Genomic DNA, 144179 nt, shown 5'->3' with positions numbered 1-144179 from the left:
TGCAATCCAAACTCTAAAACCCCCGCCCTGACAGCTTTACATGAATTGCTTTGGAGATCTTGTGCAAGATCTCTCAACATCCTGCAAAAAACTGTGGCAAGATGATATTTCTACTGCCAGTGGTGACCCACACTAATCAAAGAAGTCCAGTCTATAAGGGTATACTTAGATAGCAAAATGATCGCTATGCTAAGTGATTCTGGCTTGCATGGCTTAGGCTCCGGGGTGTTTCATTGCTGTGTAGTCTTCTGGGGTTGGACTGGAATCTGAGCTCTGGGACCCTCCCATCTTCATAGGGCCCTAGAGTCAAAGCTCCAGCCTGAGCTCAGAAGTCTACATTGCAATGGAACATTCCCAGCCTGAGCCCCACGAGCCCAAATCATCTGGAATGGACCGAACGTAGGCATCTAGTTGCTGTGCAGACATAACCCTAAGAGATCCCGACATGACTGAATGTGGTCAGCCTAATTTAAATTCTTGTTAATTTACTAGTAGGTGGGCAGGGCACAGAAACAAAAATGTCCTGCTCCAGAAGATAATTTCCATGGGCCATTTTCTGCTTATGGATGCAAAGAATATCTTCTGCAATTCTGGAATTGATCAGATGCAGCTTTCAAAAGTTACCATGTTACATCCAAAGAGCTAAATGCCATTGAATGGAGTGTAAGAGCTTTGCAAGCTCAGCCAATGATCCAGTAAAATTCAAAGTGTAGTAGATACACAAAGCAGGCATATAATTAGATTAAACAGATTGAGAACATTGCATTGTTGTATTCAGTATTGTAGCTGAAAAATGTTTAGAAAATGTGTAATAGTAATGCTTTTCTAAAGCCTTGTCTCCACTTCCTGGAGGATCGATTTTCTGGGGTTTGATTTAGCAGATCTACTAAGGATGTGCTAAATTGACTGCTGATTGTGCCCTCGTCAACCCTGGTATTCCACCAGATTGCAAGGAGAAAGGGAAGTTGACTGGAGAGTTTCTCCCATCCCCCTCCCATAGTGAGGATGCCATGGAAATTCAGCTTAAGATACATAGACTCCAGCTACGCTATTCACGTAGCTGGAGTTGTGTATTTTAGGTCAGCTTTCTCCCCTTGTGTAGACCTGGCCTAAATGGCAAAGTGCCTGTACTCTCTTGTTTGGCATACTATGGCATTCTAAGTAGCTGAAGTAGTAGTAATAGACTAGCTCAAAGACTGATATTGTTTTAGTGAGAGACATACGTCAGATTTGTCATGATCTTTTCTGACAAATTGTAAGGAGCAACATGTGCATGCACCTTTTCATTATAAGATGAATAGTATGTCCAAGTGCCCATGTACAGAATAGTACCTCTGTACCAAATAGGGCTGACCTTTTTCTCTTAAGGCTATCTCTACAAAAGCTCCCTGGTGGAAGGCTAGATCCACTTAACGGTCATTAGTGGGATCCACAGCCCATGTTAGGTATCCAGGTTCCCTATATGATGTGGGGGGAGAGCAAGGATGGGGTCCACAAAGGTGAACATGTTGAGAGGGGAGTTGTCCGGCTAGCTATAGGAGCTACTGTAGAGTGAGGTGGAGCCTAAGCCCTGCCCTTCAAAGACACCTAGGTGTATGACACAGTTTTCCACTTGAGATTCACATTGTTCAAAATGGGTATTTAGTACTGCTTAATCTTTCTTCTCTAAGCCCCTATATGTGCTTCAAAGCTCAGCGAAGAATGGACAATAGATGACTCAAAGGGATCCATTTCAAAATGATACACCAGAATTAAGACTTTCCTAACGTATCTGCTAGCTGTTACTGTGTCTGTACATCACCATAATTAATCACGTAGGCCCCAATCCTACAAGGCTATTAAGTACATGCTTTACTTTAAGTCCATGAACAGTCCCAGTGACTTCATTGGGACTTAAAGTTAAGCATGTGTTTTGCTGGACTGGGGCTTTAGTCTACTTGACAACCATTAGGTATCTGGAGTGTGAGCTAGTGCTGTTTGAAGTCTACAGGTCTTTCAGTTGATTTCAGTAGACATTGAATAAGACTCCTTTACCTCCATGAAAGATGAGTGGGATTGCTTTTTAAAGCCCTACCACTCTATAGAGCTAGTTCGGCAGTGCCCACTTAGTTTTTATTCAAGAACATTTTTTGGTAAAATGGATGCAAGTTTTGCTCGAGTAAAGACTAACCTGAGCTTTTAATTGAGAGTGAATAATTTGCCTAATTTATCTTTCTCCTGACATGGTATCAACAAGCAAATCCTGATTTACTCCCCATTCAAATTGGGCAAATAATTATGAGAATTTTTTACTTTTTGAATTTACTGCATAAAGTTCAATGTGAAAGTTCAATACTCAAAATGGGTGCATCTACACTTCACCCTTAACTCGAAATAAGCAAATTGTGTAGTTTATTTTGAGGTAATTTTGAAATAGCTTATTTCAAAATTTGGTGCTATCTACACAACACCAAATTTCAAACTCGCTATTCCAAAATGCCCCTTAACCCTCGTGGAATGAGGGTTACCAGGATGTTGGAATAAGCTGCCCATTATTTCAAAATTCTAATCTGCTTCAATAGACACGGAATAGCTATTTTGGGACACTTCCGGTATCCCAAAATAGCTCTGCAATATAGACATAGCCAATATGATGTTGGTCATTTGGTATTGTTTTTCCCTGGCTGGAGGACCATAATTCTTACAATCAGGGGCAGGCTTTGTAATTCATTCACTGGAATTTTATTCTCACATGTGGCAAAAGAACGGGGTAGGGAAACACTTCTAAATTTTAAACCTTGCCTTTTCTGGGTCCCATGGGGATATCATCAACTCAAAATCCAATCATTCTTTAAAAATGGATTAAAAGTGGTTTCAGGTACTACATCTGCTCAAGTCCCCTGCCAATTTTTATGGTTTCATAATCACATTTTCCAATTTTTTTTAAAAAAAGTTTCTTTCCCATGTTCCAGGGGATTTTATTAAATGCGCCTATTTTTACCTCAGCATAGCTACCTAGGTAGAATGGAGTTTCCCTGCCTTTCCATTTTAATATGACATCCAGAAAAAATAATTAGTTGAAAAGTTTTGAATGAAACATTTTCTGGTAAAAAATGGGATTTCTTAGAAAGTGGAAATATTCCAATGGAAATGATCCATTTTGATGGAATTTTCCATTAAGAAAATTGCAATGAAATGTTTTGTACCAGCATGTGGAGATTAACAACAGCCATCTGAGCTGCTGGGAGATTCATGGGAATATCCCACTTGAAGCGCCCATCATACATCACAACATTCCAGCCAAGGACAAAGACTGCAACACATGTAGTCCTGCTGAGGAACAAGAGTCATAGATGAATGGGGCCACAAGAGACCAGAACTCCAGTTCCCATGAGGTATTGCAGCAGCTCAGGCTAATGTCAAACCTATCTGGAAATGAAACGAAAAGCTCCCACAATTTTTTTCAAAGAATTTCTGCTTCTTTCTCTCTGTGCATGTGTGCACACACAAACACACACCATTGAGCAGGGAGTGCCCAGGCCATTACATTTATTATCAGGAAATAATATTTTAAAATAATCTCCACCACATACCCCATGTAGTTTTATTAATCTAAAGTTATTTGGTTTCTTACAAAAGTTAGACAGTTGATTTTAATTGCTCTAGTTCTGCAGAGATTGAGAATATCCTGCTGTAAATCAGAAGGACAGATTTAGAACCAGTTGGTCTGATTATGTTGAAGTACTAGAGAGAATTAAGTTCAATATATACTTTTGTCATGTCCCTGGTTTCAAAGAAAAGAAGAAAGATACTTTCATTTTCCCTCTTCATGAAATCTGCTGTAACCTTGTCAGTGCTTACTGAATTGATGCTACATTGAAAATGGTGCTGAACAACTTGCATATTGTGAATCTCATAATAATATAATGTATATAACCCCCTTTTTCCTCCCTGGGTTACTCGGGAGCAGGTCACACTCACAGGTGTGCCTGGGCACCTGATGGTTTTAGCCTAAAAGGAGATCCTGAGCACCCCAATGGTGATGGTGTTTAGTTGGGGAAAGCCCTATCCACCCCCTTGCTGCAGTCCCTTGCTTGTAATGAATGTACAATAGCGGTGCCTCCACCTGCCTGGCCTTGTACACACTTACTGGTGTGCCTTGAGAGCTTCCAGGAATATACTCATTCCAGCTATAATCTGGATCTAATTCCAGAACAACAACTACAAATCATATACATCTAATAGATTACATTAAAATACACAATTTTTACTTAACTTAAATAAATAGGGTTTAACAGATTAACAATGAATAGCATTAAAAAAGTGCACAACAATAATCGGAACATATAGATCTAGCATTTGCACTGCCAATATTGATCCCACCCCAGAGTGTGCATACCCCTGGACTCAGAGCCAGTGTAGACAGCTCAGATTTGTTTTCCGCAATGGAAGATCAGACATTTCCTTGAAAATGGCTATCGGGGCTTTTTTGCGGAAAAGCGTGTCTAGATTGGCACGGACGCTTTTCCGCAAAAAGTGCTTTTTCGGAAAAGCGTCTGTGCCAATCTAGACGCTCTGTTCTGAAAATGCTTTTAACGGAAAACTTTTCCGTTAAAAGCATTTCCGGAAAATCATGCCAGTCTAGACATAGCCCAAGGGAAGACAGACAAAACTAGGTTTATTGTTGGCGGAACGCCTCTTGCCAGAAACCAAAGTGAGGTCCATTTGCACATGCCAAGGTCTACACTTAGGAGTCCCCAAACTTTTGGCCTGAATTATCCCATTTTCAGGCTTATTGCTTCCTGTGACCCCAGAGAACAATAGAGGGTGCCATTTTGTAGAGCAACCGTATATGCAAAGTCATGCTGTCCGGAGGAGAATGGCATCCTCTACACAGTTAGGATTGACACAAACCCATCTAATGATAGCACGAGCCCCCTCAGAGTAGCAACCCAGTTTCAGAACTACTAGGAGTTACCCAGATGTAGCTACATCAGGAACCTGCCATTGATTTCTGAAATTGGGATAAAATTCCAATACAGACAAGGCCTAATGTCTTGAATGAAGGTTGGAGTTTAGGTTTTTCCTTTGTTAGGAGTCTATCCCGCCACCCTGGGGTAGCAATGATAAAGGGAGTTCCTTTCCTGAGAAAAAATCTCTATAAGGAAAGTAAACACACAAGAGTATACTACAGACCTGCTCCTTATAATCATGATCTGTTGACCATCCCACCCCCCCATCCCTTTTGGTTGGATTCTAACTCTACAGTCCCACCTGAATTAGGCAACCACATAGTTGGAATGCCCTAGGGACAGGACAGGAACTATTTTGTGACTCTTAGGCTTCCAATCTGCTTCCTGCTGCCCCCTTGTTTGGGGGAAAAGCAATGTGTGCTATATCCCACTCTGTGGTGGAGATGCTATGTAGGCTGGAGTGATGAAGGGCGAAGCTTTGCCATCTCATAGCCCCTGTTGTTCTTCCTGCCCATTTCCACGGAAGAGAGAGTAACAGCTTGGTGGTGGCTACTTTCATCATGTAAGCTCTCACAATGCGGAAAGTCCAAAAAATGATGAAAAGGAAGTCTCTATGCCTCCTTCCTGCACCATTATCCTTAGCAGGAAGGCTAATAATGGTGCCTAAGAGATTTAAGTCCTCTCTAAATGGTGTAAATTTGAGAAATTCAATAGGCCCTAGAGTTATACCACCACTCCAGCTAGCAAACACTATAGAAATATTAGGGACCATCATGTCTGTGAGATGCTGAATGTCAGACAGGTTATTCTACTGTATCACAGAAAGTATCTTCTCTTTGCAAGCTTTATCGTTTGTAACTGGGGTTGGAAAGTGCAAACCAAAATGTAACCTGCATTAAAAGAATTTTGTGGGCTGTACAAATCATAAGGGTAACTACTTCACAAAATACTGTCAACCAGGGCATATATTTAAAAGGTTAGATAAAATATCTCCTTGCCATTTTTTCCAGTTCTTTTCTTTTTATAGTTCACTGCAAAACAACAATAGATAAAAAGGCTGTATATAATGCATGTATATTTTTTTGTGTTTTTTTTTTACCTTTCCCAAAGGAGTCTCTGTGCTACCCACACTAATTGTAGGTTTTTCTGAAAATGCAGCATGAATCATTTATAAATAAAGAGACTTTAAAATCCCTAAAAGACTCCCTGAGGTATTCAGTATTTCAGCATAAAATAACTGTTAAATGGAGTTATTCTGAATTAGCTTTTACTGGAAAGTGGTGAAAATAAAGTTTTCTTTTCACTGTGAATGTGCAATAATTCTTTTACACAGCTACCCTGGGTAATTGACAAGTGATTTTCATAATTCAGGTTTTAGCAAAGAAATCATCTGAAGTGGCTAACATTAAATGAAGGGAGCTGCTATTAAAACATAGCTTTCAAGAAAAACTGCATGAGATGTCAGTACCAAGGGCTCTGTGTTGAAACCTAAAAACATAATTTGGGTTATAAAATAAAAACACAGACATTGAGGCTCAGTAACAAATTTATACACACGTCCTCCTCACATACACACTTAAAAATAAAAAAGGACTTTTTTATTTTAATCTTTTATATAAAAGCAGCAATTATTTTAATGCATAGATAACCTCAGAAAGACACAGCACTCAGAAGTGGTGGTTGCTTTGCCTCTCTCCTTTGGACTTCATAACCTTGGCTGCCCATACCCAGTATACAAGCAAAGGTCACATTTGATCTCGGTGTGTAAAATTATGCAGAGGAGGCTTCTTCAACACTTTGTAGTTGATTGACAAATTGGTCTGTCACTCAAATGCTCCTTCAACTTATCGTGAACAGTAAAGAAAATTATCTGTTCTGTGCATATGTGAGAAAAAGCTTGTTCATTAACCTCTAGACTGCTGAAGCTGTGAAACATATAAAGCTTCAAGGAATATCCACTCTGTATGACAAGTATACTAAAGATACAGGTATATGTATTTATGTATATATGTATCTCTGTTTGTATATACACAGTACACCTGTCAGGTCTATATAATAAATATGAGGCTATTTTATGGGCATATATTTATATATACATATAGACACACACATGCAAACACTTAAATATACCTGTGTAACATTTTATAGTACAACATTCTTCATTTTATTGGTTGGTGATGGCTTTTATCTTTTAGGTGCATACATTGTAGCTCTCATATGCTGGTTCTATTTACAAATTTACAAAGGATTTAAATACCGTAAGTTATTTAATGGACAATAAAAAGTGTGGCTAACTTAAGGCTGGCAGAAGCAGGCGCAAATCAGGTGAATTAGTGAAGATGTGCCCATTCATGTCAGTTGATTTTCATCCTATGTATCACAAAGTCAACATCAGGAGCCTGTTCATTATAATTTGGGAATATTCCTGCAAATTTTGTGTGTGTGTCTTTCCCACTGCCCTGCAAGCTTCCAGTCTGTCTGTCTGTCTCTATATCTCTATATATACTTTAGTCCTTAGTCAACTTGAACTATAGTGTCACTACTAGCACTTTCTTAAAGCTACTGCATTTCTCTACTAGTCATTTTTTGCATTCACTCATTATTGGAAAGTTTCCAAAGTATATTTTTGCCTTCATGCCTGTGACTAGCAGACAATGCACTTCTTCCTTAGACAAACAACAGTGATTGCATATTTTTAGCGGAGATGGATCCCTAACATCTCTCTTCCCACAAAACTTCATGAAAGTTTTGATCAAGATCCTACTTTGCAGCTCTGGTCTATCTCTGGATCAAACCTAAGCAGAATATATAACCTGTTTGCTCTCTTCATATGATCAGAATTATAGTCATTTCTGTCAGGGGTATTTTGCTCCAAATCTGGATTGTTAAAGGATGACATAGGCTTAAACATCATTTTAAAAAAAACCAAACTTTTTGCTTTCACGATTAAAAATGTTTCTTTGCCAGTGGCTGACTAGCTTGAAGTCTTTGAAACACTGAGCTTTCTATAAAATCCAAATAATTCTCTGTAAATCAAAGTACTTGGCATGCTTGCTGCAAAGCCTGAAGCTGCTTTTTTTAAGGTAATCTCTAGAAAGTAGTTTGTACTCATGTTTTCACAGTGATTAAATATGCAAAGTAATTTTCATGATTATCGCCCCGTTCTGAACCAAATCAGATGCGGCTATGCTTCTCTTTGTACAAAGCCAGTTATTGGATCAGATTCCAAAACAAATCCCTTGAATTTGGCGGATCATCATTTTAAAAGGGGGCTTGTTAAGGTAATGATTAAATTAAACCACCCCTTTAAGAATATTTAGATCTGGTCTGCCAAGCGGAACGGTCTAATGGTTTTTAAATTAGGAGCTGCAAATGCTAGTGAATTTCTTTTGTGGGTCAAGTGGGTATTAACAAATGCTAAGACTGTTCTCTCTTTTGTCATCACCTTGAAATCTGCAAAGAAAAGGAAAGAGTGGGAAAGACACAAGAAGAGAAGCAGTGTTAGTATTTAACATCAGTGCTTTTAACCAAGGGCAGTTTCAGATTTACAAGGTTGGATAGGAGAAGGTATGAGATGCTGCTGCTAGTAATCTCTTTATACCTCACTCTTGAGAGAGACTGAAGCTTGAATCTTCAAGGAAGTGGAGAACCCAAGTGCATTGAATTCTGACAGGCTTAGGCTGCTGCAAAGGTGTAATAGCCCACCTACCCCAGGAGCATGGATTACAATTGATACCTGTGGCTGTAAAATTTTTTTAACCCTGTCACTATTAATAGTACTTGCAACCGCATATGCTTCTGAGGTTTTGTAGAAGGTATGACTGAGCTCTGCCCAGTATCGGCAAATGCGTTTGCCTTTAGATATCCTAGGCAAATAATTATGCTGTTGATTCTACCCCACAATCCTAACTGGTATCGGAGTCTATAGAGGGTGGATCTGTGTAGTCACAATATTCCACCCAAGTGGCAACAAAACCCAAATGGCAATAAAAGTCAGTTTAGGTCAATACAAACCTAACCAAGCTGATATTCTGTAGCATGCTGTGTGTGAATGTATTAGAGAAAGTGGTTGCTACAGCTATGACTGTATAATAGTTTTCATTCAAATTCCTTTTTTTAGTTACTGGCAAGTTTCTGAAAATGGCACCACTTGGGCTGAAATGTCATTACTATCATGGGGATGGGGAATTGGTAAAAGAGAATCTGAGTTCTGAGAAGAGTGTGGAAAGTAGTTTCCCCATGATTAAAAAAGAAGACAGTTCTTCTGACCATTTTTGTGTGAAAGAGCCTTACCACCAAAATGGTAAGCTTGTAAAGTATATGCCTAATGAAAGCATGCTGCATGTATGAGTAGCAACTTAGCTCTGAATGTGAATAGTTTCCTGAATATACGAAGAGATTAGGGAAGGTTGATAAGAGAATTGGCAAGAGAATTCATTTTATGACATGCGAAACTCATTGCCACAAGACATCATTAAGGTCAAGAGATCAGTAGGAGTAAAAAAGATTAAATATTTATAACAAATAGGCCTGATTCTCAGTTACATTAAGACTGTTACATTACTGTCTGTTTAAACATGCCTTAGCACCCTCTTTAAGGTATCTGCCACTGCCCGAGTGGTGTAAAGGGGCCTTTGTATAGCCAAGAATCAGGACCAATATGAACATCCACAGTTAAATTGGGAAGGATTGTTTGGATCAGATATAAACTATCATCCTGGGAGGAATAATCCAACAATAGGGATTATGATGAGAATTCTTCTACTGGGCAACATAGTTAATATTTATTTGAGAAGTTTCTCGTTCCATTCTCTGACACACCTGGTATGGTCTCTGTCAGATCTGGCCTGGTAAATTCCTATATTCCTAAGCATATTCCCTTTAGCAAAAGATTCTACACAAAGCACAGTCTTAAAAATCCAACACACATGTTAGCTAATAAAACTCTGGGAGCAATAGTTAATTCATGACTGAAGAATAGCATTAACACAGTTAATTAATTAACTGACCCCCAAAGTGATTTATACATTCCCAGTCCAGGCCTGTTTGGATTCCATTTTTGTTTTGCTTTTGTTTTTCACTCTGTAAAAGCGAGACTGTGCGGGACAGCCACAAAGTTTGGATTCAAGTTCCAGATTTCCCTCAGGTTCAAGTGTGATTGACCCTTGGATTTTGGTTGAGCCAAATAGTCAACAACTAACTTATCAAAAGATCCATGTGGGGCTTTGGAGGAAGTGGTGGAGTAGGGGTGGGGCTTGAGGTGGAGCAAGGGTTAAGCACTCCCAGGAATGTCCAAATATTGGTGCCTATGCTCATAAATATCAAAATATCGTGGGGAGAGGAATAACTCTTGCGCAAGAAGCCCTCTTACTTTAAATTTACTTGCTCAGGAACGCGTGTGCAGTGTAGATGCTCTGCAAGTTTTTGCAAAAGAATGGCCATTATTGTGCAAGAAGCCTGCAGTGTAGACTTAGCCTATGAGTTTTAGACTGGAGTTATGTAAACCTTACACAGTAAAATCTGAAGTTATGCAAAACTCTGTTTTGAGTTCAAGCATGGAAACATAACAAACAGTGTTCCACACAGGTATTTTCTTAGCCCCAAATATTTTCATAGAAAAGTTTTGTTCTTATTTCTATATAAGCATGACTTTTTCAAGATTCAGTATTGTGGTGGTGTTCTCTGGTTTCAGCTGGTCCCTGAGCAGGTCATGTGGACTTTCTATGCCTTGAAACTGATTTAACATTTTTGAGTTTCACCTGTATCACAGTTGGTTTGAAAAATCTTCACTCTTCAGACTAGAGATGGGCTGAAGCCTCATAAATGTTATCCACAGTTTGAATCTCATTAACTCTGGAGGTATTCAGCTCTTTTCTTCAGAGGGATGCAGGTGGAAGGGGTTGTCCATTATTCAGATTATGATAACATCAAATTTATATCCAGCTATGGGTTTGGATTCCAAGAACTGTATACCCTCGTGAAAGATGCCTGGATCCAGATTTTTGTTTTGGTTCTAGCTCTGCTTAATGCAAAGCTGTAGAAATGCAAAACCATATGAGCAGAAATGGGCAAGAAGTTAGTTACAATGCTCTTGAAACCTCTAAATCTACTAGGCATTACCCACTCTAAGGGAAACAGAAAGGCTGTGTCTACACTGGCATGAATTTCCGGAACTGCTAAAAATGGAATAGTATTCCGTTTTAAGTTTTTCTGGAAAAGGAGCGTCTACATTGGCAGGCTGCTTTTCCAGAAAAGCCCTTTTTCCGGAAAAGCGTCCGTGGCCAATGTAGACGCGCTTTTCTGGAAAAGAGCCCCGAGCGTCATTTTTGCGATCGGGGCTTTTTTCCGGAAAAGACTACTGGGCTGTCTACACTGGCCCTTTTCCGGAACAGTGTTCTGGAATAAGGACTTATGCCCGAGCGGGAGCAGAATAGTTTTTCCGGAATAGCGGCTGATTTTGTACAGTAGAGCATCGTTGCTTTTCCGGAAATTCAAGGGCCAGTGTAGACAGCTCGCAGCTTCTTCTGGAAAAGCGGCTGATTTTCCGGAATAAGTGGCCCAGTGTAGACACAGCCAAAGCGGAAAATGGAACAGAGATCTTTTACAGCTTCTGCACTAAGATAGTGACAAAGGAGAACTTGAAACCCAGTTCTGAAGATATTGGGAGATTTGCTTGAGTAAGGAATGCAGGATCAAGCCTGTATTGTAGCTTTTCACAATAGTCCAGAGCAGTTCCTTAGAGCCTTCATAGTCATCAGAGAAATAATGTTACTTAATTAAAAAGTGTAAATGCATACTTACCAGTTTAGACAGCAATAGCTGCTCCAGAGCTGGTTCACTGTATTGGGTAAATTTACATTTAAAAAAAGGTTTATAAACATGTATTTAACCAGAGGATTCACTCTGGTGTCTTAAATACAGGCAGTCCCCGGGTTACGTACAAGATAGGGACTGTAGGTTTGTTCTTAAGTTGAATCTGTATGTAAGTCGGAACTGGCATCCAGATTCAGCCGCTGCTGAAACTGATCAGTTTCAACAGTGGCTGAATCTGGACACCAGTTATGACTTACATACAGTTTCAACTTAAGAACCCCAGGCGTCCCCAAGTCAGCTGCTGCTGAAACTGATCAGCAGCTGATTCCAGGAAGCCCGGGGCAGAGCAACTCTGCCTCGGGCTTCCTGTAGTCAGCCGCTGGTCAGTTTCAGCAGCGGCTAACTTGGGGACGCCTGGGGCAGAGCAGCTCGGGTGCTGCTGGGTTGGTCCAGTAGTGCGGCCGCTCCTCGGCGCTACTGGACCAACCCAGCAGCACCCCAGCTGCTCTGCCCCAGGCGTCCTGATTCAGCCACTGCTGAAACTGATCAGCAGCGGCTGAATCAGGACTCCTGGGGCAGAGCAGCTGGGGTGCTGCCGGGTTGGTCTAGTAGCGCCAAGGAGCGGTGCTGCGGGACCAACCAGCAGCGCCCCATCTGCTCCACCACAGGCCCCGGGCTTTGCTCCATGTCTCCCTGGTCTGCTGGGGGGGAGGGGGCACTAGCTGCGTCCCCCCCCAGCAGACAAGGGAGACGCGGAGCAAAGCGGCGGAGGACCCGGGCCGAACCGCGGCGCTTCCAGATCAGCTACTGATCTGGCGCTACTGGACCAACCCGGCAGCCCCCCTCCCCCCCAGCAGACCAGGGAGACGCTGAGCAAAGCTGCGGAGGACCCAGCCGGACCCGCGGTGCTTCCAGATCAGTCGGATCCGCGTAACTCGGGGACTGCCTGTACTTAAAACGCAATGGAGAACTTTCCATTATGCATTTTGGTTCTCTTTTGCTTTGTTTTTTAAAAGAAGTTAAATGAAACCAACAACCAAACCCAAAATACCACACTTGCCATTGTTTGAATAATGATGTATTTGGATCATGTAAGACTTAGTAAGGGGAATCAAAGGAAGACTGTTCTTCCTTCGTCTTCCTTCTGTGTAGTCAGCTCCAAAAGCCGAGTTAAGCTACTTCAACGTCAGCTATGCAATTAATGTAGCTGAAGTTGCATATCTTAACTCAACTTTGTCCTGTGGCATAGACATACCCCCGCTAACTACAATGGTGGAGGAAGAGAGCTTCATCTTTAATGCATAAGCCAAGTCCATTCAGAGCTGCCAGTAACCCTTGCATATCAACGGCTTGTAACAGGACTGAATTTAGCCCAAGGTACTGACCACAAATTAATCATTCCTTTGTGTCTCTCCTGAATCTATGGATCCTGGGTGTACAAATGCAGGCTTTTGTATGTATTGGAAAGGATTGATACATATACAGTACCCACTCATGCATGTGCATCCTCCTGAGGTCCGTTGTAGCATTAGTGTGTTCAATGGTTTGTGTTTAATATTTTTAAAATGAGAGGCGGACAGGAGCAGGAGAGGCAGAGTTTAATTCTGAATTCCTTTATTTACTGAAGTAAGTTAAAAAATGCTGACCTTCTTTCCTTAGTGGCAACCTTAATGTGCTATTTGTGTCACAACCATAATATCCTTTGGACATTTTCCTGTATTTAATGTTTCAGAGCAATGACAAAAGATCAGTACTACTGTACAGATAATTTTTTCTATCTATCTATCTATCTATCTATCTATCTATCTATCTATCTATCTATCTATCTATCTATCTATCTATCTATCTATCTATCTATCTATCTAAACCAACATGCATTATCCTATCTCATGGTTATCACTTATAGAAAGATAATTTTGGTAGGAATGAGCAAGCAGTCAGTTCACTACCAGTCTGGCTTAATTTTCTCTCCCGTCTGTTTTTTCACCATTTTGTCAGATGCTATTTTTATGGATTTTTTTCCCCCTTATTAAAGTCCTTGCTTTTGCTAATATAACATTAATTTGTGATTGATCTTTTCTGGGGTGGAGAAATAAGGTCGAAGCATATATTGGCATCCTGATGGCTTAAGCTGGTCACTCTGCCAGCTCTTGATCAGCAGCCAACTTTTCAATTAGGAGGTGAGAGCGAGTGATCTGTGCTTTTTTTGCCATTTATCTCATCACTAAGGAGAGACACTTTTTGCCTTTCTGTAAATGGCTCCATAGACTTTATCACTGCAGTTCTCTTAAGTCCAAATCCATTTTGATCAGTGGCAGATCTCCGCCTCCCATTGAAAAGTTCACTGAGGTTCTCAGCATCTTTCAAAATGCTTGGAGGTGAAGCTATGAAACACAGAAAATGATCAGAGCAATAATGATGATAATACCAGAAAAAGGCAGACTAGTGGAGCAGCTAAGATATTATAATCCAAAAAATGTTATGGGTAATTTTCCTCTCATAACCTGAGGACAAAAAACTTTATTACTCTTTATACTTCAATATTGCACCAATTAAATTCCTGCATCAGAACCAAGGTTTCCAGTCCATGTCTCAATTGAAAATATCTCTCTATTCTTGTTCCCATAAGTCCCATAAGAACAACTTTTTATTCTTTCTTTTTTCTCTTATTTCCAGTAATTAAAAACCATGAAGGAATATTCAGTTACAGGAACTTCATAAATGTGCTTTCACTTCTGCAAAGTGCATTCTTAAAATAATACTATTTTCTCAAAGAAGAAATAGCATGTATATGTAAAAAGAAAAGAAGCAAACTTCAGGCTCTTTTCTTTCCTGGTGCATTTAACTTTTCTACCTCACAGCTCAGATTGCTTTTTTTAATCAAAGCAGTAATGGAAGAACAGTCCTTACACTCAGATGCAATCACATTTAATCATATTTAATATCCTTATTTCTCAGCTGATCAGATTTTAGAAATGTGATTGCTTTTGTTTGATTTAAAACTTAAGGCAAGTCAGACCCAATAAAGAAGTGTGTTTTTGTTGTTACTCTGCTCAAATTGTTTGGCTTCTGTAGCAGCTTCAACTCAGACTATACTATTTTTTTCAGTAATTTCAGCCACACAAAATACTTGCCTGAGTAAAAAATAGTTCAAGGGGTTGATTCAATTCTGTATTAATATTTTTCCCTAATATATACGTTAACACCTATTCTCTAGGTTGCAGCACTGCTGGTTCTTCTTGCATTTCCTGAATTTCTTTCCCAGACAGTTGGACCAGATTCTGTATTCAATTATTCTGATGTAAATGGAGACTAACACCAATTAACATCAGTATTTTAGGTCTGTATGTTCAACCTTCATTTCCAAAGTATAAAGAAAGGAACTGGAGCTGAAGTGACTCTCATCAGGCCTTTCAACTACATTAAAGTCCATTATAATTACTATAATTATCCCCTAACTTCCACAACATAATCTCTTTATAATCTACAAAATGCTTGCTTCCTACTTGTGTTATTAAAGGGTAAAGGGTATATTCAGTGTGTCAGGGCTTCTTCTGATGTACAGTATATGGGTTCCTTTATTCTCAAAGCAGATTACAGAATATGTCACATGAGAGCACAATATCTTAGGGACTGCAGGCATAATGATCTTAATAAAATATGCACAGGGAATGTGTGTTTCTAGTAGCACAACTTTGGGGTCCCATTTTCCCTGCTGGTAAATTGGGTGTAGACAAACACTACCCTCAAGTCTCACAAATTTTTGTATTCTCTGTAATCTTATGCCCATGAGCATGAAGAGAATTTATCCCTCTCACCAGATGTTGGTCCAATAAAAAAATCTTACCTTACCCACCCTGTCTCTCTAATATCCCTGCTACTGACACAGATACAACTACACTGCATACATGAATGGAACTGTTATACTTTCCATAAGAGTGATTCTGGAGACAGTGTTATAATTTGATCCTCCCAGTCCAGCCGCATATTTAAGATGTAAGATGTAAAATGGAGGAGAGCTAATACAATGTCCTATTCTTTGTTAATTTGATGCTTGTGTTCTGGGTCTCTCTTTGTGCCAAAGTTCAGGACTGAGGTACTACATCAATTCAATGCAATCCTGATGAATGATCTACTTTGGACTTCTGGAGCTTTTAGACCTGACCACCTCAGCAACTTGACAAGCATAAATATATAGAGCATTGCAAATCCACAGCTATCTGCTTTATATCCACAGGACTCCACATCCGTGCATGTGGATATCCACAGTCCATTTTTTTGGGTATGGATAAAAATTTTGTATCTAGAACTCTGCAAAACTGTGGGTATCCATAGGTATCCATAGGTATCCACAGCTCATTTTTGCAGGTACAGATGTTGATGCAGATACAAATTTTGTATCTGCACAGGACTCCATAAATAAACCAAAGGAAAATTCTTTCTAAGAGATATCTAAAACCCATTGATCCTTCAAAAATGACAGTAACCAAAAAGCCTAAATTTAGTCTACATTAATGTGACAGGCAGATGTTAATAGCTTCAAACTGGATTTTAGCCTGGTTATTTAGAACATCTATGGGAGTGGGTGTGGTGGTCATGTATAAAGGAGCTGCTGGCAGGCTGATAAATTAATGAGGATTAATTCAACAGCTGGAGAACTCAGGAAGGAAAGCAGGCAGCATAAAAGGCTAACTCAGAGCAGGAGGAGGTTCCTTGTAACTGCTGTTATATGGTTGTGTGTGCCTAGAGTTCCAGGAGAAAGAAGAAATTGATAGAGCCTGGTAGTTTCTTTGATGCAAACTTGTTTATTTATAAGAAATGTACAAAATCCTCCTTTTCCTAGCACAGGAAGAGCCAGGTGATCTGTTCTTTTCTTATAGCCCCATGCCTCCATAGCCATCACCAAACCCAGAACTTCCTCAAGGCTTCTTCAGGGTAATATCAGACTGACAAGCTGCTGCTTAGCTATTCTACCCCTCCTTTTCTCCCGCACTCCACAAACAAGCTTACGCCAACAGTACTCAGCAAAACTTCTCTGCCTTCTCAATCTAAAACTCAAAAAGGGTTGAAAACCCATCCAAATCTTAGTTAGGGGGACTTGTGATTAATTTATCATGACAGGCATGTTAATTGAAGGGTGCCTTTACACATGGTCACAAATCTTTTTGGCTATGTCTACACTATAGAGGTTTTTTGGAAAATAGCCATTTTTCTGAAAAAAAAGCTCACGGAGTGTCCATACCTCAAGCGTGTTTTTGCACACAAAAATCAAAAGAACAGAGGTGGTTTTCTGGCATAGGTATTCCTCATTGTACAAGGAAGAACACCTTTTTGTGAAGGAGCTCTTTTGCAAAAAGGTGTGTGTGGACAAGGAAGAGGGCTTTTTGAGAAAAAAGAGGAAAGAGAAAAGAGCACAGGTGCTCTGGTGGCCATTCTGTGCATAGCAACCAGAGCTTACGTTCGAGACAGCGTCCATGCACTCTGGATGCTCTTTTTCGCAAATGTGCTTTTGCAATGTGGACGCACTCTTGTGCAAGAACTTTTTGCGGAAGATCTCTTCCGATAAAAGCTTCGTGCGCAAGAAGCCTGCAGTCTAGACGTAGCCTTTTAGATCTATGTAGTCACTTGTACTCTCAGCATAATTGTAAACACTTTGCAGGATTATCCCCTTAGGCCCTATTATCAGCCTATGCAGATGACCATCATCAATGGACAATTCCAGCTAGAGCATGACTATTCCATCTCAGCAATACATGCTGTGTCTGAATTCTAGGCTGACATCAGGGCTGTGTCTACATTGGCACCCCTTTCCGGAAAAGGGATGCTAATGAGACACTTCGGAATTGCAAATTCCGCGGAGGATTTAAATATCCCCCGCAGCATTTGCATGAACATGGCTGCCGCTTTTTTTCCGGCTCCGGGTTTTGCCAGAGAAAAGCGCCAGTCTAGACGGGATCTTGCGGAAAATAAGCCCTTTTCCGGAAGATCCCTTATTCCTACTTGAAAGTGGCAGCCATGTTCATGCAAATGCCGCGGGGGATATTTAAATCCCCCGCGGAATTTGCAATTCCAAGGTGTCTCATTAGCATCCCTTTTCCGAAAAGGGGTGCCAATGTAGACACAGCCCTGATGACTGTGTCCAACCAAACATTTCACAGTGCCTGTCAAGAATAACCTTTCACAAAATAGAGTCTCATATTTTTAGTATAGCATTTGCTTATTTTGTTTGTCAGAAATGAGAGAGAGAGAATGTGTTTTTGGGGGGATAACATTATATAATAATTTCTAACAGACTTATCCACTTGGAGTTCTTTTTAGGAGGAATATAGAAAATGAAATGAGGACATTCTATATCTGTTCTAGCAACGTCCACAGAGATGGACAAGGGGAAGAGAGTGAGTAACATTCTTCTACATATAGAGCGAATAAAGTGTTGTTACATGCCAGCAATTCTGTGAACATTAGGTGTTTACTTATTAATCAGACAGCGCTTTCCTAAAATAACAGTGGAAGTTCCTGAAATAACAATGAGTCAATGCACTTGATTTTTTTAAGGCTTTCATATTCACTGATCACATTTAGGGAGACATAGGTCTGAACATTTATTCTGGATTCAAACTACAGAATATATATTTTAAAGGTATATTTCATCTGAGGAGCACCAGGCACACTTCTTTTTTTTGCAAAGAAGATATCCTTAATTGTGTTTGACAGATGGGGTGACTTGCCCAACTTCACACAGTGAATCAGTAGCAGAGCTATAAATAGAACCTACAAGGCACATCTTGAATGGATGATGTCAGTGGAGCTATGACAGTTTCCACCAGCTAAGGAATTTTCCTCATGTCTACTGATTTTTATGCTGAATTTCAAAGATGATGTTTCTAAGCTAAAAGCCCTCATTTGGGGAGACAGAAAGCTGGTTCAGAGAAAGTAAATAGATCTGAGCCCACACTGTGGAACTGAAACCCACTGAATTTTCGTGGGGCTCAAATCTGGACCTAAATGTTGCATTTCAAGTGTCACCACATCCTCAGAAAACAAAGTGTTGGAATAAATAAAAAATGGAAACTGATGAGGGGAAAAAAGGTGGTGTTTGGGAATGGGGACTGAATAGAATACAAAGTGCTGGAGTTCAAGGGAGGAAGGAAGATGTGAAAGGCAATAGAGCAGAAATACGTGAGTCCACATTTCAGAGCTTTCATTAAGTCCCCTAAATATGAGTCCTGCCCACTAGTTGTTTGTTAAAGAGATCGTAGTATTCTTTCTCCCAAAGTACAGATTGAATCTCTTTAGTCTGGGAGTCTTTGGTCTGGCAACATCCCTGATTTGGCATGGTCAGGGATCTTGGGGTGCTCTAGGTTGGCACATTTACAGGGAAAAGTTGGCAAAGCAGAACCAAGGTTGTTCCAGACAAGAGATCTGGGTCAGTGGCTGGGAGCAGAACCCTAGGGCAGGGGGCGGCAGCTGGGGTAGGAACTCAGCAGCCTGGGCTACAGTCGGGGTAAGAAGCCTTCAGCCAGGATTGGGGGCCAGGAGCAGAGCCCGGTCGCCAGGGTGGGGGGCAATGGCAGGGAGCAGAGCTCAGTGGCCAGAGCCAGGAGCAACGAGTGCTGGCAGAGCTGAGCAGCTGGGAGCATAGCCCAGTAACAGAAGGGTAAGCATTGACCTCCCCTGGGCTAGCAAACTCCCTGGTTTGGGACCAGTCAGGTCCCAAAGAGATCCTCATAGACTCATAGACTCATAGACTTTAAGGTCAGAAGGGACCATTATGATCATCTAGTCTGACCCCCTGCACAGTTCAGGCCACAGAATCTCACCCACCCCTCTTAGAATAATCCTCTCACCTATGTCTCAGATATTGAAGCCCTCAAATACTTTGAAGGCCCCAACATGCAGATAGTCCTTCAGCTGTGATCTGTGCCCAATGCTACAGAGGAAGGCGAAAAACCTCCAGGGCCTCTGCCAATCTACCCTGGAGGAAAATTCCTTCTTGACCCCAAATATGGCGATCAGCTAAACCCTGAGCATGTGGGCAAGACTCACCAGCCAGACACCCAGAAAGTTCCCTATAGCAGCTCCTATCATCCCTTCATTGACCTATTTCCAACTGATAATGAATGGTCAATTAGTTACCAAGATCATGTTATTTCATCCAACCATCCCCTTATCATAGAATCATAGAACTGGAAGAGACCTCAGAAGGTCGTCAAGTCCAGCCCCCCGCTCTAGGCAGGACCAATCCCATCTAAATCAACCCGGCCAGGGCTTTGTCAAGCCGAGACTTAAACACCTCTAGGGATGGAGACTCCACTACTTCCCTAGGTAACCCATTCCAATGCTTCACTACCCTCCTAGTAAAATAGTTTTTCCTAATATCCAATCTGGACCTCTCCCACCACAACTTGAGACCATTGCTCCTTGTTCTGCCATCTGTCACTACTGAGAACAGCCTCTCTCCATCCTCTTTGGAACCTCCCTTCAGGAAGTTGAAGGCTGCTATCAAGTCCCCCCTCACTCTTCGCTTCTGCAGACTAAACAGACCCAAGTCCCTCAGCCTCTCCTCGTAGGTCATATGCTCCAGACCCCTAATCATTTTGGTTGCCCTTTGCTGGACCCTCTCCAATGCGTCCGCATCCTTTTTGTAGTGGGGGGCCCAGAACTGGACACAATACTCCAGATGTGGCCTCACCAAAGCCGAATAAAGGGGAATAATGACATCTCTGGATCTGCTGGCAATGCTCCTCAATGCATCCTAATATGCCATTAGCCTTCTTGGCTACAAGGGCACACTGTTGACTCATATCTAGCTTCTCATCCACTGTAACCCCCAGGTCCTTTTCTGCAGAACTACTACTTAACTGGTTGGTCCCCAGCCTGTAACTATGCTTGGGATTCTTCCGTCCCAAGTGCAGGACTCTACACTTGTCTTTGTTGAATCTCATGAGATTTCTAGTGGCCCAATCCTCCAATTTGTCTAAGTCACTCTGGACCCTATCTCTGCCCTTAAGCGTATCTACCTCTCCCCCTAGCTTAGTGTCATCTGCAAACTTGCTGAGGGTGCAATCTATCCCCTCATCCAGGTCATTAATATATTGAACAAAACCGGTCCTAGAACCGAACCTTGGGGCACTCCACTAGAAACCGACCGCCATCCTGACATCGAACCGTTGATCACTACCCTCTGGGCCCGGCCTTCTAGCCATCTTTCTATCCATCTTACCGTCCATTTATCCAATCCGGATTCCCTTAACTTGCTGGCAAGAATATTGTGGGAGACCGTATCAAAAGCCTTGCTAAAGTCAAGGTATATAACATCCACTGACTTTCCCATGTCCACTGAGCCAGTTACCTCATCATAGAAGCTAATCAGATTGGTCAAGCACGACTTGCCCTTTGTGAATCCATGCTGACTATTCCTGATCACTTTCCTCTCATTCAAGTGTCTCAAAATAACCTATAGATCCAACCTATAGTGATATTAAAACCAGTGTCTAGGTTGAATTTCAGTGGGGTAATGATGCTCTGCTTCTTAAAATTCTCCTGCAGTTTTAGTTTGATATGGTCCATCTTCTAAGATTATTTTGAAATAGCATGTCCACACTACAGAGAAGCCTCAAAATTAGTCCAAGGCAGGCTCCCTTAATGTGGACGCACTACCTTGACTTAGCACCCCAGGAAGCACTGGGGAGTAATTACTTTGAATGACTCTGAGGATTCATTATTTCAAAATAGCAGCAGTGGAGCATCCACACTGCTGCTATTTCAAAATAACTACAGTAAAACTCCAGTTTTCCGGCATCCAGTGGTCCGGCACTCCTGATAGTCCGGCACCACCTGGAACCCGGAAGTACTCCAGGCAGCCGGACAATTGGAGCTGCTCTGCCCCAGGCTTCCCCAAGTCAGCCACTGGTCAGTTTCAGCAGTGGCTGACTTGGGGACGCTTGGGGCAGAGCAGCTGGGGTGCTGCCGGGTTGGTCCCGCAGCACCGCTCCCCCATTTCCCCACACCCCACCCCAGACCCCTCATAGCCCTCCCTTCCGATAATCCGGCACCCCCTGGGTCCTAAAGGTGCCGGATTATCAGAAGTTTACTGTATTTTGAAATAAGTGTTATTCCTCATGGAAAGCAGAAGTTGTTATTTTGTAATAACCAGCCCCTTATTTTGAAATAACAGGCTTGGTAGTATGCACACTCTGCTTGTTATTTTGAAATAAGGGGCGTTATTTTGAAATAACTAACTAGTGTAGACCAGGGCTAAGATATAATACCAAACCTTGGAGTACTTCAGTTCTGCTGAGGTTGTATTCTGTGTACTGATTTTGATTCAGGTTATAGAGAAGCTCAAATTGTGACATGCCATAAAAAGCATATAAGTTTAGACTGCATGTTCATGTTCAGGCCCATCTCTAATTATTCTTATATAACACTTACATAGCATAACATTTTACACTTCCAGGGGCATTAACTAATCTCACGTTATCACTGCAAGGTAGGAAGGAGTTCGCTCTGTTTCACAGATGAGGAAAGGGAGGCAGGGAATTCAGGGATTTGACTGGGTCCAGAGAAAGGGAGACAGCATCAGGACTGTGCTTGTTAGGGCTGGTTCTGTTCTTCTAGTGCCTTCAATTGGCTCCCTTCTCTCCAAGAGACGAGGGCCCAGGGTCTCACTGTTCTGAACCTTGGGTAGTTATTTACAACAGTGTAAACTGGGTGTAAAATGCTACCCACTCCAAATTCAGGGACTGAGAGCTGCTCTAGTCTCTTGATTCATTGCACTAGTTGGGGCAAACCAATTAACATCTATGCTCCTCAATTTCCCCATGTGTGGAAAGACTCACCTTTGTTGAAGTGCTGTGAGATGCAAGGTTGCAAAATGCTATGTAAGTGCCAAGTATTTATATGACTTATTTATATTCATAAACAGATTTGAATGATGGCATGGAGACAAAAGGAGTAGCTCACTCTGTTTGAATGGAAAACATGAAACTATAGGCAGGTCTACACTAGAATCTTCTGGTAGCATAGCTATGCTGGTTTAGATGTCATGGTTTTAACATTACTATGCCAGCAAAAGTTCTGGTGTAGATTCAAGTATACTAACAAAAATGTCATTTCACTTACTGTACTACTTTAAGCAACACTGCTGAAAATACTTTTATGACAGTGTAACTGTCTACGCTAGAAGGTTTTCCTGATATAACTATATTGGAAAAAAAAAGTATGGTGTAGACACAGCCTAAAAACACACACTGCATTTTATGTATTGTGTCTAATTTTTAAAAAGTTGCTCTGGTAACTTATTAACAAATAAATATAATGCAAACTGGACCTGGAAAAAGAACAAAACACATTTTTCCCTGTAAATGAAAAATGCTGGTGACAAATTGCAGGAAAGAATAGCTTAAATAAGCACCTTGGTCTTCTTCACATTTACATTTATGACTTATTTCACAAGATTAAAATAAAAATACCCAGTAAACTACAGTGAGAATTTTACTAGAACCATGTGTAACTTTGATAGTAATAAGTAAAATGACAGCATCAGTTCCCTTGTCAAGGAAAGGCTGAAAACTTCATTTATTTCTAGGCTTGGATGTAATAGATTAAGCTGGAGAATCCATTTCAGTCAGGGAAGGGTGGGTGCTGATGAAGTTATGAGCTTACTGCACCTTCTCAAGTGAAATATTTAAACAAGTGGAACCTTATGAGGTTGATGCATTAAGCTGACACTAGATGTAAATCAAACAATACCTAAATGTCCTTTAACAAAGTCAATTATGTTAATAAGCTTAGCATAAATGGAACTCCTTTATTCTGGGTATTGTTTGTACTGAGATAAAAATGTTTCCACAGACTCTAAATTTCACTTATAACCCTTCAGAGTTGTGCTAGAAACTTAAAAAATTAATAAAAAAAATGTGTTCCTTATTAATGTTCTTGAAAATGGTGTTTGCTAGTGTAAACATCACCTGGAAACACTGACTCAATTCTTGAAATCATCTCTATTAGATTATGTAGATAGTATCTATGAAAATACTTCTAAACTTAATCTGTTGAGACGTCAAAAGAGTCTATAAGCAAATACTTTGATGTGCATTAGATTTTTTACTTTGAAATCCATTATTGTAAGTTTCATGCTGACTTTGATGTGCTGTCTTCACACCTTAGAAGGGAGTTGTAAATGCAGCACATTAGTTTATAGAGGTTCACAGACTATTCTTTGGATAAAGCTATTTAAATCTTTTTTGAAGGTCAGTCCCGGCTCTTATCATTCAAGAAGTAATAATAACAGACACTGTCTAGTACGAGGACTGCTTTAAAACACAAAGTAGCAGAGGTTGTACAAACATACTTAACTCTTCACATAGCACAACATCAACAGTCCAGTGTTGGGCCTTGACAATGCCCCCTACATAGTGCAGGGGTGTGGGCTGCGCAAAAATGAGAAGGAAAAAACCCTACAAAAAACGACAGCAATAAAACCTTACTGACACAAGGAGAAAGACAATCCTCCACATTCCCCTCGCATACCAGAGCCTTAGTAGGGCCTGTGCGAGTAGATTTTGTGGGCGGAAAGCCTCCAGACACTTCTTTACTGTACCAGGTTGGGGGCATGGAGCCGCTGCCTCCCCCCTGCCAGGCAGAGCCTGTTGGTCAGATTTAGCTCTGGCTTGCCTAATTTAAACCTGTGTGGCTTGGGGCTCCTCCCCGACTCCAGGGGAAACTACGGGGTGTTAGAATGTGGGGCTAGAGTGCCAGGGTAGGCCCCTCAATGCTGGCTGGGGGGAGCCCCTAACCTTGGGGGCTGGATCCAGCCCCCAGGCCTTAGGTTGCCCACCCCTGGATAGTGCAAACTTTCAGTATAGGTGTATGGAAATAAATGATTAAGCGCACAACAGGTTTCAGTTGTTTACAGCTGGTTTATGTTTTCTCTCAAAGGAGCACAGAACTCTGTCAAACCAAGCATAAAGTATAATTAGGCAGGCCAAAAAAGAATTCGAAGATCACCCAGCCAAAGACTCTAACAGTAAAATTATTTTAAGCACATCAGAACTTGGAAGCTGAAGGAGCACTCAAGAAAGATAAGGTCATTGTGGAGAAGCTAAATTAATTCTTTGCACCAGTCTTTACTGCAGAAGATGTGGGGGAGGTTCCCACACTTCAGTATCCAGCAAACTGGTGGAAACCATAGCAAAGAGCAGAATTATCAAACACACAGATGAGCCTTTAACAAGGTCAGTCAACAAAGGCTCTTATGCAAATCATGGGATAAGAGAGAAGTTCCCCTGATGGGTCAGTAATTGTTTAAAAGACAGGAAACAAAGAGAAGGAAAATATGGTTTGTTTTCAGGATAGAGAAAGTTAAATAGTGATATCCCAGAGGGATCTGTACAGGGACCAGTGCTATTGATCTTACTCAGAAATTATCTGGAAAGAGGGGTAATAGTGAGGTAGCAAAATTTGCAGATGATAAAAAATTACTCAAGAAAGTTAAGTCCAAAGCAGATTAAAGTGGTACAAAAGGAGCTCACAGAACTGGGTGCCTGGACAGTGGAATGGCAGATGAAAGTCAATTTGAGAAATACAAAATAATGTACAAAGGGAAACATAATTCAACCTATACATACAAAGTAATGTTGTCTAATTGAGTTGTTACTACTCAAGCAAGAGATCTTAGAATTATTGTGGATAGGTCTCTGAAAACATCTGCTAAATGTGCAACAACAGTCAAAAAAGCTAACAGAATGTTAGCAACCTTTAGGATAGATAGTACTGTAATAAATATAATAATGACACCATATTAGTCCGTGTTGTGCCCACACCTTTAATACTGGTTCTGGTCACTGCACCTCAAAATATATATATTAGAATTAGAAAAGGTACCCAGAAGAGCAATAAAATAATTAAGGGTATAGGTTGCCAGGTGTCCGGTATTTTCGCCTCCTCTCCAGTAAAAAAAAAAAATCAGAAAATACCAGACAACTAAAATGTCTGGTATTTTCTGATTTTTTTTTTCCCTTTTAGAGGCGAAAACACCAAACACCTGGCAACCCTGCGACACTCAGCAACCAGCCACACCTCCTCCTCCCCCAGCCAGCCCCTGGTCCCCCAACCCCAGCCCCCTCCTGAACCCCCCCCCCTGCTTAGCTGGTTCCGCAGGGAAGCTGTTTTCTGACACAGAGGAAGAAAAAAAAGATGGCCACCAGCAAAAAAAAGCCCCAAAGGCAGCAGGTTTAAAACAAATCAAAGGAAGTCCTAATGCATACAACACAGTCAATCTGTGGAACTTGTTGCCAGTGGGTACTGTGAAGATCAAAACTGTAACAGGATTCAAAAAAGAATTGGGTAAGCTCATGGAGGGTATGGCTATTAGCCAAGATTGTCAGGGATAAAACCTTAGGTTTTAGGAGTCCCTAGCCTCTGACTGCCAGACGCTTGGAGTAGAGAACAGGGGATGGATGACTTGGGCCTTGTCTACACTACCAAGTTTTTTGATAAAACTTATGTCGACACCTAAAAGTTGACAAACAAAAATCACCAGAGGGTGTTCACACTTGCCCTCTCTATCAACAGATCATGCCATGTTAGGGATACCATTACCTACAATGTGAGCAAGGCATTCTGGATATATATATCCCACAGCGCAGTGTTGTGGGACGGCGCAGTTGATCTGTGCATTTTGGGATTCCCTGTGTTCTCCCACAGCCTCGTAAGCTGACAGCAGTAGTATCATAAACAGCTTTGTGAGCTCTCCCTGCTGAGGAACGTCAAAGCAACACAGCACTGTCTACCCTCCCTCCCACAAACCCACACTCCTTGCAGCAGCAGTCTGCCTGCAGCTGTGTTCCTAGTGCAGGGCAGAGCAGGAGCATTCCAGTGAGATGCTCTTTGTTTCACAAAGGGAGCAGCAGACTGAGCTGTCAGATACTTCCCAGAGTTTTGAAAGGAAGAAGGGGTACATGCCTGCAGTGCAGTAGAGATCAAAACACTGAATAGAGCAATCGGGGCAAGCATCATATATATAATAGCCCAATGTCTGTGACTCTGTAACGCTGAAATGTTGGCTGTTGCCTCTGGGCGGCACTGTTGCCTCAGTCACATCCTTCGCCTCCCACCGTGGCGCTCGGCTGACTTCTGCGCCACTCAGCCGGGCCGCTGCAGGGGAGCAAGCAGCACAAGAGGCTGTTTGGGTGCCGCGGTCCCCATGTAGCACCCATGTGCTCCATGGGGAGCACAGGGCCCAAACGGCCACTTGTGCCACTTGCTCCCCCACAGCGGCCCAGCTGAGCGGTGCAGAAGTCAGCCGAGTGCCACGGTGGAAGGCGAAAGGGGGGGAAGGGTTGACGTACACGGCCAGGGGGCAGGGCCTGGTCGTGTACATCACCACCCCACCCCCCTTCACCTCCTGCTGTGGCACTCGGTTGACTTCTGCGCTGCTCAGCTGGGCCGCCACTGGGGAGCCCAAATGGCTGCTTGCGCCACTTGCTCCCCCCATGGCGGCCTGGCTGAGCAACTCAGAAGTCAGCCGAGCACCATAGTGGGAGGAGAAGGGAGGTGGGGCAGTGATGTGAGGCGTAACAGCAGCTCCAGGCCCCGCCCTCTGGCCGTGACTGTCACCTCACTGCCTCCCTTCACCTCCCTCTGTGGCGCTCGGTTGACTTCTGCGCCGCTCAGCCAGACCGCCTTGCAGGAGCAAGCGGCCGTTTGGGCTCTGCGTCCCCATGCAGCACGGGGAGTATGAAGCCCAAAAGGTTGTTTGGGCTCTGCAGTCCCCCAGGTAAGAGGCAGGAGGGGGAGGAGAACAGAAAGAGAGAGATGGAGAGAGAGGCAGGAGGCAGAGGAGAGGTGAGAGAGAGGCTGGGGGAGGCAGGAGGAGGAGAGAGAGAGACACGGAAGTGGAGGAGAGACCCGAAAATCCGTCTTATGACAGGCTATTGGCTAGTTGTGGGATACTGGCAGAACCCAATTCTGTGGAAAAAACAAACAATAGCATCTACACTGGCTCTTTGTAGACAATAAAGGTAGAGGGAAAGGAAAAAAGTCTCTCGTGGGGTGGAAATATTTTGTCGCCACAACTGGTCATTTTTCCTGATTAAAGTCACCCTGCAGTGGGTACTCTCTCTCTGGTTTGTCACTAAAAGACAGATTTTGGCAACAAACTTGGTAATGTAGACAAGGCCTATTCTGTTCATTTCCACTGAGGCATCTGGCATTGGCCCGTGTTGGAAGAAAGTCTACTGGGCTAGATGACTCTTTGGTCTGAGTATGGCTGGTCTTATGTTATTTGATTTTTGTGATTTGATGATCTGTTAAAATGCATGCTTGAAGTAAGCCATTACTAGGATGACTCTATTCCAAACCTGTGCAATAAGACCTGGTCTATGCTAGACCAGGCAGGTCAACTTAAGGTACGCAAAATGCCTCGGCATCCATACTGTGGGAGGTTGACAGGAGCACACGCATAGGAAGAGTATTGGATGCCAGTGGAGGCTGCTCTCAGCGTTTGACTCAGGGGTCTACATTAGACCCACTAAATCAAATGTTAGAACATTGACCTCTGGAGGGTTGCTATTCTCTGTAGTGTAGACATGCACTAAGTGCCTACACAAACACCAATATTTAAAATCCAGATGACTAAAAATAGATTCCTGAAACCCTTTTTAGATTCCTAAATTCCAGTGTATTCTTAAAGGAATCGTGCTTTGACTTTTATTGCTTTGCTTCTCACTTTTTTTTCTCTGTTTACCACTGAAATAGAAAATGATCTGCTTGGTACAGTCAGTAACACTCAGTATCCAAAGTCTATTTCTCATCTTTCCTTGCACAGGTTAGCTTTGATTTCATGGACTGGTCTGATTCTTTTGTCTCAGTTGCCTGATGTGGACTGAGGATTTTGGAAACTGTTCCAAAAGACCTTGATCTCAGGGCATGCTGGCTTGCTTTTGAATACAAAGCATGGCAAACAAAGCAGTAGAAAATGGAGAAAAGAATTGTATGTAAGTTTGTAAGTGATAAATAGTTGGGGATTTTCCTTTTTTTTCATTTTTCAGATTTTGGATAGAGATTGGCAGCAGTGATGGTATTCTGAACTTCAGGTTAACTACATTGTTTGCATATACAGTAATTTATCAATAGCATTGCCTAGCTTTCAGTCTCAAGTAAGCTAATGCGATATGAAGCTTCAGCATCATTCTTTTCTCAGGGGAAGGAGAGAGAGAAGCTTTGCAAAGTGACGATGCAGTGCTGATGTTTTATAGAAAATTTTGTGTCTGGCTCTATAATGACTCAGCAGAGTAACTTATTAGCTAGCTTTGTGCAACCATTTTTTTTCTTCTTTCCTGCATATGACATGTGGTTTCTTCTGTAAATATAAGACCACAATGTAGCGAGGCATGGTTTTCATGAGTCTAGACCCATGCAGAAATTTCACAGTGGCATTTTCATCGGTTTGTTCCAAAATATTTTTGCATGCCTCAGTTTCCACAAGGTTGGGGAAAAAGTGGCTATTTTTGTTTGAAAAACAATCATAATATAGCATTTTCCCCAGGTTATCTTGACAAAACTTCCTGAACTCCAAAATGATCTGTTTTACTTGCAGAGGGTCCTTTTTGCTTCAATCCATTGCAGAATGCAACAAATAGTACCACAAAAATAGTCTACTTTCAGTTTATAATGAACTGTAAATAAACCTTCACCATGTAACCATTTTATCTAGGTTCTTTTATGACTCTTTCCCAGTGGTTACATGAGCAGTGACCAAAATTATAAAAGAAGCATATAAATAATTAGAGAGAAAAGGTGGATGAGGTAATATCTTCTGTTGGACCAATTTCTGTGAGAGAGACAAGCTTCGGAGCCACACAGAGCTCCTCTTCAGGTCTAGGAAAAGTCCAACATCACAGCTAAATGTGAGGTGGAACAGATTGTTCAGTATAAGTCATTAGCACATATTATAAGGCAGAGTGGCCTGTCGACACCTGGGCTGTCAAAGAATAAAAACTGGGGAGCAGTGGAATGTTACCTAGAATTCATGGATGAAATCCAAACAAACCACCTATTAAAAACTACCATTACACTTGCAGACATATAATTAATGATATATTTTTATCTTTTTTTTCTCCTCTTTAGCCAAGTGAATCTGAACTTTATTCTAGGAGAGCTAAGTCAAAATGTTTTTTTTTCCAAATAATTTATTCACTCTGATCACTCATATTTTATTGCTGTTCAGGAGGGATTTCCGTCACATTTTCCCAGTGCAGGGAAATAAATGTTTGTTCCTCCATGGAAAAAGGTGCCCTGTGGTATCCTAGGAGTCTTTGCAATTGCTCTAGTTTCCCTAGTAAATATCAAGTGGTCACCATACCTGGCCACATGATTCCAAGGGCGCTGCTCAGCCAGGGACTCCCTCTGGCCATAGCTTCCCAGGTTATCTCCTCCGGGGAATCTCTAAGGGGAGAACAACATGTGTCCTTCTAGCCCTTCCCCAGACTCACCTCTTGTACTTGGATCATCCAGTCCTGCCTGCGACACAGCTAGCTCCTCCATCTCGTCCCACCACCTTGCAGATCCTATCCATATTAAGGACCTACCTGACTGATATTATCACACCATCTGAATACCTTACCATCTTAATGTCCTTAACTTCACAATACTCTGGTCAGATACGTAGGAACCATTATCCCCATTTTACAGGTGAGAAACTGAGGTACAGAGAGGCATTGAGACTGGACTGGTACTTGTAGCAAGTCTATAGTAGAGCAGGACCTTGAATATAGGTTTCCCAAGTCTTCGTCTAGTTCCCTACCGAAAGGACCCTGGACCACCAGAGTACATTGCATGATGTTTGAAGGGAGAGAAGAGAGGAAATTCCACACATGGAGTGGAATCATTATGCAGATCTAGGGTCTGGGAACAATCTCACCCTTGACCATGGACTGTAATGAAAGACATTTCCTTTTGACCTAGAGTTAGGGTGGTTTTATGTCAGTACAACAAATGTATTGTGCTGACTTCTCTGACTTCAGAGGCAGGTTGGAGTATTAGTGCTGCAATTTTTCCTATGGAAAGTTGCAGAAAAAGAACAGCTTGTAAGTGAAAAGGCTATTGTGCCCTCTGCACACCAGAAAACTGTTTCATCCTGAACTTTCGAAGCTGGCCTAGAAATAAGAGATCAAAATGTAGGTCAGGAGGAATGGAAGAAGTTTAGTCCTATTTCCCTAAGCTTCCATATTATAGTAAGGCTCACCCACATGTCATGGATGTCAAACACTAGATTTAGATAGTTAAAACTCCTGTAGCGAAGGCGAGGAATATCCAGGATATACTTAAACAAGTGTAAGCTTATATTTCTTAAATTCAAATGAAAAGGAAACAAATCTTGTACTTTTAGGAGACTGGCTGAATTTGACTTACTAACTTCAATATATAGGAAGATCAAAGAAAAACTACTTTTGCAAGTACTTTTCTAAAGATCCATGATTTTAGAACGTAAGAATATTTTTTTAAAAAAAACCTTTAGATGTATCATTTCTCTCCTCCCCATCAGTTAAAAAAATAGAATAATCACAAGCTATCTCAAATTCTGCTTGCTTGCCATGCAGTTAAGCCCAGGGTCCAGTGTTTCCTTATTCCTACTGACCTGACAACAGCAATTTATTTTCTGTCTGACTGAAGATCACTGTGGAAGTGTCAATCATGATCTTCCTCTCTATTGATTCCGGTCAACAGCTATTGACAGCTTTAAAAAAGATTATGTTTTAATTGGGGATCAGATAGATGGCATTTTAAGGTATTTAATTTCACTTTGTAACTTGCTATAGATTATCTGAGCAGTACTATGACTCAAGGAGGATAAAGATGAATGTGTTGTCCTTTTCTTTGGGTGACCCTGAGTGCAAATGTAACTCTGGCTAAAGTGACTGAAAATCTTTTTCTATCACAGGGCTGAAAAGGTTGAATGTGAATTCATTAATGTTATCTTTGTTTAAGGCACACATATCTACACATCACAAAGCTCACATCTGCAGCAGTCACACTTATTCTCATAAGGTTTTAGGTAGAAGTAGACTGGTAAGGTGAATGAAGAAAAGTTTCAGGAATTCAAGACAAAGAGCTCCACTTCTCGACTGCCTTGCATCTGCCAGTCATTTAGTTGCACAAAGTGGGTGTATAATATAACATTAGAGTGATTGAATGGGGCATCCGGATTTCGTAACATTTTATCCTCTTTTGCTCCTCTATAAAATGACTATAGAAGATTCAAGGCTGTGGAGCAACTGGCTCTGAAGATTTTTTTTTGCAGAGTCAAGGGAAGATCAAGAAGGATGTTCTTGTGGTGCTGGGCATCACTAGTGCCAAGATATTCAAAAACAACTAGTGACTTGGGTACCTACCTGTGTTTCTAAGTACCCAAACTGAGACACCTTAAAGAAGCTTTTATTTTCAGAAAATGTGAAGGACCCACTCCTTCTAAAAATCAGGCCCTTGTAAGTCTGAATTTGAGCACCTGAAATCACTATTGACTTTTGAATAGGCCCTGTATTCTGTTTGTGACTCTCCCATAGACACGTGGGCATGTGGGTATCTGTGTCCCAGTTTCACAGCTTGAAACTGGGAGTAGAGACATGGATCTGCAACACATGTTTTGTGAAACTAAATTTGTTCACTGTGAAGCATTTTGATCCCCTGAAGTGGGTGGTGCCATAGATGTGCAGATTATTATTATTATTGTTGTTATTATTATTTTATGCCCGAAGATAAAAAAGTACACGGCCATTGCTAGGGGGAAAAAATCAGGTATTAGTTGTTTGAAAAAAAAGGAGTTTATTTCATCTCCCTCTCCCCCCCCTCCCCCAACATATTCAATATTTATATTGTATTTATCTCCCTCTTAATTAATGGGATAACTAGAATGTTCATATGCTTCCTGTGAACAATTAAAATCTTTGTAACTGAATGAGTCTTATATATCATAATGTGGATTCCCCTATATTCTCTTCTTTCATGGCTACTATCAAGAAAATTAGGGAGCTTAAGAAAAATACTTAGGTTTGATGGGAGACTTTTTGTTTTAATTTTGACCAATGATTTAAGAATGTAATACTTGAGTGGATGACATTTAGATTGAGGTGACAATCAGACCCCTAAAAGAATATTATAGTATTTCTACAGTTACCACTTCCTTGGGACTCTTCTTGCATTCCTCCACTTTCTCCAGGCTCTGGGATCTTTTTTTGAGGTGGGTCCAGAGGCTTCATTCAGAGGGCCTCAGTTTCCCCAGATGCTTTCCACTAGGTTTAGAGGGCAAACCCAAGAGTTATCTCCTGTAAACTGAAGGAGGTAACAAACTGGCACTCTCTTTGTGTAGCTATAGAGGAATAGAGCAGGTTCCCTGGTCTGAATATGAACGCAAAAAGTGCTTTCATGCAGCCAGGTACCCACTCAGCAGACCACAACAATATGTCGGCTGATCCCAGGAGCTATGAGGGGAGAATGATGCCAAAGAGAGGTAGTGGGGCAGGATGGTTGACCCAAATACCCAGAGCGATATTTAAAAACATTGTGACTAGGCTGCTACTGAGGCTATTTCTGAAATGCTTTATTTGGGTGCCAGCTCCCTGATTTTTCTCCTTTTACCAGGTTGAGGGTCAGTTTTAAGCCATTAAATCTTTCTACCAGTTCCTTGCCAAGTGCCATTAGTGAAACCATGCATACAGTTTACTCCTAGCAGTTTCTATGGGAAACACCTATGGTCGTGCATACTTGTTATGTTCACTTTCTTTCTCAGGAATCTCCATGATCAGTCATCCTTCCAGCTGAGATGCACAGGTCTCCATAACTGTTAGATGTTCCCAGCAATTTCCAAGCTGACCCTAATTTTACATACTTTTTATTTCATGATGAAGTATTTTATTTTAGTTCCTCCCATTGCTTAAAGTCCAGGGAGGGTGAAAGTAGGACCCCACTGTCTGAAATCAATTGTCACTCATTTCACACCTGTACCGAAAGCAAACAGACATAATTCTAATTGGCTGCCTGCCAGCATTTCAAACTGCCACCACATTAATTAACGCATCTGTGGTGGAATTGTCAGTCAGATTCCTCTTCTAACCTGCACAGCCTTCTGACAGAAACTCTGACAATCAAACATATGTTTCAAATATTGTGTGCAATAGAAAATATTGGGTAACGTGATCTAAATGGGATATTTCCCATTTGCTCAGTGAATAAATATGCATTTACTTTCCACACATTGCCACTGTGATAACATAGGTCACAGTTTCCTAGCAAAACTCAAGAACATACCTCTCTACCTACCAAGGCCCAGCTGGAAAATGCAATGTGGGACAAACTCTCAAAATGACAAGCATTAAAAATTATTCTTCCAGGAAATTAAGATTGCTGTGGGATTCACTGCTTTCTTGCAAATATCTCTTATAGGTCCTCACTTTGATTATTTATTTCTGATGCAAGTAATTTTAAATAAGACACAGATGATTTTGGCAAAATGTAAGTACAGTAGACTTCCAATAATCTGGAACCTTTGGGACCTAGGTGGAGCTGGATTATCAGATATGATGGACTATCAGGAGGTACTATAAACTGGTGTTATATACAGGGCTTGACAAACCACAGCAAAATCCACTCGCCAGCCCTGCACTGTGCATGCACCAGACCCACATTGCACATGTGCGCGCTGCCGGTGAACAGGGCAACCAGCTGAAATCTACTCACCAGGTGCAAGTAGATACACTGATTTGTCAAGCTCTGGTTTTATATATAAACAGTATATCTGTATATAAAGTGTTTTTAACCCTTTTTATTGTAGCACAAGCACTGTCCAGCATTACACAATGCCAGTGGCAGACTGATTTGGTCCCATCCGGTTTCACTCGGTTCAGCTGCTATTGAAACATGTGATGTGCCTTAAAAGGAAAAACTTAAAAAGCAATGAATAGTCCTGCAGCACCTTAAAGACTAACAAAATGTGTAGATGGTATCATGAGCTTTCAGGGGTACATCCCACTTCATCAAATACAGACTACCCCATCTTTGCCTGCAAAGCTCTTGAAAGGAAAGACATTTGAGACTTCTATATCACAATCACCATTAAAATCTGGTGCTACTGCAAAAACTTAACTGGGTCTTGTCAATTTCAGATCAAATGTGTGGAGTTTACAAACAAAATGATGTATTTACTAAATGACGTATTTACTAAATGCCACAGACTCAACCTAAGCTCACAGAGTCAACGTGAGTTGTTTCCTTCTCACACACAGATTCTTCAAGCCAGATTTTTCTCTCTTATTTTTGTATATCCCATGGCATTCTGTAGGGATGTAACTGGTTGCAGCTTAGTAAAGAATTCTGTTTACTCCCACAAAGGCCCAGAATCCAGCTCACTTTCTCATTGACTGTTTTAGCTTTGAGGAGATAACTGGAATAAATGAGATGCTGCCAAATGCAATTGTACTCAGTTACATGAGTCAACTGAAAAGTTGTAGTGTAACCACTTTCTATTACAATAAGAGATATATTTAACTGGCTGTTTTTGTTGCAGCTTCTTTGCAGTTCATTTGTGCTCTGTTTCACAATTTAGTAATTCTCTCAGAACAGGTTAGCAAGTAAGATTCATATAGGAAACATGAATGAGAGTATTTAAACTGTTTATTGCTATTTCCTTTTCTTTTATTAATTATTATTATTACTATTATTATTCATTTGTGGAGCACTAACAATGTCCTCAGAATAAAAAGGACACCTTAGCTCTGCCTACAATGAGACTGTGATCTAAGAAGACAAACAAAAACACAAACATAGACAGTGCACGAGATGCATAGCAAGTCACAGTATAACAGGCCAGTCAGTACACCGGGTTTTTTTTTTTTGCCTTGCCTTCTGTAGTAAATTAAAAAATAACTCTTTGAGGGTATGTCTACATTGTCACCCTAGTTTGAACTAGGGTGGCTAATGTAGGCATTCGAACTTGCAAATGAAGCCTGGGATTTAAATATCGCGGGCTCATTTGCATGTTCCCGGGTGGGCGCCATTTTTAAATGCCCGTAGTTCGAACTACCTGCCCGCGGCTACACGCGGCGTGGACTAGGTAGTTCGAATAAAATCCATGTAGAACTGATATAGGCTGCACGAGAAATGGGATCTGAAGTCAGAGGGAATAATGTTCCACTTCTTTGCTCCTTTTGTACTTGGTCACACCCAGGCAAAGTGCATGTGAGACATGATCATTCTAGTACAGAAGTGTTTTGTATTCATCCCACATGGGTGAAAATGCTTGCTTCAGGGGCTTGGCAAGGGACATTCAGGCCCCCAGAGGACAGAAACACTAGACAACTTGCAAAAGAGGGACCCAGGTAGAGCAGACTGCATAGGAGGAGGCATTAACATAAGAACATAAGAACGGCCGTACTGGGTCAGACCAAAGGTCCATCTAGCCCAGTATCCTGTCTACCGACAGTGGCCAATGCCAGGTGCCCCAGAGAGGGTGGACCGAAGACAATGATCAAGCGATTTGTCTCCTGCCATCCCTCTCCAGCCTCTGACAAACAGAGGCCAAGGACACCATTTTATCCCCTGGCTAATAGCCTTTTATGGACCTAACCTCCCTGAAATTATCTAGCTTCTTTTTAAACTCTATTAGGGTATGTCTACACTACAAAGTTAATTCGAACTAACGGACGTTAGTTCAAATTAACTTTGATAGGCGCTACACTAGCGCTCCGCTAGTTCGACCTTAATTTGAACTAGCGGAGCGCTTAGTTCGAACTAGGTAAACCTCATTGTACGAGGACTAAGCCTAGTTCCAACTTACTAGTTCGAATTAAGGGGTGTGTAGCCCCTTAATTCGAACTAGTGGGAGGCTAGCCCTCCCCAGCTTTCCCTGGTGGCCACTCTGGCCAACACCAGGGAAACTCTATTGCCCCCCTCCCAGCCCCGGCCCCCTTAAAGGGGCACGGGCTGGCTACGATGCCCGTGCCAGGTGCAAGCCTGCCAGCAGACCCTGAACCTGGCACGGCTCAAGCCAGCCACCCGATGCCCCCCAGCCCTCCCCCTCTTCCCGGGACCAGGATGGCGGCTCCCGGGAGCTTGCCCAGGACCGCAAGAGGCGGGCACCCGCCTGGTCCAGTGCAGACATCATGGACCTCGTCCACGACCTCCACACTAGGCACAGGAAAGCAGCCGTCTAGGGCAGGATAGCTGCCAGCCTGGCCACCCAGGAGCAGGTTTGCATGAAAATCAAGGTGGTCCACTGAGACCCCCGACCCTGAGCTCTGAGCTTAGAATGGCCGTACTGGGTCAGACCAAAGGTCCATCTAGCCCAGTAGCCTGTCTGCCGACAGCGGCCAACCCTAGGGACCCTAGAGGGGATGGACCAAAGACAGTGACCAAGCCATTTGTCTTGTGTCATCCCTCTCCAGCCTTCCACAAACCTTGGGCAGGGACACAACTCCTACCCCCTGGCTAATACCACTCCATGGACCCAACCTCCATGAATTGATCTCACTTCTCTTTAAACTCTGTTCTAGTTCTAGCCTTCACAGCCTCCTGCAGCAAGGAGTTCCACAGGTTGACTGTTTGCTTTGTGAAGAAGAACTTTCTGTTATTAGTTTGAAGCCTGCTACCCATTCCTTTCCTTTGGTGTCCTCTAGTCCTTCTATTATGGGAACTAATGAAGAACTTTTCTGTATGTACCCTCTCCACTCCACTCATGCTTTTATAGACCTCTATCATATTCCCCCTCCATCTCCTCTTTTCTAAGCTGAAAAGTCCCAATCTCTTTAGCCTGTCTTCATATGGGACCTGTTCCAAACCCCTCATCATTGTAGTTGTCCTCCCCTCTCCCACCCTCTCTCTTCCCCTCTCCCACCTCCTTTTCCCAGTCTCCCCCAGTTTTGTTCAATAAAGAGAGATTCTATTTTTGACCACACGTGTCCTTTATTTTGTACATCAGGAAGGGAGGCTAGGGAGGGGTAAGTGGAAGGAGGTGAGGGAGGAATGGGGTACGAGCCCCTGAGGGGGAGGAGTGGGCTGGCTCTGCGGGCTTCTGGGGGTGGAAGCTCTCCTGCAGCCCCCCAATTGCCCCCTCTCCCCAGATGGCAGCCTGTGGCAAGTGCAGCCGGTTTGATGGCCAAGTGCTGTGATGTGCCCAGTGTGGGTACTCTGGGCAATCCAAGTCAGGACTGCTTTGCAAGCGGGGCACCCCTAAGAACTGTCTGTCCGGGGTGGGGGTCGGGTCTCTTTAAGCACAGCCCTCGGCTAGCCTGAGACAGCATCGCCACGCTCTAGTGTAGACATACCCTTTTAGTCCTAGCCTTCACAGCCTCCTCTGGCAAGGAGTTCCACAGGTTGACTACATGCTGTGTGAAGAAGAACTTTCTTATATTAGTTTTAAACCTGCTACCCATTAATTTCATTTGGTGTCCTCTAGTTCTTCTATTTAGGGAACTAACAAATAACTTTTCTTTATCGGCCCTCTCCACACCACTCATGATTTTATAGACCTCTATCATATCCCCCCTCAGTCTCCTCTTTTCTAAACTGAAACTGGGGGAAGGGCTATGAAGAGCATGCTTAGGCCTCTATGGCCTTTTAGCAGTAGTGAAAGAAAACTGCTCATCTGTACAGATAGAAGAGAGAGAATGTTCAGCTGGGTTGTGTTATCCATTCTGTAAACATGGATCGGACAAGATGTGTTCATCATTGTCTCGTTTGTATCTTGTATGCTGAATCCCTGTCCTCTGCTCTGTCTTTTCAACAGTAGGCTCTTTGGGGCAGAGGGCTATGCCTAGCACATTTTGGGAAGGGACAGAATTATGTAAGGCCTTAACGGTGAAGATAAACTTGATGTGCTGAGCCAGTGGAGAAGTGGAACTGTAGAGTTGGAGTGGCATGATGGAGCAAGGAAAGTAATTTTTGCAGCTGCGCTTAGTTGGGCTGGAAAACAATGACTTGGATATTAGGGAGTAATTGAGGTGGGAGATAAATGCTATGTTGAATTGTAACTACTCTCTAAGGAAGGCTAAAAGGACAGCCTCATAGAAATACTAAAAATACAGTGTGTAGCAGTTTCTGTAGTACAGTCGGTTTAATGGGACTAACCTCCAGACTCATTTCCAGAAGACAGCATTCATTGGCTCTGCTAACCCTATATGTTGTACAGCCATTTATTTCATGCACTAACTCTCAAATGGAGAAAGAGCCAATGAAATTTTTACTATTTCTAAGAGCCAATGAAATGATGCCTTTCCTGTGGATAAATGATGAGATGGTACTTTCCCAACATCAGGCATTGCATATGCATCTAGAACTATTTCCTTAGTTTGGATGGAGTTTTATCCATGCTTGAGATCAGGCTGATGGGTACACCAAGAGCACAGCACTACACCATCCCACAGCACCATAATCCACACTGCCAGCTTAGATGTCATGAATCTTATAGACTAAAGGAGTAGTTGTATGATGCTTTTACTATTGTTGTCAACTAACTGGAACAAGAACAATGTTGATGGTAATCCTGGCTTTAACCCTGATCACCATCATGGTGTCCCTGTGTGAAACTAATGGTGGGTATACTTTTCCTGGCCATCCTGAGGCCTCAGCCCCATGTCTGCAATATCTGTCTCAAGTGCTATTTTTGACCAGTTCTTTTCCTTTCCAAGATGAACCTTCTACTACTTTCATAGCCCTATCTTGGCTTCAACTATGGTCATTTGAGGATACTCCCTTACCTTTAGACTGGGCAGCCAGCCTTTCTGTCTGCACTCCACTGTGCTTAGTAGTCAGCCTAATTAATAGGCTCTATGCCAGGATGTTCTCAGCCCATAGCTTTTCTGTCTGCTTAATGAATTGAGACAGTAAGACCTGGTGGCAAAGCGAGGCAGCTTTTACACAGAGTCCTTGTCTAGGCCAGGTTTATTCCCCAAATTTTCCCACTTTTGTTTCCATTGCTTCCATTCCACTGGTGATAGGAATTGTGGGTTTCCAAGAATAGGCAACATGCTCTAGTGGCCATGTATATTTTAAGCACAGCTTTGGGAGATCTGCTCTGAGAAAGATTGGTCAACATAGCACTTATAACTCCAGCACCTCTTTGGAGCCTCATTTACACTAGAGGTCATGGGGGTTAAATTACTGATGGCAATAGCAACGGGACATTATTTTGTGGGAGGAAAAAGCCACGTTTAAACCCCAAATTGAGGCAGAGAAGGGTTCACTGCAGGTCAGGGCCACAACTCAGATCCTGCTAGCAGCCACAAACTTGGTCCTCTGCAGCAGTCTTCCTTTACGGTACATCTATGCTGGAATAAAAGATGCATGGCTGGGCTAGAGCAGACATGGGTCAGCTGAGTTGGGCTTGCGGGGCTCAGGCTGGGGTCCCAAAGCCCCAGTTTCAAGCCAAGCCTGACCTGCTACAGCACAATTAAACAGCCAAGCCTGAGCCTTGGAAGCCTGAGTTAGCTGACAAGAGTCAGCTGCAGATGTTTCATTGCAATGTAGATGTTCCCTTGGTGGCTTGATATAAACTGTGGTAATTAGCTACTCCCCAGGTTTCAACTACATTTTAAGGGTTAAAATCTGGTTTTCCAGTGCTAGCAATTTAATAATTCTTCATCTTTAGAGCCCAAATCAGCTCACATTCAAACCTTCCTTTCTAAACAAAACTGCTGGATTTTTGTAACTGTGTAAGTGAGGCTGTATTTAAACTTTCCCCCTCTCTCCAACATTTCTTTTTGATGTTTCTCATTTTTTGTTTTGATTAGCTTTCCAGAGATGAGTATTTGATATCAAGGTGGGACTTTCAGAGCTGCAACCTAGCACTGCAAAACTGTTTGATTAACCTCTAAGCATCGAGGCGATGCAGGAGGAGATGCCATTTCCTGTTCCCCGTATCTCTTGTAATGGCTCTTCAGATAGGAGCCTGCATGATTAAGCATGTTTAATCACTCAAATCTATCTCCTTTTAGACAGAACAATAGTCAAACCTGCCTCATTTCACTCAGAACAATTGTAATATTCATTTCCTACCTAAAATGGAGAAGACACAGAGCATGCCATTGCAGTGTTCTTGGGGTATTAAGCAAATCCTTCCTAGGAATCTTTTAGTGTCCAGTAAAGCTCCGTGTGTTCTTTGACATTCCATGAAATGACATAACTATGAACTGTGGGTTTTGGTTACAGATGGCTCTTGGCTGTACCATGTCCTTTTTCATTTCCTACCTAAAATGGAGAAGACACAGAGCATGCCATTGCAGTGTTCTTGGGGTATTAAGCAAATCCTTCCTAGGAATCTTTTAGTGTCCAGTAAAGCTCCGTGTGTTCTTTGACATTCCATGAAATGACATAACTATGAACTGTGGGTTTTGGTTACAGATGGCTCTTGGCTGTACCATGTCCTTTCAGAACTTTCTCAAATGATACTTGGGTTACTGTGATGTCAGAAACCTTCACAACAGAGACTCTGAAGGTCCAAACCACAGTTGGCCTGTGGCCCTTTTACATTTGCTGTGGGGGCACAGTGTCCACTCCCCTGAGGAATAATCCTAGCACCCACAGAACCAGCTCTGTGTCCCACCCCACAGCAGGAGATTCAAGTCCAGGAGGCATTCCAGGGCTGGAAAGAAGCATGTTGGGAGTAAAACGGGAGAGGGAATAGTCAGATTGTTCTTATGCCCACTAATTCGATGCATTTGCAGTGGCATTTACAGTTAATTGCATTAAGTCTTCTCTGGCTTTGGCTTGGGGCTGAGTCTGTCCTCTGTTCCTGGCTGGCCCTGGTGCCAGTGCAGCAATGAATTGCACTTTGAGTGTGGAATTATATATTATAATTTGTAGCAAAAGTATGAAGGTAAGATATTTTACACACTTTCTGAGGAATTGCCATCTCCATTCATCTTGCAGACAGCAAAATTAAGACTGAAAGCTAATTGCTTGGCTTTATTTTCAGTTTCTTCCTTCAGTAGTAGAATATTTTACCTGCAGATAGCAGCAGACTCCTATGGATTGAAGCCTAATATCTGAATTGTGGGGAATTACCCATTTATTTTTTTAAGAAGTGGTAGAATTTCTTCACCCGACTGATGAATCATGGCACATCTGCCTTGTTACATCAGGTTTTGTTAGATCACATGACACCCTCTACCCTGATACAGTTTAATGCACATGTTACAGTAGCTACTTGTACCTTGATAAGTGCAGGTTTGAATGAGGAGTAGAAGTGTGTAAGTCTTTACATGGCTAGCACTTCGCTATAACAAAATTAGATAAGAGGAGGGTGTACAGAAGATTGATAAGACTGCAGTTTTAGTTTTGTCTGTGAGCATAAATTGGCACCTTGAGTATCTAAAGATAGATAGATAGATAGATAAAATAGAGATTCTTCACTGGTTTAATCCCTTAGGTATCAATAGAGAATAAAATCCAGAAGCAGAGTTGTTGCTGAAGCAAGGGGCTATAAAATGGGGTGAGAGGGGGGAAAAAAACCAAACAAACCTCATTTATTTAAAAAAAATCCTTTTCCAGCCTCCTGGCATGGCTTGTTGCTTCAGCATTGCATTGAATCATTTTTATTTTTTACTTTCATAATTTATTTTTTCTGTCAGAAATTGGATTGTTAATAGTATATACAGTGAGGCTGCTCATGCTAAATGTATTTTACTTTGATCTAACATGATATTGAAGGCGTTTTCCAAGCCTTAAGAAACTGCATGTAAGATTAAAAAAATAAAAAGAGCAGTACAGACATCTAATAGTTATTTTCCACGAGTCCTGGTCCCAGAAAAATGATACATTTTAGGTATAGTGTTTTTCTCCTGTTTTTATTAAAGCCCTATTACTCCTAAATAACAAGCAGTTAGGATAATAGTTCAAGTTGAAACAGGATTTTATAGCACAGTGTACTATTGTCATTCTGGGTGGCTGACCATATTTAGATGGCAGTCATTCCAAGAAAAATATATGAAGGTAAAATACAAAGACTTTCCTTCAGAATCCAACTGCACTCGATGACAAGAAGGAAGATGTGGATGATTTTAGGATTGTCTGTATCCTGTTCATTGAAGGTCCTTCTAAGCATACAGATGATACTATGTATTCTGTATGATGGGTGATCACTTGCCAAGTATGATCATCTTCCATGGGAATTGTGGGCCCTCAGGTGGCTGATAAGGCTGATGCTTGAACCACAAGCTCTATTACAATGAGGACAGATGATTCCAGGTACATCAGGAGGCTAGTTTCCCCTTCCTCCTGTGCCTCTTCTCTTCTTCAGCTGGTTGGCGGGCAAATTCAAAATGCAACGAGCTACTGCATAGGACTTGTCTCCATCTTGGGTGATCCTGGGCAAGTGTCTCCCAAGTGTCAACGTCAATTTTGCATTTCTTTAAGTTATCCTTTAGCAAGTCCTTATAATGCTTGCGTTGTCCTCCCACATTACGGTATCCTTCTTTCAGCTGAGAGAATAAGAGACCTGTTTTGGGAGGCGGTGGTCTCGAATGCAAACAATGTGATTAGTCCAGCAAAGCTGCTGACCGATGATCATTGCTTTGATACTGGTGGTCTTTACCTCTTCCAGAACACTAATGTACAGTATAGAGATGAACAGGGAAATTTTCAGAAAGCAATTTAAAGTCATGCAGATTAAGTTTGGGGTATCCAATTTTGGATACTGACATAAAAAGGGGAATTTTCAAAGCTGAATGTGGGGTGGGTTCTACTCTGAAAATGTTCTGTGTCTTGAATTCTCAGACAGTGATTCAATATAATCTTCATCACCTCACTACTCCTGTATGGTTCCATTTTTACCTGTGGTTCTTCTCCCTGTTTCACACAATAGGTTATTTTCCAAGCTAACATTTAGGAATCAGGAAACGAAAGATCATTTTCCTACATACCTTTAGACTTATTGTATGTCTCTATTATTTTCTATGCTTATATTTTGATTAAATGTTTCTTGTAAAATATTACATGGCCAAGTGGAATGTTAATTTTTGAATTTCCTGACATATTTTATCTTTTGATTGATTAAGGTTGCCATTACATTGACAAAATATTTTGGGGTAGATCATCAGTTGGTGTAAATGGTCTCATCATCACTCCAACAAAGTCAGTTGGGCTTAGGACATACTCCCCTTTGTATTTAATCAATTAAGTATTTCCTACTGTGGAATATCTTCTTTGAAGAATTAGAAAATAAATACTTTAGTTTCTTTCATGGCCATATCCTTCTTGCAAAACCAGTGTGTCATCTTTTCCCTTACATTTTTTGTTTTGATTTATTGCTACATATCTTATGAATAAATTACTTGATCAGCTGCCCACAGGCATGTCCTTAATTCTTCCTATAAGATAGTAATAACCCCTTGGCTCCAGATGTGGAAATTCTGGGAACCATGTGAACGGAAAGGATTGAAAATATGCTATCCTTAGTGATAAATGGAATCCTTCTGAGTACATAAGAATGGCCATACTGGGTCATACCAAAGATCCATCTGTCGCATTATCCTATCTTCTGACAGTGGCCACTGCCAGATGCCCCATAGGAAACGTACAGAACAGGCAATCAACAAGTGATTCATCCCCTGCTGCCCATTCTCAGCTCTAACAAAAAGAGACTAGGGACATAGGCCAGGAGTAAACCAAACTGGGACAAATGCATGTTGCTAGGTCATATTTTACAATCTAAAACCCTACTCTTTGCTAATTTTTTATTTTGTCAGTTGCTGCTATGTGGTTAGTCTCTTTCCAAAACCGTCTAGCAATTAACATGTGCCAAATGCTCTTTCAGGAGGCCTTAAATCTTTTTTTTAACTAGATAAGCTGATGAATTCTTTCCCAACTTCTTTGTCTCTTTATCTATATGTCTGAGAATATCCCAGACCCATACTTTCCTGAGACAATTTTAAATAGTCTTCTAAATTTCCCATTTATTTCATTACTTTTTTGGACTACACTAGAACTTCAGAGTTGCAAACCCTCAATAGACCAGTCAACTACACTCATTTAGAACTGGAAGTATGCAATCAGGCAGAAGACCAAATAGACAAACAAACAAAAGCAAATATTGTAGATTACTGTGTTAAATGTACACTACTGAAAAAAGTAAGTTTGAAAAGTAAGTTTTTAGACAAGGTAACGGAACTGTTTCTGGGCTTGTTTTATTTAAATTAAGATGGTAAAAATCAGCATTTTTCTTCTGCACCATAAAGTTTTAAAGCAGTATTAAGTCAATGTACAGTTGTAAACTTCTGAAAGAACAACCATAACATTCTGTTTAGAAAAACTTAAAAAACAACTAATAGTCTAGCAGCACCTTAAAATCTAACAAAACAAATAGATGGCATCATGAGCTTTTGTGGGCACAACCCACTTCTTCAGATTGCTGCTAGACTATTTGTTGTTTTTTAAGTTTTTCCAGTTACAGGCTAATTCGGCTACCCCTTTGAAGATTCTGTATAGAGTTACAAACACTTCAGAGTTACAAATAGCGTCCATATATGTGGTGCTTGTAACTCTGAAATTCCATGGCATTTAAATCTGTCTTTAAATGTGTCTTTATACATTTGTTCCTTCATTTTCAAGACCCATGCACAGCCCCACAACAGCCCACACCTGCTCCTCTGCCTGCTTCCTATAGCCCTTTCAAGCAATGCTGCTAGTCACTCACAATATGAGCAAACAAATAGCTGACATGATGTCTCCTCTTGCCGCGAGAGCCCAACAGCCTCATTGTCGGATCAAGCTTATTGCCTGGTCCACCACTGAGTATAAAACTGTAAACAGCTGTGGATTGTTGTAGTCATTAACGGACTCCTCTTGAGTGGTGCATAAGCCTGCATTCACCAAGGGAATGGTCTTGGCAAAATGCCTAATGGTGATTCTTGCAAGTTTTAGAATGGGGAATCTGAAAATGGGCCAGCAACCCTGTTAAGCTGAACTCTATTATTTATTTTCCTTCTAATGCCCTGTATTTCCTGGTCCAGTGCACACTGCTGGAAAAGTGAGGAATCATAGGCCATATGCATCAAATACTGAAGCCCGCATTTAAAACCGTACAAATGGTAGCTAGTGTATGTTAGCTCCTGACAAGGACCTCCTGTCCCAACTATTATGCCCATGTGAAGTCTCATTGAAGGCATTGGGATTGCATGTGGGCATAAGAGCCCATGAGAGTTGATCCCTTTGTAGAATCAGAATGATAGTTTTTCTATTTTAATCACAAAAGCCCATTTTTATCTCATTCATGCCAGCATAAATTGAGAACAAATTCATCTGAGTAATTCTGGTGTCAATTGGATTCTACGTTCTTAAAATAATCAAATTTACCTCTGTTTAAATTTGCTGCAGGGTGATCAGAGATGTTGGAGGAAGAAATGAGTTTTAGATCACCCAGTCCATAGCCCAGCGCTTTGAATTCCCCACCTGCAGCCAAACACTGCCCATTTCCAGTGTTTGTACAGAGGCACTCTTATCAGGAAAATGCTCACATTATAGGTCAGAATAAACCATAAAAAATGTAATCCAATTATCACCAACTTTTTGCCTCTGATTATTTTTCTTCCTTCTTTTGCTTTCTCTCTGTCCCCCTCTTCCCCCCCTCCCCCAATTCAGTTTTTTTCTTATGAAATGACACATGTGGGGGGAGGGAAGGGAGGAATCTTATAAGACTTTTTTTTCTATTCTATTCTTCTGTAAATGTCCTTTCAACAGGGGTCAGTGTATTAGTGCCAAAGTATGTTCATGTGGTAGCTTAATTACTGTCGTATGAATCCACTGCTGCCAGTGCTGGGTAATTGTTTTCGGCCTTTAATATTTTACTTTTTCCCTTCCCAAGCTGTCTGCATATGGAATTCCAACACGTCCTGACATCTGCCTTTATTCGTCAGACTTAAAAAGCAACACATTGTCCCTGGATCTTGCTAAGGCAAAGGGGGACTATTACTATGCACATTGTGCTTGTGATGCAACTGTTGATGTGCAAGTTAGATAGCATAGTGAAAGGAGAGGAAGTATGATGCTGTGGCAAGGATAATGAGACTGGAACTTGGGAAACCTATGTTTGATTCACTGCTCCACCCTGTGCTTCTTGTATGACCATGGACAAATCAATTTGTTTTTCTGCCTCTCTTTCCCCTCTGTATCTTGGGATAAAAACATTTCCCTACCTCACAGAAGCATTGTGAGACTAAGTACAGTTAAGATTTTGGGGGTACTCTGACACCCTTGTGATGAATCTATAAACCCTCCACTAGACTATAAAAGATTAAGAGCAGTTCTGAGACCATTTAGACCCAGCACACCTGCAGAACCTGATCCAGATAGAAGAGGAGTTTAAAGAAAGACAGCAGGTAAGATAGGGGGACAGTCCTATCCTGAGGAAGGCTAGAGCAGGAGTTCTTGCTGCAGGGAAGGGAGATCCACAAAAGGCAGCTACCCCAGGCCAAGGGATGTAGTACTAGCTTTTCCGTAAAGACTGAGGAACCTTTCACTCTCTATCTTTTCTTTGATTGTTTGTGAGACGGTGACAATGTCCTCAACTGAGAAAGTAAGTGGCAGGAGTGGCTCAAGGAGGTACCATCAGAGCTGCTAAGTGCTTGATATTGCTGCTACTCATAGGGCCTAAGGTCAAAACCCAGTGGAGAAGAGTTAAGGTTCCCATGCCATCCAACTACAAAGGAGGCATACCTCTCCTCTTCCTTTGAGATCAGGGGATGACGACATTGAAAGCCTTGAAATAGGGATGTGATGCCCTTAGAGGTGCAGAGTTGGGGAGGGGGAGAGGCATGTGAGACTTCGGTAATTTATTAGACTCTGTAAACCTGGAAAGAGGTAGACTTCAATGGTGACTAGCCGGAGGGCCAGGTCACTACCTACTGGGAGAGAGACCAGCACTGCACCAGAGTGACCACTGGCAGAGGGCAGTTAAGATGAGGAGAGTTGTCTCAGGGACTTAACCACTAGCAGTTTCACCAGTAATCCCAGCCTTGACACAAAGCTATTTAATTGAGATATTACTGTCTGCTGCTTTAAAAAGGCAAGTAAAAAATCCAGCTACACTCCAAGTACTGTCTGCATACTGGAACTATATAAAATATTTGCCACCAAATAAAAAACTCCCATTATTTGCCTATTTGCAAGTACTTAGCGCTTCTGCAAAAATAGTTTGTGTGGTGATTTTCAAATCAATGAAGCTTTTGTCAAAGCTGAGTACTTAGTGGCTTTTGGGTGGTGATTTTTTTTTTTTAGTTAGGCCTACTTTATGGGACCAAGGACAAAGGAAACCATTTTGACTTATCCCCTCTAAGGAAGCATCTATGTTTTGTCTCTTCTCTTTTGAGGGAGTTGCTATATTTGTGCGTTTTTTCTGAGTGTACTTTCTAAGGATCTAAACCATGGGTTTTCCCTTGTGACCACTTGCAGATGAGTATGCAAGCACATCTCCAAACCAGATTTCTGTGAAGATAATGGTATGTGGACTGTCAGCCTTGGCAGGTCTACAAAAGAACCCATCGGAGGGGGGTAGGATAGTATGGAGAGAGAAGGTCTTCATGCTAAAGTAAGTTTGCATAAAGTGTCCAATCTTGAACCTTTTGAAATCTCCCCTCATGGGATTTATGAAAATTCTTTCAATAAAGAGCCTTGTTTACTTTATACTCTTCAAATCTCGCTCTGCTGTGTTAGTGTTGGGCTTTTCTTTATTTTATCTTTTTCTCTGTAATATACTAGAAGCATATTAAGAAATGATTTCAAGGGGAAAAGAAGATTATTATTCCAATTTGAGATTCAAGGTATTTTAAAATGTGTGATGTGTATTTCAATGGTGATGAGGCACATAGGGGCATATGCAGTAGAGCTAGCTCTCTGAAATCCATTGCAGTAACTGGATTTATGAATCCTGAAATGGAATAATAATCTCCTTTTGCTGTTCCTGGGGGGAATGCTTGGCCTGGCAGGAAGAACTCAAGACCCTATAGTCCTGCACTCTGTGATTCTCTCAATGGTAATAACATCATAGCACAGAGGACACACAGCCTTGAACAATACAATGCAGACTTCTGTTCTCCTCAGGTGTTTGTCTTTTCTTTTAAATTCACAGAGGCAAAGAAACATACTGCAGAAAATGAGTTTAGAAAATAAATGTCTAAACTCCATGATATCATTAGTTTCTCTCACCACACCATAGAGCTTTGTCCACTGCTGATGTGCACAGCTTAATGGGATGGTGAATGTCTCCTTACAGGCACAGAGCACCTTAATCTGCCTGTGACTTCAATGGTAGCCAAGCAAGCCCACCATCTTGCTAGACTGGGCAACTTGTGCTTAATTCTACACCCAGTGAAATCAGTGGTGACATGCCCATTGGCTTCAATGACTAGTATGTCAGGAGCATACCTACTGTGATCCACAGATCACATAGGCTATACCATGGCACGCTATAAATGTTAGAACAGTGTTTTGGACATTTGCCTTTCTTTTAGATGAACAAGTAAAGCTTTAATGTTCAAAGGAGGGTCACTGGGTTGCTACTGTGCCTCTGTAGGGCACAGCTGCTTGCACAGGAAAATAAAACCGTTTTCTCTGCATTTTTTTCCTTTGGAGTATGCAAAAATCCCATGTGCATTTTTTTTATGAATTGGACCCTTCTATTTTATAGCCAGTACTAGTTCATGCTTATTACAATGCCATATTATGGCCTTAGCCACTTTTTATATCCCTGTAACATAGTACCCTGGAGAAAGATGCTTCACTAAGCAAGAACCAGTAAACTTGCTACAGAATCAGCGGAATACTTTTCACAAAAGTGCATAAACTTCTGTTCTTAAACATTGTCATCCTTCACCTTAACAAGCACAGCAAAAAAGGTTCCACCGGTTTCTATGCCTTGTTAGGTCTATCATCTTTTTAATTAATAGTGTTTTTACGAAGCCGTCTGAACTGTGTCATTTCCATTATCAGGAAACCATTGCCATTAATGAATAATTTTCATTTCTGATCCTTGATATCATGCTAGTTGATCTCCTGTTTCCATGCCGCCGAATGATAGCATCGTTTTCTGCCCACGATCAAATTTAATTTGGACTCTGATTATATTATGCTGTTGCGACTGAAGTGTCAATTTTTGTCAGGCAATTAGGAGCTATAACCTGTGAAGTTAAGTTTGATAGGCATTGTAATTGGATTGTTACAGTAATAGCTTGGAACATTCCTTTTTTTCCTTGCTTCTTTGATTTTTGATGCATACTTTAGTATTAAGAACAAAGGCATTTTGTTGTTATGCAACCATAGGACATTCAAGACAACAAGATGGAGACAGGATTTTTCCACTCGCCTCACGTGGACTTGATTTAGGTTTGGCTACAAATCATGATGGGATTTCGAAAAGAATTCTGCTGGGGTCAACAAAACCTGCAAAAGTCAAATATAGAATCAAAGCTTTTACAATCATAATTCTTTGTACTTCTTTCATTGAAAAGGTTACATAGAAAAAATAAATCAGAACTGGAAATGTGTCAAATTATTCTTTGCACCATTCTCTCTTCTTCTTTTTAGCTATTTAGTGGCCTCTGTGGGTTTGTGATCTCTGTGAGTACCAAGTATGGTAATTTTGGAACATACTGTGGCTCAAATCCTCGGCTGGTGTACATATGGGTGCACTTCACTGGCACTGTGCCCATTTACACCAGCAGAGAATTTGACTCTATGGAAAATAGTCACAGCATGCTCGCTAGTATGTAATGGAGAACACATTTGTAATGGATCCTTGTCAGTTCACTCTCCAATGTCAGATTGGAAGTATCTGGTTTTACCTTTTTTTTTCTTCTCTTCAGACACAGTAGTCCACAGATTGGCTGTTTTTCAAAAGAGAATTGTTCTTAGTGTCTTTGGCTTGAGCTCAGGCCTTCACCAGGTGTCCTCTTCTGATCATCAGCACAGTGAAAAAACATCTTAAATAGGACAATGGAAAAGGTACTACCATATGCAGCCCTCATCTCATTGGGAATGTGTTATAGCCACAGCTGTGGGGTGAGTACAAGGAGGAGGAAAACAAAGGAACCTCAGCTGCTGTAATATATAAGAAATAATGTACACACATTGGGGTGCGGTTTTAGAAAATGGAAAATCCAAACCAGAGTTGCAAGGTGAGTGGCTAAAGTGAAGTTTAAACTTTAAAATTAATGAAAAGCAAATTTGAAAAGAGACAGATGTATGGTTTAGGTAACCCCCATAAAGATTAAGGTTCTTAAGGGAATTAGCTGAATATCAGAGGGTATCTTCCCTCCCATCCCATCAGACTTCCAAATCATCGTCTCTGAAACAACACTAGAACCTCCCACCTGTTGTTGTTTCACTGGGAAGTAGCTTTCTGTGATCTGCTGGACTCACTTTCCAAACAGGCATCTCATGCTGTGGCCTGGTAGGTTCCTCCCTGCTTCCGAGGGTAGTGACTTGAGGGAAAGCCAGTTCCGTTCATCTTCTTCTCAGTCATCCTCAGTGAGCTTGCTGAGCTTGCTTGCCATTGGAGATGACCTGGTGTGTCTAATGCATCCTTTGACAGTACTATGCTCCTGGTAAGCCTGTTCCTTCAAATCTACACTGCTGATATTCTTCCATAGTGGTGAATGATCCTCATCCCAGTGCTGAAGCAGTACATCCCAGCAACTCATCTGCTAGGCCCTGATGCTTTATCTTTTTTTACAATGTATATTCACAAGTTTGTGCTTTCATAGTGTTTTGTGGGATTGCAGCTCCCTCAGTTCCAGCACACATCATGGGAGACTGCACGTTTTTGAGATGACCCATGCTCAGGGCTGCAGGTAAGAATCTGGTGGAGCTCTGGATAGCTGTGCTTGGTAGATTGTGTCCCACAGAACATCATTACTAGAGGTTGTGGGGAGAAAGTGGTTTGTTTGTGCTTTGGATTGCTGCTTGGACAGTGAAATTCCTTGGTTTTTAATCCCCCTTTTCCTGTTTATTTTATTCCTGTTTATTTTATTAAGTGTTAACTGAAAGTTTAGATGAAATAAAACAAAACATTTACATTTGTATTACATTTTCTTTAAACCCTTTACTTTCATGCACAAAGTCTAAATTTTGGGCATACTCTTCCTGACATTGTTCCCTTTAATCTGGTGATGTCAAAAAACAAACTAAGAAACTGAAAGGATGCGTCAGGGCTGTTAAAGAGGGAGTGGATTGATGATGTCACAGAAGCAGCTTCATCTGAAAAAGTAATACACAGACTAGAAAGTAAGTTAAATGGACTCGAAGATATCTTAATCTATTCTGCTGAATCAGAAGGCAAGTCATGATAGGAGAGGCTGGGGAGAAGCCTATGGGTGAAAGTTTTTGACTCTGAAGATAAATATTTTCTCTTTCTCCATTTCTACCTCTTTAGATTCTCTTTTGCTTTCCATTCTTTTCTCTCTACAGGCATGTCTACACAGTAGCATTATTTTGTAATAACTGACGTTATTTCAAAATTACAAAATGCACATCTTCACAGTAAGCCTTTATTTCAAAATAGTGATGAGATAGCAGACTTCTTACTCCAACTCCTATAACCCTCGTTTTATGAGGAGTAAGGGAAGTCGAAGGAAGAGTGCTCTTCCTTTGACTTCCTGCTGTGTAGGCAGTGCCAAAAGCCGAATTAAGCTATTTTGACTTCAGCTATGCAATTGACGTAGCTGAAGTTGCATATCTTAATTCGACTTTGGTTCTGCTGTGTAGACATGCCCAAAGAGACAAGGAATAGGGTGGAATTATACCTGAAAAAGAAAGTAAAAGTCATGTAGATCATTATATGCCATCTGCAGGAATATAGACTAAAATTCTCTAATGACAAAGAGCAATAAACAGATAGATAAGTATGCATAAAGAAATCCTCCCTAACTGATGTGTGCAACTTTCTGGAGTCTCACAACAAGAATCATTATTAATTTTCCATTTTTCAGTTTATCTGATGCAGGACAAAAATTACAGTAGGATTGATGATCTATAGCTCATTTATTGTAATGCACTGCATCAATAGTCAATGAGCTCTGTTTTCTGAAAACTATTTCATTCTTCTTTTGCTATTAGTACAATAATGAAGCAGGTGCAGTATGTACTTGCATAAGAACTGAGAATGGCGTTAGCACCTACGTTGCACTGTACAGCTTTTGATACTTTGCATGCACATTATAAGCAACATCTGAGGACCGGCAGAGTTTAGAGGTTCAATATTCTCTCCCTTTCAGCCTCCTATGGCAGCGATGTAACCAGTTGGGGGCAGACTGATATTCTGGAAATTAAAGAGAAAAGAATTAAAAATTACAAATCCACTGTGATTTCTGCATCTGAGCCTTACCATTAATAATCTAATGTGAACAATTCTATTAGGTAAAAATGACGGGTGACTCCAAATGATATTTTTGAAATGTCAGAGCATGGGAAGGTTTACATTTGACATGCCATTTAAATACTTCAATACATTTTTATACAGGTTGGACCGAGTTGGTCCCGCGCCCTGGGGACCTGACTGGCCCCGATGAGGGGATTTCCTGGAACAGTGAAGGTCCCTCCTCTCATTGCTATGCTTCTACTGGGCTATGGCTCCAGCCTTCCCCCACTGCTGCCTCAGCCCCCTGGAGCTCTCCCCAGCCCTGCTGCTGCCAGGGCCGGAGAGCCATGGCCAGAGCTCCACAGCTGCCTGGCTCTGAGGCCAGGGTGGAGGGATGAGGCCAGTTCTCCACAGCCTGGATGGAACTCTGCAGCTGGGGCTGGGGCTGGGGCCAGAGCTTCCTGGCTGCTGCTGCATTTGGAGCTCCCCGGCCAGGGAGGGGCCAGGGAGCTCTGCTGGGACCAGAACTCCCTGCCATGACATTCATCCATCCTCCTCCCTCCCCCCCCCCCCCACCCACACACTTTGGGCTCCCAGCTGAGTCACCAGTGCCTCTTACAGTGCTCCTGCCCCTACGCCAGACCTCCATCCTGGGTTCTGTGGTGCAGGAAGATCCATGGTCCATGTCAGACCACTGATATTGCCAGACCAGGAAGTCCCGGTTAAGGGAGGTACAACCTATATTTTAAAATAAAACCTATCATACTAGTGTAAGATAAATATTTCCAATCTTTTTAACCTGCTAAAATATGAGATGTTACATAACTCTTTATAATGTTTCCAAATATTTCATCTGAAGATATTTCATTGACAACTTCTGTTGTTTTTGCTACACTTGTCTACCCCATCACATTTAATACTCTGATTACACTCCTACTTTATGATGGATACAATCTGATCATTATGGTGACATACAATCTCTTCAGCAGCTAAAGAAAAAAAATCTCCTATGGAGGGGTTTGAATTGTTTCACCCCTGTGATAACTCCAGTGTTAAAAAAATATACAAATAGCATGTGTAACAGCACACACCTCCTTCACAGTGTCCTCAGCTTCAGGCTGGAAAGAACACATTTAAGGGTGAAAGGGTTCATCAGTTCCCATCCCAAGTCAGTCTAGTGAAATGGCAAACAAACATGTCAGTTAGTTGCATTAAATATGGTGGTTATGCAATAGGAACATCCATTGCAAACTGTATTGAGATAAAAAAACTCCTTTCTCATAAGACTCTGAACTGCTTCTATGGTAATATCTTCTGCCTAGCAGGACTGGATTTGAACTGGCAGCCTAGTGGGAATAGGTTCTGTATTCCACAACCATGCCCTTGAGTCATCAGTCCTAGAGCCTATTTTACAAATTGTGTGCCCTGTCCCATTATGGTACCTAGCTGACCACTTTTACTCATGTACAATGTACTTGTACAAGACACAAATAAAAACAGCCCCTGCCCTGATGAACTTACACTTACAGTTGAACAAATAACGATACACAAATCAAAAAAATCCATGGAAAAAGGTGTTCGTGTTGATTCAAAACATTTAATTCTAATTTGAGTTAAGAATAATTTCAGGTTGATTAAAACTTTTTAAAATTTCTTTTCTACTGGGCTGTGTCCAGACTCAGGGTTTTTTTCGGGAAAAGTAGCCTTTTCCCGAAAAAACTTCCCCTGCGTCCAGACTCAAGCCGCGTTCTTTCGAAATTATTTCGAAAGAACGTGGCTTTTCTTTCGATGGCGGTAAACCTCGTTTCACGAGGAAGAATGCCTTCTTTCGAAAGTTCCTCTTTCAAAAGAAGGCGTTCTTCAATGTAAATAGGGCTTCCTCGAAAGAGAGCATCCAGACTCGCTGGGTGCTCTCTTTCGAAAAAGCGGATTGCTCTTTCGAAAGATCCGCCTGCAGTCTAGACGCGATCTTTCGAAAGAGGCTCTTTCGAAAGATGCTTTCGAAAGAGCCTCTTTCGAAAGAAGCCTGCAGTCTAGACATAGCCCTGGATAGAAGTGTTTTGGTTGTCTCAAAACTATTTTTTGTTAACAGATAGAGAGACAGGACACACTGGTAAATCCAGTGATTGGCCAAAAGATCAAAACAACCTTTTGAAAGTGGATTGTGTGATAGTAAAGTTGAGAGAAGCACATAAGATGGAATAATTTTACAGGTCATATTATGGAAAATGAACAGTTTGCTTCCCTAGCTGTCTTTGTCTAGAAGTAGATTCATGCTAGATAGCCTTAAGGATTACTTCATGAAAAATATTTTCACACATACTAGATCAGTTCCATTCCCAGTTGTGTAAACTAAATGTATTAAAAAATATATGGAAAAATATTCATGCTCAAGATTGCAATGAATTGGAAACACCTCAAAATAAGAAAAACAAATATAAAATCACAACTGCATTAAGCCTAACTAGAAAAGCCTAACTAGAAAAGCACATGTAGTGCTCCCAATTCTCTTTATTTACAGACCCCAAGGAAAATTAAGGATGACCCTTGACACAACCTTCAAATCTGAGTGTGAAACCTTTTCAGAGTGTGGGGGGCATTGGTTTGTGGAGTTCTGCTTTAGATCCACAAGGATAAGGATGAGCTACAAAGTCTGGATGAGCTACAAAGCTTTCCCAAAATCAGGGATGTTCAAATCCAGAATTTTGGTTTGGGCCCATCTTTCCAAATGAAGCCACCAAACACCCATACACTGAGAAATGTAGTATGGTGTACAATATTTTGAGGGAAGCCTGGGAATGGTAGGGCTAGATATCTCAAGGGATTTGTACTGTTATACAAAGAATATAGAGAATCAATTTGGGTATGTCTACACTACAAAGTTAGTTCGAACTAACGGACGTTAGTTCGAACTAACTTTAATAGGTGCTACACTAGCGCTCCGCTAGTTCGAATTTGAATCGAACTAGCGGAGCGCTTAGTTCGAACTAGGTAAACCTCATTTTACGAGGACTAACGCCTAGTTCGAACTAGCTAGTTCGAACTAAGGGCTGTGTAGCCCTTTAGTTCGAACTAGTGGGAGGCTAGCCCTCCCCAGGTTTCCCTGGTGGCCACTCTGGCCAACACCAGGGAAACTCTATGCCCCCCTCCCGGCCCCGGACCCCTTAAAGGGGCACGGGCTGGCTACGGTGCCCGTGCCAGGTGCAAGCCTGCCAGCACCCAGCTAGCAGACCCTGCACCTGGCACGGCACAGAGCCACCCACCCGATGCCCCCCAGCCCACCCCCTCTTGCCGGGACCAGGCTGGCGGCTCCCGGGAGTTTGCCCTGGACCGCAAGAGGCGGGCACCTTCCTGGGCTAGTGCGGACATCGTGGACCTCGTCCACGATCTCCGCACTAGGCACAGGAAAGTGGCCGTCTAGGGCAGGAGAGCTGCCAGCCTGGCCACCCAGGAGCAGGTGTGCATGAAAATCAAGGGGGTCCACTGAGACCCCCGACACTGAGCCCTGAGCTTACAATGGCCGTACTGGGTCAGACCAAAGGTCCATCTAGCCCAGTAGCCTGTCTGCCAACAGCGGCCAACCCTAGGGACCCTGGAGGGGATGGACCGAAGACAGTGACCAAGCCATTTGTCTCGTGCCATCCCTCTCCAGCCTTCCACAAACTTTGGGCAGGGACACCACTCCTACCCTCTGGCTAATAGGACTCCATGGACCCAACCTCCATGACTTGATCTCACTTCCCTTTAAACTCTGTTCTAGTTCTAGCCTTCACAGCCTCCTGCAGCAAGGAGTTCCACAGGTTAACTATTTGCTTTGTCAAGAAGAACAACTTTCTCTTACTAGTTTGTAGCCTGCTACCCATTCCTTTCCTTTGGTGTCCTCTAGTCCTTCTTTATGGGAACTCAGGAAGAACTTTTCTGAATGCACCCTCTCCACCCAACCCCTGCTTTTAGAGACCTCTATCCTGTCCCCCTCCGTCTCCTCTTTTCTAAGTTGAACAGTCCCAGTCTCTGTAGCCTCTCTTCATCTGGGACCTGTTCCCAACCCCTGATCATGTTAGTTGCCCTCCCCTCTCCCAGCCTTTCTCTTCCCCTCTCCCACCTCCTTTTCCCAGTCTCCCCCAGTTTTTTTTCAATAAAGACAGAGTCAATGTTGGAAGAAACGTTATCTTTATTTTGTACATCAATAAGAAGGGGGGCTAAGGAAGGGTAAGTGGAAGGAGGTGAGGGAGGAATGGGGCACGAGCCCCCGATGGGGAGGACTGGGCTGGCTCTGCGGGCTTCTGGGGGTGGAAGCTCTCCTGCAGCCCCCCAATTACTCCCTCTCCCCAGATGGCAGCCTGCGGCAAGTGCAGCTGGGCTGATGGCCGAGTGGTGTGATGTGCCCAGTGTGGGCACTCAGGGCACTCCAAGCCAGAACTTCTTTGCAAGCGGGGCACCCCTTAGAACTGTGTGTCCGGGGTGGGGGTCGGGACCCTTTAAGCGCAGCCCTCGGCTAGCCTGAGACAGCATCTCCATGCTCTAAGTCCTCCTTTTATGCCCTGCCGGCACTGCTTCCGGCCATCCTTAAGCCCTGTTCAGAGTCCACTCAATGTGGACTTGCTAGTTCGAACTAGCAAAACGCTAGTTCGAACTAGTTTTTAGTTCTAGATGCGTTAGTTCGAACTAGCTTAGTTCGAATTAACTAATTCGAACTAAGTTAGTTCGAACTAGCGCTGTAGTGTAGACGTACCCTTTGAAATCAACCTATGTAAAAAATGGCTAATGCTTGATTTCTGTTTAGTGGCCTAAGAGAAATGAGTTGGCATTTTCAGCTGATTCCTAGTGGACAAATGTCTGCATCACGATTGGCTGCCTCAGATCAACGACAGAATGGACATGAAACAGAACTATTTTTTGAGGTTATCTTTTCAGTCAGGGTAAATGCAGATTGGCTAGCAAGGTGAGGAATATTATCCTGCCCTGTGCACCCATGCGATGCATAAACAGAGAATTTGAATCCTAGGATAGGATTTTCCAAACACGTTCTCAGCATTGACCTAACTCTATTATTGGATTTCATTGTGAACAGCTGCCACACCCTCAATGCTGAGACCCCCCCCCACTAGGATTTCTAGTCCATAATCCTGTCTCTCACTGAAAAAGGGGTGGGGGAGGAAGGAAGCAAGCTATTCTAACTGTAAAGGACAGGGGTTATAAATAGAGAAACAGCAATACAGGCAGTCCCCGAGTTACGCGGATCCGACTTATGTCGGATCCGCAGTTACGAACGGGGCTTTTCTCGCCCCGGAGGACTGAAGCGGCGGGACACCCAGATGCGCTGCAGTCCCGCCGCCCCCATCCTCCGGGGCGAGAAAAGCTGCTCCCCGTCTTTCTGGTCTGCAGGGAGACCGGGAGCAAAGCCGCGGAGCACGCCCGCAGCGGGACAGCCCGGGCGCGCCTGGGCTGTACCGCTGCGGGCGTGCTCCAAGGCTTTGCTTCCCGTCTCCCTGGTCAGCAGACCAGGGAGCCGGAGCAAAGCCGTGGAGGACGTGGGCGGTCCCCCCCTCTCCCCCCAGCAGACCAGGCTTTTCTTGCCTACGTCTGGGGTAGAGCAGCTGGGGCGCTGCCGGGTTGGTCCCGCAGCGCCGCTACTCGGCGCTACTGTACCAACCCGGCAGCACCCCAGCTGCTCTGCCCCAGGTGTCCTGATTCAGCCGCTGCTGGTCAGTTTCAGCAGTGGCTGAATCAGGACGCCTGGGGCAGAGCAGCTGGGGTGCTGCTGGGTTGCTCCACTAGTGCCGAGGAGCGGCGCTACTGGAGCAACCCAGCAGCACCCCAGCTGCTCTGCCCCAGGCGTCCCCAAGTCAGCCGCTGCTGAAACTGACCAGGGGCTGACTACAGGAAGCCTGAGACAGTGTTGCTCTGCCCTGGGCTTCCTGGAATCAGCCGCTGATCAGTTTCAGCAGCAGCTGACTTGGGGACGCCTGGGTTTCTTAAGTTGAATCCATATGTAAGTCAGAACTGGCGTCCAGATTCAGCCGCTGTTGAAACTGATCAGTTTCAGCAGCGGCTGACGCCAGTTCCGACTTACATACAGATTCAACTTAAGAACAAACCTACAGTCCCTATCTTGTACGTAACCCGGGGACTGCCTGTACAGGGAAGGCATTTGTCTTATAGCTATGATTAATTGCCTCCTACAGGCTTGAATATGGAATTATTAAAAGCCCTAAGCAAGAGGAAGTATTTAGTTGGACTACCCAAAGAGAAGACCAGAGATTGAATTAGGACTCATATTTTCTCCTGAAAATTGCTAGCTAATTGTTCAGGTATAATGAAATTACTCTGAATTACCCAAATTGTCCTGGAGTAGAGTAGAATTAACTTATATATTTTATTTGCTGGCCAAACAAACAAACACAACAGATTGAATACCATTAATTTTGGCTTGACCAGAAACAAAAGACATTCATTTTTTGGGAGGCAAGCTGTAAAAATAATAATAAAAAAAGCTTAGTTTGAGTTTTTTAACCTATTTTAAAAATAAAATTGGAGTAAAATTGAAACTGAAAAGTTATTTCAAATTGAAATTTTTTATTTGAAAATGACAAAACAAAACATTGAAATAGTTTGGAATTCTTTTTTATTGGACTGATTAGGTGAAGTCAACATAAATTTGTGAAATGTTTTGGTTTGCTCAAATATGCTTCTTTTGTTTTAAAAACGTTTGAAATTTTGCTTAGCTTTATTCTTGAGTTCAGTCATTAAAAATGCCCTAAATTGCAATGATGAGTTTTGCCTAATCACTCTTTGTTTCCCATTAGATAAAAAATGGCTTGTTACTATCCCTTCAAACTTTTCAAACAGTTGAATTGCACTGAATTCTCTTAATCTGGATAGTTCTGATGGTAATTCTTGGCCCATTCCTGCTCTCATTGGGTATGTCTACACTACAAAGTTAGTTCGAACTAACGGACGTTAGTTCGAACTTTCATAGGTGCTACACTAGCGCTCAGTTAGTTCGAATTTAATTCGAACTAACGGAGCGCTTAGTTCGAACTAGGTAATCCTCATTCCACGAGGATTAAGCCTAGTTCGAACTAGCTAGTTCGAATTAAGGGATATGTAGCCCCTTAATTCGAACTAGTGGGAGGCTAGCCCTCTCCAGGTTTCCCTGGTGGCCACTCTGGCCAACACCAGGGAAACTCTACTGCCCCCCTCCCGGCCCCGGACCTCTTAAAGGGGCACGGTCTGGCTACGGTGCCCGTGCCAGGTGCAAGCCTGCCAGCACCCAGCCAGCAGACCCTAAACCTGGCACGGATCGAGCCACCCACCTGATGCCCCCCAGTCCTCTCCCTCTTCCCGGGACAAGGCTGGCGGCTCCCGGGAGCTTGCCCAGGACCACAAGAGGCGGGCACCCGCCTGGGCTAGTGCGGACATCGTGGACCTCGTCCACGATCTCCGCACGAGGCACAGGAAAGTGGCCGGTTTGGGCAGGATAGCTGCCAGCCTGGCCACCCAGGAGCAGGTGTGCAAGAGAATCAAGGGGGTCCACTGACACCCCCGACCCTGAGCCCTGAGCTTACAATGGCCGTCTTGGGTCAGACCAAATGTCCAACTAGCCCAGTAGCCTGTCTGCCGACAGCGGCCAACCCTAGGGACCCTGGAGGGGATGGACCAAAGACAGTGACCAAGCTATTTGTCTCGTGCCATCCCTCTCCAGCCTTCCACAAACCTTGGGCAGGGACACAACTCCTACCCCCTGGCTAATACCACTCCATGGACCCAACCTCCATGACTTGATCTCACTTCCCTTTAAACTCTGTTCTAGTTGTAGCCTTCACAGCCTCCTGCAGCAAGGAGTTCCACAGGTTGACTCTTTGCTTTGTGAAGAACAACTTTCTGTTACTAGTTTGAAGCCTGCTACCCATTCCTTTCCTTTGGTGTCCTCTAGTCCTTCTTTATGGGAACTAATGAAGAACTTTTCTGTATGCACCCTCTCCACCCCACTCATGCTTTTAGAGACCTCTATCCTGTCCCCCCTCCGTCTCCTCTTTTCTAAGCTGAAAAGTCCCAGTCTCTTTAGCCTCTCTTCATATGGGACCTGTTCCCAACCCCTGATCATTTTAGTTGCCCTCCCCTCTCCCATCCTCTCTCTTCCCCTCTCCCACCTCCTTTTCCCAGTCTCCCCCAGTTTTGTTCAATAAAGACAGATTCCATTTTGGAAGAAACGTTATCTTTATTTTGTACATCAAGAAGAGGGGCTAGGGAAGGGTAAGTGGAAGGAGGTGAGGGAGGAATGGGGCACGAGCCCCCGATGGGGAGGACTGGGTTGGCTCTGCGGGCTTCTGGGGGTGGAAGCTCTCCTGCAGCCCCCCAATTGCCCCCTCTCCCTAGATGGCAGCCTGCTGCAAGTGCAGCCGGGCTGATGGGTGAGTGCTGTGATGTGCCCAGTGTGGGCACTCAGGGCACTCCAAGCCAGGACTGCTTTGCAAGCGGGGAACCCTGAGAACTGTCTGTCCGGGGTGGGGATCGGGACCCTTTAAGCACAGCCCTCGGCTAGCCTGAGACAGCATCTCCACGCTCTAAGTCCTCCTCTGATGCCCTGCCGGCACTGCTTCCGGCCATCCTTAAGCCAGGTTCAGGGTCCACTTAATGTGGACGCGCTAGTTTGAATTAGCAAAACGCTAATTCGAACTAGTTTTTAGTTCTAGATGCATTAGTTCAAATTAGCTTAGTTCGAATTAACTAATTCGAACTAAGTTAGTTCGAATTAACATTGTAGCGTAGACGTACCCATTGTTATTAACTGATTTTTTTGTCATTAAATCTTTGAAGGACCAGGATTGGATACGCTATGTGGACATGTTTACACATATGTCCTTTATTGATGTTCACCTGTTCGAAAGCCCTTAAGGCTTATTTCATAGACAACAGCTTGCAGAGATATTTCAGCTTGAGTGGTAGATCCAAAACACAGACTTTTATCTATGACTATTATATGGCCCCCAATTCCTCTCAATCTTTTTTTAGATGTAAGACTAGTAGACCCAGGGTTCTGATTGTAGCTATGTACCTATGTGTGGTTAATTTGAAGAGGTGATTACTTTACATAGTTAAGCATGTTGTCTCAAGCATGAAGTTTGACACCCTTCCACCTCTGCAGTTCATAAAAGAAAATTTAAAAAATCCTCATTGCACCACATTTTAAGAGTTATGACTTACTGACAATGATAAATGCAGGACAATGTAGCACTTTAAAGACTAACAAGATGGTTTATTAGATGATGAGCTTTCATGGGCCAGACCCACTTCCTCAGATCAAATAGTGGAAGAAAGTAGTCACGACCATATATACCAAAGGATACAATTAAAAAAAATGAACAAATATGAAAAGGACAAATCACATTGCAGAACAGGAGGGGGATGCGGGGGGGGGGGGGGGAAGGAAGGAAGGTAAGTGTCTGTGAATTGATGATATTAGAGGTAGGGATGTTTGTGAGTTAATGGTATTAGAGGTGATAATTGGGGAAACTGTCTTGGTAATGGGTGAGATAGTTCAAATGTTTGTTAAGTCTTTGTTGGCAAGTGTCGAATTTTAACATGAATGACAGTTCAGAGGATTCCCTTTCAAGTGCAGATGTAAAAGGTCTTTGTAGCAGAATGCAGGTGGTCAAGTCATTGAGAGAGTGTCCTTTCTGGTTAAAATGGCAAGAAACTGTTTTCTCTTTGTGATCTTGTCTGATATCTGTTTTGTGGGCATTAATCCTTTGGCGAAGTGTCTGAGATGTTTGTCCAATGTACATAGCAGACGGACAATGATAACACTTTCTGAAAATTGTGATTAAATTGTGTAAGTCCTTTTATTCAGAATTAAAAACTTAAAATAGCTTCTTTCTGAAAAATATGCAATGCCTATTGTTCCTTTGTGTCCTTCTCTTTGCCAAGGAAATCATATAATACCATCGAATCTGAAACATAAGCAAATTTTGGTACTGACTGTGCAAGAAGCAGTTTTCAGAGCTGCAGTAGTAAGATGTTTGAGAAATGCCATCATTTGAAAACTAAATTATTTGTCAATAAATTCAACAGGGAAAATATCAGGGAGACAAAAGGGCTTGTCTACATCATGTAGCAATGTGCATTATTGGGGAGAGGGGAGGTGATCCTAAAATGAACTAACATGTGGCTCATTATTTGACACAGTACTACTTCAGAGAGCACTAAGAGTATGTCTACACTACCACCCTAGTTCGAACTAGGGTGGTAATGTAGGCAACCAGAGTTGCAAATGAAGCCTGGGATTTGAATTTCCCGGGCTTCATTTGCATAAAGCCGGGCGCCGCCATTTTTAAATGTCCGCTAGTGCGGACTCCGTGCCACACGGCTACACGTGGCACGGACTAGGTAGTTCGGACTACGCTTCCTAGTCCGAACTACCGTTACTCCTCGTGAAACTGATGCAGCAAGCCAAACCCTAGAGGTGCCAGAGCTCAACCCTGGCAAGCCCTGGCCCAAATTAAGCACTGATTAGTACTTGGATCAACTCCCATATGAGGAGAAATTAAAAGCACGGAGACTGTTCATTTTATGAAAGAGATGAAGAAGGGGTGATATGAAAGAGGTTTAGACAGTCATGAAAAAACAACAAATGGTCCGGTAGCACTTTATAGACTAATTAAACATGTTTCGTTAGTCTATAAAGTGCTACCAGACCATTTGTTTTTTTTTTCTGTAACAGACTAACTCAGCTACCCCCTGAAGTTCCTGAACATAGTTATGAAAGGTGACTATTCAGGCTAGAATTGCTAGTTAGATCCTGCTTAGCCCTGAAGTTAAAACATGCTAATAGGTTACAAATGTACAAGCCAGTGGTTAATAAGCATTTTTGTAGACCTCCCTACACCAAACTGATATCCCACAGACGCTCTTCTCCAGGGGGCCCACAAGTGGGTGTCCTGTTGTTGTAGGGCAGGGGCAAGCCAGGCACAAAGCTCCTGGAAGGTGGACTTCCACATCTGGAGGTTTCGGAGCCACTGGTTGTCGTCCTGCTGTTGCATAACAAGCCAGTCCCACCAGTCAGAACTGGTGTCCAGCCTCCAATCTCGCCTCTCCAGGAATAAATTCGGGAGCAAGGGCAGTAGGGCTGCAGCCTGAGGGGCTCAAAGCTGGGCTCTGAATCCAGCTCTGCCGCAAACGTCATGATGATCTCATGAAGATGCAGCAGAACTTCCATCATCACAGTGTGGGGCCATCGCCTGCCCAGGAGTCGCTCAGGCTCCATGGCCAAAAACACAGTGCAAAGCAAAAAACCAAACCTGAAAATAAACTGCTGTGGTGTCCGAGGAAGCAGGGCAACCAGAGCAAAAACTTTGTTTCCCTCTAAAAGGTAGGCAAGCCAGGAGCAGAGCAACGGCTGTCCAGGACTTGGTTTGAACTAACATGTCCTGGCGCGCACTTTCACTTTTGAAACAGCTGTTGAGCGGAGTAACGCGCCGGCGAGATCATGCTAATGAAGCGTGGGATATTTAAATCCCTGCTTCACTGACTATTTTGAATGCCTACATTTGCATCCCTAGTTCGAACTAGGGTGCAAGTGTAGACATACCCTTGCAGACTTCTTGATGAAAAGCAATGTATCATTAGTATTAATGTACATTGCCCATTATTTTTATCTATGGTCATTTTCCACTGTTTAAGAAAATTGGTCTGGAGTATTAGCCAGATAGAACTGCTGAAGTTCTCTCAGTAGAAGTTCAGTAATAGAGTCATATTGAGTTTTATCATCAGCAATTTTCCTTTACAAGCTTCCCAGAAACATACAGATTGAGCATTGCTTCTAATTGTTAGCTTAAGGCTAAAATTTTTGATCATTTTATTTCTGCTATTTTCAGTGAAATTCATTTATTGAAAAGACTTTGATAACAGTTTATACTGTTTAATTCCTTATTTTGGGGCACATGTGGGAAGAATTTGACCTTTCGAATTTTAGCCTAACTTTGGTAACAGGGAGCATCCTTATTCCTATTTTTCATTCATATTAATACTGCATCTATCTCTCTCGCACTGTAGAAAGCGATTAATATTGTTCTATTAACCTCTTTCTAAGTACCAATGACCTTTCCCCTGAAAATGCAATTATTGGATGTTTTTCCATAGTAAATCTCATTTATTAGAAAGTTTTGCCTCATACACTTTGTTGGCTGCCATTTCCTTTAAAAATCATGCTTCTCATTATTTTGAAATAAGTAACATATTTTTAGTAAAAAAGAAACATAATGCATGCAATATTTTGAGGTTTGCTTGACTCATCTGTGCCATTGACTTCATAAAGTTAGAAGACCACACTGATGAGCATTTTCTATAGCCTGTCCCCCCGGTCAAATCCTCAATCACAGTTGATCTGCTGCAGCTGGAGTAGTACAGGCACTATAGAGAATAGCCATCCAAAGCTCTGCTCAGAGCTCGGTTCCCTCTAGAATCTGCTCCAGAGTTTGGCCTGTTCCCCATGTAGAAGATATGTTTGAGCTCTTGGGCAGTTTTCTCAGCTCCCCTTTTGGCCTATCCAAGGGATGGAAAGAGAGCCTTTTGCCTGTGGGGGGAGAATGAAAACAAAAATGTATGTAGCTCTTTAAGGTAGTGCTTATGGGCTATTAAGAAAGCTCTTTATATACCCTCCTCATCTCACTAAAGAAAGAATAAGACAATAATGCTCCTGTTGGTATCTTCTTTGAGGGGCTGATGATTGGGTCAGAAGAATTGGGTTAGAAGATAGGATACACAAAGAACAAGTTAAAAATCACTTAGGAAAGTTAGATGTCAGCAAGTCACCAGGTCCTGATGAAATGCATCCCAGGATACTCAAGGAGCTGATAGAGGAGGTATCTGAGCCTTTAGCTATGATTTTTGAAAAATCATGGCAGACAGGGGAGATTCCAGAAGACTGGAAAAGGGCAAATATTGTGCCCATCTATAAAAAGGGGAATAAGAACAACCCAGGAAACTACAGACCGGTCAGTTCAACGTCTGTCCCAGGGAAGATAATGGAGCAGGTAATTAAGGAAATCATATGCAAACACTTGGAAGGTAATAAAGTGATAGGGAATAGCCAGCATGGGTTTGTGAAGAACAAGTCATGCCAAACTAATCTGATAGCTTTCTTTGATAGGATAACGAGCCTTGTGGATAAGGGAGAAGTGGTGGATGTCATATACCTAGACTTTAGTAAGGCATTTGATATGGTCTCGCATGATATTCTTATTGATAAACTAGGCAAATATAACTTAGATAGGGCCACGATAAGGTGGGTGCATAATTGGCTGGATAACCGTAGTCAGAGAGTTGTTGTTAACGGTTCTAAATCCTGCTGGAAAGGGATAACAAGTGGAGTTCCTCAAGTGTCTGTTTTGGGACCCGTACTGTTCAATATCTTCATCAATGATATAGATATTGGGATAGAGAGTACACTTATTAAGTTTGCAGATGATACCAAACTGGGTGGGGTTGCAACTTCTTTGGAGGATAGGGACATAATTCAAAATGACCTTAGCAAGTTAGAGAAATGGTCAGAGGTAAACAGGATGAGGTTTAATAAAGAGAAATGCAAAGTGCTCCACTTAGGAAGGAACAATCAGTTCCATACATACAAGATGGGAAGCGACTGTCTAGGAAGGAGCATGGCGGAAAGGGATCTAGGGGTCATAGTGGACCACAAGTTGAATATGAGTCAACAGTGTGATGCTGTTGCAAAAAAAGCAAATATGATTCTAGGTTGTATCAACAGGTGTGTTGTAAGCAAAACTCGTGAAGTCATTCTGCCGCTCTACTCTGCACTAGTTAGGCCTCAGCTGGAGTACTGTGTCCAGTTCTGGGCGCCACATTTCAAGAAAGATGTGGAGAAATTGGAAAGGGTACAGAGAAGAGCGACAAGAATGATTAAAGGTTTAGAGAACATGACCTATGAAGCCAGGCTTCATGAACTGGGCTTGTTTAGTTTGGAAAAAAGAAGATTAAGGGGGGACATGATAGCGGTTTTCAAATATCTAAAAGGGTATCACAAGGAGGAAGGAGAAAATTTGTTCCTCTTGGTTTCTGAGGACAGGACAAGGAGTAATGGGCTTAAAGTGCAGCAGGGGAGGTTTAGATTGGACATTAGGAAAAAATTCCTACCTGTCAGGGTGGTCAAATATTGGAATAAATTGCCAAGGGAGATGGTGGAATCTCCCTCTCTGGAGATATTTAAGAACAGGTTAGATAGCCATCTGTCAGGGATGGTGTAGACGGAGCTTGGTTCTGCCTTGAGGGCGGGGGGCTGGACTCGATGACCTCTCGAGGTCCCTTCCAGTCCTATTATTCTATTATTCTAATTTTTCATTGGTCAGTAGAGTATTTCATTGGCAATCACTCTAAGGGGAAAGGTGATAATATTATGGTCAGAGGGTGCTTCCAATAGCTTGTGGAGGGAGCCAGAACAAATACTTCGGCAGCACTTTTCCCTGGCTATAACAGCTTAGCAAAATAAAAATTAAAGAATTCTTCATGAAGACATCCTGATGTGTGAAATATTCTAAATATTGTTATCTGGTATTTAGATGGGGTTTATTCTATTGTATAGAAACACTTCAGGACACGGCATCAATAACCATGTATATAAGCAAGACAGGTCATAGAAGCTGAATGATCTTATGTTGATAGCACTAGAGTGAGGCTTGAATGTTTTTGATTCAATGCCCAGTTCTTCTACAAACCTTGGGCAATTTCCTCAAGCTTGCTGTGTCCTAGTTCCCTAGCTGTACAGTGTGGAATGACATTTTTGTCACCTTTGTCTGTCTCGTTCCCTTTTTTAGCAGAAAGAATAAACTTCATAATGTTATTTGCCTAAATTCAACAAGTTCAATCTTGCCAGAGGGCCACCTAGGCAGAAAGTCCACCTAGTAATGGAAAAGACTGTGCTGCTTTGACCAAGGAAGTTATGAGGCAATGGAAAGGCTGTCTGGAGATACTCTGATTCTGTGCACCATCTCAACCATGAAGTCTGGGGTGGAATCTAACGCCGTCTCTCGTTTGTAGGGTCCATGAATGTGAGGAAGGGAGATGGAAAGGGATGATTCTAATTATCACTTTCCAGAACCAATTTAAACAATCTGATCCCTTGGGGGGAAATTACCACAAGTTTGAGATTTTCAAAGCTACTGAGGGGATTTGGTCATCCAATTTGTGTTAAACTTTGGGCATCTAAAATCCCTTGGGAAGGTTGGAAAATGTCAGCCCAAATGGCCTGACTGAACCAAGGGCACCTGTAACCGCTACAGAGGCTACGGGTTTTCCTATCAATCCAACTAGCTACACTACTTGCAACAGCAACTACAAACAGCTGGACACTAAAATCTGAAACTTGGTTCACAGAAAGGTCCTGGGGTTTGTTTGGTTTTTTTGGTAGTTGTTTTGTTTAAAAGTTGAAGCATTTTGTTAAACTTTGTTTTTCTAGCAGGCATTTGGGCTGCACTTTTTAGAAAACTGTAGTTTCTGTACATTTCCTGGCTCTGTGACTCATCAAAATGAGCTGTGTTAGTCACATCAAATTATTGTGTTTCATAGAATAAAACAGGAAAAGCAGTGCACTGAGTCATCGCCATGGGGAGTGTGACTGCTAAGCCACTTACCTGACTATATAGGGAGATGCAAGCACACAAAATGACCCAGTCATATGTGTGACCATGACAGGAAATCATTTTTAATCAGGTGAAACTGATCCTGTTAAGTATTTGTTAAAAAGATTTTCTAAATAGTTCAAAACCTTTGTAATAGAATTATCAGTCAGGTGTTCTATTGTCCTTTTTTCTTTCGCTACAATGTTGGATCTAATATGGTCAGTTTCTGGACACCCAGTTTTTCAAAGTTGAAGGTCCATGTTCTTATCATGGGGAAGAATCAAATACAGTCTGAAGTAGCGGGTCCACATTAAGGAACCTGCCATTGACCCAGAGATTGATGTCCCATAGGCAGCTTTGCGTTCTGAGCTATGCTGTGGATCCAGTGGTGTGCTATGAGAGAAGTACAGACTGGTGGGACCACATTGTGATGCAGAGATGGGACAATCAGTAGTGGCTGAAACATTTCCAAATGTGCAAAGCCACTTTCTTGAACTTTGAGAATGGCTTCTCCATGCCCTGAGGTGCCAGAATACCCAAATGAGACTCTTCTGATCCTGCAGAAGTGTGTGGCAATAGCCCTCTGAAAGCTTGCAATGGGGAAGCACACAGAGAGCTTGCTTGCAGTCCCAGCTGAAATGAAATGTTGCAAGGGTGCATGTTACAGTAGATACATTGTGGTAATCCCAACCCTAATCTCTTAGCCTACACCAGTGGTCACCAACCAGTAGATTGGGATCTACTGGTAGATCCTGGAACCTCTGACAAGTGATCCTGACTGGTTTGGCTGGGAGGCTGTCTTCAGCTGTCTTGGAACTGCCCCCAGGAACATCCTGCTTGCTGTGCAGGGTGGAAGAAAGGGGTGCTGATGTCAGGGTGTTCCTTTCTCCCTTTCCATGTCCCCCATCATCACAGAGTGAGCAGGGTGGGGCCTTGGAGAAGGGGTAGTGTAGATGCAGGGCCACAGGGAAGGCGGCTGGGCAAGGGTTTTTGGGCTTGAGGTAGATCCTTAAATTCAAATAGTGATTTTGTGCTTAAAAAGGTTGGAGACCACTAGCCTACACTGAAGGTCTACCTAAAAACAATGGAGATGTGTTCTGTGCAAGGCCAAATGTTTGCTTTAAAGCAGGCACTTTACAGCAGGTGTACAGGATTCTCAGGAGAGCATCTGGACACATGTGGTTCAGAGGCAGGCATGATAAGGGGCCAGTCAGGGCAGGAGTTTACAGGCGGGTGGGGAACAAGGGAGGGATGAAGACTGGAGAGGGTTGCTTCCTGCTGTGTCCAGCACATACTGTTTCCGGTACACGTGGCTTTCCCGAACAATGCTACTTTCCCAGCCTACAGAGGTGTGTGTGTGTGTGTGTGTGTGTCCAGCTCATGCAGCCTCCTGGGCTATATCTATACTGTAAACTTTTTGCGCAAAAATATATGCAAATGAGGCTAAGCGTGGAATATTGCCATGCCTCATTTACATAATTAATGAGTGTCCATTTTTGCGCAAGAGGCTTTTGCATAAAAACCCCCTCTTGCATGCATTGCAGCATGAGGCCTGGTTTATGGCCACAATAAAGAGCCATTTTTCTGGGAAAAAAATGTGGAAGAACGACTCTTGCGCAAGAGGGGTTTTTGCGCAAAAAGGAGCCATGTAGACGGCTCCTTTATGCGCCAAAGGCTCTTGCGCAAAAATGGGTGCTTGTTAATTATGCAAATGAGGTGCGGTGATATTCCATGCTTAGCCTCATTTGCATATGTTTTTGCACAAAAAAGGCTACAGTATAGATGTACTCACGGGGAGAGTGCTACTTTTCAGTCTGCAGGAAGGTGGGGATGTAAGTCCAGCACATTTGGCCTCCCAAGGAGAGTGTTTATAGGTTCCCCCCCTCCTTCATCCAGGTTGCCATAGGACACATCAGTCTTTCAATCACTCAAAGTGATAGGGAGCAGATGCTGACTGAATGTGGCCGGGCCTCATGCTGCAATGCTTTGTGGTTCAGTGATGCCAGTCCACTTACTGGTGGCTTGGTGTGGGAAGATGTCCTATTCATGGAGGACGGTTTAAGGCTGACCTCTCCAAACCTTGTGAGAAAGAACAGAGTTCCTTGCTGAGAGCCTCATGGAGCTGTGCAGACAAGACTCTTGCTCCATCTGGAGACACATTAACAAGCTGTTCTGGGCCCCCTGCACTGTGTAGGCACAGAGCACAAATGTCTCAGCCCACTTGTAATAAGAAAAAAATTGTGAACTCACCAGAAGTTCCTTCCCCGAGGTCGGTGCCCAGTTGGGAGAAATACTTGGAGGAGGGGTGTCTGATTCCAGCATCATGAACAGATATTGGCTCTCATTGATCGCTGGCTAGTCATGCTCCTCATGCTTCTCCTACTCCCACTCTGCTACCACTCTGTCCTCCGCACTGACACCAGGAGTGCCTTAGCTGGACTCCACGGTTAGGTTCCTGAAGTTGGTCAAGTTTCCTCCCCAGAATGGCATCCAGCTCCTCGCAGAAGCCACATCTGTGAGGTGCTGCACCAGACTGTCCACTGTCTCCTTCACCTTGTTGTAGGACTGCCTCTGCTCCTGGATTTTGACGTGGTACTGCTGGGTGTCCCTGGAATGGTTTTAGCCACCAGAAAGCTTGCAATTTTCATGTAAATGTCCATGTTCCACTTGCTGGTTCAGAGCTGGGAGAAAATGGATCTCAATGAGATCCAAGATCTCTGGGACACTCCATGCTGGAGCTCTTTTTCACCCTTGGGAACTGGAGCCCATGGGAGCAGAAGTACTCTGTTTGGTCAAAGTCTTGTCCTCATGTGCCATGGTGTGCCAACGCTGGCCACGTGGAAAATTTAATTAAAATTTTCCTGGGGCTTTTGTCTGTTCACCTGGAGAGCAGTACAGGCGTAAATTCTGGCTAGAGCGGTCTGAGCGGGGAACTGTGAGATGCCTCCTGGAGGCCAAGAGCTTCAGCTTGCACCAACACTGTGTCTACACTACTGTAGAGAATCAACAAGTTTAGTGCTTTGGCCGCGTGACAGGGCATCCCAAGGACAAAACCAAGAAAAGCTGCAGACCTTGGAGGACAATCCGAGAGTCAGCGGGAACGTGCGTAATCAAGAGTCCTGAGCCAACAATAACAACATCTGCCCGAGTCAACAACCTTCGAGAATGCTGTGTTGGGGCTGTGAAAAAGCACAGTTTGTGAAAAGCAGGATGTGGACTTTTAGGAAGTTGAGAGGGTATAAAGATAGTTGTAATCTTGCAATAAAATGATTTCGTGCTTGCACCGGCCGGAGTCCGTGCCTTCATACACCATACACTACCATAAACTCAATCATGCGAGGTCAGGATAGTGTTACTCCACACAAAATCAGGAGTAGCTAACATAAATTTCAGTGGCCCTTAAGGTTGATACAACAGGCTTGGCTGTGTGGTCACATTGTTTAGAAAATCGATCTTATTCAGCTAAATTTGATCTAAACTGCTATAGAGGCCTTAGATTAGGTAGATTTAGTAGGAGATCTAAAATTTGATTAAATAATCTGATCTATCTAATCAAGCCTTTTATGTTATGGTGCCTGGTTATTCTGTACATTAAAGCTGACTGTCTTTAAAAATTTGCAAAACTTTGTCATATTTTTCATTAATATTTAGAATATTGAGGGGGAAAATAAATAGTGAAATATGTTGCAAAAATGTTCACACAATGGTCAAAATAAACAGTGGAAAATGTTACAAAAAATTTCACACAGAGAGATTTCTATTTTTTTCCACTAGCACTACTCTACAGTTGTTAAATGTTCAAAACCTGGAGATATCCCAATGACTTGATGACCAATTGATAAGGTTGTGGGGATTTCTTATTACAAAGACAATAAATATATTTTACCAACTTCTCCAAGTTTTCTTAGCAAAGTCATAGAATATCACATGAAATTTCCAGCGGGTTTCATCCTGTATTTTAACTCACTCTTTTTTTAGTGTGATCAAAGGGAATTTTGTGTTTTTCTTCACTGTTACTATGAGCTGAGTGTACATGTTTTAAAATAGCATTGATGAGGCAGAAAAGTGCAACAACAAACACTGTAAAAATCGGGACTCAGAAACATAGAAATATGACTTATTTCATATAGCCTTATTTCAGAATAGCCACTCTTGCTACATTTGTTATTAACTGAGTCAGATGATGAGTCCTCAGTTAATTGTATTTGTACCACTAACTATATTTTAGCCATGATTGACTTGGTAGTGCTTTTTTTTTCTTTTACTATTGCTTAGGCTTGAAGTATCATTTTTATAATACATCACATGTACTTATACTGGCATATTGCTTTTGTTGCATAACATCATATATTAATATAACCTTGGAATGATGTATCAGTCCATTCATTATCTAGCTTATAGTTCTAAATTTTATTTGACAGAGATTTGCTAAACTATTTTGTTAGTGTTCAAATGTAGGAGAGTATATTTTTTGGGGGGGGGTTGTTACTGTAGACTTCTGTTCATGGGGAAGAATCTATCTTCCACTCTTTTGGGGTTGGTGCTAAAAAATACAGGGTACGTCTACACAATGTCTAAATACCCATAGCTGGCTCTTGTTAGCTAACTCAGAGTACGGGGCTGTTTAATCATGCTGCAGACATACAGGCAGCTGCTTTTGTGCAAAATCATGCCAATGTAGACACAGCCTTAGAGACTGTGTACTGAAACAGACTTCCTTCAAAATCTGTCTGGTGGAGGTGGACACTTCCTCCTCTATTTTATGTGGCATGGGCTGGTGTCAACTCATTCCCCTAAGAAATGCCTTAGGTTCACGTTCGTGGATTGCTGAACTGAGCTAGGCATATTCCTGCAGCCTAAACAAAGGGGCCTATCTCCAAGAAAAGGGTAGGGTTTAGGACACACCTCTATTGTCAGCATTTCCTATTAGCTAAGTAAGCTGGTTTTGGTGGACCACATTCTTAGGCACCTATCTCTGCCCAGATATTATATAGGGAGCGTTGGCACCTATCTCAGGTTTTGTGGATTGCGGTGTTGGTCCCCTTATTTTTCTAGATATTCAGCATTGCAATGTCTAAGTCCCTTGGTAGATCCTACCCCACATGCCCAGATTTCTTTAAGAGGTCTCAGGTTAGGCCCCCACATAAACTGAATTTCCTAAACCCCTAGTCACTTCTGAAAACCTAGATTATGGTGCTGTCTCTTTGGTTTTAAGTTGCCAAATCTCATTAACAACAATAACAACAAATAGAACTGCTTTCAATATTTCCCTGTTACCACTCTTCCTTAGAGTTGCCACAGTGATGCTTATTTCATCACCAGTTTAAGGGCAGATGGTTCACACAGAAAAATACTTGAGACTCTTTCCAATTGTTATAGATCATTGAATGTGCATATGCAAAGAATTATTTGATTATTGAGTTAAATATAAATTTCTTTTCAACTGGAAGATTTTGCTTCAGATCCTTTATATTGTACATGTCAGCAGACATTCTGCTCTTGGACACAAAAGGCTAAATTCAAACACGGTAGAAATGGGTACAGTGCTATTGACTTCCCTGCACTTGCTCCCACTTGTACCAGGACTGTATGCAGAGTGTTTCTCTGGAGGATCCAAGGACGGTGAATCATAGCAGCAGATAGAAAACTGCACCTGCCCCTGAGAGACAAAATAAGGGTGACTAAAACAAAGACTACCAGACTGAGAAGCAGTTCCTATGCATCTAACAGAAGCAGAGAAGTGAAGCCAGAAGCTCTTCTAATGAACCTGATCCTGAATTTCTTCTCCCTTTTCAGCACTGAAATGCATTGTTTTAACCCAGGACTATGATTTATCAGTGAAATTCCTAGTGGGTGGCAGAGGTGGGAAAGGGAGCTACTCAAAGCTCCCCAGAGCTGCTGATGGAGGTAAATAGTGTGTCATAACACATTTATCAAATGATAATGGAAACCACATAAATATATACAAGAGGGATCCCATTCCCCAGTGAGATGTTACTGAACATTTTGACCAGTTAAAAAATTGTGCATGTCTGGGTTTGTGGTGGTGAGGGTGGGAGGGCTAGCGGGAAGGATTTTACTGCCTTTATCTCAGCAAATAAATCTCTGGGAAGCCTGAGCAGACAACTGAAATGGATGATCCCATTATGGATCAAGGTGGTGGTATTCTTTTCCTGGTGAGTTTGAGAGAGACCACCCAGTCACTGAGGGATGGGAATGAGACTGTTCAGTTCTGCCTGTGGAGCTTTGAAAGGATCAATCTGCAACCTCTGACATGATAGGGAGGGGAATAAAATAGTTAACTGTGCTTCTCAAATAGCGGGCATGACATTAGTCATTTGTCTGAACAAAATTCCTCCACCAGGCTCATTTGGATTCTGGTGTTTTTCCTTCCCCTTGCATGGATTGTCAGTGTAGATAAAATAAAGAATGCAAAGTGAGGTAAAATATCTTTGGAAGGTGTGTAATATTTATGCATACATTGGAAGTGGGTTGACATTTGCAACAAATTCTAAGAGAAGAAAATATAAATGCCATATCATTTAAATGTTGTAAGTATATGCCACTCTGTTTACAAAGTAAGGGCCAGATTTGAAACCCTTACTGACTAGTAGTATCTTACTTCTCAAGTAGTCTCATTGATATCAGTGAGGACTACTCATGGCATAAGCGACCACTGAACATGAATATGGCTTTCAGAATCTGGACTCATATTACAAAACAATACAGAAATACACAGGAAAACAGAGAGAGTGGAATGGTGTTAAATATCTAGTTAAATACATGTATGTGTCCAGTTCCCCAACAATACGTATGTGGAGAGGGGAATTGGAGAGAATTTTAGAATCAGCTTCTTTCAGAGAAAATTACACTGAAGTGCAGTTGGGTACAAAATATACTGCAGAATTTTTGAAGCCTTGCCAATTCACATCTAATGAAACAGGATGAATTTTGGAGTAGGTGGGTGTTCTTTCCATTAAACATTATAAAGAAAGCTAATCATAATTTCTGATCAAAGTTTTCTAATCAAAACTCAACTATTTAAAATAAAAGCAAAACATCAGGAAAAATGGTTAACCTGATATTTTCTATCTTTTGCAAAAATTTTCTATTATACATTATTGATCAAAGTTGATTTTGAATTTTTTTGTTTACCAAAAGTTGAATTTTCATACTGAAAACTGGGATTTTCAGGAAGTTAAACATTATTTTAATAACAATTTCAGTAAACATTTTTGGTAAGAAATACCACGGAGGAGATGGAAAAGGAGTCCATTCTGAACCCTGTGAGATATTTGGAAACTTTTCATTAAATCATTTGCCCATTCCTTGATCACCTCTAATAAGCTTACAACATCTAGGCCAAAAGGACTTTGTATTCCTAGAAATGAAGTCTTTTGGACAATGCGTGAAAATAAGACACTGATCTCGTGACCAAGAAAGTTCGCAGAACCCATTTCTTATGAATAGATATGTTAAGACCAATATTCAGGCCAAATTTCAACTTTGGTACCTAATATTGCACCAAAATATCCCCATAAGTTTCAATTAGATGCAATCGTCTCCATTTATTGCCTTAATCTGTATACAGTGTTTCTGTTCGCATTGCTGAACATGTGCAGTGGTTCACCGCAGAGAATGTTGCATTTTTATTGTGGGTGAAAAGATTCTTTTAAACAGTTTAAGGAACGATTCTCATCCCCATTGCAGAGGCTGAATAACTAGGGATGGTGCAGGGTCCAAAGATGAGACAAAATGCTTATCTTCCCAAGGGCACAGGGCATCCATACAACATGTCCATAATTAATACTATAAACCATTGTCTATAGTAGCAATTGTGACCTTTCTATGAGATTTGTAGCCAGTGAACCTGACCCTGGTACATTCCCAGCTTGTCCAAAGCAACTTGCTATGTTCCCAATATGCTTCTGTGGATTGAGCTCAATGGATCCTTATTTTTGGCTGCTCCATGGCCTGGCAAATCCATGCAGCCTACCCTTGGCCTGTCCACAGCTGAGAGCTATAGGTGCTCCGCCACTGTCATGATGAGTGCTATAGAAATGGCAAAAAATAAATGTCAGATGAAATTGTTTCTGAAGTGCATAAGGGAAATGTCTTGAGCAGGGCTACTCAACTTTGGAAGCCCCAAGGGCCACAATGATACTCTCAGCACATGCCGAGGGCCGCAACTTAAGTGTGGTTGCATATACATGCAAATATATATGCAAATATATGCAAATAGATTCTTTTACATTGACAGGCATGAATACAAAGATTAAGGCAAGACTACACAACACTCAGGCCCCACTTAAGTCAGTTCTGCTGATATTAATAAAATGCAATATTTACCCGATTTCCACCCACATGAAAGCACTTTTTATGAGCAATGACAGTCCAGGAATATAACTACTAAAATGCAAATCAACAGAAGACCATTATATTGAGTCGCTGTTATGGAGCATATTCCCAGTGGAGGCCATGTTCAAAGGATCCCACCCACTGGCCACGTATTGAGCCCCACATAAACCCAAACTGCACCACAGGTTGCAAACAGGCCGCGTGTTGAGTAGCCCTGGTCTTGAGGATAATATACAAGGAGGTGTCTGTACCTGTACCAGCCCAGTGTAGTGGTGGCGAGGGACTCTGTCAATCCTGCCCTGCAACCTGGAATGCTTTACAGTGCCATTCAATAAGACCTCCCACCTAGGATGCTCACAAGCAGCCTTCCACTATGCAAGCTGCACCTTGAGCATCTGTGTACAACTGCAAACTGCCAGTTATACCCTAGATCTCACATTGGTTTTATTGCAGTTTGTTCCCAGTCTCAGATCTTCCCCCAGAAAAATATGTCCTGTAATTCCCAGCCCTCTCCTCGATGATGCAAATACATTAACTCCATTATTTCTTTAAGGGCTTAATATGCCTGTTTTATTATTTTGAATAGAGTCCAGCCTCTCCAGTTTAAACACACTGGATTAGATAAAACAGTAAAACAACTTTACTAGCTATAAAGAGATAGATTTTAAGTGGGTACAAGTAATGAGGCATAAAATTCAGAAATGGTTTCAAGAAAAATAAAGATTAAACATTTACTAGTATTTACTGAAGAAACTATCATAGTTGCAAAACAAACTTTCTCACCACATGCTGTAGCAGACTACTGAGTCTGGAAAACTTTCAGGTTAGGGCCTCACCCCCATATTGTTTCCTTTTGTCTTCTCAGATGCGGTGACCAGAAGATGGGACAGGAGAAAGAGAGAGATGACTTGGTGTGTTTGTTCCTCATTCCTATAATTTTAGTCTCCTTCTTGAAAAATATTTCTAGCTGATGCACAGGACACAAAGGGTATGTCTAGACTACATGGCTCTGTCGCCAGAGCCATGTAGATTAGTTTACTCGACATACCCAAATGAAGCGGCCATTTAAATAGTTGCCGCTTCTTTTAAATTAAAATGGCTGCCGCGCTGTGCCGATCAACTGTTTGTCGACCTCCCTGGTATGCCTCGTGGGATGAGGTTTATTGAGGAGGTTGACAAATGCCTTTGATATCGACTGCGGAGTGTCCAGACTACAGTACTGTGCTGCCAAACAGTTGATCGGCACAGCGCGGCAGCCATTTTAATTTAAATGAAGCGGCGATTATTTAAATCGCCACTTCATTTGGATATGTCTAGTAAACTAATCTACACGGCTCTGGTGACAGAGCCATGTAGTCTAGACATACCCAAAGAGTCTATGTGGGAAAAAGGAAACTCCATGCTGGGTTTTTGCTAAAATGTAGATTTTTGTCCCAGTCCCCTTCCTTTTCAAACAGTGGCCATTTTGCAGCAAATGGCTGATCGGCCTTATTGACACTTGGCTGAGATGTGAACTTGCCCTTTGTCTCTGGGAAACATACTTCAGCCATGATTTCAGCTTATGATCATAACTTTACATATAGGCTACGTCTACACTGGCCCCTTTTCCGAAAGGGGCATGTTAATTTCACAGGTTGTAATAGGGAAATCCGTGGGGGATTTAAATATCCCCCGCGGCATTTAAATAAAAATGTCCGCCGCTTTTTTCCGGCTTTTAGAAAAGCCGGAAAAGAGCGTCTACACTGGCCCCGATCCTCCGGAAAAAGCGCCCTTTTCCGGAGGATCTTATTCCTACTTCAAAGTATAAGATCCTCCGGAAAAGGGCGCTTTTTCCGGAGGATCGGGGCCAGTGTAGACGCTCTTTTCTGGCTTTTCTAAAAGCTGGAAAAAAGCGGCGGACATTTTTATTTAAATGCCGTGGGGGATATTTAAATCCCCCGCGGATTTCCCTATTACGACCTGTGAAATTAACATGCCCCTTTCGGAAAAGGGGCCAGTGTAGACGAGCCCATAGTGTTGTTATGAGCATTGTGTCATGATACTATTGATCAGCAAGTAATGAGTTTTTAAATGACACCTTACAAGGCAAACCTTTTAACACACTTATAATAGTGTGTAGGGTGCAAACAAAAAGGTGTAGTCTGTGTATTATTGCTCATAAAGACCATATACATTGTATACATGAACCATACTATATGTACATAGGGCCAAATTATGCCTATGCCTCTAATGTCTTAACATAGGAAAGAGGGCGGGTTTTGGGTGGAAGAGGTGCTTCAAGTGTTAGCACTAGGAGTGCATTGGTGAACCAGGGGAAAGCTGAGAGCAGTGACTATCTGGATAGTCACACTTTTTCTGTCTCCCCTCCCCATTAAATCTCAGCAGAGGCCATCCTGCTCAATGGGCTGCATTTGTCTTTGTAAAGGGTTCCTTTTGCCATCTATGCATCTGCTCAGCCCCTTCTCAGCATCTGGATTTCCCCAATTCTGAATACAGTATGAACATCCCAAATACGTGAAATGCATGCTTACTACTTTTGTATAGTGTCATGTAAGAACTGGAAGAAGCTGTTGTTAATAATATTAGATTTAAACTATGATGTGAAGTGGAGTATATGTCCTGCTCTGAAGCAAGTGGGGCTAAGACCCTGTGGGCCTAGGAAGTCTCGCCCCTTCACCCAGACTGGGCATGCTCCAAATACTGGGGCAGTATAAAAGGCACTAGAGCACCTCAGTCTGGGCTGGCCAGCGAAGGAGTAGGACCTCTAGCCGCAGCTCCTGAGCTGCTGCAGCCAGTAACCCCAATGGCGGGAACCGTCGATGTGGGAGATGGCCGCAATGTAACCCCTGCAGAGTTCCAGGGAGAAGCTGCTGCTGGAGAACCAGAAGACCCAGCTACCACGTGGGATGTTGATCCGACCGAAGTGGTAGGAAGTTACCCAGGGAGGGTGCCGGAGCAGCCTCTCCCACCCAGGTACACTCGGCATGTTTCAGCCGGATTCCCTGCAAAGGGAGTGGCAGACCGGCCTGCTGCTCACAGGACCCTGGGTTGGGACCTAGTGGAGCAGGGTGGGCCTGGGTCCCTCTACCAGGGCATTAGCTCCAACCGTACTGACTCTGGCTAGTAGGCAATATTACCCTGTATTGAGGGCTTTTTACTGACTCTGGCTAGTAGACCACACAGTCCTGGATAAAAGGGGTATATATTGACACTGGCCATTGAGCCACACTGCCCTGAAAACAGGGCCGCTTATGGACTCGGGGTTACCCTGAGACCAGGGAAGTTCTGCGGACTGTGGAGACGGCCAGCTGCCTTGTGGCCGAGGAGGTGGCATCTGCACCCCGGAATATAGTCACCCCAGTGACAGGGAGTGCATACACTGGCACACGTGTTCAAGGATTTTTATGTGAGTGGGAAGAGGTGCCCCTACGCCAAAAAGCATGCAATCTAAGACCATTTTCCTACAGTCACTTATGCAGGTGTTTAATTTTTCACCCAGATGCAATGAAACAGAGAGAACTGTTCTGGGAGGGAGGCTGCAGGGATTATGAATGATGAGAAGGGAGGAGGGGGCTGTGTGAACAAGGGTGAGTCAATGTGGGATTTGAAAGAGGAGAGTGAGGGCCACTGGCAGATGAGACCAAGGCAGCTATTCAGATTTGATGCTGAATCACTGTTTATTGACATGGATGTGACATTAATGGAAAGGATTTGGGGAAGAATAGTTACAAGATAATAGGTATGTTCCCTTTCAAAACACCTTGCATGCAAGAAATAATATGTAGGCTTTGATATAATAACTTAAAGTGACATCTTTTGGTTTCAAAGAAAATTCATGGTCAGAAACGAGGAATGCCACAATCACCTGTTTTCTCCCCTTCCCTCCCCCTTGAAAATTTATTTCTGGAAGTCGTTAAAATTCAGATCCCATCTTTTATAACAAATGATGTGAAGTGTTAGGTACAGTACTTGGAGTATATGTTTGTTAAAATGAAGGAAGAGACCCTTCCAACACTTTGGGATTTTATGAATGATTTACATCTGGTGCTAAAGTTCATAAATGAAACGTGGGGGAACCAGATGCTTCATTTCTTGACTGCATCGTGTCTGCACATACTGATGGTGAATTGAAAACAGGACTGTCTCATAAATCAACAAAATCTATTTTTGTACTCTTGATTTCCATTCCGAACATCCATATAACACCCAAACAAATGTGGTAAAATTGGTTTTTTGAGAAACCCTTTATGTTTAGTAACAGTGTGGACATGTTAATAAAAAAGAGACGGGGAGGGAGAACCAGTTTTCCGACTAAACGAGCCTAGAATGAATGACTATTCCTGGAGATCCATACAGAAGGTATTACACTTAGGAAAACTGATGGAACAACTGAATGGAATCACTAGGCAGATCCTTGCATTTCCTAAAAGGACCGAGATAGGTGAAGCAAGGAAATAATAGCTTGAGATTTCCCAGCACTGGGCTTTGGAAAAGGGCTTAAAGACAACTTCTGCCCGCCTGTTATAGACAGGGATAACTCAGGACAAAATCAGACACTAACTTTGGATGTGAAGTTGGAGGATCACTCACGTATATTCCCACTGAGATACATTTTGTTCCTTTGTTCATCTATGTTTTGGGACAATGGCCTTTGCTATAGTATGGCTCAATCCTTTCTGAGTAAAATCTCGTTAACTGCCACACACACAGAAGTTTTGCCCAAGTAAGGACAGCAGGATTGGACTTTATTTAGAGTATGTTACTGGTTTATGATCAAAATATCTCAAACATGCCAGTTTTTTTACTCTAGTTAATATTCCAAATCTCACCCCTCCAAATCCTAAAAGTACTGTGTCAAAAATGTCTAATATGTGAAATATTTAAAATACCTGTGATTTTAATTTGAAATGCCTTTTGAGGAATGGTAAAAATGACAGTAATATCATTAGACAGCTACTCATTGAAAACACATGCAGGTCTTGATGGTTCTGTTAACAATTTCAAACAAATACTTATTTTCTTTACATCCATCCTGCACATTCAGCATAGGTGAGGTGGCAGATGTGAGTCTTTGCGAGGGATTTAAATGAGGTGAGTGAGTTGGCTTGGAGAAGGTGTCCCAAACATAAGGGATAACATGGAAAAAGGTCCAGAGACATTTGTGAGGGTATCAAGGCTGACTTTGCTGGTGGAGCAGAGAGGTTGATGTATGAGAGACGGTGGTCAAGGAGGTGAAGTCAGGGAGAAGACAGACTATTTTAATGTACAGTCTGTTTTAACTAGATGAAACTCTTATGACCTAATTTTTCTCCGAGTGAATCAATGGAAGTTTTGTCTTTGATTTCATTCGGAATAGGCTCAAGCATCCCCCCACCACTTAATATACTGAACTTCACACCCTCTTTCACATTGAGAAGGAGTTACTATAAGCGACAGAACTGTTCTCTATTCCTCTTAGTTCAAAATATGTCCCTAACTAATACAATTTGCTATATGTCATAAAACACAAAGGAAAGCACTTTTCATGCCAAATATCAGAAAAGTGCTCTTTTTTTCCTCAACTGCAGAAGTAACAGAAATGATGCATTCATTTTAAATTCCATTCATGTAAGCCCTAATAAAAGCTATTATAAAATACAATTGTGTGGAGACAAAAAGAGAGATAATATCACTATAGCTCAATATAAAATTTAAGTAATTAAGACATGAAAACTATTACGCAATTTACTATGAATGCCATATGAATAATAACATGTTTAACCATTTTGCTGCTAGTGTATTTTTTACAGAGCTTTTATAAATTGTTTGAGGTACACATATTGCTAAAGGTCTACATTCCATATATTTTAATATGTTGCTGTGAAAATTAAGCTAGTTAGATTTTTTCCAGGTACTTTGTATATGTATTTTTAGTCATGGGTACAAACATGGCACTATGCCACACATTGGATTCTATTTTAAAAAAGCTCATTTGTGCATGATTTGGACTATGGCTATAAATAATACAGCACCATCATTATGTAGTGAGAATAGAGTCAATAGTATTTTAGCAGTGCAAGCCTAATCAGCTGCAGAATAGTCATGCGTTCCCCTGCAAACAGACTGATGGATCCATAGATGAAAACAGAGAAAGAAAGGTGGTAGTTTTTTAAGTATATAATCTATATGCATGTTTCTTTCACTGTGTCATATAGAATCTCTGTCTCCTCTTCTCCAGCTAGCTTCAGCAATCCCACTAGAAACAGTTGTGGGGGACCCTAGTCCTCAGGGACAGATTTTCTCCTGGCCCATAGAATGTTACAGTTCTGTGTCTCTGGTATAGATATTCTTACCTCACAGCTGACGTATGCAATGCAGTCACACATGCATGTATCATACTGCTTAGCAACAGTTAGCAACATCTGCTCTATGAGCTAACATTTCTATTTTTCACATCATGGGTTTTTTTTTACTTTCATGCTGAGACTCATAACAACTTATTTGCTTCATTTCAGATGTCAGTGCAACCCAGTCGAAGGCATTATCCTAAGTACTGTAGCTGGAATTGGCAATTGGTGCTGGTGATTCAGTAGGTGGCACTCTTCCCTTTAAATAAGTACTGAACCAATGCCCCAGCATAGAATAGATGACAGTAGTAGCCTCCAAAGGGGCTATGCTACAGATCCAACTTGTTCAATAAGCAATAAGGTCTTATAGTTAAGAGCACACTTATGGGGCAGGAGGGAGTTCTGGATCTTGGTTCTCGTTCTAACAGTGCAATTTTGGGCTTGTCCCTTAGGTCATCATTTTCAAATGGCTACTATTCTTGGGGAACTTGAGGATGCTTGGACCGGACTTCCAGATGCTGAGTACCCACAACTCTGGTCTATGAGAGAGAGAGAATGTGCTCAGAACTTGAGAAAAATCAGGTACTTTATGTCTCAATTGGTTGGCTTAAATTCCTCTCTGCCTCAGTGTGTCTGTCTGTAAAATGGGAAGCATAACACTTACCTATTTTGAAAGACAGGTGCATTATGAGGCATGAATATGTTTATAAAACACTTGGACAATCTTGAAGAAAAAGCACTGTATTAGTGTATAGCACTATATCAATATAATGAGATATTGCTTTATGGACACAGGTGTTTAGATTGTTCAGGATTGTTGGGGCAAGGACTGTATCTTCATGTGTTTTTGTTCAGCTCCTTGCATAACAGGCCCTAGTCCTGCTTGGGCACTATAATTATTAAATAGTATTATGAATATGCACCAATTTATATTTAAGGTCATAAATGGGCCAGGCAGTCATTTGAATTTATAGATAACAATACCAATATTGGAAGGCCAAAAAATAGGCCTATGAAGTTTTAGTTTTGCAATTGTTCATGCTCTTCATGAAATTGTAATGGCTATGATTATTTGTCAGCAGAGTATGCCCAGCTCTGCTCACATGTGTAATCTAGTTAAAGTCTGTATCCTGACTGGTGATACAGAGTTGGTGCCAGCTGCTTTATTTGATATAGTAAATTGTTTGATCAAAAATGTGATAAAATATAGTTATGTTAGGAAAAGTCAGTCACATACAAAACTGAGAGGGTATGTCTACACTACCACCCTAGTTCGAACTAGGGTGGTTAAGTAGGCAACCGGAGTTGCAAATGAAGCCCGGGATTTGAATTTCCCGGGCTTCATTTGCATATTGCCGGGCGCTGCCATTTTTAAATGTCCGCTAGTTCGGACTCCGTGCCCGCGGCTACACGCGGCACGAACTAGGTAGTTCAGATTAGGCTTCCTATTCCGAACTACCGTTACTCCTCGTGGAACAAGGTATACCGGTAGTTCAGAATAGGAAGCCTAGTCCGAACTACCTACTCCATGCCGTGTGTAGCCACGCGGCACGGAGTCCGAACTGGCAGACATTTAAAAATGACGGCGCCCAGCAAGATGCAAATGAAGCCCGGGAAATTCAAATCCCGGGCTTCATTTGCAACTCCAGTTGCCTACATTACCACCCTAGCTTGAACTAGGGTGGTAGTGTAGACATACCCAGAGATACTTGAGTCTACATGACTTAATGAGTGTGTACTCATCCTGGGGGCAGTTAGTCCAAGGCTGTGTCTACATTGGCAAGATTTTGGGCAAAAGCGACTGCTTTTGTGCAAAATCTTGCCGCCTATCTACACTGGCCATGAGTATTTGCACAAGAACGCTGACTTTGTAATGTACAAAATCAGTGGTTCTTGTGCAAATACTCTGACGCTCCCACTCAGGGATAAGCCCTCTTGCGCAAGTATTCTTGCGCAAGAGGGCCAGTGTAGACAGCAACGTTAATTTCTTGCGCAAGAAAGCCTGATGGCTAAAATGGCCATCAGAGCTTTCTTGCGCAAGAGAGCGTCTACACTGGCATGGATGCTTTTGCGCAAAAGCAAATCTTTTGTGCAAAGGCACATGCCAGTATAGATGCTCTCTTACGCAAATACTTTTAATGGAAAAGCTTTTCCATTAAAAGTATTTGCACAAAATCATGCCAGTGTAGACGCAGACCATATGGGTCATGAACAAATCAGAGGGAAGCCTTGCAACCATTCCCTTTATGGCTAGATAAGAGAAGGGTCTCAAAACTTTTGACTTTGGGAAAGATTTAGAAACACCTGTTTAGAGGATAGAACACAGAAGGGTTCTGTTGTTAATTCTACATCTAACCTTTGGTATTACCTTAGGCAGATTCCTGTCCATCACTGGTGCAGCAGCACTTCCACTATCTGTGACATGGAGGTAACAATACTGAGACACCTTTATAAACTGTTTGAATGTATAATCGATGAAAAGGGTCAAATCTGAAGAAGAAAAAAAAGCTAGGTGTTATATCTTTATGAAGCTACAAGGAATGTTCAACCACTCAGACTGTTCCACTGACTGAATGATCTGACATCTCTGTTTGGAGAAACAATGCTTTTACAGCAGATCATTGTTTTGTCTCTATTTGGAGTAGGAGTGTGTGTGTGAGAGAGAGAGTGGAAGTTATTTTTAAGGCTTTATCTTGAAGAGAATTTTTTAAAAAAACCCAAAACTCCAAGGTATTTATAATAAATTAACAAAGGCTGTTGCTGAGTGTTACATATTCTCTATCATGCCAAGTCTGCTTTGCCTCACTGCTTCATGGTCTTTTTCATCAGGCCCAATTGCTGACAGAATGACACTCTAATAGGAAAAGACATCGTTTGGAACAGTTATTAATATATAAAAAGGACCAAGTTAGTAAAGGGTTAGCCATCTATATGTCCAAGTTCAACAAGACACAATTAGGGTTGCATTATCTCTCTCCCTGGAGCACACATGTGTAAATTTATGAAGCTTAGGAAGGAGGCCAATTTAGCTCTAAATGTATCTTGTTTAATATGGACATTGAAATGGTTAATACATTTAAAAATAGATAGCAGTCTTTATATACAGTAGCTTAGATTTTTCCTAACTTGGCAGTTAATGCATAATAAATATTTTTGATCACATATTACTTTTGTATTATTTATAATTGTAATTGTGTTTGAGGATTTATTTATTCATATCACATCGAGGAAAAGGCATATTATTAACAAAGGGCCATATGCTCTCCTTTGTATAGAAATAAAGGTCCAGAAAGGGCTAAGTACTATGAAATTGAGCTGTGTAAGGTAATACTGTTGGGCTATTCTGTCACCAGGAAATTGTTTGTAGTAACCATTGGTGTGGCTAGAAATGTCTCATAAGACATTTTAAAATTCAGAAGAAAACAAAGCCTATGGCGGAATGGGAATATGTGGAGCATTGTGCTACTATACTGATGGCAGAATCTGGATTAAGCTACATGGCTCCTGTGAACATGCAATGAATTGGACCCCACATTTTCCCCTTTTGCTCCCATTTTGACCCATGGTCCCTGTATGCTCTCAGATTCAATGAATCATTTCTATATATGTGACACTTCCCAGCAGTTCTGGGTCTCTGTGTTCTGTGCTTTTATTTCGCTTTAATTTCCCCTAAATGTCTGCTAAGAGCCCAGTAAGCAGTGGAAAGCTTGTAATGCTGCTAGACAATATTGATCTCCCATGCTTTGGCAAATTCTGTGGTTCGTCACTGGTCAGGTCCCAAAAGTGCTGGACTAGAGAGGTTCAACCTGTCCTACAGTCATGTTGGTAAAGGGGCTAATTTAAGTGATAGCTCACGTATCACATTTAGTAGTACTGTAAGTTTTGTATTTGAGCTCCTTCAGTATTTGATGAACACTACCTACTCCTGGTGAGTTATTATTGTCTAACTTTTTAAATTTGTTCCAAAACCTCCTCTGACACACAAATGTAGGACAGTTCTTCAGAATTGTCACCTAAAAAGAATAGCTCAAGTGGTAGGAATTTCCCTCATGTGCTCTGCAAAGAATTAATTTCACTTCTCTGGAACAGACTTGCTTTCCTTGCATGCTCCTTTAGCACCTGGATTGTCTAGTGGCCCCTTGATTTTTTTCCCCCAGTGTTCCAGGGTCTGATTTACTTAAAAATATTCATAGCTCTTGTGTCTTTTAGTACTTACTCTTCAAATTTATTTTGGCCTCCCTAATTATACTATGAAATCATTATAATAATTAAATGTTAATTGTCTTACTCCTAAACTCCTGCTGCTTTTTTCCTGCAATCTATAGATTTGCATTTTGCTCATATTGTAAATGGGTGTCCATTGTGAACCAAACAATATTTAAGTTGCACATGATCAAGCAGTGTGAGATGTGTCTCATGCCCCTTGCTTGCCAGGAGTCTGTGGAATAGCTTTTAGTGACCTGCCTTTACTCGCAGACCTAGAGAAAGTGTGTGTGTGTGTGTGTGTGTGTGTGTGTGTGTGTGTGTGTGTGTGTACACACATACATCTTCACTCACACTAATTATATATATAAACTCTTCATGTATTTGTTCATTTCTCTCTCTCTCTCTCCCCCTCTGTATGTATATGTGTGTATACATATATATAAAATTTCCTGCGGGATGACAGAGTGATGTTATCACATCACTCTATGTCCACAGGAGCCAAGCCCCCACCCACTCCAACCCTGGCTCTCCCCAGGGCCCACGTGGAGAGCTGAGACTGCTACAGCCAGTATGGGAGAGGGGAGTGAGAGACTGGGTGGCCGTGGCCGCAGCCTCAGCCTGGCCCTTCCAGGCAGCTGAGCAGAGGGAGGGGGCTGAGAGACCGGAGTTGGCATGGCCTTGACCCCAAGCCTCCCCAATGGCTGGGGGGTGGAAGGGGCCAAGAGACTGGAGCTGGCTTAGCTATGTGTGTGTCAGGGTCAGGGGCGGGAGGAGAGCTGGGGCTGCTGTGCCAAGACCTCAGCCCTCCACTCTCCAGGGGCTGGTGCCAGGAGACTGGGGCTGGCGTGATCTCGGCCTCAGCCCTCCCTGGCAACTGGGGGGGAGGAGATGGCACAAGAGACCCAGCAGCTGGGAGAGAGCCGGGGCTGCCTACCCCCAGAGAGAGGGGGGTGCAGCCTCCTAGTATGTGACCAGTATGGCACAGATTTTCATTAGAGAACCCACATGACTTTCTTTGGCAGCCTGCTATGTAGATACTGACTCCAGAGATTTCTGTAATCTTTATGTACCTGCATGCTCTCTGCTAGTTGGCATTCAGAGGTCTTTGAGTCACAACAGCAAGGTACAGATTGTAGCTGATAGTAAAATAAAGCTGCTGAGTGAGTTGGAAGATGATGATGTTATTCACAAGTAGCAGATGCATTGTTGCTTGGGGGTCCTTAATTCTTTTGGGGGGCCAATGCAGGAGTCAGGGTATGGTGGGGAGGGTGCAGGAGTCAGGCCAAGGGGGTTGGGAAGTGTGGAGGTGCAGGAGTGAGGGTTTGGGAGTGAGGAGGGGTAGGGGAGGGGTCTGGAGTGTGTGGGAGGGATAGAGTGAGGGATCGGGGGTGAGGAGTGGCTATGGGCTTAAGGTGCAGGAATGAGGGCAGAGGGCTAGGAGGTGTGTGTGTGGGGGGGGCTCAAGGCAGGAGGTCAGGGCTGCAGGAGTCAAGGCAGGGGGCTGTTAGAGCTCAGGGCAGGGGACTCAGGGCAGGAGGTTGGAGATGTAGGAGGCTCAGGGCAGGGGGTGGGCCTGCAGGAATCAGGACAGTAGAGGGTGGCTCTGAGCTGGGGGTGGGGTACAGGAGGTAGGGCAAGTAGTAGGAGGTGCAGGACTCAGGGCGGGGGGGTTCATGATAGATAGCTAGGAGGTGGGGGTTGGTGAGGGTGGTGCTACTCTGGTGGCAGCTCCTCCTTGGGGGCCAGGGATATGTTGTCCTGTTGGCAGCTCCTCCCGGGGAGCCTGTGGTGGTGGGGCCCCTGGTCAATGGGGCTCTGTCCCCAGTTGAGCTCTGGGGCCGAGGTCTGGGGTTAACAGGTTTGGCCTGGGGCTTTCGGGCAGAGAGGCCCCTTACTTAGACCAGAAGCCTGCAACATGCAGAGCCCCGGTGTCCTACTGGTGCAATTGTCCACCTGTAGTCACTCTGCAGTATAATCCCCTGTGCTTGCTCCCCCACTGTGGTCACTCTGGAGCATAACTGTCACTATCAGTCCCCTCCTCTAGAGTTGCCAGATAGTTTCAACAAAAATACCGGACACACTTGACATTACATCACAATCTACATTACATCTTATTTAGAAAATACCGGACATTTATATTTTCTCAATTTGTTTCCCGAACAGAAAGCTCAAATACTGGACTCTCCGATTCAAAACCGGACACCTGGCAACCCTACCTTTCAGTATTATGGAAAACAATCCAATTCCAGAAACATCCCATTGTATTGGCACAACCAAACCCTTGACATGCTTTAAAGAGGAAGATGCATACTAAATTTGGTGGTCCTAGCTTATGGTTTAGGAGGAGCTCTTGGGAAAATGGACTCACAGACTGACGGACAGACAGATAGATGCACATTTCTAAAATATACTGTAAGATTACTGAGAAAATGAGGGATATAAGGAGAAACATGGGGGGGTGTCTATAGTAGCTCGTTAATTTGAGCTAGGTAGGCAAATCAGGCAACCGGAGTTGCAAATGAAGCCCAGGATTTAAATATCCCGGGCTTTATTTGCATGGTTCCGTCCGGCCGCCATTTTTAAATCCCCCTTAGTTCGAACGAACTGCCCACGGCTACACGCGGCAGTTTAACTGTTACTCCTCGTGGAATGAGGAATAACTGGGAGTTAGTTATGTCTCCCTTATGGTGCTGGTTTCAACGAGATTTCGCTCAAACCATAACAATAGTCTAATCTATATTTTTGAATGAGATCACTCAAAAGTAAAGAAGGGTAGTGTGTTAATCTGTAACTGAAAAAACTTAAAACATAATGAATAATCTTGCAGAACCTGAGGCACTAACAAAATTTATAGATGGTATCATGAGCTTTCATGGGCACAACCCACATCTTCAGACAGACCAATCCTTGCTTGCAGACAACCCCCTAACCTCAAACAAATTCTTTCCAGGAACAACACAGCACACCTCCATCATACTCACCCAGGAACCTAACCCTGCAATCAACTTCGGTGCCAAGTCTCTCCACACACCTATCTATACAAGTGACATCATTGCAGGACCTAACCACAAAAACCACCACATCAGAGGCTCATGTAATTGCACATCCACCAATCTGATCTGTGCCAGCAATGCCCCTCTGCCATGTATATTGACCAAATGGGACAGTCTGTACGAGAAAGGATAATGGACACAAATCAGATATTTGAAAAGGTAACACACAGAAACCTGTTGGGTACTGCAACTGGGAGGGGGAAAGGCACCCTGGGGTGGGAGTGGGGGGTGGGGCCCTCCCCCCGCCCCCTCCCCCCGCCCCCCATCCACCCGCCCTCCCAAGCGTCGCTCGTAATGTCCCGAGCTCGCGGGGCCACCAATCAGTAAATGGGGTTGGTCCACCGGCATCCGCCTGCTAAATCCCCTTCAGTGCAGTCCTTGTCAGGTGACACACAGGGAGGGCCCGGCCCAGGGCTCTAAGGACAGGATGTATTCCCAGGTCTGCTTGGTGGAGTATCGACCCGCAATGCACCAACCCACAGGCTTTTCCAAGAGCCGTGCCCTAGGCCTCTTCCTACCTTTGTCCGCTGCTCACTTCTGCCTCCTTCCGCTCCAGAGTACAAGCTGCCTCCTCTTGCGCTGGCGCCACTCCTTTGGAATGTCCCACTGGCACTACGTCCAACGTGGCGAGGGCCGGGCCGTGGCTCTCAGCCCTTCTCCCTTTCTGCTCCTAAGGGCGGGTGCACTGGCTGGCATCCCCTACAGCCACGGAGCATGTGCGGCAGAGTCGGCTCCAGGCCAGCACCGCTGCTTCTCTCTAGAAGACTGGGGATGGCGTGGATGGCGTGGCTGCCGTGCAGGGTGCCCGGGCGATCCCGTCACAGGGACCATTTTAACTTGCCCAGGCACTCATTAATGGATCTCAAAGTTACTGTATTATTGTAAGCCAATTTCAAAAACAAGCTTGAAAGGGAGGCTGCAGAACTTAATTTTATTTACAAGTTTGGTATCTGCTGCAAAGGTCTAAACAAAGACCTTGCGTGGGTGGCTCGCTACATTCCACATCTTAATGACATAAAAAACCAAGCACCGGGTATTAAGAGCATTGAGTTCCATCTCTATTAGCTTCATTTAGCATGAACACTCTAAATGACCATTTTTTCCCTTTTTTTCCCTTCTCTTCCCCTGTCCCCTCTCCTTTTCTGCTATTTATTTGGAACCTGGACTTCTTAACTCCATTCATCTGAAGAACCGGGTTGTACCCACGAAAGCTCATGATACCATCTACAATTTTATTTAGTCTCTAAAGGTATGTCTATACTAGCCCCCTAGTTTGAACTAGGGAGACTAATGTAGGCATTCAAAGTTGCAAACGAAGCCCGGGCTTTAAATATCCTGGGCTTTATTTGCATCTTCCCATCCGGGTGCCATTTTTAAATCCCCTTAGTCTGAACTAACTGCCCGCGGCTAAGTCCTTAGTTCAAGTTAACCATTACACCTTGTGGAATGAGGTGTAACAGTTAACTCGAACTAAGGACTTAGTTCGAGTTAACATTTAACTGCCGCATGTAGCCGCGGGCAGTTAGTTCAGACTAGGGGGATTTAAAAATGGCGCCCGTACAGGAAGATGCAAATAAAGCCCGGGATATTTAAATTCCGGGCTTCATTTGCAACTTCGAATGCCTACATTAGCCTCCCTAGTTGGAACTAGGGGGCTAGTGTAGACATACCCTAAGGTGCTGCAAGACTGTTTTTAAAATTTTTCAAAAAAGTAGGTGATGGGTGGGATGAGGCAGATTCACTGAAGGAGAAGCTAAACGAGTGATTAGAGAGAGGATGGAGTTGCAAAAGCTGAAGGGAGACAAGATTTCACAAACAGGACAACATTTAAGTGTCAAAAGTAGCTGAGAGGCCCAGAGGGGTAAGGGAAAATCAGACCTTGAGAATTGGCTAGCAAGAGCTCCTTAAAAGCTCTGAAAGCAATTTCAATGAAATAAAGACTGGAAAGGAGTCTAGGATTGAACTGAAGGATAATAAAACCAAACAAATGTAGGCAAAAGAAGAGATGGGGTGGCAGAAGGTGCAGGTAAGATTAGACATGTTTTTTTATGATAGGAGGGACTTTTTTGCTATATATTTTACCATATAAAGCACACCATTGTCTAGTCAAATAAATTTTGCAAGAGAACAGAGACCCGTGTTACAGACAATACTCTGAAATTGTAATTTTTGGACTTGTCTATACTCTGGACTCACCATTTCAGTCCTTCCTGTAGAGATTCAGTAACCAGGGCATATTCCTCCCCACCTTCCTCCCTCCCCCCTTCCACCTCCCCCCCCCAGCCCCAGCCTCCCCATCCCACAACTTGATGATGCGATTGATAATTACCATAATCTGTTTAGTAAAATTTTTTACTTTTGGTCTATAATGAATAATTCCTAAAATTGAAAAAGGAAAGGAAATTGTTTGGTTAAATTTTTTATTATTTTGTGTCTCACCAATAAAGACTGAACTTTTTTCTCTAATCATTTTTTTTCCAATGGGGAAGAAATAAAGAGTTTAATACTTTCAGGAATATAAAATGAGATTCAAATAGATACAGCAGAATGCAGCAATCACCTCCCATGCATTCCTCTCAGGCATGTCACTGTTATTAAACAGGGCCCACTTTTATTAAGAATCTACTGACATCAGGTCTCTACCAGAAAGGGAAACTGAGTAATTTACTATCCATCCCAAAGCATAACTAGATCTATCTGAACTTGATGGAACAGGATGGGAATATAGCATTACCCAGGATTGAGGACAGACTCCACTGGGCCTGTCCTACTCCACTCTACTTTTGGAGGGGTCCAGCTCCACCCCTCCAAAAGGGGCGGGGCCTCAGAAGGATGGAGTAGGACTGAGGCTAGTTTCCCCCAGCCAGTCCTACAGCACTTCCTGGGGCTGCGGCAGCAATTTAAAGGTCCTGGATTCCAGCTGCTACTAGAGCCCTAAGACCTTTTAAAGTGCTGGGCCCCCCCGGTGGCTGCCTTCTCGTCCTCCCTCACCCCCTGTCATTGGCCCTGCCGGTGCCTGTTACATGAAGAGTGCTACAGCAACTTGGGAAGGGAAATATCCATTTTCACCAACACAATAGCATTTAGAAATTGTTATGGAGCATATTTACTGCCTGAAGTTAAAGCAAAAATCAGTGCCATACAGTTTTATTCAAGTCAGGAAGAAACTAATTGTCCTTCTGCCAAAGTTTTAAGTGCTACATTTTTTTCATTAAAATTTAACAAATGTTCATCTTAAAATAGACTGACAATGGGTCAGGTTGCTCCATTTTATCTATTATGAACCTAAAATGTGCCATAGCCAGTAGAGATTCTTTCCAGATCAATATGTAATCTTACTCCTGAATTTTGCATATTTACTGTCACAGGAGACAGTAGCTCTTTGGATCTATTGTTTAAAACGATGACCACACCGAAAACACCTGAAGAAGACTGCAGCAGATCAACTTTCCTCCCGCTGCCCCTGTGTGACTAGTTCAGTCCTGTCATCCCAAACAGATGTTTTATGAGGTTATTACTGTTTATATATCTCCATTTCTATTGTAGCTCTTTTAAACAATGGATACAAGAGTTACCTAATACCTCGGTAGAAGTTCTCTTACTCCAATGCATTATGACCCTCTTCTGACAACAGAAGTTACTTCATAATCTTGTGCATATGCATAATCATATGCAAATTTGATATTATCTCACATGGCTTGAACAAAGACATGAGCTGGATGGGCTGTTATATTCAACACCTAAATGAAATCAAAAGCTAAGTATCAGGCACTTACAGCCTACTTGATTAGCCTCATTTACCATGGACACTTTGACAGTTTTTCCCCCTCCTTTCTCCCGTCCATCTTTTGCTGCTTTATAATTCAACCTCTTTGCCTCTTGCTCCATATTTATCATCTGAAGAAGTGACTTGTGACCACAAACGCTCATCATACTAGTTATATATTTTTGGTTAGTCTCTAAGGGTGCATCTACATAGCACCCTAAACTCGAAATAAGATATGCAATTAGCACTACAAAAATTGCATATCTTATTTTGATTGTATTTTGAAATAGCTTATTTTGAAATGTGGTCCAAATTTACGCTATTTCAAGACATCCCTTAACTCCTGTGGAACAAGGGTTACAGGGATGCTGAAATAGCCCACCTGTTATTTCGAAATCTATTTAGAGAACAGATGTGGGGTAGCTATTTCGGTATCCTGAAATAGCCCCATTGTCTAGATGTACCCTAAGGTGCTACAGGACCATTGTTGTTTTTCATAATCCTGGTTTGGCAAATCTGAGTTCCACCATCCAGGGCCAAAGACCTTAGACTTTGGCCCTGGGTGGGGGGGCTTGGACTTCAGCCTCAGTGGCCCCAGCAAGTCTAACACTAGCCCTGGCAAGCCCATTAAAACAGGGTATTGGCCAGTGTTCCATCTAAGCTGTGCAGTAGCACATCTTCACAGATGATTAATCAGCCCCACCCAGACAGACAGCTCTGTGCAAAGTCCTGAGCCTCTGATTGGGAGGGGCTGATTAATCACCTGTGAAGCTGGCTGTCATTCAGTTTAGAGGGAACACTGGTCCTGACCCATATTGGGGTTCCAACCTATCTTTTGAGAACCTCTGACCTAGACTAGTAATCCTGTCTCATGGTGAGTAGTACCTTATTCCACAAATTATCCCATCAAAGTCAATTTAAATTGTAAATGCTTCAGGGCAGGGTCTATATCTTATGTTTAGACAATGCCTACCATAATGAAGCCCCAATCTTGACAAGGAACCACAGATGTTACCATAATGCAAATAATAATAATAATTAATAAACTGGGAAGGAAAATGCTAACTGGTATGAGAGAGGATATTAGAATCTGCCCCTGGCATGATGAATAAAGAATTTAGAAAACAGATTAGTCATTGACAGAGTTAAACATATGAAATACTATTTAAGGAAGGCATTTGCATTCCTTAGTGCTTAATACTAAATCTCATGTTGAACTAAATCCAAAATAAGATGTAGATTTTGGGATATCTAGAAATGTAAAGTTTAGATCTCGTGTGAGATTTTGGTGTTCCTCTTAATGCCTCAATATTCTCCTGATGCCAACATGTAATCTAGTGTAAAGGTAAAAATATAATAAATCGAAATCAAAAGTCTTTGTATTTAAAACAATTACTTAAGTCAAACTAGAAATAAATGGCTATTCATCTTTTGTGTGTATGTGTGTGCGCATGCGCCCCTCTGTACGCTTCTTAAATGCCACAAGGAAATAAGAGTAATTTTGATATTAAAATGATTACTGCCACTTTGTAATAAACTGAGGCGACTTTAAAAGTCTGTTCCCGATCTCTTTCATGATTTAGACATCACACAAGCTATAATTGTGCTATTAAAGGAAAGAGAGCTAATCTTTTTGCATTTGAAGTAAGCCCTCATCATCAGACCCGACAAAGCCAGACAGATCAAAAAAAGAGTAAAAAAGAGCATTTAAGGAAATTAGTACAAGTGTCAGTTAAAAGGTAAAAATTAATGCACTTATTATTGAAATATGGTTGAAACCTACTTTCTTTTCATTTCTTTGATATTACCAAAGCATAAAACATTCAATTAACTTTCCATTGTGTTTAGGGGCAGGGTGGGGAGAAGGCAAAAAATTGTCATTGAAGTGTTAGGTGTATAGGTGGTGTGTGTAAGGCAAAAAATGTTGAGATACAAGCATAGGATACAGCAAAGGCTTGTACTTCGCAGGCCTCTGAAACAGTCCTCCTTTCGTGTGTCCCCGAACAGTTTTCTTGGCATACTGAATTGAGCCTTTGAGAAGGTAGCATGCATTTCTTTAATCATCACCAGAGTATTTGCCCTACGGATGAATATTATCTAGATGCTTGAAACCTGCATGGCTTTACCCCTAATTCCTAATAAAAAGTTAATTCAGATAAATTGATAATTTTTTGGATAATTTAGTGACAATATGTAATAACATAAGTGAAACAGATACATTTATTTTGTACTTACCTTGTGTCATAAATATGAATTCCCATAGCCGTATCTTTTATTTTTTGAAAGCTATTATCAAGACTGCTGATTTGCAAAAACTGATTTAGGATCTTTCAAAATATATCCTTCATTTGCAACTGTTTTATGTTGGCAATGCAGAACCTGCAAATAATGTGTAGTTATGCAGCATTTTCCCCAATCTTGTGCTATTTAAAGTGAAAGAGAGCAGCTTTTTAAAATGTACTGATATAGAATAAAGAGAGACAAAATGCTAAAATCACAAAAAATAGGAAGCCTTCTGAATCAATTCAGCATAGCTGTTAACAGACTCTTTCTAATATATTGAGTGGAAATATCTCAGTCTTAACTATCCCTCCACCTTCCATTTCATCTTAGATTTAATAATATTAAGATGATTCTGTAATGTCCAACATGATTTAATGAAAAAAAATGATTTTTTGAATTGGGGTAAATTATCTGTGATTATTTTCCATATTTATGATTTTACAGTAAGAACAGCTGCTGAATATTTTCTTGCATGCTGATTCCACTTAATCAACATTATTCCTAATGTTGGCTATGTAAGTTAGATATTGTGTTTTACAAACGTGTTCCTTGGAAACATTAGCTTGATGATAAAGTAGGGCACCTTTGGGTACTAATAATTAGATTTCCCCCAAAATGCTGCTGTTAAATTAGGAGATAAATCTTAAATGATAAATCATTTGCAATAGTTGTGCTACTCCCAAGCCAAATGTAAACTAGCACTTAAGGAAAACATCCCCAGTTAAAACAACCAAACACACCGATGTGATTATTATTCCTATTGATATGCACATGATAGAAGTTAATGCCATACTGACAGATTTAAAGCTTTGTAAATGTGCTGAATCAAACTTGAAAGGTAAAAGCAGCCATTACCCTAAGACCTAAAAGAAAGACACTAATCAGCAGGCTTCTCCCCCTCCCCCCATCTCCCTACAGATGGTTGAGAAGAAAGTTTTTGTAAGCATTATTAAAATGCAAGGCTGAAAATAGCCTAGCCAAAGGAAAAGAAGATTTGACCCTCACATATTGGTTACATTCCATTATTCGTATGAAATAGGGTGGAGATACACCTGCAGCAGATTTAGGATGATGGGCTGAGTGGTTTACAGGCCCACAAGCCCACACAGCAAAATAGGAAGGGAAATCAGAGCATGAATTGCCTGTAGTATCAACATTTAAGTCTCTCAGAACTCATAGTTGAACGTTCTCTACTCACTGTTCACAACTGTATTGTCTGTAATCCCAGGGACAGATTCTGCAAGGTGCTAATGGTTTCTTGAGCACTCTCAGCTCCTGCTGAACTCAGTAGAAGTTTAGGATACCCAATCCCTTGCAAGGTCAAGGTCTGTGGTCACTAATATACTCTCTAGGGGTACGTCTACACTGCATCCCTAGTTCGAACTAGGGATGCAAATGGAGACAACTGAAGTAGTTAATGAAGCGGGGATTTAAATATCCCGCGCTCCATTAACATGATCTCGCCGGCGCGCTAGTTCGAATCACAGCTGATTCGAACCAGGAAGTGCGCGCCGGGACGCGTTAGTTCGGACTAAAGCCCTTAGTCCGAACTAATGTTACTCCTCATTTTTTGAGTCAGACAGACGGAGACACACAAACTCTCTCAAACATATAGTAGATAGCTGTCCCTTTCTCCACTTCTGCCCTCTGTTGCCCCAATGGGGTTATAGTTGTCCCAGGCTTCATCTCTGGATCCTTGCTGCCATCTGTGGTCATTATAGGGTATAACTGCCCCTGCTGGCAGAGCCCTCCCACATTCTAGGCACATCCCATTATTCTGGCACAACCAAAGCCTTGCCATGGTTTAAGTTATGATCAGAGGAAGCTATGCACCAAATTTGGTGCTCCTAGCTCTTACTGTTTAGGACGGGGTGGGGCAATAATTTTTTGAGTGGCCCTGGGCTGCACCAGAAGGTGCGGGGCCTCAAAAGAAAAGGCCAGAGAATTTGCCAGACTAGAGGAGGTCAATATTGTCTAGCAGTATTATAGAATCATAGAATCATAGGACTGGAAGGGACCTCGAGAGGTCATCGAGTCCAGTCCCCCGCCCTCAAGGCAGAACCAAGCTCCGTCTACACCATCCCTGGCAGATGTCTATCTAACTTGTTCTTAAATATCTCCAGAGAGGGAGATTCCACCACCTCCCCTTGGCAATTTATTCCAATATTTGACCACCCTGACAGTTAGGAATTTTTTCCTAATGTCCAATCTAAACCTCCCTTGCTGCACTTTAAGCCCATTACTCCTTGTCCTGTCCTCAGAAACCAAGAGGAACAAATTTTCTCCTTCCTCCTTGTGACACCCTTTTAGATATTTGAAAACCGCTATCATGTCCCCCCTTAATCTTCTTTTTTCCAAACTAAACAAGCCCAGTTCATGAAGCCTGGCTTCATAGGTCATGTTCTCTAAACCTTTAATCATTCTTGTCGCTCTTCTCTGTACCCTTTCCAATTTCTCCACATCTTTCTTGAAATGTGGCGCCCAGAACTGGACACAGTACTCCAGCTGAGGCCTAACTAGTGCAGAGTAGAGCGGCAGAATGACTTCACGAGTTTTGCTTACAACACACCTGTTGATACAACCTAGAATCATATTTGCTTTTTTTTGCAACAGCATCACACTGTTGACTCATATTCAACTTGTGGTCCACTATGACCCCTAGATCCCTTTCCGCCATGCTCCTTCCTAGACAGTCGCTTCCCATCTTGTATGTATGGAACTGATTGTTCCTTCCTAAGTGGAGCACTTTGCATTTCTCTTTATTAAACTTCATTCTGTTTACCTCTGACCATTTCTCTAACTTGCTAAGGTAATTTTGAATTATGTCCCTATCCTCCAAAGAAGTTGCAACCCCACCCAGTTTGGTATCATCTGCAATCCCTTCCACTGCTTACTGAGCTTTTAGAAGACATTTAGGGTAAATTAGAGCTAAATAACAGCACAGAACACTGAGAGCCAGCACTGTGGCTGAAAACAAACTTTATGCGACTATGGGAAACTTGGCCACACCCATAAGTGGACATCTGGCTAATGAAAATCATGCCAGATGATGGATGTTGCCAGACCAGAGTGGTGGACTAGAGAGGTTCAACCTGTATTTCCTAGGTCTAATGATAATTTCAAAGATGTTATTCTGTTCTGTATGTTTACTGGATCAGAGTTGTAGAGCTGTAAAATTGTAGCTATAGTAATCTTTTATGAAGAGTCTATACAAGTAAAAAAGTTTCTGCTTCAAAAGAGAATTCAATTTTCTTATCCTGAACTGCAAAGTGATTCAAACAGTACACTATTAGTATAATAGCACTAAGGAGGAATTAAAGAGCACCCTACAATCTAGTCATATATGCCCAACACAGGCTGAGATGTTTAAAACATTTTATTAATCTCGATAGTACGAACTGTAGGCTTAACTGTGGCTACTCTCAAAGGGGTGCCTCGCAGCCTCACTAAATAGCAGCAGCAATTGAGGATGCATGGTGTCCCTAAGGGGAATGAGGTTTCGAAAATGGCCATAGATTCACAGAGCTGAAGGCCAGAACAGTCCAGCATGATCATCTGTATCCTTCAGATTCCATATACCAGGCTTGTCTTTTAAGGGCCTGATCTTGAACTCACTGCAATGGGTGGGAACTCTGCCACTGATTCACTTGACTGTCTCATCCGGCTTTTTGACAACAGAGGAGAAAACTCAGAGTGCATGGTGTTAGCTAGTGCCCTCACCAGGGACACAAGCCTACTCCTGACACTGCTTCTAGAGGAGATTTGTAAATCTCTTCATACCAAACGGGGCTAGTAGGAAAAATTTGATTTTTTAACACTTTCAAAGGGTAAAGGGAAGTGGGGATGAGAAGAGGCTCCCACATGAGCAACTGCAAAGAACTCCTATTGACTTGAGCAGGCGAGGAAGCGCTTTTAAAACGCTCGAGCCCGATTCCGCAATTGTCAGGGTTTGGCCGCCGTTGCAAATCACGTAGGGGGAGCTCAAATCCTGCGAGCCAGTGAGTGAAGCAAGACGGGATGGGGACAGACAGGTGCCAGAGCACTAATCAGCTGCTACAGAGGGATCTGTGTAGGGAAGTTTCTGATTTGCCTTTTGTTTTGGCGGGGGGAGCCTCAGACCTGCTCCCTCTCCGCCCCCGACCAGCCTGCTGCGGAGGAAGGGGAGAGGCTGGGACCTGAGCGGCTCTGAAGAGCGAGCGGGACTGGAGCCCGCGGCTTCTCGACCGCAGTCAACTTGCAGCGAGCACTTTCCAAACTCTCCTGCCTGCAGAGCAGCAGCGGCAGCGAACGAGCGAGCGCGCACCCGGGCCCCGGCCCCAGCCCGGCCCCACTCGCTTTGCTGCCGCTCACCTAATCTCAGCCCGAAATCTCCGGCACTGTGCAAGCGCAGCCCCCAGGTGCCGAGCTCCACGCGGGCTGCAGTGCCAGACCGGCCGCAGCGGGAGGGGGCGGTCGGGCTGGTTGCGATCGCGGGAGCGCTCGCTGCCCGCCCGCTCGGCTCCTTATCGTGCCCGATCGCGCCTCGGCTTCCTGCCTTCCCAGCCCGGCTCCCGCCGCAGGGAGGAAGGCAGGGGCTCGGGGGTAGGGCGTAGCAGCCACTGGGTGTAGGTGGCGCAGGGCCCCCTGGCTACCAGGCAGAGGGAAGAGCTGGCAGCGGCGCCAGCGCTGGCAAGCGGAGGGCTGGCAGCAGTAGCCCAGCGCTGCTCAAGTGGCCACGGGCAGCCTCAGATGCCGGAGCCAGCGCTGGGCCAAGGGGCAGGCCGCAGCGGGCCCTGCTTCGGCCTCGAAAGTCCCCGCACGGGGCCGGGGAGTTGAGGTCCGCTGCTTTCGGTGACGCCGGCAGCCGAAGGGCTGGCTGCTTGTGGCCATTCAGGTCCCTCTATAGTGTTTCACAGGCCCGGGGGAGAAGTGTTCAGCTGAGCTCCACGTTTCACTGTTCTGCCTGGCTTTGGCCGAGAGAAGCCTCAACTCCCTCGTTGCCTCTTAGCTGATAAACTCCCCGTTCTCTGTCCCCAAAGCTGTTCTGTGATTGCTTGCAGGTGGCACCTCGGCCAGGTTGCCTTTCACGTGGAGTGGAAGTGGGCTGCTGTACTCACTCATACAGAACTTAGCTCTGCAAGCCCTAAGCCCCAGTGGAGTCAAACTGGCGTTTCATGTGAGTAATCCCTTGAAGGATTGGGTCCATATTTAATAATGCTTTCAGAGCTATAAATCAGTGACTAATAATACTAGAAAGCTATTAGTTAAGCCTATGGAGACTCCCCTATCTCTATGCAACTGTTACACTAATGATGAGTGGGGTGGAGTGCAAAACAGACACATGATTCCTATTGAAATGCATTGGAGAATGTGATACTGGAGGGATGGAAAGCAGGTTTTTTAAGGGAAAAAAGGCAGACCACGACATTGTGTTGGTGAAACAAATTTTGTTTCAATAGAGGTACCAAGGAAAAAAACCTCAGTTTGCAGGGAAAACTAATTTTTGGCACATTCAGCTGTGAAAGGGTGAGAAAGGTGTCCACTGCCTCTAGTGTCATCTGAAATTCTCAGCTTCAAGTTTAAAAAAGCACCTCGCAGTGGAGGAATAAAACCGAGTAGAAGTTAATACTAAATAAGAGAGAAAAATAGACTAGGAAAGGCAGAATGAGAATGATGAGGAACAAATGTTTTGAAAGAATAAAATGAAAAGAACATTAAAACACTTCTTAAATAATAAAGAAATGGTATTGGAGACAACAGACACTGAGAAGAGGCCAATGGGAAGATAACAACTGTGGGCTGGATTCTGTGAAGTTCTGAGCACCCTCCATCCCTGCTGAACTCACTCACCAGGCAAAAAGAGAGGGTAAAAAGCAGAATGCAGGAAGAGCAGGAGGAACAACATTCCACAATTTTAGTAGATGGCTTTCTGCTAGATGGTAATGGATAGCCCTGGTGCTACTGTGAGAACTGTATGAGTGTGGATTCTGCTTGTGTGGTTCTTGCTGCAACAGGATCTTGGTTTATATTACCATAGGCCCTAATTCCACAGATACTGCACATAAGGAATTCACTTTGACAGTTGGCTGTAGGAGGAATGCACATTCAGCTCGCAACTAAGTATGTACATATAGGCCTGCAATCTGATCAGTGCCGGCAGAGTGTTGCATCTGGGCAGACTCCCTCTGAAGTCTTGTTGCCTTGCCTGTATGGATCCGCTGCAGTTTTGGGGCCACAGAATGCATATATATAATATCTAAATATTATCCAGCAGCTGTTGTAATTTTTCTTCTCACTTATCCTCCCCAGTGTTACAGAGACCTAATTGATGTCCTGCTCCATGCCCTGGGAGCTGCTGTCATTGCACCAAATAAGGTCATAAAAGAAGTAAAATCTCAATTTTTGTTAACCTCTGTATGGTGAAGGTACTAATCTTGTTGCATGAATATGGATGATAGTTTGCTATGAATATGGAAAAGATTGTGGAGAGATGGGTCAGTGTTTAACATTAACTGCTCTTAACCTTTCCACTGCTTTTGATCCTACCACAAAATGATACATAGGAGGGTCAGCCTTGGCTGCCTTTCTGCAAAATGCCATTAGTCATTTCTTGCCACACATGTTTGCCCTGGAGCCATGTTTGCCACCCTATATAATTATTATAAGACTCTTATAATTGTATTTGAAATTCTAGGTTGACACTTATGTCATAGTACCGTGGCATAGTATTATGTTTAATTTCTCTTTTGTTCAGGTCATTTAATATACAGAAGAATTTTATACTCAAAGGAAGATCCCACATATCTCTTCCTTACCATTACTAGCTACAGGTACCTCCCCTACCTGCTGGAACCACGAATTAATTTTTTTAAAAGCATGCATGTGTTTGCGTGCTCATAATAGAAAGTGAGCAAACAACTCAGTTCACATATTGTCTTTTAAGACTTAATAAAAGTAAACGTACATAATTTCCACCATAAACTCAACAGCCCACTAATAACAGGCCATGATGCTAAATGGTCTCTGACACTTTAGTAAGCTTGTGCTCTTTACATCTGATAGTGGTCACTGGGTCCACACACACAGGGAATTCTGCATGCAGCTAGCTACCCTATTACTAATCCTCACATGGACAAGCTGGGTCCCATGTCTCTTTAATAGTGACCTTCCCTTCCCCCGGGGTATTGGGAACGCTGGAGTTTGGATTGGACTGGCTGGAGTTGGTGCTTCCATCCTGGATAGGAAAGGGATGGGAAAAATGCATGTTGTCCCTGCATTGGCCCTACGAGATAACACAGGCAAGGTATTGCAGCGCATGCTGTATTACCATGAGTTTTGTGGTGGGGGGGGTTCCGAGGCAGCCTCTAACTGGACAGTCTTCTGCAGTGTAGCTTAATGACACCCATTTTCGTGGGAATTTAAGGCAGGGGTGATGGGGACATTGGGTCTCCTGAGCTGCTGTTGAAGGCACAGAGTCTCTGCATGGATGACTCCAGCCTGTTAGGTGATTTGTGGGATTAAGTTGACAGCGAGACCTGTCAGCTCATGCCTCAGGGCAGGTGATCTGGCCCCATTTTTGGGAAATGTGTGGGATGGAAGCATTAGTAGGACCGTAACACAGGAAGAAAAATTACCTTTCAGACTTGTTGACACATTCTGGTAGCTCATGGTGGATCCTGGTAGTTGGGTTATTAGGTATAAAATTCTGCAGAGTATATTGGACTCCTGTGAAATGAATTCACACAATCTTTGCTTTGTTGGTCACCCTTTGCTGAGTCACATACTGTGAGGATTCCTGCAAGGTCTCATCTGTTTCCTCCTATTTCACATCTGGACCTATGTTTTCAATTTGCAGCAGATTTGCCTGCTGAAAACTCCCATCTAAATTCTTACGGCACGTCTACACTGCAGGACAAAAGTCAAATTAGGATATGTAACTTCAGCTAAATCAATTGTGTAGCTGATGTCGAAATAGCTTAATTTGGCTTTTGGTGCTATCCACACAGCAGAAAGTTGAAGGAAGAACACTTTTCCTTCGACTTCCCTTACTCCTCGTGTTACAGGAGTCGGAGTGAGAAGACCTCGACCTTGAAATTATTTTAAAGGATAGCGGCTTGTGGTTTCTGATGTGCGCTATATTATTTCAAAATAGTGTCAGTTATTCTGAAATAATGTTGCTGTGTAGATGTACTCTTTGGTTGCGCATCATACTTTAATGCTTCTGCAGGGTTCTCAGTGCTTTTTACAGATATGAAGTATGGGTGTATTTTTCAACATGCCTATGAAAAAGGCAATCATTATGTCCTATTTACTGATGGGATAGTTGGAGCATGGAGAGCTTGGGCCTGTTTTTCAGATGTGATGAGCATCCACAGTCCCAGATGAAATTGATGGGAGCTATAGATGCTGCACAAAGCTGTTTAGGGAGTCAATGTCAGAGTTGGGTATAGAACCAAAGAGAATGTACTCCCGGTCCCTGCTCTAACCTATCCTTGTTATGCACTGTCCTTCTTGTATTCATGTGTTTTACCTGTGTATTTAGCTATTTATTTTCTGTACTGTTGATTTGTAGGATTATCTGATCATGTGGGACCTGCTAGTGATAGGAATAGTACTATGCTCAATTAAATGATGATTATTATTTATACCTAGGGGCTCTAGTCAGGGATTAGGGCCCATTACAACAGAACAAAAACAAATGCTGTTCATGCCCTAGAGGGCTCCCAATCTAGGATTAAGACTAGGTGCAACAGAGAATAGCATTGGGGCGAGAAACAAGTTAACAGCAAATGGGCATGTTTGTGAAAATGAGTAGTCTCTGGGTGCCCACAGGGGGCTGTCAACCTAAGCAATGCCAGACGGCAGTGAAAGATTAACGGCTAGGCAGTTAATTGTAGCTCAAGCCAGGAATCTGCTTGCTGTTTTCTACAGGTGGATGTGTGTGATCTACTTTGTCTGGGTTTTAAGTGATGGTGGAACAATATTGCTCTGGCTACTTATTTAATAATATTTATATCATGGTGGTGCCAACATGCTGTAGTTAGGTTTTCCCTAAGATTCTGTACAAACATATGAAGACATGGTCCTTGGTTTAAAGAGCTTAAAATCTGAGACCAGTGATGGGGGAGAGTAATACATATATAATCACTTGATGCCCAATCAAAATCAAGGCACTATTGTGCATTGATTGTACAGACACCATGAAAGAGAGACCTCTGCTCTGAAGAGTTTACTGTCTAACTAGCCAAGACAGACTGGAGTGGGAAGGGAAACAGAGGTGAAATGACTTTCCCAAATTAATTGATAGAGTCAGGGCTAGAACTCAGTCTGATGAGACCCAATCCACATAGCCACATTGCTCTCCTCTTAGGAGAGTCTATCCAGTTTTGATTTAAATAGTTGCAAAAAATAACGTGTTTTGGAGTATTCTAAAATAAATGTTAACTATACCGTCTGCCCTTCAATGTAGCCATCATTAATTAGTTGATTTCTTATGTGCATTACAGCTGAGTTGTATTTTATGGCTAGACTTCAAAGAAGAATGGGTAATCACCTCACAGCTCAGGTCAGAGCAAGTGGTCCTCAGGTATGGGGCAGGATGAGGAGCAGCTTGCTAGGGCATTGTGGGTGAGGTGCTAAAGGTCAGAAGGGGGAAATTCACTAAGAGACAAGAGTAGACAAGGAAGGGCAGAATCATAAGGCGCTTTAAAGGGGAGGCTAAGAAGCGTGAACCTATTGCCATGAAACTAGGAGCGAGTCACTTGGAATGGGTGATGTGGTCAGAGTAGGCAAAGAATATAATGATCAAATGAAAAAACAAAACAGGACTCTTTTCTGATAAACTCCAAAAGCACAAATTGGCAGAACACCACTGCCTCTGAAACTTTTTAGAAGCTAAGCAATTTTTGAGGAAGAAAAAAGGCGAGAGATAGCATCCAAAATAGCATATTTTTTACAAAAATTCTGAACAGGGGCATTTGCAGTACTAAAACAGAATGTTAATTGAAATCCTGCTGTGCCAACAGGAACATTGGAAAGAGACCAGTCAGGATTAGACTAATTAAGATGTCTGAAAAAGAGAGGGGGGGGGGGGGAAGGAACCAAACCTGAACAGGTTGAATTATCATAAAGAGGAATCTACTAAATAGCTGTGATACACAGAGTATTTCTAGAATTTGTAAAACCTGAGCACCTTTCACAACATGAAATGTAACAAGATGGAAGGGAAAATTAAGGCAGTTGAAGAATAGTTGGTTTTGTCTAAAACATATATTCAAATGTGTGTCCAATGCAGTGCTGGTTTTTAGCTGTTAGCCCCTTACATTTTTATTCTGTGGAGTAATGCTCACAGCTGCTTTAAGTAAGTTTGGAGGCCCTTGCATTTCCATCCAAGTGGACTCCTTGGATGCCAGGCCACAGGATACTAATACACTGCCAATGAAGGTGTGATTGCAGCACAGTGGTCAAGCCCCACTAGCTTTAATCTAGTTGCCATTGGTAACTGTGGTAATGAAGACATGCCATCGCTGGTACACACCCACCAGATACTCTGGATACGTAGGCATTTTGCTGACCCACACTGGAGTCTGTGCTGCTATTGCTGCAATTGTAAGCTGTTCCAGCTAGATTAAAGCTAGCATTGGTATACCTACCTGCACTGCAGTCACACCTTCACTTGGGCTACGTCTAGACTGCAAGCCTTTTCCGAAAGAATCTTTCGAAAAAGCTTCTTTTGAAAGAGATTGTTTAGACAGCAACCAGTATTTTCGAAAAAGAGAGCCGCTTTTTTGAAAGAGAGCACCCAGGCATTCTGGATGCTCTCTTTTGAAAAAGCACTGTTTGCGTTCAATAATGGCTTTTTTCAAAAGAGCACTTTCAAAAAAGGCATTATTCCTTGTAAAATGAGGTTTTCTGTGGTCGAAAAAACTGCCACGTTCTTTCGATTTAATTTTAAAAGACCGTGGCAGCAATCTAGTTTTTTCGAAAAAGGGTCACTTTTTTCGAAAAACCCCTGTAGTCTAGACACACCCTTGCAGAGTAGGCATACTCTGTTGCAATCTTCTCCCTTCTCACACTGACTTGCCCTGTACTACTCTGCTTAATGTACAGAAATCTCTTGTCAGCAGGAAGGTATTTATGTAACTTACCTTGTGGCACTAGAGCATAAGTAATAAATATGTCACCAGCATTCAACTTATCTTGGTTGGGGAAGGACTGATGCAGGACACAACCTGGGTGCCCCTGGAAGTGTAAGGTTTGCAGCATTGTTTGAACTACTACTGGTGCTGTTTTAGCCTTGCAGCTTCCATAAGTGAAGCTGCTGAATTAAATTCTACACTCTTGAGAGTACATGGGAAAATATACCCTTACAAAGAAAAAGTGCCTTACTTGTGGAACAATGTATACTTCAGTCCTTAAAAAGGGAAAGAAGAGGAAAGCATTTAGTTAAGAGTAGACACATTTATTCAGTGTGAATAAATGATCCAATTAATTGAGCCTTTTTTTTTTGTTCACAAATCATTCATGACGTGATCCTGCTTCCTGCTGCCGTACTCCTTACTTTCGAGTGTTTGACAATTAGTTTATGCAAACAAATTGCAGCCTGTGGGGTTATTTTGTGAGCTGTGCTCTTCAGCTATTTGCTATTGGTGGTGTGTGATTGTTCACCATGGTCATTTGGCATTGTTTCTTCTCAGTGACCCTCATCAGATGGCTGAAGCTTTTAAAGCAGGAAAATAAGGAATTGAACAGTGGATAGAATATATTGTTGTTTGTGTGCAATTACCTTTTCTCCCAAAATTGCACATACGGGGGAGGAGAGAGGATTAGGACAAGGAGCAGCCATTCTCCAAAGATCTATAGGAACAAAAAAACTGTGAGTGCAAATGTTCACAATCTTACGTGCAGTTTGAGCGATGTATAGGCCTGGGGTGGTTGTTCTGCACAATAGTGACAATCACCATGGGCCAGATTTTCAAATGCTCAACTCCAATAGGTGGGGCCAGATTTTCCATGATCCAGTGCACTGAACAATATTTGAAAATCTGGCTGAATTCCACTTTAGTGTCTCCAGCAGAATGGAACTCTTTTGGAAATCTGATCAGCGCATACTAATTGGGGGATCAACATGATCAAAGCAGACTTCTTTCAGAACTTGAAGGAATGTCTCTGATCACTGTTTCTGTAGTATCCAAACAGCTCTCGCTTCACATTATTTTGTTTATTTGTTTACTAATACCTGACAATCCTCCTTACATCACATATGCACTCGGATTATTTATTTGGGATATTTCATCACATTATCTTATCAAATCCTTGCAAACAAGCAGGGGCATCAGTCTAAAATCTAGATATTTATGTAACATCTGAGTACCTGTATTTTTATTACTCTGATATGAAACAATGCTTAACAAAAAAGCCATAACCTTTCTAGAAAATAACAGAGACAATAAGACCCATTCTAAGCCATTTATCTAAGCAAAATGGAGTGTACAAGGTACTAAAGTAGCCTGACAACCTGTATTTAGTGTAATGATTTATTTGCTCTTTGGCAAGCTCTAACCATTTACTATTAACTATTGTAGACAAAAGGTAAGGTTGTTATTACCTAATAAAGTAAATAGTGATACTTAACAAAATAGAAGAGCTCTTCCCCTTATTTAAAATATTTTGACAGATTTAAACCAGTTAGCATTTAATCTCATTTGTTAATTATTGAAAGCAATAGTATATGTGATGAAGGCACAAAAATTTATTAGAAAACTATACATTCCAACAATATTTTTTTCTCAGCTTTCTTTTCTTAATCTGAAAATAATGTAGACATTACTTTGGAATTCTTGTGAATACTGAGGCTATTTGGAAGTAAGCTTGCTAGTTTAGATGTCTTAAAAATCAAGTAAAAAATAACAAACACACACAACCCAACCCTAATTTATATTGTTTGCTTATAATACATTGAAGCATTAGAAACAGTTTTTTGTTGCTTGGCCAAGCAGGTTGACATAAAAGAGGTAGTATAATCCAGGGGGTAGGATACTAGTTTGCAGAGCTGGCCTCAATTCTGGAGTAAGATGAGCCAAGTGAGAATTGCATCTTCATTTAAAAAAAAATGTTTCTGGCCTTCATATTTGCAGTGAAAAGCTTGCAAACGTGATAGATGCTCAGGTACATAGTAAAGTAGAAACCCAAGCCTCACTAGGTATATTTGCTTTTTAGAGATGCTGAGGATCTGGCTCTTCATTATTATATTTGTCAATGTCCAAAAGTTGTATATTCCTCAACTTTATATGTTGTAGCAACTTTTTAACAGTATGTCATAAAGCGTGGTGTCCAACCAGTTCTGAAACAGGCTACTGCCATAGCGAACTGGCCATACCAGTCAAATAGCTACATGTGGCTAGTGGCTAGCGTGTTGGACACCATTGTCATAAAGTATTATAAAAATAATTACAGAATTTGAATGATCAGTTATAGAAAATAAATGTAGTACAAATAGCACATAGTTTTAATGTTCAGTTCCATTTGAAGTCTGTGGCAATTCTGTTGTTCACATCAATGAAAGCAGGTGCAAGCTCACTGTAAGTAAATGTTGGGACTACATTTTGCTATAAACTCTGTTTTTAGACTTTGATACAATGTTGTATAAGTTTCCTGTTGGACTGAAGCTTTCCTTAATGGCTTCTACCTTTTCAGAGAAATTCCAGAGAAATTTGTTGAACCATTTTCAAGATCAGTAGTGACCTGACTCCTCAGTGGGACATTTCGATATATAAAATGTCACCTTCTAATCAATCAGTAGATCTGAGTGAATAAATTATTCACCTCTTTACACAAGTGTCCATGAGCAAATCACAAGTTCCTGAAAATATATTCATTATAGGAAATTATTAGATGGAGTTTTTCTTGAATGTGTTTATTCTGCGACTTGCAATTCCGTACCTAAAACTGAAAATTTGAACTGCTTGGCTAAGTTGTAATTGATAACACAAAGTTCCATGACATTGTTTGTGTCTTCTGTCTGGATGAACATAGCCTTGACAGTAAACTTTCTGGATAAGCATTTGGGAAGTTCAATTTTAAATTGCCTCTCTGTGACTAGTAGAGTACGGAACTTGAAGATTCACTTTCCCTGAATATTTGGGGTGTAAATCTTGGTTGCATGAGTCCTGTAGTTGTTCAAAGAGAGCTGCAAATATGAGTATAGTTTATTTATTTCTGACTTAAAAGGAATATTCATCTGATTTTTTTAATACTCTCTCAACTTTATTGCAGTTGATATTAAACTACTCAAGATAGTTAAGAAAAGAGCAGACTGTGAAGAAATAGTTGTATAGCTGCCATAGCATATGCAACGGTGCCATGGCCTAGCTGCTCTGAGTATGTACCCCATGGGTCAAGGAGGCTTTGTACTAGACTGCCCGTGTGCCTAAGTCTACGCTACTATTTTTAGTGTGCTAGTCCAGATGAGAACTGGCATGGCAATGTGTGGTGGCTGGTGGTGTAGCCATCGCCTTAGACAAGCTTTGCCTGTCTGGTTAAAAGTCTCAGAAGGGTACCAATGCTGGTCTATAAATAACAACTTTTGAAAACAAATAGTTGTGTGGCACCTTAGAGACTCACAAAAATATATAGTATCATGAGCTTTTGTAGGCAAAATATCTGGTTAAATGACTGCACTGGAAAGTATGGGAGAAGCAGAGCAGCGTAAAACAGCAGGATTCAAAGGGGTTGGGGAGAAGTTAACAAATTCCTGTGCTGTAACCATGGTCAAAGTGAGCTGTTCAGGGAATTTAAGGGTGAAATCCTGATCCCACTGAAGTCAATGAAAGTTTTACTGTTAATTTCAGTGAGACAAGGATTTTACCCTTCAAGTGGAAAGCAGTAGAGAAAATAGAATCTGAACATATATTTAATAACTGCTGCTCATGTCACTAAGCTGCAGCATCTGCCTCGGAAGCCTTAGATTCCAGACTTACAAGTAATAAAATCTTCAGAATATTAACCCTTTCAGCATTTGTTGACTGGCTCGGTCCTTTTTCATTTCATTTTAAATTTCTCCCTCCCACACTTTGTTTTTAACAAAAAAATCAAAAAAACCCACAACTAGACAGTCCCATTCTGAGTAATTACCACCCTTCTTTTACAGCCGTACAGCTCCATAAGATGAGCTATTGTATTAAATAATTAGCACATGCCATTCAGAATATTATAAGAATTATATGCAACATCAAGCAGGAACTATACGCTGACACATGACCATATTTTCCATGAAGCTGTGCTAAACAGAAATTAGTTGTTGGCAACAGGTGAACTTAAACCAAATTATGAATTGTTAAATAAAAAAAGAATGATGTAATATTTAACCATTAGCAGGGTAAAAACACTTTAAAGTTTGGAATGATTTGAACTGCAGCCTCCTTTGAACATATCCTTTGTTCATTTGCGTACACAAACATTCATCCTGTGTTTGAACACACAACTGAATTTACGTAAAAACGACATCATGATTTATAATTTATTAAGTAATTGTGGCTGAGGTGTTATTGGAAACAAAGAAAACAACTCTATTTAAATGCCAGACTCTAAAGGGATAATATGCCACAAACTTTTTAAAAAGAGATGAGAAATATTCTTTTCTCCTGGCATGTCACTAATAATACCGTTAATAATACAGATTACAAATGTGTTTATTTTTATATTGAATTTAATGCTCAGGAAGGGCACCAGATTGACAGGCCCTGGAGAGTGACGGCCTTTGTTCGCAGAACAGAGAAGAGAGAGATTGGGGCACCACAAACTTCTCTTGCCCTGCCCTGCTAGTGTGCTTCTGTTCTGACTTGTGAGGATCAGCTGCACTGACTGGGAAAAAAGTTTAATCTTCCATTCAGTCTTGGCCTGTCTTGTGGGATCACAGTGTGGGTAGGAGGTGATTGCTTTGTTGACATAGAGATATATTCACTGGGAACTGGATACCCTCATTTCATATGATCTGATTAAATACCCTGGTGCTGTAGTAATGGGGAGGAAAAGCAAGACCGAAGAGTTTTCAGGGGATAGCTTTCTGTCACTATTGACACAGACTGGGTTTGAACCCTAAGTTTGGAGGTAAGATTCTGCGGGGGAAATTTTCCAGAGTACCAAAATGGCAAAAAATCATGTGTGGTCATAGAATTAAAAGATTGTGTCATAATACAAAAGGGAGCCAAGTTAAACAGGCAAACTTAATTATGATATTTCCTGACTTGGAGTGCCTGATTTGCAACTTTAATAATGTTTTTTTAATATAGGTGGTTGTTTTTGTGTGTGTGTGTGTGTGTGTGTAATTGCTTAGGTTCTTAAAACAAACAAATTGAAAAATCAGAAATTCCATAGGGTGGCATCATACTGACCCCAACTTGGGTCATCAGCAAGGTTGAAACCATTAGATCTACCACACCTACATCTGCCACCCTGGATCCTTGTCCCAGTCCAGTTCTCCTCACCTAGCTAGTCCCAATCTCCTCGCTCAGGCTTCTCATCCCTGTCCCAGTCTCCTTGTCCAGTCAGTGCTAGTTGCTGCTTCTCTCCCCTACATTTGCCTCTAGTCATTTTCCCCACCTCACCCCCATTCCCTGCCCCTACTGGCTTCCAGTCCCCATCTGCCTTTCAAGGCTGTTGTCCAATCTCAGTGCTTCCTACCCCTCAGTTCCTTACGCCAACATTTTGATCCAGCTTGTCCTCTTTCCTGGTATATTGGCTTTTTATCAGATCTGCCTGTCCTCCCCCCAGCTCCTTCCTGCCGCACAGTGATTCTCCTTCCCTGTCTCCTTGACCAGCCAGTTGCTGTCTCTCTCCCTCGCCATTTCCCACTCATTCCATTTTCTTCTCCCCGTCCTCATCTTGACAGGGTACATTCTCAATTTCTGCCTCTTGCCAGCCTTTGTGTCCCGATCTACTTCCCCTGCCTCCTCACCTCCACAATGGTCTGACTCTTATCCTTTCTATGTTTGAATCAGGCAGCTTTTTCCTCCATGTTGCCTGGGCCCAGGCTGTAGGTTCATTGAGGTTACAGAAGAGGCTTTCTCTCTTGTTTTCATTTCAGCTGCCTGGACAAGCTTCAGTTGCAGAGAAATTCCTGTTCAGTCCCAGGCTGGACCATGAGTAGTGCAGATGGAATGAATCTTCAGGGAATTTATCTCCTGAAATCTAAGAAGGCCATACCGAGAATGTGAAAACTGCAGTTTTTCAAAGACTTTTAGTTTGGCCAATTTTGCCGATTTTCATGGTGGCAGCAAAAGGCACCTCCCTGACCCAAACAGTCACACTCTTGCCAAATTTTAGACTCTTGCTTCAGAAGATGGGAGTGCTGAAGGATGCCAGATTTGTTGAAGTGGGCAAAACAGTGTATTTTTCACAGCCTTGCTCTCAAAAATAGCTGTGCCATTTTGGCTGAAATTAAATAACAGTAATTGCAGTAATCACCCCGAAGCAAACACCCAACATGGAAAATTTTAACCTAGATGGTTTAAGTTTGTCAAAGTTATAAGCAGCTGTCAGCAGCATCTTATAATGGGAAGTGCTGGGCAACCTTAATAATCTGTGGTGTTACCAGCCCTATTTATAATAATGGTTCTGGGTGCTCCATGAGTTTGTTATAATGCATTGCACAGGCTCATGGATTTGAATCAGAACTTGCAATCCTCAGCAAAAAATTGTAGGTGATTACAATTCTGCTGTAGAGGAAATGGCCGTGGATCAAACACATCATTCTTTAAACCATCCTGCTGAACTGTTCCTGCCAGAAAAGGGATAGAAATAGTTGTGGATGTTTGATGAGTTGGGTATCACTTTTGTAATTTTATTTTTAATAGCGCCTATCTAGGGCTTTGCTGGATATGGATGTACTTTTGATCATTGAAAGTTCATTTTGTGAATATATTCTGCACGCATTTCTTTGTGTGTGTTTGTGTGTTGTAAGTGAATGAAACTAAATTATAATTCATGCTCTCTGCTGCTCTTACAACATCTCAAGCCATGAAGTTTCACATGGATTTATTGATACTTTGAAAAATATGTAAAAATAAATAATCAGCTGTCACTCTCCATATATGTGCTCTGTTTTCTTTAACATTCTTGTGTCAGATTCTATAAACTCCAGTGAGAGTCTCTGTGTGCAGAGTGAGATTTGGCAGCTTTAATGACAACCATTAACACTTCTGGCAAAAAATGTTTTGAAAACCCTGATATAACAAATCCTTTGGAGTTTTAGAAATAAAGTGGTTCAAGGTGGCTTAGTCCATGGAAAACACGTTTTCCAGTATGCTGCACAAACAGCTGTAGGGCCAGCCTGTTTGTGCTGTATATAAAACTCCATGGTGAAACCATCTTTCAGTAGTGAGGAAATTAATACAGTGAGTCCATTTCAACTGTCTGCATCTGTAGCTACAGTTTTACAAGGCAGTATATTTATTTTACATATTTTTAAGTTAGGGACATTTTTTGGACTTCCTTTCCCTTTTCTCTTCTCCTCCTTATCTAATTTAACATTCCTGATCTTTATGCCCTGAAGAACTAAGGGCCAGTGTCTGATCTCAGTCATCGTGGTATAAAACTCAATTAGAACCAGTATTTTGTGATCAGAATTGGGTTCAGAGTTTTATATACAGAGAAGGTTGTTACAGAAGCCAGGAATACAGATTTAAGGTTGATTCCAGGCTAAATTTTTTGCTGAGGAAGATTACATTTGCTGATTATTTGTTGATTGCTGCATAAGGCCCAGACAGCATAATTCAGTTAGAGTATTTCCCTGAAAGTTACATGAAACTGCTTCTGATTCAGTTTAGAAGATCTTTCTATATCAACTCGTTTTTACATGTGGGGTTTGATCCAGTTCCCTTTTGTGTCAGTGGAAAGATCCCAACTGTCAGGCATGTGGTTAATGTTAAACTAACATTAAATAAAGCTTTGTGCTGGGGGAAAAAGAATCTCTGACTGTGCATTGTAGAGCAGGATGTTGGATTATCTCTGATTATCCTGATCCTTCCAGCAAAAAGCATAAATGTGCTTCAGATGATGATAGTCCCAGTTTGTCAATTGCAGTGAGGCACCTTGAACCAACAACTCCCGCAGTTAAGATGTAATATAGCTTTACTGTAAAATTGCTCCTAAAAGTATAATTGATTCAAAATGATCTGAACACATAACTAGTCATGTAAATGAATCATTCTGCCATAATTTCCTTTATATTATCCCAGTTCTGGTTGTTCTTATCCCTCTTTAAACTGGTTGTGTCTTATCAAAACTAGATTGCAAGGCAGTAGGGCATTAGCGTAGAAAACATTGTCAAGTCCAAGAATTAAAAAAATCATAAGATTAAAAAATGTGGGGTTCTTTTTATTTGCTTTCTGGTGTTGGGAAGTTTAGGGGTTCAAACTTTTCTCAGCAGCCAGGAAGTCTGGATGTTTACTTTTTCTTTTTAAGGAAATCTGAGATTCTTAGGTGATAACCTGTTGCCTACAACTGGCACTTTGATGAGATACCAGATGTTACCCACCACTGTCTTATTGCTAGTATTGTAACCTGTGGTCTGTGGGCCACATGTGGCCCAGCAGGGTTTTATGAATGGCTTGTGAGACATTTTATTTACCATTGCCCATGTACAGGGTTGTCAGATTCTGCTGGTTTCCATCTGCGTAGTATTTTTACTTACCAGTATTTCTTAGTGACACACCTAATGCAGGGGCACATGAAGTGAGCTGCATGCTGACTGGATATAACATTAACTGTGAAAGCTGTGAACTCCCTCTTTGTCCAGTCATAACGCTGCTACGGTTCAGTTGGCACACCCTGAAAATTCCACTTATGCAAAGCACATTTAGCAAAACGATCCTATTCTGGGAGACCATCTTAGTTATGACAATCTTGCGGCCCACTGAGATGGAGAGCCACTCATGTGGCCCACTCACCAGCCTAGGTTCCCCATCGCTTTAATAAGAGCATGAGATTTGGCAACATTGGAGGGATATTCTGGTTGAGATCCTCACTTCTGTTGTCATTATGCCAGGTAAAATCTTGGCTCAACCTAAAGGATTCTTAAAAGCCCTATCTTCTTCTGAGTGGTATAAGACAGTCCTAATATTGCTTTCTCAGGATGCCAATTCAAGCCCCATTGTAGGGGCATACTGGAGATAGGAGGAGGTACATCCTCTGAGGGTTGTTGTAATTTAAATAGGTCTCCAAGATTGTAGCATTTATGGTGGGGATCTCTCTAGCCCAGCACTGGAAGGGCACAAAGATTGCTTAAAGCATTTTAGCTGCCTTTCCTTTGGGCTGTAGGGTTCCTCACTCTGCGTTTGTGTTATAGTAGCACCCAGAGGACTCTGCAGTGTACAAACACTAAGTAACGGTAATGAGAGATGGGACTGAATAGAAATCAGATTCAAATGCTCCTAGTGTCAGGAAGTTCAGATCTGATTCTAACTTTACGACTGCAGCATATCTTCCATATTGTTAGACTCCAATTATGAGTGAATCATTAGGGTGAGAGCTCCTAGAATGAGTTATTTTCTTTTGGGGAGAAAAATGGTAGATAGAACCATACATGACTATTAACCAGGATGTACAGGGATGGTGTCCCTAGCCTCCATTTGCCAGACGTTGAGAATGGGTGACCGGAAATGTAATCATTCAGTGATTCCGTTCCTGGTTCTGAAGCACCTGACATTGGCCAGTATTAAGGATGTTAAGTATCGGGTAGCTGAGTAATCGAATAGTCGATGCATTTTTGCATGGACTATTTGATTAGTCAGTAGGGTGTCTTCGCCTTTGAAGTGTAGCAACAGCTTTAGGGTTGTTGCTACACTTCAGAGGTGAAAGCGCCAAAGCCTGGGGTGAGCTGGGGACTCCCCTGCTAACCCAGGGTTCTGTGAGTCACTTGGGCTTTGAAATGCTTTTCAAAGCGGCAGCGCCGCACGGAGCCCACAGTCAGCGAGGGGGAGTCCCCAGCTGATCCCAGGATCCAAGTGGCATTGCCACTTAGAAATGCTGCGAAGAGCCCGACGCTGGGATTCCTGTGGCATTTCAAAGCAGCAGCACTGTACGGAGCCCGGTGTCGGCTGGGGAGTCCCCAACTGGTCCCGGGCTCCACAGGGCGCTGCCACTTTGAAATGCTGTGAAGAGCTGCTGACCCCAAGCTCTGTGCGGTGCTGCTGCTTTGAAGTACCAATGTCTTCTCTCTTTCCCCCACCCCTTTGCTGCCTCTATCTGATAGAAGCAGCAAGGGGCAGGGAAGCGACTAGTCGACTATCTGATAAGCATTTGCGTAGCGGATAGTCGACTAGTCCTTCACATCCCTAGCCAGTATCAGATTATAGGATATTGAGCTCGCTGTACCTTTAGTCTGACCAACATGGCTGTTCTTATGTGGTCAAGGTTGGAAAAAACAGTAACATCTGTTGTACAACATTTACCGGTATTTAGTGGCACCACTTTCAGAATGCAGCTAAAATACTTCTCTCACAAATATTATGTTTGGCTTAGTTAGTGAAATCCTCCCTTCCAGGGCGTTTAAAGTCTTGTATTTGGGAATGTCATTGAAAAGTGCTAGCCTAGCTAAATGTCACTCTACATCACCACAAGATAGGGACAGTCTTTCTAGTCAGTCTTACTTGTATGAAAACAGTCTTTCAAGGTAGTTTAACTTACTATATTTGGAAAGCACTTCTGCCTGCTACACCTTGGGCTGTGTCTGGACTGCGGGGTTTTTTCGAAAAAAGTAGCCTTTTTTTGAAAAAACTTCACCTGCGTCTAGACTACAGCCGTGTTCTTTCTAAATTAAATCAAAAGAACGCGGCTTTTCTTTCGACGGCGGTACTCCTCATTTCACGAGGAAGAATGCCTTTTTTCGAAAGTGCTCTTTCGAAAAAAGGCGTTCTTGAATGCGAAGGGCTTTTTCGAAAGAGAGCATGCAGACTGCTCGGGTGCTCTCTTTCGAAAAAGCAGCTCACTTTTTCGAAAGAAGAAGTTGCAGTCTAGATGCTCTTTTTCAAAAGAAGCTTTTTCGAAAGTATCTTTCATAAAAGCCTCTTTCGAAAGAGGCTTGCAGTCTAGACGTAGCCTTGATGTTTTGATGCTGCACTGGGATCCCTGCAAGATGATTCTGGTATCCTGGAGAGGCATATAAGGATTAGGGCGTATAGGAGGCATTTTGTTAGCAATTGTCTAAATTCCCTACTCAAGTTTTTTTGTTTGATAAGTAGAACTAGAGAAAGAGAGACTCTTTAGGAGAAACCCACTAGTTTGGGGGTGGTATCTAGAGCTCAGGAATGCATTTTCTGGAAAGGCTGCTGTACACAAACACATTAGAAGTTGAGTGTTTAACACTGTCCTCTCACCATGTTTAAAAACTCATCATGTTTTCTATATCACTTAGTGCTAATGGAACATTGGTAGGAACTATTTCCTTTGCAAACTAAAACCTCTACAAAATGGGCTGTAGTATGGTTACAATGTGAAAGTAGGGCCAGTACAAAATAAAACCTTGTCTGGGTATGAGAATATGTGCATTGCTGTGTAAATACACAATACTGTTTACAAGTCTTTCATTTAAGGTCTCTGAGATTTGTACTGATTCAACACCTGGATTAGCTCTTGAATTTCTGGATAAGATGTGATAAATGGTACATAATGTTACATGCACAGGGATAGATGACAGAGCTACCACAAGCCTTGGCTAAGTGGTAGCATGTAGTTGTTCAGGAGCAGACTGACTGAGTGACACATCAGTCCTGGTTTCCACTAGGGATGTGAATGACTAATCGACTTTTGGATAAGCAAATGCTTATTGGATAGTTGATAGACTAGTTGACTAGTCCCCACTCTCCCCTTGCTGCCTCTATCAGAAAGAGGGGAAAAAAGAGGGGGTGCTTCAAAGAGGCAGCATCTTGTGGAGCCCTGGGTCAGCTGGGGACTCCCCCATTAATCCTGGGCTCCGTGTGGAGCTGCCGCTTTGAAACGCCACAGGAAGGATAGAGCCAATGGGGGATTGCTTGAGTCCCCCACTGACCCCGTGCTCCCTGCAGTGCTTTCGCCTTTGAAGTGTAGCAACAGCCCTGGGGCTATTGCTACACCTCAAAGGCGGAAGCGCCCTTATCAACTACTCGAATAGATGATGCAAATTGCATTGACTATTCGATTAGTCAAATAATCAAAATTTTACATCCCTAGTTTCCACCTCATTTCTGATGTAACTTACTTTCCTCTGTCTACTAGCTGGTGTGTTATGAGTGAAAAAACCAAGGCCCCTTTCTTCCAGTTGCTGAGCCCTCATACATAGGAGAGAGAGTAGTAGCTCTGCACATTTGGAGGGTGTTTGTTTTATGTATTTGTACTCCTTTGCATAGATGAATATGGTGGTTTAATATTGAGTCTATAATGACTGCTTAGGAGCAGTATCCTGAAAAGTGATAGGCAACCTGCAGTCCATGGGCCACATGGGATCCGTTAGGGTTCTACATGTGTCCCGTGAGACATTTTGTTTACCATTGCCCACATGCACCTTTGCCAAATTCTGCTGGTTTCTGTCCACGTAGGTTTTTTCCTACCAGTACTAGACCAGGCGGGCGCCCGCCTCTTGCAGCCCCGGGCAGGCTCCTGGGAGCCGCCAGCCTGGTCCTGGGAAGAGGCGGAGGACTGGGTGGCAGCGGGTGGCTGGCTCATGCCGTGCCAGGTGCTGGGTCTGCTGGCTGGGTGCTGGCAGGCTTGCAACTGGCACAAGCACTGTAGCCAGACCATGCCCCTTTAAGGGCTCCGGGACCGGAAGGGGAAAAGTTTTCCCTGGTTTGGCCCAGAGTGGCCACCAGGGCAACTTGGGAAGGGCTAGCCTCCAACTAGTTCGAATTAAGTGGCTACACAGCCCTTAATTCGAACTACTTAATTCAAACTAGGCGTTACTCCTCGTAGAATGAGGTTTACCTAGTTCGAATTAAGCGCTCCGCTAGTTGGATTTAAATTCGAACTAGCAGTTTGTATGTATAGCGGTTTGTATGTATAAATAACGGCTGTTAGTTTGAATTAACTTTGTAGTGTAGACATACTCTTAGTCTGGAGTTTAGGCATCTAAGTAGTTTTGTGAAGCTAACACTCATCTGGAAAACAAGGCTCTGTCTAGACTATGCTGTATTTTTGAAAGAGGATATGGGAATTTGAATATCTTCTTCCGATCTCACTTTCAAAAGCAGATCTTTCCAAAGTGAAAGTAGTCTGGACACATTTTTTTTGTGTGTGGAAAAAACCCCCTTTACGAAAAAAATGCTCTTTCTTAAAAAATGAGGTTTACATGTTTTTTTTGAAAAAAGGTTTTTTTCCTGAAAAAAAACACACCCAGACTACTTTCACTTTTGAAAGATCCATTTTCGAAAGTGAGATCAGAAGAAGATATGCAAATTCCATAGGAATTTGCATATCCTCTTTCGAAAATAGAGCGTAGATCAGACTTACCCCTACTGTATTCTTCTGAAAAACTGCTCGTCATATGCACCAGTGCTGGAAGTTTTTCCCTCAGTGGTTATCTGTCAGGAATTGGTGTTGGTGCCTTCTGGTGTGGCATGTGCATGCCTCTGTATAAGGAGTGCTGCTGGTTCCCCCCACACTCAGTTCCATCTTAGTGCCTGTGATGGTGCTGGGACGTTCCTTGCTTGTTTTGCAAAGCTTGTCCAAAGCTGTTTGGTATGAAGTTTTCTCTTGTAAATAGTTATTCAAGTTGATACATAGTTCCTTTAGCATGTGTGTTAGTTGTTAGCACCAGAGAGGTTTTAGTCTACGTATTTTCTCGCTGCTGCTTGATGTATTGGTATTGCTTAGAGAGACTTAGGCATTGATCACCAGGTAACTGTTGCCGATTCACCAAATGCTGACACTGGGCATCAAGGTTCCCTCTAAGCTATGTGGCAGTACGGTCACACATCTGCTTAATGAGTTCCACCCAGAGCTCCCTGAGGACAGAGCTGCAAGTCTCTCTCAACCAGTAAGGAGGGGATAAGCGTCTGCTTTGGCAGCAGGTGCAGGGCCTTCTGCAGGTGATGACCATGGAGGAAGTACCTCTAAAACATAGGGGCATGGTTTTCTACAGTGATTGTTTTCTCATCCCAGAGGCCAAAGAGGGTGGTCTAAGATCTGGACCTGCAAGACTTCAACAAGCATCTCAAGAAGCTGAAATTCCCATGATCTCTCTGGACTTCATTGTCTGTGCCCTGAATTCGGGAGACTGATACACCAGCATCGACTTGAAGGATGCTTTATTTCCCCATAGTGGTATTTCACAGACACAGATGCTTTCTCTATTTCATGGTGTGATCTGCTCTCTACCAGTTTGCAGTGCTCCCATTCAGTCTAGTAATAGCCTAGTAACAGTACCAAGTGCATGTTGGCGGTTTACCTCAGGTGTTAGGGTATCCAGTACCAAGTGCATGTTGGTGGTTTACTTCAGGTGTTAGGGTATCCAGATTTATCCATACCTTGACTACTGGTTTGTTAAAGGCCACTCCAGGTCCAATGTTCAGAACATTGTTGCAGTACCGTAAGTCATGTACCACACTCTGGACTTGTTGATTTCTTCTCATTTATCAATGTTAGTTCTGGTACAGAGGGTAGAGTTCATCGGAGCGGTACTAGATTTCTCTTGTGCCAGAGCCTTCCTGAGACAGGACAGATTCCAGATGATGGTAGGTTGGATTACTGGGGACTCCAACCCAAGTCTAAATTTGGCTGCTAGACTGCATAGCAGTGTGTGCTTATATTGTCCACCCTACCAAGCTCAGGCTGAGACTTTTCCAGCAGTGGCTAGCAACAGTCTGTTCCCTGTCCAGAGATCACCTGTACAAGATTGTCACTATTCCATCAAAAGTGCTTACATCTCCGCAGTGATGGACTGATCCAACTTTAGTCTTACATGGGGTGCTGTTCAACAATCCATACCTGTCAGGTTTTCTGACATCAGATATCTCAGACTTCTGCTGGGGGTTCTCCTTGGCAAGTTGGGGCTCCTATATACGTGGTCCCAAGAGGAGATGGCTTTGAGCATAAACATCCAGGAGCTCAGGGCAGTCCAATTAACTTCCAGGGTCTTCCCACCACAGCTGTCTAGCAAGGTGGTGTGGGTGTTGATGGACAACAAGGTCTCAATGTTCCACATCAATAGGGAAGCATGCTTATTATTTCTGTGTCAAGAAACACTTCACTTGTGGTTCTTTTGCATCCACCATGTAATCCACCTAGATGCCTATCACCTCCCCTGTGTAAGGAATATACTCGCAGGTCCCTTTTCTCTCATCATGAGTAGTCACTCCATTTGGAAGTGGTCCAGATGCTTTTCCAGAGGTGGGGAACTCCCTGGATGGACTTATTTGCCACTAGATCAAACAGGAAATGCCATCAATCCTGCTGTCAGTAAGGTATTGACAAGGGTGACCTTTCTGATGCCTATCTCCTGCCGTGATAGGGATTGGATGTATGCATTGCTGCCAGTCCCGCTAATCAGGAGGGTGTAGCCAGACAGGAACCCGCCTTGTAACATCCATTTTTGCTTGCCTGGATATGCAGGCTCAGTGACCGTGAACGGCTGTAAACAGAGATATGCCAATTGCTGACCAAGAGGCTGCCGAGGAGTGCCCTTGACTAAAACCCATATTGATACGAACACACAGCTGTCCGCGGGGGGAGGAATCTCCCGCCCAGCAAAGAATATCCGGCACTCCTAATTTAGCTATCTTCCTCTCTTACAAGTGTAAATTATTTGAAACTTGCTTGTAAGAACTGGCGCCACAAAACGGACCAGTACAATTTGGCATCTTAAGATAAGAAAGAGGATACGGGCCCCCAGGGGTATAAAGATGGGTCCAGCAGCACACTTACTCTGAGTGTCAATCTACCATCTATCTTCTGGTCGGGTTAGGTGTTTGACCTCCTGAGGTTCCACGGGGACGCCCACCTCGAATTCGTCTTTCCTAGGAATTAAGGGACTGGCCCTGGCTTGACCCGCTGGAGTCGAGAGGCACAGAAAGGGGTAAAAATTGTACCTGGATGTGGTCCTTTGTCTTAAGTGTACACATGGACTTAGAGCTCTTTAAAGATTAAGCTGTCACTTGGTACCATTATTTCTATTTTCTATCTTTATTTTCTTTGTAACCATTTTTAAGATCTGTATTTGCTAGCAGTTAAGAAAGAGTGCAATAGCCATTGTAACCATATGCTTTTATAAGTCTTTTTAATAAACCTGTAACTGTTTAATTTTTTACCTGACTCCTTCAGTTGCTGTAACAGAACCGAACACAATTTAAAAGAACTTCAGCCGGTCATGAGGGACAGGTATAGGAAGAGCTTGGGCGTTTTGGATCGTGTCACTCCCAGGTGACAGATCTGTTGGGGCATCTCTCAGTCTTCCCTAGATTGCTCGCTGCGAAGGGATCCTGTATCCTAGCAGCTAAAATCTGAGATGTAATAAGCTCTTCCTATAAACTTCTGGGGCGTCTGTCAGCCTGTTGGTTGCCCTCTGCGATGGGACCCTGGTCCTAGCAGTAAAGTCACGGATGTTAAACCTGATGTATGTGACATTTACTACCCGTTGGTCATTACCTGGCTGCCCGGATCTCCTGTTCCAGAATCATGGGCAATACCCATCACCCAAACATCATTTCCATTCACCTCATGGCATGGATGCTGTGTGACTGAACTTAGAGGATCAGTCCTACTATAGTGAGATACAGCAAATCCTTCTAGAAAGTAGGAAACCTTCCACTGGAGTGCATTACCTGGCCTACTGCACAAGGTTATCGCACTGGGCATCAACGCATAGCATCTCTCCTAAGCATTTATCTTTGCAGCCTGTCCTGAGTTATTTGTTCCATCTATAGAAGCAAGGCCTAGCCCTGTCTTCCATCAGGGTTCATTTAGCAGCCATTTTGACTTTTCATCCACAGGTTCAGGGGAAATCAATGTTCTCACATGAAATGTCAGTTAGGTTCCTGAAAGATCTTGAGAAACTCTTTCCACCTGTTTGGAAACTGATCCCACAGTGGGAGCTAAATCTGGTCTTGCCAGGCCTGGCCTTGGAGCCACCATACTGAGTGTTTGACAAGGTACAACTGCAACTCCATCCAACCTTCCAGCTGAAGGTGGTGTCCTCTTTTCATGTCAACCAGGACATCTTCCTCTTACTATTCTGTCCTAAACCATTCTCCACAGCTGAGGAGAGAGAACTACACAGTCTGAACATTCATTGTGCCTTGGCATTCTATCTGGAATGTACCAAGTCTTTTTGTAGGTCAACCCAGCTCTTCATTGCGACAGCAGACAGGATGAAAGGCCTCCCAGTGCTCTCTCAGAGGATGTGCAACTGGATTACCTCCTGCATTCAGATTGGTTATGAGTAGGCACAGGTCCAACCACTACTTATTGTAAGGGCCCACTCGACTAGAGCTCAAACATCTTCAGCGGCCTTCACAGTGCATGTCCCTATCGAGGACATTTGCAGGGTTTTCAGTGCACAGGTTCATGATACATTACACCATCACACAGCAGGCCAGATACAATGCTGAGTTCAGCAGAGTGGTGCAGTCTTCACATCTGTGAACTCTTACCCACATGACTGGGAGTCACCTAACATAGAATGTACATGAGGAAGCACTAGAAGTAAAGAAAGTTACTGTTTCCGTAACTGGTGTTCTTTGAGATGTGTTCCTCATGTCCATTCCATGACCTGCTCTCCTTCTTCACTGTTAGTATTTCTGGCAAGAAGGAACTAAGGGTGGGGGGAGCTGGCAGCACCCCTTACACCATTGTATACATGCGCTACTCTAGAGGGCACCAGGTCTCCTACGGATACCACTGAGGAAAGAGCTTCTGGCAATAATGCATGTGGCAAGCACACAGACCTAACATGGAATGGATGTGCACAGTACATCTTGAAGAACACCAGTCACAGGAAAATGTAACTGTCTTTAAAGGTGGATTTAGGTGCTATACTTTAGCTGTTCATATATGAAACCCGATAGTTAGGGTTCCATCAAATTCATGGCCATAAAAATGTGTCACGGACTGTGAAATCGGGCCTTTTGTGTGCTTTTACCCCATATTATACAGATTACATGGGGAAGACTAGAGTTTCTCAAATTAGAAGTCCTGGCGCAAAAGGGAGTTGCAGGGGGATTGCAAGGTTATTTGGGGTCACAGTAGTGCCACCCTTACTTCTGCAAAGTCTTCAGAGCTGGGCATCTGGAGAGTGGCAACTGCTGACTGAGTGCCCAGCTCTGCAGGCAGCAGTGCAGCAGTAAGGGTGGTAATACCATACCATGTCATCCTAACTTCTGTGCTGCTTTTCACTCAGAGTTGGACATCCGGTCAACAGCCACCACTCTCCTGGTGCCCTGCTCTGAAAGCAGCACTCTAGTCAGCAGCAGTGCAAGAGTAAGGGTAGCAATATTTTTGCAATAATTTTGCAATCCTACTACAGTTCCTTTTTGGATGAAGGGGCCAACAAATACAACAACATGAAATTTCAGACTTAGATAGCTAGAATCAATGACATTTATGATTTTTAAAATTTATTGCCCTACTTATAATATAAATAAAAATTAGAAAAAAACCTTCTCTAATATGATGGAACTGGCAGACATGTTACATATATGAGAATTGAACCTTTGTTTAAATTTGGTGAGCAGAACAACAAGATCAGTCTTTTGGCAATGTTGAAATAAATAAACCTCTGCTAGTATAATGCTATCTCTGAGCCAGAACCTTATACTCTAAGTGCAAATTTTACATCCCAGTTATAAACCTTTGGAAGTAGGAGTTTATAATAGAAATACTGACAAATCTTTAAGTACAGTGTCATGAAAAGCAATGATAATACATGCATTTAATTGGATAGTTAATAAATGTTAGTCCCTTTATAAAAGATGCAGAGGCAGTCATGTACATAGAAATTACATACAGCAAAGAAAGAGGTAGGGGATGGATAGTGTGTTCTTAGATAATATAGAGACTGGAGAATAGAGACTATTAATTCTCTGTATGCCTGTGGTACATAAAATACATTTTAATTATATTTCTATATTTACCTACCTATCTGTCGTCTTATTATATATTTTAGAAATCTGCGTTTGTCTGTCTGTGACTCCATTTGTTTAGGAACTCTTCCTAAACAGTAAGAGCTGGGACTACTAAATTTGGTTTGGTTTGCAGCTTCCTCTTATCCTAACTTAAAGCAAGGTCAGAGTTTGGTTGTACCAGAACAATGGGATGTACATGGAATGTGATCGTTTTGCATCAAACGGAAAGGGAGAAGTGTGATAGCAGGAACAGTTATACTCATGAATGACCACAGGGGGCAGCAAACACATGAGGCATTTATTCTTACGAATGACCACAATGGGGTAGCAAGTGCTCCCGCAACACAGAGCAACCACTGGCTGGCTGTATAGCTGGCCTGCCTTGGGGAGCCTCTAATGCTCCCGCCCCACCTCTGGACAGCTGTGCTGTGTGGCCCTCAACCCTGGACCAGCTCTGGGGAGAAGCCAGTGGATGGGCAACATGGCCCCCACCAGTCTGGGATGGCCATAGACTTGGGCATTGCTGGGCAAGTGTGTGTGTGTGTGTGTGTGTATAAATGTTATTAAATATGAATGTATTGATATATATTCTTTCACTATTTATGTGCCTTCCTCTGAAGTCAATAGGTGGAGTGTTTTTAGTATATTTTGTAATACATTTACTCTCAAAGCTAATTGTGGTTTATTTATAGCCTATAGAGGTGGTTCTCATTTCTGATCAGGACTTTCCTTGGGAATGTACTAATAACCACAGGTTCCAAGAGCCTAAACTGATACTAATACTGAGGAATTCAAAACAAAACTTGCAGGGGATCCACATAAAAGCACTGAATGGAACAGACACACTCTTTAGGATAAAAGAGATGTTCACATGCGTGTAGGTGAGGAACTACATTTACTTTGGACTCTTTTGCCATATCCTTTCTTGTTTTTGGATGGGAATACATTTTGGGTATATTTATTTTGTTTTAGTATACGAATCGGAGATGGCTAGAGCCTGATCCAAAGCCCAGTGAAATAAAGACTAGCTAGACCAAGTGTGAAAAGGAAAAAGTTTCTTTTACAGAGAAGGAACTTGTTTCCATCCATCCATCCTGTTGCTAATCCTGCAATTGTTTGGAAGCTACATACAATATTTTGCATTTGGATTACATTTCTATTTCTCTCTGTCTTATTTGAATTTTTCCCTAAAACTTGTTAAAATGGTGGATTTAGAAAGCATTTTAAATGGAGCATTGCACCCTTCTTTCAAGAATTGCTACATAACTTCTGTAACCATAAAAATCCAGTTCTTGATGGTATGGTATTCCGATATAGGATTAATTCCTGCCCTGTTCTACACTGGTGATCAAAAGGGTAGCATCAGAAGTCTCTTCCCTGGGTACAAACAGCAGGGTAGGTTCTTCCTCGAGCACTAAGAAATGTGGTAGTTGTTAGTTCAAGCTAGTGGTCCTTTCTAAGATAGACCAATGCATTATGGACTCCTGTTTTGAATGTACCTCACAGCTGGTATTTCATCCATTCCTCCAGAATGCTGCCCTTCTGGTAGAATTCTAGTATCAGCCTAGCACATGGCAACATCTCTGCTCCCTCTTTCTCTGTCATCCAAAATAAAGTTTTGCTTGCGGTCTGTGGGGAAATCTTGCAGTAAATTAGCGCAGATTTGGGCTGAATCCATATCTCCTTATTCACTTTCCTCAGGCAAAATGTCATTTGACTAGTTTAGGAATTATGCCTGAGTGAGAACTGAGTGTATAAGGACTTCAGGATTTGGCCATAAGAGACTAGCCAATTTTTTTTTCCCAAGCCGTATTTATATACTTTCTGTTAAGGCAGGTTTACTGAAAAAATCTTCCATTACTGAAAGGAGAATGTAAATGAGTATTTTTTTTATCGTTAATGATAATTCTTGTGAATTACTATGGAAATGCAGGTTTCCCGGACAACAACAAAAGAAAATCTGAATTGGAGAAAATCCCACTAACAATGTTGATATTGTCTTTAAAGAGTTTTTTTTCCTTGAGCAATCCCAATTTTAAATTTATCCCTGTGAGAGAACCTACGTATCTAAGGTACATGCCGATTAATTCTGTTCTATTCAAGCATAGTATGGTTTAGACTTTTTAATTTAAATATTTCAAAGAACCAATTTATAGCAGAGGTGTTACTTTCCTTCTTAAGCACACATTATGCATTTTTTATTACAATTTTGCTATAGCCAAATGTCTCTTAAAAGCGTGATTCACAAACCACTTCACTGCTCTTCAAGAATGAAAAACAAAGAATATACACTCAGAACGTGACTTACCTTCTGAAATGTTGTAAAACCATAGAAATTAGGGTAATTTAGACCTAGTTCTTATTTTTAGGATTCAAAGTATTTTGGCATTTAGTTTATTTGGTTTGATGATTATCATTTGATGTAGTTGTGGTTATTTAAAAACACTGTCTCCATGACAGCCTTGTAAATGAACCTTTTGACTCATGCACTTTCTCTTCCTTTTAAAAATAAATCCTATTCACAGAAAGGGTTATGTGCTTGCAAGTGAAAATGTATGCAGTTTCTTATGCTGTGGAGAGTACTGTGTGTGTAGTTTAACCCTTGCTTTCTGTTGAGTAACAGGGAGTGTGACATTGCATGTTTTCTTGTGATTCAATGGGAAAACTGATCCAGAAATGACGGGCAAAATAAGGTGCATATTAGGGAATAGGTTTATACAGGAAAAAGCCCCACAGGGGTCTCTGGAAACACACACAAACAACACTTGTAATAGAAATGGATTGTTTGCATGTTCATAACTGACAGTTCTTATGGAAAACTTTTGACATGGTGGACCAGACCAGTACAGTTTCTGAGCTATAGCTAAGCTGCTCCATTTTGTATTGGCTGTCCATGGTACCGAGCTGGGCACTTCTGGGTCTGTGTACTCCAGTAGCCTGTCTCTGACCAATTACAACTGTGTTAGAGGAAGTTGTAAGTAACCCTGTTGTACACTTGTGTAATAACCAGCTCTTAGGTGAATCTGCTAGACCATGTCTACAGAAAGGATTTTTCTACACTACTGCCACCCTCTCAATGATGCTTTCTTCAGACATCTAACAGAAGCTTCCAGATCGTAGGCCCTGGTTCTCCTGGGAGTCTTTAATCACCTCGACATCTGTTGGGAGACCAATACAGCAGTACATAGACAATCCAGGAAGTTTTTGGAGAATGTTGGGGACAACTTCCTGATACAACTGCTGAAGGAACTATCCAGGGGCCATGTGCAGCTTGACCTGATGTTCACAAACAGGGTGGAATTAGTAGGGGAAAACAGATGTGAGTGCTAACCTGGGAAACAGTGATCATGAAACAGTCAATTTTAGAATCCTGACGAAAGAAAGGAGAGCAGCAAAACCCTCGACGACAGAAAAGCAGACTTTGACTCCTGCACTGAACTGATGGGCAGGATCCTCTGGGATGTGACCATGAAGGGAAAGGAATCCAGGAGAGCTGGCTGTATTTTAAAGAAGCTTTATGGAAGATGTAGGGATAAACCATCCCAATGTGCATTTTTTTTAAAAAAAAAAGGTAGGCGACCAGCTTGACTAAACAGTGAAATCCTTGGCTTAAACACAAAAAGGAAGCTTACAAGAAGTGAAAACATGGACACATGACTAGGAAGGAAATAGCTTGAACATGCAGGGGTGTAATCAGGAAGGCCAAAGCGCAATTATAATTGCAGCTAGCGACGGATATGAAGGGTGACAAGAAAGGATGCTACAGGCATGTTAGCAATAAGAAGATAGTAAGGGAAGGTTTGGGGCTCTTACTGGATGAGGGAGCTAACTTACTGACAGACAATGGGGGGAAAGCTGAAGTACTCAATGCTTTTTATGCCTTTGTCTTCATAGCCAAGGCCAGCTACCAGACTACTGAAGTAGGCAACACAATAAAAGCAAATGTAGTGCCCATCTTTAAAAAAGAGAAGGAAGACAATCCAGGGAACCACAGACCAGTTAGCCTCACCTCAGGCTACGTCTAGATTGCAAGCTTCTTTTAAAAGAAGCTTTTCCAGAAGAGATCAAAAGCGCATTTAAAAAGTGATCTGCTATTTTGAAAGATAGCATCCACTTTGATTGGACGCTCTCGCATATAAGGCCACCCAGAACCAGTTCAGAACTGGCATTAGGTTACCAGTTGCTTTCAAGTGATTTTGCCTAAGCCTCGCTGAGACACGCACTTAAAGGGACCCCCTCGGACAGCCGTTTCTCTGTTTCTGCTACGTGCTTACCTACCTCTCTGAGGGACAGCAAAGCATTTGCAGTGTGTGCTCTGATTGCCCAGCTTTTGGACACCATAGCATTTTTCTTTTTGACATGGAGCCGGAGCTGCCCCATGGCATGCAATGGCCCCACATGGGCATGCTGCAGTTTCTGCAGCAATTTGTGCAGGCTGCCTTCATGACCCTGCACGAGCTCAACACCAAGCTCATTCTTGAGATCCTCTCCCTGTGTGTAGGAGAAGGACCCTTCCAACCGCACCCCACAGTGGAGAGATGGTTTTGGAGGCTGGACAACAGTTTGGACTGGTGGGACTGGCTGGTCATGGAGTGATGGGACGACCAGCAGTGGCTCCAAAACTTGTGCGTGCAGAAGGCCAACTTTTTGGAGCTGTGTGCCTGGCTCGCCCCTGCCCTCCGACAATGTGACACCCACCTGCAGCCCACCAACCCCCTGGAGAAGCGGGTTGCAATTGCCATCTACAAGCTTGCTACTCCAGACAGTTACCAGTCAGTGGGCAACTGGTTTGGCATGGGGAAGTCCACCATCGGGGCTCTCCTCATGGAGGTAAGGCACTTTTGGGCTGCAGTCCCTGCAGGAGGTGGGAGTCCTGGAAAAGGGGGACCCTGGGGAAGGGGGGCTGGGCTGAGAGGGGGAAGCCCTGTCTGTGGAGGGTTGTGCCCTGCTGCTGGGAGAGTGGCCACATAGAGGGTGGCTCCTGGGGTGTTTGACGGGGGGAGGAAAGGAGGGTGAAGGGCTCAGGCACTTCCTCTCATTCTCTGTTTTGTGTGTGTGTTTGTCTCCTTCTGCAGGTTGTGAGGGCCATCAGCCGCATCTTGTTGCGCAGGGTCATCCGCCTAGGAGACCTGGACCCAATTGTTGCAGGATTTGACACCCTGAGGGCCCCTGAACTGTGGTGGAGCCATCGATGGAACCCATATTCCAATCCGCTCACCAAGTCATCAAGCGGCCAAGTATATCAACTGGAAGGGCTACTTCTTGATGGTGCTACAGTCCCTGGTCAACCACCTTGGACAGTTCATGGACATTTTTGTCGGGTGGTCAGGCAGGGCGCACGATGCTTGCGTATTTCACAACTTGAGCCTCTACAGGAAGCTGGATGTGGGCACATTCTTTCCCCAGCATGACTTTGCAGTTGGGGATGTGAAGATGCCACTGTGCATTGTGGGAGATGGGGCCTACCCCCTGATGCCGTGGCTGATGAAGCTGTACACTGACCACTTGGACCCCAGCATGGTCCAATTTAATTCCCACCTCAGCTGGGCCCGCATGTAGGTGGAATGTGTCTTTGGCTGCGTCAAGGCGTGGTTCAGATGCCTTGCATGGGCAGGCATGCCCGTGTGCTGTGTGCGGCACTCCTCACTGTGTCTGGGGTTGTGTATGTGTCCTTGTGCCCAGCCTGCTTCCAGCAGTGGCTGGTGGTGGGAGGGCTCCCCCCCCCCTCCCTGGGCCAGATGTGTGTGGGGCCTCTCCTGAACCTGTGAGCAGGATCCTGGAGGTGCTCAGGGGTTGCCTCCTGAGGCCACATGGTGCACACTGCCGCTGCACGTGTTCCACATACATGGACTGCAGCACACTGTTTTGGGCGAGCAGGCCAAGCGACGACCACACCCCATCCTCTCTGTGCTAGCCTTCCCCATCCTGTGTGTGTGGAAAACTGAGAGCACTCACCTGATGATGATGCCTGCAACATGTCCTGGTCATGGGATACCGGCTCCAGGCCAAGCATCACCATGCTGGCCATTTCCTCATCCTCCTGCCCCTCCTGTCCCTTGCCATGTTATCCTCCTCCATGACCTCTGGCCAGGCAATAGCGGGTGTCTCGAGGCTGGAGTCGACCACCACATGTGGGGAAAGGGCTTCCCAACTCCCCAGGATCTGGTGCAACTCCTGATAATAGGGGCAGGAGTGGGGTCCTGTCCCAGAGCACGAGTTGTGCTCCCTGGCCCTGGCATAGCCCTGATGGAGCTCCTTTACTTTACTCTGGACCTGTTCTAAGGTCTGGTGTGGGTGTCCCCGCTCCGCCAGGGTCTTGGCCATGTGCCCATAGATTTAGCTGTTTCGGTGCCGGAAGCGGAGATCCTGTAGGGTGTCCTTCTCCCCCCACAGCTCCAGGAGAGACAGGATCTCTGTTCCAGACTAGGACAGTGCACGCTGCTTGGTACCCCTGGATGGGTCCTGGGAGCTTTGGTGCTGCTCCTTGCGAGGGCCAGGGGAATCTTGGGGGGCTTGTGGCTTGGCAGTAGCTCCAAGTGTGGGTGACAGGGAGAGCCGTGCAGTCAGGTGCTGCTCCAGTGCTGGCTTCCTGCCACAAGACTTGTCCAGGGTGCCTGCATCTTTAAGAGATGCCAGGAGACAGGAACTATAGAGGTCTGATTACTTTGGACAGAGTGTCCACCAGGGCACCTGTGTTATTTCCTGGAGGCCTCTTCTTTCGAAAGAAAACCATTTTCCCTGTCTGCATATGCCTTTTTCTGAAAGAGCTCTTTTGGAAAAAGTCTTCTTCCTCGTAGAAGGAGGTTTACCACTGTCGGAAAACCCCCTCAGTTCTTTCGACTTTTTGTTGAACACAATTGCAGTGTGGTTGTAAGTGAAGTTTTTTCAGAAAAATGGCTGTTTTTCCAAAAAAAAAAAAAAAAACCCTCTGCAGTGTAGACATACCTTCTGTCCCCAGAAAAATCATGGAGGGGATCTTCAAAGAATCCATTTTGAGGCATTTGGAAGAGAGGAAAGTGATCAGGAATGGTAAATAAGGATTCACCAAGGGCAAGTCATGCCTGACCAACCTGATTGCCTTCTATGACAAGGTAACTGACTCTGTGGACACAGGGAAGCATTGATATACCTTGACTTTAGCAAAGCATTTGATACAGTCTTCCATGGTATTCTTACCCATTAAGTTAAGGAAGTATGAATTAAATAAATGGACTATAAGGTGGATAGAAAGCTGGCTAGATTGTTGGGCTCAACGGGTAGTGATAAATGTCTGGATGTCTGGTTGGTGGTCAGTATCAAGTGGAGTGCTCCAAGAGTCCGTTCTAGTGTTGGTTTTGTTCGCCATCTTTTTTAATGACTTGGGATGAGGGGATGGATTGCACCCTCAACAAGTTTGCGGATGACACTTAGCTAGGTGGAGAGGTTGATATGCTGGAGGGTAGGGATAGAGTCCGGAGTTACCTAGAGAAATTGGAGGATTGGGCCAAAGACTTTGATGAGATTCAACAAGAACAAGTGCAGAGTCCTTCATTTGGGACAGAAGAATCCCAAGCATTGTTACAGGCTAGGGACCGAATGCTAAGCAGCAGTTCGGCAGAAAAAGACCCACGGATTACGGTGCATGAGAAGCTGGATATGAGTCAACAGAGTGACCTTGTAGTCAAGAAGGCTAACAGAATGTTAGGGTACATTAGGAAGAGCAGTGCCAGCAGATCTAGAGAAAAGATTATTCCCCCTTATTCGGCATTGGTAAGGCCACATCTGGAGTATTGTATCCAATTTTGCCCCACTCCGCATTATAGAAAGGATGTGGACACATTGGAGAAAGTCCAGCAGAGGGCAACAGAAATGTTTAGGAGGCTGGAGCATATAACTTACGAGGAGAGGCTGAGGGATTTGGGCTTTAGTCTACAGAAATGAGGGGAGATTTGATCGCAGCCTTTAATTACCTGCGGGTATGTCTACACTACCCCCCTAGTTCGAACTAGGGGGGGTAATGTAGTCGTACGGAGTTGCAAATGAAGCCCGGGATTTGAATTTCCCGGGCTTCATTTGCATGAAGCCGGCCGGTGCCATTTTTAAATGCTGGCTAGTTCGGACTCCGTGCTGAGTGTAGGCTTCCTAATCCGAACTAGCTGTACATCTCATTCCACGAGGCGTACAGCTAGTTCGGATAGGAAGACTAATCAGAACTAGCTATTCCGTGCTGCGTGTAGCCGCGCGGCACGGAGTCCAAACTAGCCGGCATTTAAAAATGATGCCGGCCGGCTTCATGCAAATGAAGCCCGGGAAATTCAAATCCCAGGCTTCATTTGCAACTCCGTATGACTACATTACCCCCCCCCCCCCAGTTCGAACTAGGGGGGTAGTGTAGACATACCCTGAAGGAGGGTTCCAAAGAGGATGGAGACAGGCTGTTCTCAATGGTGACAGATGACAGAACAAGGAACAATGGTCTCAAGTTGCAGTGGGGGAGGTCTAGGTTGGATATTAGGAAAAACTATTTCACTAGGAGGATGGTGAAGCATTGAAAGGGTTACCTAGTGAGGTGGTGGAATTTGGTCTGTTGGGGGGAGGGGCCACGGAGCAAAGCCACGGAGGTCGCGGGTGGCGGGACCGCCCCTGTCCTCCGCGGCAAGAAAAGCCTGGTCCCGCCGCCCGCGACCTCCACGGCTTTGTTCTGCGTCTCCCTGGTCTGCTGCCCCCCCCCCCCCCCCCCCAGCAGACCAGGGAGACGCGGAGTGACTTTTCTCGCCGCGGAGGACGTGGGCGGCGGGACCACCCGTGTCCTTCGTGGCGAGAAAAGCCTGGTCTGCTGGGGGAGGAGGGGCGCACTAGCTAGCTAGCTAGCTAGTGCGCCCCAGCCTCCCGGCAGACCAGGCTTTTCTTGCCGACGCCTGGTAGAGCAGCTGGGGCGCTGCCGTGTTGGTCCTGCAGCGCCGCTCCTGGGCACTACTGGACCTACCCGGCAGCGCCCCAGCTGCTCTGTCCCAGGCGTCCAGATTCAGCCGCTGTTGAAACTGATCAGCGGCTGATTCCAGGAAGCCTGGGGCAGAGCAGCTCTGCCTCGGGCTTCCTGTAGTCAGCCGCTGGTCAGTTTCAACAGCGGCTGAATCTGGACGCCAGTTCCGACTTACATACAAATTCAACTTAAGAACAAACCTACAGTCCCTATCTTGTACGTAACCCGGGGACTGCCTGTAGTGAAAGACTGTCCTTGCACCACAAAAGCTTACAATCTAAATGGACAAGGTTGACAAAGGCTGTGGAAAAAAGCAAGTGGTGTTGTGCCTATTTTATAGATGAGTAGCTGAGGTAAAGAGTGGGTTAAATGATTTTTTTCCCTCCCAGGTTACAAGGAGTGCCAGTGGCAGAATCAGGAACTGAATACAGATCTGCCTTAGTTACAGTACTGTGTTTTTGCTTTTGTAAACACTTCAGGCATAGAGGAGCCACAATGTATACAGTGGATCACTCGTTTGTCCACAAAGCAAACTTTTCTTTTGAAAATCATTACAAACTAATATTGTGCCATATAAATGATAACCCCAGGAGACATACCTGTGTTTGTCCAGCGTTCTGAATCGCTTCAGAATAGCTTGAGATAAGCTAAAATCACAGATTGGCATTTGGTCTGAACTTCTCTATAGTTTGGAGTGTTTGAATTTGGATTACCAGTTTCCATCCATTGAAGAGAGAGGCCAATTTTGAAAAATTTAGCACCAGCCCCCATCATGGATCAGGCCCCCATCGTGCCAGGCTCTGTTGTCTTAATGAATGCGCAGCATACCACTAGTGGCCCATGACCAGAGTTCAGCACCAAATTTAGTATGCTGGTTGGATCATTAGCATTCCCCATCAAAGCTGAGTACTATACAAACATCATAAAAGACAATCCATGCCTAAAGAGCTTGCAATCAGAGTATAAGGTAAGAGACAAAAGGTGAATGTGGGCAGATCCGTGGTTAAGTAACAGGACACAGTAAGCCAGTCCTGAATAGCATAGTAGTGGTGGTCATGGCCCTTTAGCTTCCCAAACATAGGTATCACAGCAGGGAAGAGTTTTAAGAAGGGATTTAAGGAAGATAATGAAGTAGATTTGTGGATATGTATAAAGTGCTCCTTCCAAGTGTGCATGTTTGAAAATGCAGCAAGTGGGTGCCGGCATCATGGATAGAAAGTATAAGGCATGATAGTGTGGTGGGGCTAAGTCATGAAATGTCTAAAACGTGGAGTTATGAGTAGTTTGTGGTTTATGTAGTGGCATAGTCCCATTCACACCAATCAGATCCTGACTCAGCAATTTTCACTTTCAAAAAACCCCAGTTTTCATATTTTCACCATTGGTTGTGAGGACACCACTTGAAAGTAAGGTTGCCAGGTGTCTGGTTTTGAACCGGACAGTCCAGTATTTGAGATTTCTGTTCGGGAAACAAATTGAAAAAATGAGAATATAAATGTCCGGTATTTTCTAAATAAGATGTAATATAGATTGTGATGTAATGCCAAGTGTGTCTGGTATTTTTGTTGAAACCACCTGGCAACCATATTGAAAGAGATAATTCAAAAACAAATACCCACTATTAATTCTTCTCTGAATTCTCATGTTGCTTTAAACATGACATGACATGGCTTGGTTGGACATGATTTTCAAAAACAGTTTGTTCTTTGTAATATATAGAACTGCATTTTATGGTTTTAGAAACCGCTCCCATTTAGTCTCCATTATTTTTCATGTTTCAATTTTATGACATCACAGTGACATCCAGTAGTTAACAACCCTACTGAATTCTCATATAAAAGCCGTAGTTACCTTTTCCTTTACCACAAAATTGTTTAAGTAAAATCAGTAGTTCATATAAAAAGGCTTACATTGGCATAATTTGAGACTTGAGTCTTCTGTCCATACATCAGTCATGTATGACATTGGCAGTGGGACTTAAAGTTTCCTTTTGTGGTTTTTTTTTTTTTTTATCATTTATGTTAAATAATCTTACTTTTTCAGTCCAATACCTAACAGATAGATGTCTGTATCACAGAAGAGTATTATAACAATTGGGAGTAATTGGCACTCTTCTTGCAGTCTGAGTTTAATTTGCTGGGAGATTAGACTGCTCCTCTCATCCCTAGGGGTTGTCTTTTAGAACAGAATTAAAAAAAAAAGAAAGAGATAAAATATTTATGGGGACTGTTGGGAAGCTTGCCCTTCTGTTGCTAGATTTGCTCTGTGGCTAAGTGAAGGGCATCCGTCTCCAAAGCGCTGTCAATCCAGTACTTCTCATGAATGCTACATTCATAATTTCCTCTTCTCCATTTCAAGGCATCTTTAGAGTTTTGAGTGCATCCAAGTAGCCAGTGCTACTAGCCATGTTGTCCCTAAGCTTCCAGGGAGGAAACGATATGAGTGGATTATTTCCTGGACAGAAAGGAATCTAATGGCAATGCAGCAGTACATGTTACTGTGCCCCTGAAGTGTTGAGCCAGTCAGCAATTTCATGTAGATTTTTCATGGGAAATAGGAAGTACACCTCTAATAGAACTTAGATTTCCCACTTCTTTATTTTTGTACGACCATGAAACCCGAAGGTAGAGGCATTGCTTATAAAACTTCTCAGATTGGAAATGGATGGTCTCTCCTTCTTAGACTCTAGCATATCTTGTGAATTTACTGTTCTTCTGACTGAATCCTGATCATGGAAGATCTTGGAGCCCCGAGGGCCTTATTGTGGTTCTGCCATTTGTCCTACTGTACTTCTGAGAAGAACCCTTCTTTCTGAGGGAACTGAACTTTCACAGTAGCCTCACTCACTTCTATGGACTGGTGGTAAGAGAGAATGCAACTGAAAAAACCGAGTGAGGATACAAATGAAGAAAATTGTTTGGATAAAGTAATATTCACTCTCTTTCATGCTGATAAACTGTCCACTTAGTCACCTATTACAGAGCACGAGGTATGATAACATGGAAAAATAAAGCAATTGAGTGAATGGGATTCTACCCTTCATGATAGTTCAGATAAAGATGTTGATATGGTATCTCTGGGACTGCAAACCATAGTTCTTGATAACATGATGAATTAATTGGAGCACTGGTCTGTACGAACTGCAAACTGTATGTTCTTGTTAGGGAGCAAAATACTGTGAGGGGTATCACACAGGGAAGCTTATTTACGGCAGAAACCAGCCCTGACTTTCACATCTCCTACTTCCAGTGCATATGCAAAAGATTGGAGGGAGGCATTGCTAGTGCTAAATGGGACAATCGAGTTTTGGCATCCTTATTAAATCTATTCAGTAGTAGTCCATAGCCCCAAAGGGATGTAGTCAGCCAGCTTAGAAAGTGGCTTTGTCTCCATACCCTTGTGTCTATTGCCACTCTCCATCAGGACTGGGTGGCAGCATATCCATTCTGGATGAAGGGTGGGGCAGAGGAAGCATATGCTGCTTCTTCTACAGGCAGCATTAAGGAGCACTGCATAGTGAGTTACTTCTGATCCCCTAGCCATCCTACCTTGCAAAAGAGTTTACGATTTTCCACTTCTTCACTACTGCTCAAGGATGGGGTTTTTCCCTTAGAGTTTTACTGGGATGCTTGTCACTTTAAGGCAGTTTATTTCCATCACAAAACAATCTTGTCTCCTCTATCTCCTGAGTTAGGTTCTGGACAGAGAGGGTAATCACGCAGTTATTAAAAAGGCTGTCAAGGTTTACCACACGCATATGCACCTTCAGAAGAGGGATCAGCTATCGTGCCAGAGAATGTCAGTCTCCATAGGCATCATTTCCCAACTGATAGGAGAATGTGTAGGCAAGGCATATGTAGTTAAGTTACCTTCATTTTGGGATGAAAGGTGACTCCATGGGGCAAGTTATGGTTGGGATCCAAGTCAGAAAAGGCCATGTCTTCATTAGGTTAATGTAGAGCTACTTTTGAGACCTCCATAAATACATTTTGTGTCAGTACATGCTGGATGTGTCTGCTTGCAGTGATGCTGTGGTTGGTACCTAGGTAATCTAGGCTGCTATTTCTAGGCAGGTCAATCATTTGTCAGTTCAGTGGGTTTTGCTGTGATGTGCCACTCTTCTGGGCTGTATGAGGGAGATAGGTGAAATGTAATTTGGTTTCTCCAAATTTTTCTATACAAGGCAAGCCCAGATATTCCACCTGATTTCCTTAAGTTACAGGCGATGGTGGTTCGTTGTTGCAGTGGTTATTGTTGAAAATTAATACTATCATGCCTCCTGATCCAGAAAGCCCTAAATAGAAGAGTGAGAATCTCAGAACCCTGAGCATTTTTGCCTCCTTTTACTAGTACTGTTTCACATAGTTGCAGGGCTCCTCTCTCAACTGGAGTGGGATGGGGGAAGAGTTCTGGAAGCTGCAGTAAGTTCCTTGCAGCTCCCAGCCCCCACAACAAGTTGGGCAGCCGTGGGGATCTTACTGTGGGGACTTTGAACTATACCTCCCAGTATTTGAGAATTTCACCATTCGTGGTGGGTGTGCTCATGCATCTACCACACATGGCGAGTGTTTCCTGTACTGATAAGTATAAATTGGAGTATGGGGATCTGGAGAAACCAAATTAAGGGGTGACAAGCTACAGGTTAACCAATATCAGACAGTTTGCTAGCCTCTGAGATTGGCCTTTTCTGAAATGATGCATCCAGCAATGCCCAGGACAAAACTCTTGAGAGTCAGAAATAAGGTGTTGGTGGAGGAATGAGTAATCAGAGAAGATAAGATTGCGCCTGGACTTGGGAGCATGTTACAAAACTTCCCCTTTTCCAGAAGTCTGCTTGAAGTAGACAGGGAGAAGAACAAAGAATGAAAAAAGATGCAGTAGTGAAAAGCTGCTCAATCTGGCTTTTTCCAAACTTTACATGAATAAGAAAATTTCTATTTAAAAGAATCCAGTGTAGAGACTTAGAACAAACAAACTACTTTATTTTCTCTTGAGGGTTTACAACCCAAATAATACAGCTTTGTTTTAGTTCACAAAAAATTGCTAGTGAAATTGAATAGAAATTTGCTGTAAACAAAAGCGAGATTGACTAGCTGATTTCACTGCACCTACAAAAAGCAGACAAGCAAGGTAATTTGTGTTTTTAATCTGACAGAGTCCCTTTAACTTAAATATATTTTAATGCATAAATGAATGGTTGCCAAAGTAGGGTTGTAATATTATACTGTAAATGCTCTAATGTAAATCTGGATCATTTACTTAGTTTTAAGACACTGCTATTGAAAGCAGTTCTGTTATTCAAAATAAATGAGTCTTTACTGTGACTTATAAGTAGGTTAGATACATTTATAATGTGTTGTCCTCTTCATAAAACAAGGTTGCACCTTATTGCACTCATCAGCATTGTCGTTTAGTGAGTAACAATGTTACTTTGAATCTAACTGAAGAAAATCCACTAAACTTCTTCCTATTAAAGAATAATGTTAATTGGCTAGTGTATATAGAAGAAGGTTATATGGCCCATTGACTTTATATAGATTGAAATGCTAAGCAGGGCTAAGTAGAAGCATCAGTAGGGAATAGAGGGTAAGCGCTCATCAGTTTTATGTTCTCTTTCCTATTTACTGCTTACCCCTTACAGTGTTTTACAACAAGATACAAAAAGTTTTCCTCAGTGCTTCATAAATAAAAGTATATCTATTTTTGTTGATATTATTGAGAAATCAGCTTTTGAGGGGGGTGACATTTAGAAAGCTGATGTCTAAAAAAGATTTTAGGATATTATCTGAGAAGAAACACTTCTGAGCATCCAGTTCAGTTAGACCACACAATCTGCTAATTAAGATCTTCATGGAAGCTTGATCCATCAGTGGCTATTAGCCAAGATGGTCAGGGATGCAACTCCATGCTTTGGGTGTCCCTAATACTCTGAGTGCAAGAAGCTGGGGCTGGATGACAGGGGATGGATCACTTGATAAATGCCTTGTTCTTTTCACTCCTTCTGAAGTATCTGGCACTGGCCATTGTTGGAAGATAAGATCCTAAGTTAGAAGGACCACTGGTCTTACCCTGAATGGCCATTCATATGTTTTTCATGATCTTCTTCCAATACAAGAGGCAGCTCTTTCAAGGGCAAAAGGGGTGTTTATTTTTAGTCATGTAAGAAGCATAAATAAGACTTCCAATATGATGATACTTCAGTGCATTTGTTAAATATATTTCTGATGACTAATCCATTGCCTTGCATTTTGTCTAGTCATTTACATTCAGGCAAAATGAGTATAAAATTCTGATTTGATACACTCAATTTCCTCTGATGTAGATGACAAAGGCTAAGTCATTGAACAGTCAAGACGTAAGAACCTAACATATTCCTCTCACATTAGTTTTACACTTGATTCCAATGGAGTTCTTTCTGATTGACACTGGTGTAAGTGAAATCAGAAGCAGGCCCCAAATTTCTCTTTTATAATCTGTATTTGAAAAGATATTAGCATAAGACTGTTCTAGGATTTGATTCTCATTTGAAAACAGTCCCTTTAAATGATTCTCGTGGTTTAAGCGGGCCTTAAACTGGGTGTAAATGTAATTCATTCCTAATGAATTTTCATGGTAACAGCATGCATCTGAATGTGAAATTTGATCTAGACGCTGTATCTAAATGACACCTGTTCACAAGACCCATTATAAAAGTCTGCTGGTGGAGACCTGACATAATGTGTGTGGTGTGTAATGAGAACCAACTTCCCTTATTTATGGCTCACAATTTAAACCACAGTTTTAGCATTTAAAAAGCTTTAAAGAAACTTCTTAATAAGATGCCGAACATTAAGGCCCCCATCCTATTCTCAGTGAAGAAAATGGTAAAATTCTTATTGATTTCAAGAAGGGCAAGATTGGATCCAAATCTCCTGTCTTTATTTGTCATATTTACTAGGGACCAATCCTCTGAAGTTCACACTCAGCTCATTTTGATTTCAAAACAAAGCTTTTTTTTAAATTAAATTAAATTAAATAGTACCCTTTTAAGCCTTTGATGACTTAAGTTGAGGGAACTCTGCATCCTGCAGGAGTGGACCAATAAAAAGGAAGAGACTTCTTGTATGGCTGTGCAACTGATCCCTGAGTGAAATGGGTTTCATTCAGGGTTAATGGAGAGAAGCTTTCTCATAAAGAACTTATTTTTCTATTATATGGTGTTGGATGTAGTGATGGGCCTGACCATCGTAGCCATTTGCTGTCTGTAGGAAGGGAGAAAAAGGAACAAATGACTGAGTTCAATCAGTAACTTCCTCCCCTTGGTAGTCACTGGAGAGCGATTGTGTGGGATACACACAGCTGGTCCTAATGGCTGATTCCCTGCTCAATGTTCTAGTGGGAATTCAGCATAGATGAATAGCCTGGAACCATGTACTTTACTGGGACAGCATTATGCTTTAACCTAAGGAAACCATTTTCCCTGTTTCTAGGGATTATCTGGCTATGTAAGTATGTGTGAAGCTGGGATACACTGAGGGTAAAAGAGGAGTCAGGAAAAAAGTGAAGGATATTCAAAAAAAGAGGAGACTTTACAAAGGGTGTAAATTCTTACTCTTTTCCTCTCTACCTCTTCCCCTACACACAAACACTCCGTCTTCATTAGATTATCCATAATCAACTGTAGTTCAGACATCAGTCATTTGCCTCCATTTTAGATCCATGTCTTACTCTGTATGTTCCACTCACTATTTTCTTCCCCGTCCGTTAAAGGCATTTGTTAAATTATTTGGAGATTATTAACACCCTGATAAGGTGTACAAATGTAAAGCGGAATTGCCAAAGTAAGTAATTCATGCTCTTAATCAATTCCTGTTCCCCCCCTCCCCCATTACTAGTGAGCAATGAACTAATTTTTCTGACTGCACTGAAATGTCAAATATATAACATGACATACCTTTGTGGTGTATAATTGTTGTTTAATTGATGTTTTATTCTTTCCATTGAAACTGATGTGGGGAATAAAATGTCAATACTCCCCATGTAATTGACGGCTTATTCCTTTCATTTATTAACAAAGATTAAAACATCAATTTAATGACATTAGTATGACATTTTAGATATTTGACCTGGGTTTTGTATGATAGCACAAACTGGTGGGTGGAGGAACTCAGTTCTTCTTGTTAAGGTGAAATTAGTTAGTTTGAATATTTTATATGAGGAAAGTGAGAGGGTGAGTTTCCCCAGTCTAAACATTTTCCACTGAAAACCAGTACTTGGCAAATTATGATTACAGAGGTGTCTTCACTGAAATTTGCAATGTTGTTGTAATTGTGGTGGTCCCAGGATATGAAAGAGACAAGGTAGGAGAGATAATATCTCTTTTGGACCAATTTCTGCTGGTGAGAGATATAAGAATTTGAACTTCACAAAGCTCCTCTTTGGATCTGGCAAA

General features: G+C 42.6%; 3 long non-coding RNA genes across 3 annotated transcripts; 2 read left to right on the top strand and 1 right to left on the bottom strand.

The window, feature by feature from the left end:
• Positions 1–52540: 52540 nt before the first annotated feature.
• On the bottom strand, positions 52541–85908 carry LOC112545921 (uncharacterized). The gene is made up of 3 exons (XR_012903145.1): positions 85785–85908; positions 54192–54274; positions 52541–53061 (listed from the first exon to the last, which is right to left on the bottom strand). It is a non-coding gene; the product is annotated as an uncharacterized LOC112545921 (long non-coding RNA).
• LOC142828957 (uncharacterized) lies at positions 82049–85915 on the top strand. Its single transcript, XR_012903144.1, has 3 exons — positions 82049–83658; positions 83869–83998; positions 85790–85915. It is a non-coding gene; the product is annotated as an uncharacterized LOC142828957 (long non-coding RNA).
• Positions 85916–100681: 14766 nt separating this feature from the next.
• Positions 100682–114789, top strand: LOC102446361 (uncharacterized). Its single transcript, XR_332123.4, has 4 exons — positions 100682–101121; positions 101764–101879; positions 103013–103078; positions 113787–114789. It is a non-coding gene; the product is annotated as an uncharacterized LOC102446361 (long non-coding RNA).
• Positions 114790–144179: the final 29390 nt, after the last annotated feature.

The sequence above is a fragment of the Pelodiscus sinensis genome, chromosome 4, assembly GCF_049634645.1.
Source record: "Pelodiscus sinensis isolate JC-2024 chromosome 4, ASM4963464v1, whole genome shotgun sequence".
NCBI lineage: Eukaryota > Metazoa > Chordata > Testudines > Trionychidae > Pelodiscus > Pelodiscus sinensis.
This window is presented reverse-complemented; position numbering and strand designations above follow the sequence as displayed.